The sequence below is a fragment of the Arachis hypogaea genome, chromosome 13, assembly GCF_003086295.3.
Source record: "Arachis hypogaea cultivar Tifrunner chromosome 13, arahy.Tifrunner.gnm2.J5K5, whole genome shotgun sequence".
NCBI classification, from domain to species: domain Eukaryota; kingdom Viridiplantae; phylum Streptophyta; class Magnoliopsida; order Fabales; family Fabaceae; genus Arachis; species Arachis hypogaea.
Genome location: NC_092048.1, coordinates 4,302,620 through 4,424,515, shown reverse-complemented (window position 1 = coordinate 4,424,515; position 121,896 = coordinate 4,302,620). Strand labels below are relative to the sequence as shown.

At 31.2% G+C, this 121,896-nt stretch overlaps 14 protein-coding genes, 2 long non-coding RNA genes and 1 other non-coding gene across 23 annotated transcripts; 8 read left to right on the top strand and 9 right to left on the bottom strand.

Moving 5' to 3' along the window:
• Window positions 1-235: 235 nt before the first annotated feature.
• LOC112736598 (uncharacterized) lies at window positions 236-3,221 on the bottom strand. Of its 3 annotated transcripts, XR_011869303.1 has the most exons (5): window positions 3,040-3,202; window positions 2,780-2,947; window positions 2,438-2,675; window positions 1,128-1,460; window positions 236-378 (listed from the first exon to the last, which is right to left on the bottom strand). XR_011869303.1 is itself a non-coding variant. In XM_025786117.3 (4 exons), the coding sequence occupies exons 1-3, from the start codon at window positions 3,115-3,117 to the stop codon at window positions 2,439-2,441; spliced, it is 483 nt and encodes a 160-aa protein (XP_025641902.1). In that variant the 5' UTR covers window positions 3,118-3,210; the 3' UTR covers window positions 892-1,460; window position 2,438. The 3 variants fall into 3 exon arrangements, 2 of the variants coding, with proteins under 2 accessions (XP_025641902.1, XP_025641901.1); XM_025786117.3 differs by lacking the exon at window positions 236-378 and having other exon boundaries at window positions 892-1,460; window positions 3,040-3,210; XM_025786116.2 differs by lacking the exons at window positions 236-378; window positions 1,128-1,460 and having other exon boundaries at window positions 2,308-2,675; window positions 3,040-3,221.
• A 545-nt stretch (window positions 3,222-3,766) lies between these two features.
• On the top strand, window positions 3,767-14,854 carry LOC112732473 (uncharacterized). The gene is made up of 12 exons (XM_072210501.1): window positions 3,767-3,807; window positions 3,857-4,103; window positions 4,209-4,286; window positions 10,129-10,198; window positions 11,002-11,478; window positions 12,145-12,296; window positions 12,569-12,716; window positions 12,809-13,210; window positions 13,316-13,489; window positions 13,613-13,911; window positions 13,982-14,059; window positions 14,245-14,854. Exons 1-8 carry the CDS (start codon window positions 3,767-3,769, stop codon window positions 12,916-12,918), a joined length of 1,323 nt encoding a protein of 440 aa, XP_072066602.1. The 3' UTR covers window positions 12,919-13,210; window positions 13,316-13,489; window positions 13,613-13,911; window positions 13,982-14,059; window positions 14,245-14,854.
• Window positions 14,855-16,046: 1,192 nt separating this feature from the next.
• Window positions 16,047-18,507, top strand: LOC140177819 (uncharacterized). Its single transcript, XR_011869302.1, has 2 exons — window positions 16,047-17,793; window positions 18,076-18,507. It is a non-coding gene; the product is annotated as an uncharacterized lncRNA (long non-coding RNA).
• A 147-nt stretch (window positions 18,508-18,654) lies between these two features.
• LOC112736596 (aquaporin TIP1-2) lies at window positions 18,655-20,587 on the bottom strand. The gene is made up of 3 exons (XM_025786115.2): window positions 20,320-20,587; window positions 19,778-20,028; window positions 18,655-19,244 (listed from the first exon to the last, which is right to left on the bottom strand). The coding sequence occupies exons 1-3, from the start codon at window positions 20,450-20,452 to the stop codon at window positions 18,870-18,872; spliced, it is 759 nt and encodes a 252-aa protein (XP_025641900.1). The 5' UTR covers window positions 20,453-20,587; the 3' UTR covers window positions 18,655-18,869.
• Window positions 20,588-29,172: 8,585 nt separating this feature from the next.
• On the top strand, window positions 29,173-31,204 carry LOC112736594 (uncharacterized). Of its 2 annotated transcripts, none has more exons than XM_072211094.1 (2): window positions 29,173-29,276; window positions 30,272-31,204. In XM_072211094.1, exons 1-2 carry the CDS (start codon window positions 29,238-29,240, stop codon window positions 31,085-31,087), a joined length of 855 nt encoding a protein of 284 aa, XP_072067195.1. In that variant the 5' UTR covers window positions 29,173-29,237; the 3' UTR covers window positions 31,088-31,204. The 2 variants fall into 2 exon arrangements, with proteins under 2 accessions (XP_072067195.1, XP_025641898.1); XM_025786113.3 differs by lacking the exon at window positions 29,173-29,276 and adding an exon at window positions 29,939-30,133.
• A 1,327-nt stretch (window positions 31,205-32,531) lies between these two features.
• Window positions 32,532-34,619, bottom strand: LOC112736595 (large ribosomal subunit protein uL23). The gene is made up of 3 exons (XM_025786114.3): window positions 34,337-34,619; window positions 33,854-34,217; window positions 32,532-32,834 (listed from the first exon to the last, which is right to left on the bottom strand). The coding sequence occupies exons 1-3, from the start codon at window positions 34,350-34,352 to the stop codon at window positions 32,750-32,752; spliced, it is 465 nt and encodes a 154-aa protein (XP_025641899.1). The 5' UTR covers window positions 34,353-34,619; the 3' UTR covers window positions 32,532-32,749.
• A 1,401-nt stretch (window positions 34,620-36,020) lies between these two features.
• On the bottom strand, window positions 36,021-45,435 carry LOC112736593 (nodulin homeobox). Of its 3 annotated transcripts, none has more exons than XM_025786108.3 (20): window positions 45,192-45,422; window positions 44,970-45,099; window positions 42,824-42,907; window positions 42,603-42,645; window positions 42,368-42,493; window positions 42,127-42,285; window positions 41,621-41,704; window positions 41,407-41,535; window positions 40,741-40,959; window positions 40,289-40,414; window positions 39,920-40,015; window positions 39,321-39,479; window positions 38,745-39,024; window positions 38,511-38,636; window positions 38,349-38,418; window positions 37,999-38,059; window positions 37,799-37,909; window positions 37,027-37,548; window positions 36,908-36,942; window positions 36,021-36,788 (listed from the first exon to the last, which is right to left on the bottom strand). In XM_025786108.3, exons 3-20 carry the CDS (start codon window positions 42,850-42,852, stop codon window positions 36,269-36,271), a joined length of 2,895 nt encoding a protein of 964 aa, XP_025641893.1. In that variant the 5' UTR covers window positions 42,853-42,907; window positions 44,970-45,099; window positions 45,192-45,422; the 3' UTR covers window positions 36,021-36,268. The 3 variants fall into 3 exon arrangements, with proteins under 3 accessions (XP_025641893.1, XP_025641894.1, XP_025641895.1); XM_025786109.3 differs by having other exon boundaries at window positions 44,970-45,095; window positions 45,192-45,379; XM_025786110.3 differs by lacking the exon at window positions 44,970-45,099 and having other exon boundaries at window positions 45,192-45,435.
• An 874-nt stretch (window positions 45,436-46,309) lies between these two features.
• Window positions 46,310-50,781, top strand: LOC112736590 (DNA repair protein RAD51 homolog 4). Of its 2 annotated transcripts, XM_025786106.3 has the most exons (11): window positions 46,310-46,464; window positions 46,561-46,640; window positions 46,733-46,848; window positions 47,162-47,243; window positions 47,472-47,606; window positions 47,700-47,813; window positions 47,903-47,993; window positions 48,371-48,441; window positions 48,763-48,912; window positions 49,136-49,225; window positions 49,407-50,781. In XM_025786106.3, exons 1-10 carry the CDS (start codon window positions 46,377-46,379, stop codon window positions 49,181-49,183), a joined length of 975 nt encoding a protein of 324 aa, XP_025641891.1. In that variant the 5' UTR covers window positions 46,310-46,376; the 3' UTR covers window positions 49,184-49,225; window positions 49,407-50,781. The 2 variants fall into 2 exon arrangements, with proteins under 2 accessions (XP_025641891.1, XP_025641890.1); XM_025786105.3 differs by lacking the exon at window positions 49,407-50,781 and having other exon boundaries at window positions 48,763-49,220.
• Window positions 49,242-50,382, bottom strand: LOC112736592 (dirigent protein 25). Its single transcript, XM_025786107.3, has one exon. It carries the CDS (start codon window positions 50,380-50,382, stop codon window positions 49,450-49,452), a length of 933 nt encoding a protein of 310 aa, XP_025641892.1. The 3' UTR covers window positions 49,242-49,449.
• A 3,151-nt stretch (window positions 50,782-53,932) lies between the features above and the next one.
• Window positions 53,933-56,589, top strand: LOC112736589 (cytochrome P450 93B16). Its single transcript, XM_025786104.2, has 2 exons — window positions 53,933-54,870; window positions 55,839-56,589. Exons 1-2 carry the CDS (start codon window positions 53,950-53,952, stop codon window positions 56,490-56,492), a joined length of 1,575 nt encoding a protein of 524 aa, XP_025641889.1. The 5' UTR covers window positions 53,933-53,949; the 3' UTR covers window positions 56,493-56,589.
• Window positions 56,590-75,370: 18,781 nt separating this feature from the next.
• LOC112736586 (dirigent protein 24) lies at window positions 75,371-76,279 on the bottom strand. Its single transcript, XM_025786101.2, has one exon. The coding sequence runs from the start codon at window positions 76,263-76,265 to the stop codon at window positions 75,522-75,524; it is 744 nt and encodes a 247-aa protein (XP_025641886.1). The 5' UTR covers window positions 76,266-76,279; the 3' UTR covers window positions 75,371-75,521.
• A 396-nt stretch (window positions 76,280-76,675) lies between these two features.
• Window positions 76,676-77,878, bottom strand: LOC140178097 (uncharacterized). The gene is made up of 2 exons (XR_011870333.1): window positions 77,254-77,878; window positions 76,676-77,147 (listed from the first exon to the last, which is right to left on the bottom strand). It is a non-coding gene; the product is annotated as an uncharacterized lncRNA (long non-coding RNA).
• Window positions 77,879-83,511: 5,633 nt separating this feature from the next.
• LOC112736587 (uncharacterized) lies at window positions 83,512-85,141 on the bottom strand. Its single transcript, XR_011869301.1, has 2 exons — window positions 84,628-85,141; window positions 83,512-83,880 (listed from the first exon to the last, which is right to left on the bottom strand). It is a non-coding gene; the product is annotated as an uncharacterized protein (transcript).
• A 1,248-nt stretch (window positions 85,142-86,389) lies between these two features.
• Window positions 86,390-88,504, top strand: LOC112736588 (large ribosomal subunit protein uL29). Its single transcript, XM_025786103.3, has 5 exons — window positions 86,390-86,496; window positions 86,595-86,730; window positions 86,820-86,976; window positions 87,912-87,980; window positions 88,214-88,504. Exons 1-5 carry the CDS (start codon window positions 86,493-86,495, stop codon window positions 88,232-88,234), a joined length of 387 nt encoding a protein of 128 aa, XP_025641888.1. The 5' UTR covers window positions 86,390-86,492; the 3' UTR covers window positions 88,235-88,504.
• Window positions 88,505-98,525: 10,021 nt separating this feature from the next.
• On the top strand, window positions 98,526-100,877 carry LOC112736585 (exocyst complex component EXO70H1). Its single transcript, XM_025786100.3, has one exon. It carries the CDS (start codon window positions 98,756-98,758, stop codon window positions 100,691-100,693), a length of 1,938 nt encoding a protein of 645 aa, XP_025641885.1. The 5' UTR covers window positions 98,526-98,755; the 3' UTR covers window positions 100,694-100,877.
• An 8,589-nt stretch (window positions 100,878-109,466) lies between these two features.
• On the bottom strand, window positions 109,467-110,555 carry LOC112732469 (uncharacterized). The gene has a single exon (XM_025781217.1). It carries the CDS (start codon window positions 110,553-110,555, stop codon window positions 109,467-109,469), a length of 1,089 nt encoding a protein of 362 aa, XP_025637002.1.
• Window positions 110,556-111,227: 672 nt separating this feature from the next.
• Window positions 111,228-113,441, top strand: LOC112732468 (uncharacterized). Its single transcript, XM_029291160.1, has 4 exons — window positions 111,228-111,354; window positions 111,687-112,176; window positions 112,276-112,649; window positions 113,290-113,441. The coding sequence occupies exons 1-4, from the start codon at window positions 111,228-111,230 to the stop codon at window positions 113,439-113,441; spliced, it is 1,143 nt and encodes a 380-aa protein (XP_029146993.1).
• The last annotated feature ends 8,455 nt before the right edge of the window (window positions 113,442-121,896 follow it).

The window sequence follows — 121,896 nt, the reverse complement described above, 5'->3', positions numbered from 1 at the left end:
GGATTAGCATTTGATAAGTGGCAGAATAAAAAAAAGCAACTATTACAGAATTCTCAACACAATTTTTTTAACACCATATTCCTCTTGATGTCGAATTTTTGCTAAATTTACTTTTAATAACAAATTATAAATATTTAAAATTTATAATTTTTATATTCTAAATTAAATATTAACTATTTAATTATTTTTTACAATTAGAAGGTACAACAATGGAAAAATCCTCTAAGTTAGTACATATAGTAAGAAAGCAAAGTTAGTTCTTCTTGTATATTCAAAGAGATGGAGCTAAAAAGCCCCACAAAGTCCCATCAATATTTGTTTCTTTCACAAAGTGCAGGCAACTATCAATTATCATTTGCTCAAATTATTTCAGCTACCCTACAATTTTAAGCAACAATCTCAGACCCTCAGTGAAAAAGAAGAAACAAAAATATTGTTAAACATATATTGAAAGGACAAATTTGATATTCAAGATATCTTTGAATCATTCAAATCCTTTTTCCAGGAAATAGAAATTATGATATTGAAAATGAAACTAAGAATACAAAGTTAATGCAAGATCCTACCCCTTTTTTTAGTGCAATGACTGCCAAATTATCTCCTCCATTTCAAAGCTTCAATGCAAATTTGTGAATAGTCATAAGCTATGCTTTCATTGAAAAAGGGAGAAATATTAAACAGTAAATTATTCAGCACTTAGTAGCCTTTTAGCTACTATTGTGCTTTCAACAAAATGAATTTGCTAAGGTCAACAATCACAGCTCACAACTAAACCAAATTCTCTTAAAAAGCATAAATTCCTTTTCTTTTGGGAAGGATTTTAAATGCACATTTCTTAAGCAAGAGAAAACATAATAATTGAGCATCAGAAACCAGAACCAGTCATAAAACCATGTATATGGCTAATCAAAAACAGTCAGTCACATGAAATAAAATCAACTGATTGACTGTTTGTAATAATCATTAAAAAGCAATTGTTATGATTATCATCATAACAGTAATGATGACTAACTAAAAAAGAAAATTGGTATCACAGTAAAAAAAAATAAAACAATCTATTTCAAAACACAATGTGCATTTAGATAAGATCAGTCATGAAGAAGTAACTATTAGATATTGAAATATACCGGTGTGAATATACTTCAATGCTTGGAGTAACTGGTAAAGGAAAAATTGACGGTGCTCCTTTTCAAATCATCATTGGCTTTAATGACTTGATGCAGATCCGACTACATGAGCTCGAAAACAACATAAATGTCCTTGAACTCCCTCCTAGAAGGAGGCATCATGACATGTTTGATTTCAACAATATCAGGATGTCGAAGAAGTCTAAGCAGCTTTATCTCCCATAGAATGTGTGCAACATCAGATATGTGCTCAAATATATCATAATCTTTGGTGGCTTGAACATACAACACCATAGCTTCCTTTCCCAATGACTTCTTGAATTTTGTACCCATCTGGCATTGCCATAATAGGAGAAAAACTCCATTTCAGTTTAACTCAAAGATAATCAGGCTCTTCCACAAATCAAAATCAGGATAATCCAAAATTAATTCCAATCAAGCTGAGGCTATAATAGGATTGCAAATTTCATAAGGGATTAATAGAAATTACAACCAAAATGGTAAGTATTATTGGCTGTCTAGAAAAATTAAATTGGAGATATCTCAGAGCTCACCAATAAAGTTAATAGAAATAATACAAATTTGTACGTTTGTTAAAATTTACATACATGTTTGGGCGCCATTATTTTGTTAAAAAAAGATTTTTTTCAATGAAAAATGATTTTTTTTTTTAACGTGTTTGGCAAATTTCTAGTAGTAAAAGTAAAAGCACTAGTAAAATAAAAAAAAAGATCTTTTTCGAGAAACTGTGATTTACATCTATTTTTTAAAAGATCTTTTTTTTCTTAAAAAAATGTTTTTCATATAATAAATAAACAAAAAAGTACTTTTATATTGTTATACCCAAACATAATTGATAGATAAAAAGACTTTTTTACATGAGATTTCCAAACATAAAATTACTTTTACTTAGATCTTTAAAAAAAAATAACTCGAAAGAGAAAAATTGTCTCAATACAACTCCTCACTCCAATGTACTATATTAACATCCCCTAAAAGCAGCAGAAAATTTAGCATATAGAATAACAGAACCATTAAATATATATATATCAAAAGCCACATCTGATGCTAAATCGATACAGAAATCAATAAAGGGAAGAAATGTACATAAAGAGAAAAATAAAAAACTATAAAGGGAAGAAATGTACATCAAAGTTATACCAGAATACATGAGAGCATGTGAGGTGAATGAGTTGTAAATTTTATTAGATAGCATAGATAGATGGATATATTAACAATAGGATTCAAAAGTAGAGTAAGCAACTAAGCATGAGTAACAAAAAGTGCAGACATTTAACATAATAACACACTTTAGGAGGCTTCTCCTTTGGAGTCTTGTTGGAATGGCCTTGACGACGGGGCGGTAAACTGGTCCCTCGTAGTTCTTCTTCGGGATTCCTCGTCAAATAGCCCGAGGACAATCAGTTCTGATCGTAGTTTCGTCACATTTACTGCAAGCTCTATTTCTCGACGAGGAGGGTAGAGAATTTCGGGCCCCCGCACCTCATCTTTCCCTTTCCCAGAAATCTCAGACTCCACCGATGCCATCTTCGTCACAGTAAGTAAAGTAAGATTAGGTTATATGTTAGGGCTATTCAATTAACAGCACCGTAATCAAATTGAAAGAAAAATTATTCATCGTATAAGCTTACCTTATTTGGAGTGTTGTTGGAATGGCCTTCAAAGACTCCTCGTTTTTCGTGCGCACGTTCTGGTCTTCGACGACGGAAAGGCCCACCCCTTCTTCTTAGGACTTCCTCATAAAGTTGCCGCAGCTCATCTTTCTCTTTCTCAGAAATCTCAGACTCCACCGATGCCATCTTCGTCAGGGAAGATTAGGTTATATGTTAGGGCTATTCAATTAGCAGCACCGTAATCAAATTGAAAAAAATTATTCATCGTATAAGCTTACCTTATTGTCGTCGTCAGTATTCACGAGAGGCAGTGACTTCTCTTCCTCCTTCCTACCATTCTCATTCTCACAAGCCATTTTGATAAGTCAGGTTAACAAATGACACCGCCAATTCTATATAAACAACGCAATTTTGGGGTTTTGGGCTCTTATCTTAGCGCATGTCTTTCTAGTTTCTACTCAATTTCTCTCTTATACTCACTCCTTTAACTATAACAAATTAATTACAATAATTATTTAATTTGGCTAAAATAAATAAATTAATTTATTGTTTTATGTATTTTGATCAATAATTTTTAAAAATATTATATTTAATTATTTATTTGACTCCAGTAACTATAACTAATTAATTACAATAATTATTTTACTTGACTGAAATAAATAAATAAATAAATAAATAAACAAATTATCTCTCTTGCTATATCAAGCTTTGTACACAGGGTTATTATATCCAGGGTTATTATAAAGAGTCCTAGATCAATTACATCCAAACTATTTTCTCTAGCTAGTTTATTATTTTTAGTTCTGGATTATCATCATATAACAATACAGGGTTATTATATTGCTGCTGTGTGGATTCAAATATAGTCACAATATTGTATACCTTGAATAAGTTTTCCATTTGCAAACAATTAAATGAGTAATATTTCTAGTGGAATTTATGAAAACATACAAAATAATTGCTCAACCATTGGTAGAATTTGAGCAATGAACGAATGTAAAATGAATGAAGGGTTCTGTTGTTTATATGGAGAAGCCATTTAGGAGGTTTACTAGGTCTCTACTACTGAAGAGAAAGTTTGGAAGATGATGTTAGTGGCGCAAAGGATGGGATTGATAAGGTAAATAACAATGCCGAAGCTGTTGCAGTTGGTGGTAATAATAAGGAGCGTGCTAATGATAGTAGCAAGGATGTTGAAGTTGGTGATGATGTCAAGGAGGGATTTGAAGATGGTGCATTGGTTGCTGTTTCCAAGGCTAGTACTAAGAGATGCCCAACAAGTCTGAAGGAGCTTCTAGCCATGAGGATTCTTGAGGGTTTGGCAGTGAATTATGCTCGGAGAGTGTAAAGGTGTTGGTTGATTTTCCTTCTTATTGTGTAGGCTCTCTTCTTGAGATATGAGTATTGCTGTTGAAAATGCGAGTGTCTAAATTTGAGAAATTTGCAGGCTGGAGAAGCATATGTTCGCGGAGTGATGAATGGCGATGGGATTGTGTGCCATTGTGAAGATTGCCATGGTGTTGAGGTAAGTAAAATGAAGATGCACTTAGACGAGTTAATTCCCACTTAAAAACCACCAAGCCTCAACTCTAAATCACTTTAACCTATTTAATAAAGGCGAATTCTGCCGTGCCTTTATTTTTTTTTATTGAAATAAATTAAACAAAGAAAAACAAAACAAACAAAATAAGGAATTGTCTAAATAGAGGGACAGTCCCGTTTAAGACTACTCTTAAACTCCTCCCAAGGTGAAAGAAGCTCCACATGCGAAAGTTGTAACTTCATCGTCATCTTTGCCATAGTATCTGCCACCGTGTTTGCATCTCTCATAATCAAACGAAAGTCAACCCGCCAATTCCAATGCATGATATCTCTTATTTTGAGCACCAGTGGATCAATAAACCCAAAACCATCTTGAGTAACAAGATTAAATGCTTCCACACAATCCGTCTCACAAATAACATCTCGTTGACCCACATCCCAAGCTAACAGATATCCTCTCCAAATAGCAAACAATTCCCCTTGAAGAATACTATTACTCTCAATCATTCCCAAACACCCCTTTGCCAGCTTCCATTACAATCTCTAATAACACAAGCAAAACCAACACTATCACCCGAACCAAAATAATTAGCATCACAATTAATCTTAAAAGTACCAATAGATGGGGGATTCCAAAAACCATTTAGAGTAGAGGGAGGAGACATATGTTGTAATTCAAAAATATTCCTAAACTCCTTTTCTGAAGTTAATGCCAGACAAATCACTTTTTTCGGAGGCCAAGTTTCATGGGGATTAAAGATGTCATTATTTCTTGCTCGCCATATCCACCAAAGTCCCGAAAAGAACTTGAACGGATGCTCTATGCTATGATATAAGAACCAGTTCTTCAAATCCAAAGGATGACAAGAAATATCCAACCTATGCCAGACAAGCTAAGCTTTTGGACAATCCCGAATACAATGTAAAACCGATTCCTGGCTAGAAAGACATCTTGGACACCTATCCGATGACGACATCCCTCTTCTAAAGCGAAAACTTGCAGTAGGAAGAGCCTCCTTAAGACACAACCAAGCCAAAAACTTATGCTTTTCCGGAACAAGCTGACGCCAAAGCCAAAGCCAATTCTCTTGCTCCTCCCAACCAAACAGCTGCTTACACAACCACAAGTAACAATTGCGTGAGTCATAGACTTTGGCAGCAGACCCACTCCAATACCAACCCACTTCCGGACCTGCTTGTTCATCTGGATTGTAAGAGAGAATATTATCTTTCAATTTTTGAGATAAAGGAGAATAAAGAGTATCCAAATGCCACCTACTAACCGACCAAATATCCTGTATCCGGAGATTCGAATCAGAAATGTGAACATAATCCATCTCATTAGATAACTGTCCTTCTCTCCTCCAGCTAGAAAACCAAAAATTCTGGTTCAAATCTCCAATACACCAAGCAAACCCATCCTTCAACACTTCCCAAGCCTTGCAAAGACACCTCTAAATGGGAGAGTCCTTGTTCTTAGGATAACTAAAACAGTCATATAGAGATGATCGGTATTTGGCATCTAACAATTGGACCCATAGCTTGTTTGGCTGTTGGAAAAAAAGTCCAAACTAGCTTCCCAAAAAAAGCAATATTTACACAATAAGGATGTCTAATCCCCAAACCTCCATATTTTTTTGGAGTAACCAATACCTTCCAACTAACAAGATTCAATCCTCTTCCATCAACTTGTCCTTTCCAAAGAAAATTCCTCATCATAGACTCCAATTTACTAATGATTCCTTTGGGAAAAATAGAGACCTGCATCTGGTACGTGGGAATAGCAGCAGCAACAGAATTAACCAAGCAGAGTCTACCAGCCCGATTGAGTAAACTTCCTTTCCAGCTTGCTAGCCTACTCCGAATCTTATCCAGGACACCATTGAAAGCTGAACGAGTCACCCTATAACGGCTAAGGGTAACTCCAAGATACTTGCCCAAGTCCTGGACAAATCTGATAGAGGATACCCTAGTAAAAACCTCTTTCCTTGTTGCAGAGACATTCTTGGAGCAAAGTGCTTTAGACTTCTCGACATTAATCTTCATCCCAGATGCTTTGCAAAAAGTCTCTAAAACTAACATCACATTTTGCACTTGTCTCTTTGTAACTTTACAGAACAGAAGCAAGTCATCTGCAAACAATAAGTGGGATATTCTTGGTCCCCCTCTAGAAATAGCAACCGGCTCCCACAAGCCCAAATCAACCTGATGACTAATAAAGCATGCCAATCGCTCCATACACAACACAAAAAGATAGGGTGACATAGGGTCTCCTTGTCTAAGACCTCGGCTAGGAGTAAAGCCATTTAGACGACTCCCATTCCAAAGAATAGATAAGGAAGAAGCAGTGACACAATTCATAATCAAATTAAGTGTAGGAATAGGAAAACCAAAGCTTTTAAGGGTATGAGCTAAAAATCTCCAGTCAACTCTGTCATAAGCTTTCTCCAGATCAATCTTAAAGGCCAGTGTGCCTTTCTTTGATTTAGTCTTCTTCATAAAGTTGAGGACTTCTTGAGCAATAATGATGTTGTCAGGAGTTCCTCGTCCCGGAATAAATCCTCCTTTAAGAGGGCCAACAATCTCCGCAAGATGAGGACGAAGCCTATTAACAAGGACCTTCGTGATGATCTTGTAAACTACATTGCAGAGACTAATCGGCCTGAAATCTTTCATAGATACCGGTGATTCAACCTTTGGAATGAGAACAAGTAAAGTCTCCAACATTCTCGGATCAAGAGGAACACCAGAGAATGCCTGCTTAACCATCTTCCAAACATCAAGACCAATGATCTCCCAATATTCTTTGAAGAAGAAAGCTTGAAACCAATCAAGACCCGGAGCTTTAAAAGAGTTCATGTGAAAAACAGCTGCTTTGACTTCCTCCATAGTAACTGGTGCCGTAAGGTTATTGCAAGCTTCCTCATTCAGAGAAGGAAGATGCACATCACCAAGGCAACCCAAATCAACATTATCTAAATGACAGAATAATCTTTTATAGAAAGACTCTGCTTCTTGACTCAGAACTTTTGGATCAGTTTCCCACACTCCATCATTGAGAAAAAGGCCATGAATCTTATTATGCTTCCTTCGTGCAAGAGTTTGAATATGAAAGAATATTGTATTCCTATCCACGAACCTTACCCACTGCTTTCTGGACTTTTGGAACCATATGAGCTCTTCTTGCACTAGAGTATTATTATAATTCCCGTGCCTTTAATTTGTTGCCGAAATTGCCAAAAAGTAACAAATAGGTCCCAGTAATTAATTCAGTGGGTTAACGGAGTGGCATCGTTAATCGTGTAGCAGGTTATTATTATTTTTGAATTTAAAAGTGGTAACTCCACTAAGGACTAGGATAGATGATATATAGTATATATAATAATTTTTCATGGTTCGTGGATTATGAAAGTTAAAAAAAAAATCTAATTAACAAAATCAATAAATTGAGTTTTTAATAATAATTAAAATAAATAATAATAACATCAACGATAATGTTAATAATAAAATATAGAAAAAATTATATTTTTTTTTATGAAAAAAGTTAAAATAATAATATTTTTTATTTGTAAAATATACACTTTCTTCTTTTATAATTTTTAAAAAAATTTCTCTTGAATTCAGCATAAATTTTTTGTGTTTAAATTATTTCTTACAAGAATAGACTTTAACAAAAACTTTATTTTTTTTATTAAATTTTGTTTACCAAAATATCGTTTAATAAATTATTTTTTTGTAAGATTTCAATAATTTTTAATTATTAAATTGTAATTTTGTTAAAATTTTCGTTAATAATTATTTTTGTATTTTACTATTAATTTTTGATATCAATGTATATTATTTTAACATTAAATTAAAAAAAATCTTACCACTGTTAATATGTATAACAATTAATATTAATAAATAATTTATTTTATAGAACTATTAAAAATTATTAACAACTTTATCAATACTTAAAAATAAGTCGAGATGGTTAAATTTAAAATTGTAAAAAATTAACATCTCATTCCTTCACATCTTTACAAAATAAGTTCCTTAATAATTAAAAAATTATTGAAGGGTATCTTAGAAAAAAAATAATTCAATCATTAATTTTTTTTAAAAATATGTTAATAAAATACAATTTAATCAATAGAAAGACAATTTGTTAAAGAGTATTTTGGTAGACAAAATTGTATTACAACAAAAAAATTTTGTTAAAGAATATTTTTGTAAAAAAAATTATTTTTTCTCGAAAAATGGATAAAGTTAATGGTAGTTAACATAAAAAATTTTAAATGGATTAACGAGGAGGTTTTTTAAAAATTATAAGGAAAGAAAATGCATATTTTATAAATAAAGGGGAGGAGAGTGTCATTTGAATATCTCTTAGAGAAGGAGAATGAAATTTTCGCTAAAATGTATTATTAACAAGAACGACAATAATAATAAAATTTATTATAGTGGTTTTTTTATTATTTTATAATAAAACTTATTGAAAGTTTGTTAAGGATGAAAATTAATTTTAAATATTATTTTTAGTAAATAAAAATTTATTGAAAATTAAAGTGTTGAATTTAAATATTTTTAAACATGTATTTGACAATTAAAAATTAATTAGTATTGTGAAGAAGGTGTTGTAAAAATGTGAGACTTTAAAATAGCATTTGAAAAAGAGATTGAAACTTAGAGACAGAAATTTAATTAAGTGTATGTGTTGTGTTTGGTGTAGGATGTACATGACTGAATTATATCTCAATATTTTATTTGGTTCAAAATAAAAATAGAGATTGAAAATACATAAAATGACTAAGTTACCATAACTGTTTTAAATGAAAAAAATAAAAAACAAAGAACCCTAACTTAGGGGTGAGAAACAAGCAAAAATTCGTCGGGTCGGCTTGCAGGTAGGCTGAGTTAAAAATTTGAGACCGCTATACTAAAAAAATCCACCTAACCTACACCGCTTAATCCATGCGTTTTGGCGGGTTTTGGCCGGATGGAGTATGTTGACCCGGCGGACTTTTAGCTTTAAGGTGATACTTGAATTTAGGGTGTTATTTTTGTGCTTGTATTTGGAATGTTTGTTCATTTTACTTTAAGTTATAATTTGGACTATATTTGATTGGTTAGAGATTTGGATAATGCGGCATGGACCTGAGCGAGTTGCTGACTGCTTCTGTTTAACAGAGCTAGTAAGAACCAAGCGACAAAAACACTAACACACGAATTACGAGGTTATGGTGGTCCTGCAGACAGCGATAAGACCGGGGCTTTTATTAGGTTCTTTAATGGGTGTACAAATTCTTGTGTCTCTGTTTTTTAAAAGTATTAACAAAAATAAAATTTTGTGCCTTAAAATTTAAAATTTAATTCTAATTTTTGGCTACTAAACACGATACTAAATTTCAATTTTCTAAAGTCAAGTAACCACTTATAAATAATTTATTAGTGTTTCAAACTCTAATTCCATGTCTCAATTATTCTTATACTTTCAGTTAGCATGAAATTCTCATTTTTTGTATGTGTTTGTCCAAATTTTTATCTTTGAAATTTATTTAATGACTATGAATAAGAATTTAATATGATTGACAATAAAAAAATATATTTAAAAAAAAATGACGAACAATTTTTTGGAATAATTTTAATGTGGTCTTTTTGAATAATCTTTTGATGTTAATCATAATAAAAATTGCGTAATAATTATATAAATTATGTTAAGTAATTTATTTTATTTTGAAAATAACGTTTTTTATTTATAAAACAAAAAAAAACATTCTTTAAAATCAATTGATTATACAGCAATGTTAATGATAATAATGAAAAGTTTTGTCACTAATAATCAGTCTCCTGAAAATCAAATCGGACCGGTCAGTTCAACTGAGTTAAATGAAAAATGGTTACTTATCGGTCTAAGTAAGTCTATAAACTGTCTGACAAAAAACCGGTCGAACTAGCGATTAACCGACAAATCGGTAGAATCGTCCAGTTATTTAGAGGATTTTTGGTTCGAAAATACACCCTTTGAAACGTCGTCGTTTTGTCCATAAAAATTAAAAATAGAAAAGAAGAAAGGCTAAAGTGCTGAAGTCTGATCTGAACCCTATATCACCAATTCACACTTATATCTTCTCTCTTTTCTGAGAACCATTGCAGCCACCACCACCAATTCACACTTTGATTTTGATTTTGATTGATATGATCGTCATGTTGTTGTGTAAATGGAAGCAATTTGGGTCATGCTTTGGGAATATGGTTGTTTTTTCGTTATGAACTTTGATGATTAAAGTTATTTGTGAATTTTTAATATTAAATTATGGATAATGTATGATGAGAAATTGTAAAATTTTGAATTTTGTTAAGTTAGAAATGATTGAATTTATATATTCAAAATTATATATAGGTTTTTTAATAATTTTATTTAATATTTAACTAAACCGGTTGAACTCCGATCGAACCAGTAAATCATTGAATCAAGTGCTTATTAACCGGTCCAGTTCTCGTAACTTTGTTAATAACCAATATTTTAAAAATCGGACCAAACCGACCGGGCGAACCGGTTCAACGGGTAACGGACAAAGGGAACAGTCCGATCCAATATGTAAAACCGCTCAATTTAAAACCGCTCGAGAACCGCTAAACCGGCCGGTAACCGGTCGGTCAGACCGGACTGGAAGCCGGCCGGTTTACAAAAGACGTCGTTTCCTTTGTTGAATGAGAAAAGATTGCACGCGTTATCCACTTATCCCCCACTTCTCCAACTCCTGCTTGCAGCAAATGCCCTAGCCTCCACCAAAGAAAGCAAACCCTAGCAGCCTCCACCAATCGTCGTCGCCGTCTGTCGGAATGGGAGATTGTTGCCGCCGTCCGTCGCACTCAAGAACTACCGTCTTCGTGTTCTCGGGCCTCTCGCCGGATCCTCCGCGTCGTGTGCTTGCATCTCGCCTCTCTCCTCTGTGCTCGGCTGCTTGCGCCTCCCTCCGCCAGTGAGTGCTCGAGCTGTGCGCGTTGGTTGCTGCTCGTCGTCCGTGGTTGTCTCTGCTCGATTCTGCCTCCAAGTGTCACTGGAGTCTCGTCTCAGTCACTGGCATCTCGTGGTTCGCCTGTCTCGTCGCCGGCGGCAGAAGCAACTCGTGGGGTTGTCTCTTGCTTCGTCGCCTTCCGTGGGGTGGTCGCTCACTCGCCGTCGGACGTTGGTGAGTCCCTGCACCATCGCTTCGCTGTTCTCTCTTCTCCAGATTTCCCTTCTCCCTGTATTTTTGCATGTTGCTGAAAAAATTGCTAATCAATAAATTTGCTTGTTGCTGATCTAAATGTTGCTGTAAATCGGGATTTTACTAAGATTTGTTAAATTTGTTGCTGAATTTGTTGCTTCCTAGTCACAGAATCATAACAGAATGCTCAGTCAGTGCTTGGTTGATTGGCTTTGCTCACTGATTGTATTTGATGATAGATTTTAAATTGATAACTTTTAAATTTTAAATTTGCACTGCCCATGTTACTGATTCACTGTTCCTTCAGTGTTTTTTGTTGTTGTTAATCATTGTGATGAGCTTTGTTAAAATTGGGTTGAAAAATGTTAATCTTTCTTCATTTTTCATAGTTCTTAACTTCTGTTCTTATTAAAAAAATTGCAACTGGTGATCTTTTGATTTATTATATGCTTCATGTTTTTAATTTCACTCTGCTTCTAGGCTTTGAAATCAGTTTATGATAACTGTGATCCAGTTATTTAGTTGGATAACTGATGTAATTATTGAGTTTAAGGGATTGAGTTTTTCTGTTCTCGTTATTAGTAAGACATGGATAGTTTAGAATTTTCTATTTCTTTCCCTTACTCCTGAAGTTCGTTATTTCAAAAGATTCAGTGTTGGCTTCAAATTTCAAATGGGAATTAGGAGCTGGTGAAGATAACAACATCTTTCTGGAACTGATACAGACAAAAGTTGTCTCCGCTGCTTCTTGCACCTCCAGCACGCTATTCTCTGCCTTGCGCTACTTGAAGAAGAGGAAGGTTTTTCCCCACTGTTTAATTTAATAAATTAGTTTCAACAAATGTTTTGAGGATACAGTAGTTAGTTGACTAAAATAGAAAGAGAAATAACGTTGGTGATTTTGGGAATTTGCTTATTTATTTGTGGGTTTGAGAATACTAGTAATCTGGTATGAATGGCTTTTCATGTTTACATTGATAATATAAAGAAGAAATCAAAATGATTTAGCCTGATTCATTTAGTTCTTAAGCATAGTGTACTCCATAACTCCGGAACGAACAAATTTTTGTAGAACTTGCTAGGACCATGGAAGGATTTGCTGCAGACTTTGGACTTTATGGCAATTCAACATCTGGTTTTGCTTCATCGCGATGGGATTGGTCGTTTCTCTCCAACGCACACGTCAACAACAGTGCTCCTTTCACTCGATTGGATCCAAAGTAAGTAAGTCCATCTTTATGTGATTGGTGCGAACATGTGTATCCTTTGAACTATGATCCGTGGTTTACAATCTTCGTCATGCAAAACACAGAGATAAAAGTAAGACCATGGGATTGGAAGCTGAGTCAAAAGCAGTATCTCAAGATTGTGGGAAAGGTTGCAACAATTGCATGCCCATGCAAATCGAGATACAAGGACTAAAGGAAGAAATAAGCGACAAAGTCAAAAGATGGATGAGATGGCTGTACTACTAAGACAACTTGTGTTGAAGGCTGATGCAGACCCATCTGTTGATGTCAAGACTGTTGCATCAACAACCAAGTCAAGAAGACGATCCACTTCAAAACAAAAAGGCATGCGTAAGGATACACCTATTGATGTACCAGATTACAGCTCGGACCATTTGGCTTTTCGTCACTCAAGGCGTAAAAGGAAGACCTCATCAACTGGGACACCTAAACAAATTATCTCTGGGAAAAATGATAAGTTAACGGTAGTTTACTTATATCCCTTATGAAGTTAGAGACTTGCTTTCATTTTGTCAATGTACATCCTTTTGGAACCGTAATTTCTTCTTAAAATGTTTGTGTCCCAACAGAGGACTTTGTTCTCGGACAAAGATGAGGCCAAAGACCAAAAAGAAAGGACACCACAAACTAACAAAATTGGTCCATCAAGACCTGCAACACATATTGGTGAAAGACCTTATGTCGATCTAACTGTGCAGGGATTTGACCCAAACCAAGCAGAAGTAGGTGACAAAATTCCAAAGGTACGTATGTTCATGGAACGATGGTACAACTATAACTTGGAGGAATTTTTGTTGTCTCAGTAGAAATCTCAAGTAATGTCAAATTGAGCATTATTTTAAATGAAGTTGTGATTTATGCCACAGAGCATTATTTCAAATTTAGTGGCGCAAAGGATGGGAATGATAAGGTAAATAACAATGCCGAAGTTGTTGAAGTTGGTGGTAATAATAAGAAGCGTGCTAATGATAGTGGCAAGGATGTTGAAGTTGGTGATGATGTCAAGGAGGCATTTGAAGATGGTGCATTGGTTGCTGTTTCTAATGCTAGTACTAAGAGGTGCCCAACAAGTCTGAAGGAGCTTCTAGCCATGAGGATTCTTGAGGGTTTGGCAGTGAATTATGCTCAGAGTGTGAAGGCATTGACTGATTTTCCTTCTTATTGTGTAAGCTCTCTTCTTGAGATAAGAGTATCGCTGTTGAAAATGCGAGTGTCTAAATTTGAGAAATTTGCAGGCTGGAGAAGCAGAGCTTTGGGAAGTGATTAATGGCTATGGGATTGTGTGCCATTGTGAAGATTGCCATGGTGTTGAGGTAAGTAAAATGAAGATGCATTTAGACGAGTTAATTTCCACTTAAAAACCACCAGCCTCAACTCCAAATCACTTCCCTGATTTAACATGTTAGTTGGAAGGTAGTTATACCTGAGCTACTATATAAGGCTTTAGTTGAAATAGATTGTTTTATTTTTTTACTGTGATGCCAATTTTCTTTTTCAGGTAGTCATCATTGTTGTTGTGATGATAATCATAACAATTCTTTTTAATGGTTATTACAAATAGTCAATCAGTTGATTTTATTTCATGTGACGGACTGTTTATGATTAGCCATATACATGGTTTTATGATTGGTTCTGGTTTCTGATGCTCAATTATTAAGGTGGGGAGAAAGAAAATTACCTTTGGCATTCTAAGTACGTCTTTGATTCCCCACTTTGGCTGAAAGCCAATCCCCAAAACTCTGATGCTCACTTCCTCAGCAACAATGAACTAATACAGAGCAGATTTAAATGCACAGCAGAGGGAGAAGGAGAAGAGAGTAGACGCACTGCCTAGTGCTTACCTGCAACTGATGCCGCCACAACAGCAACGTACAGGAGAGAAGACAGCCACAGTGTCACCAAGCCACCCACACAGGTTACTTTGGTGATAGCGAGAGGGGAAGGATAGTCTAGAGACGGAGAGAGTGAGAGATAGCACCTAGGTTCTCCCTTCCCTGTATAACTCCAAAAAAAAAATATATGGCTTAGTACCCAACACACAAATGTACAATACTAAAGTATAATAATAAATTGTTTGACAATAAAGAAATACAAATTTTGACCGACCCCACCTGAATGTGGAAGAATCATTCAATGCAATTCATACTTCATCACCACATCTTTCTTCTAGTTTCAACATTCATCACCACTTCCTTCTTCTAATCACTTCTTTCACCTCCTTTTGTTTCATTAATGGAGTTGTCTTCATCTCCTAATCCTTCCCCTTCTAAGAATGCTTTTTCTAGGAAATTCAGTAAGGTTACATTTCTTACCTCTTCTATTTTATCCGTTCACACTTCAATTCACGTTACCACCACTACCACCAAAAATAGTTTTTCAATGCCAATAATTTGTGATTCTGATGCATGCAAGACTTTTAAGAATAATTCTTTATCGTAACTGGAGAGCTATGCAAGCAGCATCACAAAAACTAATAAAACCAAATCCACTGGCAGCAAATGCCTTCACTAAACTGGTAAACGAAGGACATGTTCTTGCAAGGTTCAGGGTGGGACATGATTTTGAATTTGATATTGCAAATTGCAGGTTCCAACAAGAATATTAAAGAGGCATATTTACGTAAGGCTTTCTTGTGAGTGACAAAGTTTGGATTAAAACAATTAAAACAATAAGAGAAATCATCTTTGGCCGTAACTTGGATTGTACATCCTTACGCAAGGTGAAAGTTAGAGGAATAATTGCAGGTCCCTTCTCCTTCGTCAAACAGCTTGGCATAGAAAGATTTTCGCATTGCATTCCTTCCTTAGGGAAAATAGTTATTAAGATTTGGTTTGGTTTGAAATTTCCTGGCACGTTTCACCTTGGTATCACGGCATCATCTATTTTATTACATTAATGTTAAGCCTATTACCGTGGGGAATACTATACTAGATATGCCAAAGAGAACTTTTGAATTGAAACCTAACGATAAAAAGGATTTTATTGTAAACACTGGAACTAAGTTCACATGGTTCGTATCCCGGGTTATGACCTCCTGGTAAAAGAGAGTTATGTGAACATATGATGGAATTTACCTTAAAGCTTTTCTGAATTATTGTGCTATGCGAAGTCCAAAGATGCAATAAGGAAAACTCCTACGATGAAATTTCAATTTCACTTTTCTCCAAATGTTATTGTGCATTTAGAATCTGATCAAGATTTTCATATGGCAGGATTTTGATGTGTTTACCTTTCACTTTCACCAAGACAACTGAGGAAGACGGTACTTCAATGTTTGGTGATATCCAAATGACAAATTATGAGGTGGGATATAGCGTTCTCAAGGAAATTTTTTTCAAGGCTAAAGAATGCCCAGTGTAAGCATACAAGATTGATTAGAAATAGCAATTAGCTGTGGTAATTTAATCAGCTGACTACCACACATCTGATTGCTATTTCTAACCGTCTTGTATGCTACACTGAGCATTCTTTAGCTTTAAAGTAAATTTATTTGAGAACGTGGTATGCCACTTCATAGTTTGTTATTTGGATATTACCAAAGATTGAAGTACTATCTTTAGTTATCTTCATGAAAGCTAAACACATCCAAATTTTTCTGTATGAAAATTCTATCCGAGTCTAAATGCACGACATTTGGAGAAAAGTGAAATTTCAAAGTAGGAATCTTCCTTATTGTATCTTTGGACAAAAGTGAAATTTCAAAGTAGGAATCTTCATTATTGTATCTTTGGACATTGCTTAGCACAATAATTCAGAATCAAGTTTTAAGGCAAATTCCATCATATGTTCACGCACTTCTTTGAATGGAGGTCATAGGCAGGCCATATCAACCATGTGAATTTAGTGACAGTGTTTACAATAAAATTCTTTTTACGTTTAGGTTTTAATTCAAAAGTTCTCTTAAGCATATGTAGTATAGTATTCTCCACGGTAATACGCTTAACATTAATGTAATAAAATGGATGATGCCGTGAAACGTGTTAGGGAACTCTGTTCTATGCAAACCAAATCTTAAGATACTTGTTTTTCCTATGGAATTCCAAAATCTTTCTATACCAAGCTGTTTGACGAAAGAGAAGGGACCTGGTTCAGTCCAATTGTACAATCCAATAGTTATAGCCAAAGATAATTTTGCCTAGTTCCAGGAGAGTATCCGTGCCTATTGTTTTAATCCAAATTTTGTTACTAAAAAAGATTTCTGTAAATGTACCCGCAAATATATTCTTGTTGGAACCTGCAATGGACACTTTCAAGTATGCATAATTTGCAATCAATACCTAGGCGGTTACATTGTGGATCATTACAATAAGGAACTTCTATTTTTGCAAGTTAGAAGCTTTTGTGGGGATTTATTGAGTCCCCACACTATATCACTTCCAGTGTCCACTAAAGCTTCTATCTCAGCAAATTCAAAATCATGCCCTACGGTAAATCTTGTAAGAACGTCTCCTTCGTTTATCAGTTTAGTTATGGCACGGGTGGATTTAGATTTATTGCTCCTGTGCTGTTGATTGCATAGCTCTCCTGTTGTGACAGCGATAAAAGAATGATTCTTAGAAGTCTTGCATGCATCGCAATTAGAAATTATTGGCATTGAAAAGCCATTTTTGGTGGTGGTGGTGGTGGTGGTGGTGGTGGTGGTGATGGTAACAAAAGAGGTGAGAAATATAACCTTGTTAAATTTCAAAGAAAAAATATTATTGGGAGGAGAAGGATTAGGAGATGAAAGAAGTGATTAGGAGGAGGAAGTGGCGATTACGGTTGAAACTAGAAGAAAGAGGTGGTGATGAAGTGTGAATTGCATTGAGTGATTCTTTCACTTTAAGGTGAGATAAGTCGAAATGTGTATTTCTTTATTGTCAAGTAATTTATTATTATACTTTAGTGGGAGAACCTAGGTGCTATCTCTCATCTCGACTATCCTTCTCTCGCTCTCACCGAAGTAACCTGCGTGGTGGCTTGGTGACGCTGCGGCTGTCTTCTCCTCTCCTGTACGTTACTTTCTGCATTTTCAGGCCTCCCATTTAGCTACTATGATTTCCTTAAGGTATGTTTTTCATTTGTCTAGATATGTCAAGAATTATCTACTCTTGTAACTAGTTAAGTTATGGCTATTATCCCTTCAAAAGAAAGAAGAGAAGAAGAAAAAAAATACAAAGGTAACTGATATGATGTTTCCTATAAATGGAACTGGTACTTTAATTTGCATTAAATAGAAATTAGAAAGAGTGGTTATATGATAAATGGCCTGACTTATTCCTTGCTAAATATATTTTGTTCGTAATTATCTTTGTGAAGTGTTAATTTATGATCCATTTCTTTGAATCAGGTTGTACTTATCATTTATCCATTCCTTTGGCTCAAACTTTATCTGCATTTGTTCAAGCAGCGACGTTCAAAACTCTTTAAGTGCCAAGATAAGAAAAGAGCGTGAGGAGCCATTGATCTTGGTTGTTATTGACATCTTGTTGAACTTCTGAATTTGTATTATTACTTCCATATACTGATATACACACATAGTTTAGTTTCAATCAAGCTGAGATAATAACTTTCTTTAATGGGGCCGCTGCAGACACTGATTTGTATTTGCATATACGAATCTTTTCTGACTTACTGACATTGTAATTATGCTAGCTAATGCAGTTCTTGCATGCTAGAGGATGTGTAGTTCTGTAAACTCTGCTGATTTCTACCTTTTGTGGATTCATATTGAGTTATTGACCTATTCAATAAAATAGCTTAGAAAGTTAGCTTGTTCAAACTAGTTCACTCCTTTGGAAGAATGTGTATGTTGTTGCTTGTTAAACTACAGATTTTAGTGTCAAGATTAATGGTTTTTATCCAATGATTTTAGTATCAAGATTAATGGTTTTTCTCTTTAAGTTGATCATATGTAAATAGTGTAGAGTTTAACTAAAATGATATTTTCTTACAGAACATTGCAAAGTAGTAAACAGGAATCAACATGTTGAGAAAAAGGAAATATTACAAGGTACAAACAAAAACAACAGAGATCAAACATCCATATATGGGAAGCCAAACAAGCCATCCACCACACTTTTTAAAAAATAAACTCAAGTGTGTGGTTTTACTGTTTTACCCTTCATCAGGAGTTCAGGTCTTTCAATAATCTGTGGTTGGAAGCTGCTCATGAGTGTTTTGGTTGATGAAGAAAAGCTCATAGACAAGTGCAGCAATTCCTGCACCAATAAATGGGCCAACCCAATAGACCCAATGGTTGGCCCAGGTCCAGCTAACAACAGCAGGCCCAAATGACACTGCTGGGTTCATGGATGCACCATCAAAGGCACCACCAGCCAAGATGTTTGCACCAACAATGAAGCCAATTGCAATTGGTGCAATTATTCCAATGTTACCCTTCTTTGGGTCCACTGCAGTTGCATAAACTGTGTACACCAACCCAAAAGTCATCACTATCTCTAAGACTAATGCATTTGCTGCTCCAACCCCAGATGAAAGTGCAAATGCAGATGTTTCCTGCAATAGCATGAATAAAATGTTTCCTTAAATTTAGTACAAAAAGAGAAACATTAATGATCACTAGTCAGAAGGGGAAAAAAAATGGTTAGATAAGGCTGAAAAATTTGTATATCATTTTCAAAAAATGTTAATTTCCTTAAAATGGTCTTAGTTTTAAAAATATAGGTCTAATTTTTTTTTTTACAGGTTACAAAAAAATAATATTTTTTTTTTCTGATTTTATATATAGATATTTTTGCAACATGTGAATGCTCTGTGTAGATCACTTCAGCCACCCATTTTAGTGAATTACAACTCAAAAAACATTTAAAAATTAATTTCTAAAGAATTATACTACTTCCCTTCAAAGTTAATGGTCACGTTAATAAAATTATGTCAAAACTTTATTTTTTTTTTTATATGATAGTTAAATGATTGACGGAAACAGTTTATTTTATCATAACTATTTTCAAGTAACGAAGCATAATCATTGAGTTTAGTTATCCAATAACCAATGCACTTTTTATGAAATAATTTAGTTATCTTCATACCAATCCACCAGTGGCGAATTTAAGGAGCAAGCAAGCAACAATGGAGCCAAGCAACTGAGCAATCCAGTACAAAATGCTTCTAAGGAGGGTAATGTGGCCACCGACAAAGGCGCCAAATGTGACGGCAGGGTTGACATGGCCACCGGAGATGTTAGCACCGACGGAAACCGCCACGAAAAGTGCAAAGGCATGGGACAGAGAAGCCGCCACTACACCAGCTGGTGTTGCTGCGCCATTGTTCGTTAGCTTGTCTGTCAAAACCAAACATCCACCCATTAAATTAGTATCAGAATTGTTAAAAACTCAGGTGCCGTCAACTTCAGTTGAAAACTGTTAAATAATTTGATTGATTTAACTAAATTTTTATCTAATAGTTCTTAATTATTAGTTTTATGTGAAGTTGATAGTACTTGAGTTTTCACCATCAAAATTATTATAATTAAACATTTAGAATTTGATATTTTTCTAATAATTAAAAAAATTAAATTAAAATTATAAAAACACTTGTAATATTATGTATGTGAAAGATTGTTAGAGCTTACTATAAGCCATGCCAGAGCCTTCCCCAGCAAAGACAAAGATAAGCATGGAGATGAACTCTGCAAGTGCAGCCTTAAGTGCATCAGCTTGGCTGAACTCTGAAGCATTTCCAATGGCGATTCTAGAAATCGGCATTTTTTTTTATTTAATTAACGAATGTTACCTTAGGTTGCTAATAAGCTTCTTGATGTGTGATATTGCTCCTATACTAGTTGTATATATAGCACTTAGAATTTGAATATTTGGTGTATGTAACGTTGTTGCAGTTGTAGAGCAAAAAGGCACGGGGAAAAAATGGTTGAAAAGAAAAATGTCGGGGCCTCCGGTTTGTTCTGGTGATGCAACGTGGACGGTGTGATGTGATGCTATGGAGGCTGGATCACCGACCGATGACTGACTCGTGATTAGTGGGGCCTTTCATTACCATTTGGACCCAAATTTATGGATTTGGATCCTCTAAAGTTTGAATTTCACTTTAGAGAGTAAAGTGTGATCTCTCACCATTGATTTCATAGGTGGGACCAATAATAAATATGAAAGAGAAACTATTCAAGGGGAGAAGATCACACTTTACTCTCTAAAGTGAAATTCAAACTTTAGAGGATCCAAATCCCAAATTTATATATTCACTAATAAGGTGACAAATAAATTCAGAGTATTTATATGTTGCATAAATTAGTCTCTAAAAAAAATTAATAAAGTTTTTTAAGATAATAAATATGAATATAAATTAGTTTAAATAAAGACATTTTACTCTAATTATAGATATTAATTTAAAAGTAATGTGTTTATAACTTTATATATACTATTTTATAAAATTTTATTAATATTTTTTTTTAAAGATGAATCTGTTCAAAGTATAAATTTTTATAAGTTTATTTGTCACTTTATTCTATATTGATTTACTTTGTTTTGCAATATAATTTTGTAAAGATTTTGCAAAAATCAATTCTTAAAATATTACTTTCTACGTACAAAATTTATTTTATTAACTACGATTTTGGTCCTAAGGTATAGGTCGAAAAAATTTTTTATCCCTAACCTTTTTTTGTATATAAAATTATCCCTAAGGTTTAAAACTAAGTTTTAAAATCATTCTTTTTACTTAAATATTAAAATTTTAGACCAAATTATCCATACAAAAAAATTATAAAATAAAAAAAAAAGAAAGAGAGTGTTTCTACTCATGTGAACAGAAAAAGGAAGAAGAAGGAGGAAAAAGTGAAAAAGAAGAAAAAGAAGTTGTCCACGATCCCCTCTTTCTCCGCTTTCGCCGCCACCTTTGTACGATTTTGGTCCATAAGATAAGGATAATTTTAAAACCAGGTTAAACTTTAAGGATGATTTTGTATGTAAAAAAAATTAAAGACAAAAAAAAAATTTCGATATATATTTTAGGGATTAAAATCGTACTTAACCCTTATTTTTTCTATTATATATGATGTATAATAATTGTCATTTTCATTGTGTTTGGAAGGGACAAACAAATTCACGATGATAACTATGTTACATTAGTTACATGTAATTTTTGTTATAAATTTTGTTACCTCGTTCTTGTACTAAATAGCAACAACTTTTTTTTTTTTTCTGTCTAAGATTAGACTTAGCCTAATTAAGCATTATGTCACTACTCACTATAGTATTAGCTAAAGTGAGTTGTTAGATAAAATTGAAAAATAAGTAGGTAGCTTTGGGAGAAGGTGGAACATAGTGGGTTGGATTTATTTGAATGTATAAGCATATAAATATAAAATCATGCATAAAGCTAGTTACGACTGCTAATTTTACATTAAAATAATAATACCTAAGTTTATGGATTGAATCTGAACCACTAATATAGCTACCAAGTACTATTTAAATGTGTGTCCTCAAATATGATGGATCCACAAGTATTTTTCAAATTTTTAAAAATAATTGTCCTATTATATACCCCCTGGTTCCTAGCCCTACAAAAATGTCTTAATATTTAAACTTATCGGCTTCATTAATTTAATTATGGACGGCTTAAAGGGGGGAATAATCTAAACCAAGTTGACATCTCTTTTGGTGTGATAACTGATAACAGAGAAACAATGCAAAATAGCGAATTTAGAAATAACGGGATTTTGGAATTTGATAGTGATGTTGTATGTGCTGTGACTTGTGAATTGTGATGATAGGAGTGTATTGGTAGTATTTGATTATTTGCATGGATTTGAAAGTGATGAATCTAGAGAACTTTATAACAAGAATTCATCACCTTTTTTTTTTGGGTGTTATAAAATTTATTAGTGCAAAGTGAACTTATGACTATACTATTTTTCTCGAAGGAGGTTCTGAGAAGAAAAATAAAAGAATAGAGTTCAATACATTTTCTTTTTTTTTTGGACATAATTTTCTTTTTTCTTTAAGGGTCGAAATTTCAGTACTTCAGAAGCAAAAACTTCAGCAGGTCCCATCATTGCAATGTTGATCCAGTCCATGTTTAAATGGGCCTAAAATTGGAGGCTTTAGTTGTTATAGGGGAGTCTGAAATATGGGCCTACTCAATCAAATCTCCGTTTTATGGGCCAAATATAAGCCCTAAAATTTCAACCCAACTTAGTGTTAACCAGAAATAAATTCAAATTCGCGACAAATTAGTTTTTAATTTATCGAATTAGGAGGTATAAAAATAAAAAATTCCGGCGGTGAGCTAATAGCCTAACATGCATTATTTTTCAGTCCCAAAAAAATAAATTAATTTAAAGAGAACATATTTATTTTTGGCATAGTGATTTAATGTTAATTTCAATATTTACCTGAGGAACAAGTATTAGAAATCCAGAATCCTTGGCATATATATACATGATGAAGTCATGAACAAACTTGAAAGTAAAGCATAATTATTAGTAAGCATATATGTGTTGGCAAAAAGTGTATATTCAAACGCTGAGCGACATGATTTACACTTTGTACTTGCATTCTAACTCTCTCCATCATTTTTGTACCTTCGGATTTCTTCTTCTTTGTGAAATAATTTCATTTTCACCTATTCACAACCTTGCCAAATTTTCATTGTAATTAAAAAAAAAAAAAGTCATGCATCTTGGAAGTAATTATAATTATTATTGGAGCGTTACACTTTTAGACTACGATCCCTTTACATTAGTTGTTGATTCTTGAGATTCCAATCAACAAGAAACAAAAACACAAGAATAAGGCAATTGCATGTGATGTTATAGTTTGGCTACAATACTCTTTTATATTCTCAAGGAAGCATCTAACTAAAATCATTGCAAATTGAAATTACTTTGAACATTATTTGACCTAAGTTACTATTTATCTAAAAAGGAAGGATTAAAAGTTTTGAGTAGATTCGTTTTGTTTTCATGTGGGGCATCACACATTCACACATACCTAATAAACACCAACTCATTCACCAGCTTGTCTCCCTTTCTGCAATAGACAGGAGCCTTTGTGCCTTTAATTTCCTTCAACAATATGTGTATATAATCATTATACTTTTGTTCTAAAGCTGAAAAAAAAAAAAAAAGAGCTTCATTTTTGCATTGTTTTTTGGCCACTTATTTACATTGTCTGGTTATTAGCCCGTTATCATATAATATCTTATTCTAGGATCCTAGAAAAAACAAAAAAAAAAAAACACTGTTGTTGTTGAACTTTTAAATAAATATCAACACCAGGAACTAATTAATTAGATAAGCCTATAATAATTGATGTATGGAAAATAAACCTGGCTAAGTCTCATCTGATTATATATAACCAACTGAGTTGGTTGAGTGGTTAACTCATCCAATGGCTTAGATAAGTACTAGAATTTCGAATACTGCTTTATAAATACAATAACTTATTGATTAATGACAAATCTTTAAATAGAATTTTAATTCGCATTAATTTTTTTGTCCTACTGAATTGAGGGATATCGTGAATATATAATATATAAGGCTGCCTTTGTTTACAGAGACAGGAACACTGATACACAAAATCGTGTTTGGCAGAAGAGACATGGACAGAGACAATGTGTCCAGAGACACTGAATTAGTGTATTTTGTGTCCACCCTGACAGGAAGGACACAGAGACACTAATAAGGGATACAATTTATTTTTTATTTTTTCTTTCATTATTCTTGTTAATTTTTCGTAATTATATTTTTTATTGTTATATTTTTCATCTCAAATTTTTTAAATGGAAAAAATGAGAATAAATTGAATTTTCATAATTTGTTCTAGTTTATCACCAAATAGAATACAAAAATACAACATTTCGTGTCTCTGTTTATCATGTTTATCAATGTCTTATCCTATCCAGTTATCAGTGTCTTGTCATGTCCTGTTCTTAGAAACAAACGCAGCCTAAAGGATGCGTAGAATGAGATCCCTAATTCTCCATGCATTTACTTGTAACAAACCACAAGCTAAGTTGCATTATATTGCAATTCATTGCATTTGTTACAATAATGAAGATTGAACTTGAAAGTTGAAAGTGAGATGTGAGTGTGAACATACATAGATTAGTGATTAGTAGGAATTGAAGAAGTAGAGAAGTGAAGTTGGTGATGGACGTGTCTCAACCTTGGATGCTGCACATGAATCAATCTGCTGTCTCCATGTGCATTTCATTCCACAAACATGCGAACTCAACTCCATAATAATAATATCGTAATCTTAGCTTTTAGGAATGGATATAAATATATAATTGCTTTTAATTTGAATCAGATATGTACGTATAGTAATCTCAATTCTCAAGTGAAATGGTGTCAAAAATAACGCGGCATGCACGCCGATTTCATAGATTTAATTTGTCAAAAAAATTAAATTAAGCTACATAGTACATATATAACTACAAATTTCTCATCAATAGACAGTAATTGAAACCTGCTTTGTTAAACAAGAAAAATATTCTGTTACAGCTCAATTAATTAAATTATTTGATCTAATTACATTGCTTGAATTAACCACAGTCATCTCATCCGTATATATCAAACATGCATAATAAATTAATAAAAAAATATAGGTAGACAATGAAAATATTAAATAATGTGAATAATAGATATATTAAATGTTCATTTCACTAGGTGTACATATTGTTATTTTAATATTAAAATTTAGATGGTTAATTTAAAGATGTTGTGTGTTTTTATTTGATTAGTGGTTGTTCATATTGTTTAAGATGGTCATTGTTTATCCAGCACTCTCCTAAATTAATAATGTAATCAATCTGATAGCAGTATATAGAGGCTTTCTATAATTAATTATACCTACACTAATGTAAATCTAATTTTTATTTTTTTTTTCACAATATCCCTCAATTTGACAAGTCAAAAATTAATCAATCACAAATTTAAATTTTATTTACAAGTCTATCTCAAATTAATAAGTTGATGCATATATAAAATAAGGTTTATATCTCCTTACACAAATAATTAATTATTTATTATTATATTAATAAAAATAACTAATTTTTAAATATATAACTTAAAAATTTATCTAAAAATGTAAATTTAATTAAACGAGAGCGTTGCTCTTTGCCTCTTCATACTGCATACATTAAAATTAAATTCATTTGCTTAGTCAACTTTTTGGAGGTGCATATAAATGACGACAAAGCAAAACAATAAAGATTATTATTATTATGTGAACAAACATTACACAAACACGAACACAAATGCATGTGCATGTGTTGTTGATGCAGCTACATATAGTGCTAGATACATCGTATTAAGGTGTTAATCACTTTTTCAACGATAATTAATTTCAGCAACTTTTGTCGTATTCAAAGCTTTGTTGTTATGTTGCATCCATTTGCTTGTGCGGCTTTGTACGTTTCCTCCTTCAAAACAAACAAAAACTCAATTAAAATACTAATAATATATTTATTATGAGAGGAGCACTAACAAAGTTTTTAATTATTAAAGGATGGCACAATCTAAGCTAATTACATAATAATTAATTATTGTAGTAAGTGATCAGGGAAGTGAAGTTTTGCTTTCTCTTGTTTTAATAACAAAGACTTATTATTTGTCTATTGTGTGAACTGTTTTTAGAGTTACTTTCTTTTCTCTTCAAAGATTTAAAAAAAAAAAAAATCCTTTTTTCTTTAATACATTCTTTGATTCTTAACATCAATAAGCTAAACAAAAGAGTTTGTTTTACTAAATTTAGTTCGTGTTAATTCATTTGTTTGTTTAAATAAATGTTAAATTTAAATTTCATCTTATTTATATGCATAAAAACATATTAGTTGAAGTTAAACTCTAGAATAAGGCTTCATATTAACCGTGTGTATTAAAATAATTTATGAGATTTAAATTATATTAATTATGTCTCTGAAATTAACAAAAATTATCATATTAATTTTTAACTAAGTTTTTATCTCAAAAAGAGAGAGGGGCATAAATGGATAATGTTAGGTAGACAAAAAAAAAATAGCCAAAACTTACTTTATTTGGTATTAATTAATTATTGCAACAATTAATGAACGCTAAATAAGGCAAATTATAACTGTTTTTGGCTGATTTTCTTTGGTTACCAAACATTTTCGGACATAAATATGGGGACATAAAGAGGTGGTATCCTGCTTCCTCCAGCCATGTTCCTAAACTTGTATAAAAACGTGAAAAGGGCCAAATGATTGAAATGCAAAATAATGGTAGCTATAGAGAAATTAATTAGATTAATTTTATGGTGCTTTTTATTTGGTGTCTAATTTTTGTCTAATTTTTTTTTATAATAATTTTAAAATATTTAAAAAAATTCTACTTTTATACTTTTTAAATTTAAATTAATTATTTAACCTATTTTAATAATTAAACAACATTTTTAGCCATCATAGCAAACACCAATTAATTAAGGGCATGGATGGCAAGTCAACTATTATATAGCCTTCAGTTTTATCGGATAGTACAAGCTTCAAACTGCAATCACATCTCAATCTAGTATACTATAATATAGTATAGTATAGTATAGGGTATGGTAGTGTGGCAGTTGCAAGATAATGTTAAAAATTGTGTCCAACATCTATGTTTTATAACTCATAAATGTGGTGACAAAAAGTTTTTTTTTTTTTATCTGCCATAATTTATGTCTTCAAACAATTTAAATGAATGTAGGTAAAAGCTATACCAAGTTATTCAATTTTCAATTGTTTTCAGTATTTTTTGAATAAAATCATTTATGGTAGAAATTTAAATTGATAAAAAAAGATATAATTTATTATCACACAAGAGAATTTTTTAAGTTTGAAACACAAATGATTATATATAACACTATTTTTGGTTTGAAATGTAAATTTTTTAGAATATTAAAAATCGAATTTTAGATCTTTTAAAAAAATTTTAATATTATATTATAAAATCACATACTTTAAAATTTAAGTAAATAATTTATATCACTAATAATTCATATATAGAATTTTAATATTGGTCTTCTAATTGAATATGAAAAAGTTTTTTTTTTTAATGATATTGTAAAGTAAAAGAGAAAAAAGAAAAGAGAAGAAAGGCAAGAGCTAACAATATAATGATGACTAATAACCTCCAAGCGTGTGTATTAATCGAAATTAGTTGTAATTGAAAATTAAAAAAGGAATCAACAGCTGTAAGAAAATAAAAATTAAATGATGACCCGTTGGCGAGACTAAAAAATTTGGATATAAAATTGTTATGTGTTATTCTCAAAAATAGGAATGAGTAGTGTTGATCAAATATGGGGTGGTGAAGTCAGCATTTTCGGACAGTGAGCGATAAAAACTCATTTAAAAAATAATATTAAAAAATTTAGCCAATTCTATGGAGTCTATGATTTGGTGTCTAAATTTTACCTAATTTTCTTTTTGTAGTAAGTTTTGAATTTTTAAAAATTATTTATTTTTATATCTTTTAAATTAAATATTAATTTTTAACTCTTTTTAGTAAATAGACACCACCTTTTAGGCACTATAACATTCACAAAAAATTTTTACTTTTAAAAACTCATCTGAGCGAGAATTCATTTTTTTCTATTTTCATAAATGTAATCCTGCCGCCTCTTCCATCTAGCAGAAGTTTTTTTTTTAGCTCAAGAACAATAAAATCCTTAAAAATCTCATAAAAAATCTCCCTTCCTTTTTATTGAGTTCGAAATCTTATTGTAACAACTATAAAAATAATTTTTTTTTCTTTACCACAAAAACTAAAACCTTTTATCAAAGGGTGTTTAGGAAAAGAACAAAATGTGAAGCAGAAACACCAAGATTTATAGAAAGAGTGTTTCAGGTGTTGTTGATTTATAAACAGAGCAAAAATGGTTGAAAATAAAAGTTTAAGTGTTTGAAGTTTGAACTCAACAAAAAATAACTTTTATATTTCTCTTAAGATAATGTTATTTTTTGAAGAGAATTTTTACAAGACAATAATTTTTTTCTTTCTAGAGTCAGAAACTCAAACTGGCTCGAGACACTTAGCCACTCAACTGCGCATGACCAAAACTGAACTAATATAAAAAATAATTTCTGATTAGACGATTGCGCTTAAATATAAGCTTAAAAACATTGACTTGTATAACAAGTAATCTAAAATTTATATTAATACATATTAATTAATTACTGCAAAAAAAAATTAGACTCATTTAACAAAATTACATCCCTCCCTAATTAATTTACATGATACCAATAATAACAAATTTGGATTTAATTGAAAAAAGAGAGTATCGCATTAATTAAAACATTAATTCATATAGCTCCATTGTCCATTCCTTTTCCCCTGAATAATAATAATAAATAAATAATAACATACTTATTAGTGTTTTTGGTGCAATCATCATCATCATTCTCCATCTCTTCCTTCTATATATAAAAGAGAGAATACACTATATTTTAAGCGTTCTCCCTCTCCTTCTCCTTCCTGCTACATCAGTTTCTAGCTTCTACTATCTTAGAAGCTTTAATTTCAAAGTAACAACAATGGAAGACGTGTATTATTCGGCATTGATTTGCCAACAGGTGCGGTGTTTCACATTGTTTCTTTGTCTTTCTCTCTCTCTCTCTCTCTCTCTCTCACTTTTTTCCATCTTAATTTTATGTCTTGGTTTTCATGCATTCTCTTATACCCAATTATCTTTTATGTTTTATTTATGCTTCTTGTACATTCTTGTTTAATTCTTGTTCAATACTTAAATTCAAAATATTGAGAGTTATATATTTTCTGTTTAATACATATAGTAATATAGTGTATGTTGCATTTAATTTATCTCCTTCAATCTATCGATCATATGTTAAAATTTTCTGGAAAAAAAAAGAAGGATTAATTAGTCCTTGAATATTGCTTTTCCCTTCTTTTCATTGTTTGTTTGTTGTGTTGAACGTTCTGTCTCTCAGTGAAGATATTTTTATTTTTCTGTGCATTATTATTACATTTTCACAGGGCCCATTTTCAAACATGATAGGCTCCATAATTTCATAGTTGACCATATTTTTATTTTATTTTCTACCCCTTTTCTTTAGTTCTGGAAAATTTGTCCTTTATTAATGTCCATATTTGTTTCCTTATTTACCAAGGAAGGTTTTTCATCTTTTTTCCGTAGAACATTGTATTCAATTAATTATAGGTTATATATATATATATATACTACATGGTTATATGTGTTGTTTAATTTGTTCTTTCCTAATAAGAATCTTTGACAAAACCAAAAAATAAAAAGCTAGTGTGTCAAATCTCACTTTAATGTCTGAGAAAAAAGCATCAAAATCATGACATTGATCTTGGAATCTTCCCTAAAACAAAATCACTTTCTCTATCTTTTGTTTGTTATAGTTTACTCTATCTCCATTCCCTTAATATTCGCCTTAAATTCCAACCCGTAATTTACGTTTCATTCTCAGCCAAAATATCAGCATTGTGTTTATATCAAAGTTCTTATTTTTCAAGAGTCAATGAGTATTTTACATAAGTAAGAATTGACCCAGTTTCTGATTTTTGGTTTTTTTTCTTTTTTCAGAGAGATGAAGAATTGAGGCAGAAGCTTGAGGATGCAAAACATGAAATTGAAATCATGAAGAATGTGAAGTTGGAACTCTTGAATATGTTGAACATGGCATACCAAGAGAGGGATGAAGCAAAGTTTCAACTACAGAAACTAATTAACAATTTCATGCCATTTGATGCCAATAATAACAATTATTCTTATTCAAGCATCACAGAATCCAAGAGTGTGTCACATGATTCACTAGATTCTCCTTTCTTTGACACTGTTTCTTCTCCTGAATTCTCAAACATCAACAATGTAGTTGTTGATTCTTCCAACAACAACAACATGGGGCATTATCTATATCAGAACATGGTTCAAGTTCAAGACATGAATTTCTCAAAACATGATCCTGCTGCTGAGATTATTGATTTTCTTGCCAAAGGTAGAGTCTTGCCTCAAAAGGGTAAGCTCCTTGAAGCTGTGCAAGAATCTGGTCCATTGCTTCATACCCTTCTCCTTGCAGGGCCACTTCCTAATTGGAGAAACCCTCCACCATTGCACCAAATCAATGTTCCACACTTAACCATCAATGAGGATTATTCTGTCAATTCTAATTCCTTTGTAGAACATGGGAATTCTTCATTGCTGCAGCCAAAGCTCCTTCCATCATCACAATCCTTATTGTGTTCTTCGAATCCTCCATCGGCATGTTCGGCTTTTATGCTCAACTTTGATGGCACTGCTGGATCATCATCATCATCATGGAACAATGCACGGCAATTGAGTTCATCAAGTCCTAGTGTTAGGTTCCAAATTCCTTCAAGGAAAAGGCAAAGGCATCAATGAGCTTAATTAATTTCTATTTTTGAGAGTTTCATTCCCTGAGTCCTAATTTTTCCACTATGTAAATGAAGTTAACAGCAATCAATGTAAATGTCATATCTTGCATTTGATTATTGGCAATAGATTTTGGTTTTAGTTTAAAAAAGGTTCCTTTTTTTGTGTTCTGTTACCAAAAATAATTTGTCTTTGGATGCTAAATTTTGTTTATTGTTAACAACAGAAACACCCTTGTGCCTGTCACAAACACAATACTAATTAGTATTTAATTATGATATAATCAAAGACCATGCTTCTTAATCAGCAATATGAATCTACACTCCTTGGTTTTAACCGTCCTTAGATGCTCATATTTACGCTTTGGTTTTCACGCATATTTTGAAACTCTGTAGCTTCACTTTCATTAATCTGATTAACACAGATGTCTTCTGAATCTGCAGAACCTGAAGACACTTTTTTCCTAATTTTCTCAATTTTGGTTTTTTTATCTCCACTGGTTTACTTCTGGATACGGAATCTTCTCCTACATGTATTAAAATGCGTGATGAGATCTAGGAACCATGCTCATAGGGGACATGGAGATGGATTAGATATTGAAGATCCTTCTTCTCCACAGTTTCGAAACAGTGGTTTGGAATCTTCTGCTGTTCGCTCTCTTCCAATGCACCAGTTCAAGGTAAATGAAGGAGGAGAACACAAGCAGATTAACACAGACTGTGCCATTTGTCTTGGAGAGTTCGAAGAAGGGGAGTGGTTGAAACATCTTCCAAATTGCTCCCATGGCTTCCATGTTCCGTGCGTGGACGAGTGGTTTCGGTCTCATTCAAGTTGTCCTCTCTGTAGAACCTCTCTCTCTGTTTTGTCCTAAGGCATACTTTGATTGGGGATGCACATTTTCTACCCAACTAGCAATGGAAAGCCAACGTCATACGTAGGAGTTGGTTCTGTTTAAAGCATAGGTTAATGTGGTAACATGTATACATAGGATCTAGGAAGAACATCAAATGTTTGTTGTACTTTTGTGTTTCAAGCAGAGTGTAAAGTACAGTATAAGATTATGAATTGCAGTAGCAGCCAATTTTGCACGTCTCAAAAGTGTCGAGAGTAAATTGTGTGTCACTTATTCATCACCTTATTATGTCCATATCCTATTTAATAACAATAAATTATTATTCATTTGAAGAAAATGGTATACTGGTAAATCAACAAATGATGTTAACGTGTCATTTTGTCAAAATTAACAGCGACTTTCAATAAAGACGAACATATGACCAAAACAAGTGCAATTTGAACTACCCATCTGGCAGTATTTTCGGTGCCAGAAGTATATTCATAATAATGGCTGCTTTACAAATAAGTTGAACTTTCGGCTGTTTATAAGCTGCTGAGCCAAACGATGTTAGTGTGAATATAAATCTTGATATACAAGGAATTGTGGAATCACCAAAAATAGAGGATGACGAGATGCTCATTTTAATCAATTTAAATAATTCCTCAGTCAAAATTGAAACACTAGGTTTGCTCAGTGTCAATTACAGCAAAAGACACCAAATAACAAAGAAGAAAATACAGAACTTACCCTTCTTTCAAATGTTCCCGTCAACAATAACCACAAACTACCTAAAATATAAAAATAGCAAATTGACAATGGTGAAGTCAAGCACCAATTTAAATGATCCCAATCTTGTTAGCTACGTCCAATGCATCATAATCTGGCGTCAACCTAACATACGCTTTCTTGGTGCCATCAGGCCTGCAACACAACATTTCAGAGTCAGAAATTGCACCATACATGGCCATATTGGAATCCGAATGCAGTAAATCACACTCTAAATGGGCTTTCTCAAACTATTTAAACTTCAAAGAATACCTATATTCTGGCCAGACAAGCTGAAATAACAGACAATGTCAAGTGCGATATTTTCAAACAGTGCTTTGTGAACAGACCCTCAAATCAGTAGAACCAAAAATCAAAAGGATGATAAAAGAAACAGGTGCTTGATCTTGGAATGAATCCCAAAAAAAAAACTTGATATTAGGAAATTATAGATTAAGGTCCATAACATAAGACAAATTTAATATCCATAATCCATAATGTATTTAAACGAAAATGTATTGTCATTATAAAATATGACCCTAGAACTAACTAGCCACTTTAATTTCGAGGCAATATTGGTGCAAAAAATGACAGGTGATATGTAATAGAAATAGTTATTCCCAATATAGTAGATGCAGAAGTTATCTTCTTTTGTCTCTGAGGCAGTATAAGATGTACAAATATGCTATTTGTACACCAAAATCAACCACTAAAATCAGCCACAAATGTATTTATGTATAAATACTTGTGTGATTTAATTTATTTTCAATGTGTATTAGTAACATGTATTTTATAATGGTTGCCGACTTTGGTGGATGATTTTGGTGTACACGTGGTATAATAGAAAGATGTAATAGACTATGCATGTAAATTAAACTCTTAGCAAAACATAATACATATGTGGATAAATGATTGGTTGAGAGTGCAACATCATATTCTAGTATGTCAAGATAGTCCTTATCATATAAATTATAACATGCATCATTTTCTAAGACTAAAGAGTCCAACATGTACCTCACTTAATCTTACAATTTCAGTGATTAAAAGTGACACTAAAATCATTTTTGCTTCTAATTACTAACAAATTCGTAGCAGTATCAAACAAGCATAAACGAGTAATATCAAACAAAAAAATAATAATAATAAGCACTGAACAAAATATTCAAAAATCTGACCTGATCAGGGTGTTGACCTTCTTGGCCTGAATATCATACATCTTCTTCACGGCATCCTTGATCTTCTTCTTATCAGCGCGCAGGTCAACGATGAAGACAAGAGTGTTGTTGTCCTCGATTTTCTTCATGGCTGATTCGGTAGTGAGAGGGTACTTGAGGATCTGGTAATGATCGAGCTTGTTCCGCGGCGGCGCACTGATGCGAGGGTACTTAGGGTTCCTATCCTTCTTCAGTGTCTTCGGTCGGTGGAACGTAACCTTTGTTCTGATCTTCTTCGCCTTCTTCTTGAACGTAGAACCTGATTTCACCGCCTTCGCGGTTTTCAATGCCTGCGCCTTCGGATCATTCTTCTTCGAATTATCAACTGCAGCAAAAAAAAAAACGAAGGAAAAGAAAAGATATGAGAATTGAAATGAGAAATGGAAATTGAGAATTGAAGAGAAGAGAAGAAAGGTTGAAAACGAAGGAGATGAATGAATGTACCTTTAGCTGGAGCCATTAGGGTTTTTGGTGGAGAGATTCACAAACCTGCGCGCTACAGAGGCTGAGGAAGAAGCTTACACTAGGGTTTGGGGAGTCTTATATATGACTCCAATAGATATAAGCGAAATTACCACAATGTCCCCCTCCCGGTTCTTTCAGTGAGAATGAGAGCGGGTCGAGCCCATTTATATTATGGGCCAACAGAGAGGACCCAGGCCTAGGATAACGGTTTCATTGTGTTAAAAAATAATGAATTAATATAGATCTCTATGAACAAAAAAAAAAAAATGTAGATCTCCAAAGTCTAATCGCATCAGCAGAAATTCAGCCTAATGATAATATTGTTATATAGATGCTTATTTGATTTCCAAAGGAATATATACTTGTGGGAAAGGGTTTTGTTTGGTACGCAATGATTTTTGTAAGGATCTCGCTAGGGAGATAATGGACTATTTGTACAATGTATACAATAGGCTATTAAGTTACAAAATGAACATCTCTCATACTATCTAGAATAACCATCCGAGTACTAGCGATAATAAACATCTTCCTAAAAGATTAATCTGATTTTGGGGTTCTCCAAGGCTCGAACTCTTGACCTTTTGGATCTGGCGCTTTAATACCATGCGTGATACCACTCATCCCAAAAGTTTCAGCTGATGAGAAAAGGTAACACTAATGATTATATCTCTAATACTCTCTAAACTTCCATTGTACACATTGTATAAATATTTCATTGGCTCCGCATACTTTCCCTTTTTGTAAATAATGTGAATGATGGTATTTAGAATTGATCCAATAAAGTAAAAAAAATACTCCATCCCTAAATTATCTTATAAACCTTAATATTAGAATAACCATCTGCACACCTAGTGAATTGAACATCCAGTCATTATTAACTGTGCATGAATAAATTGAATCAAAAGAAATAACCATCCAATTAAAAATAATAAACATAATCATCTGCATACCTATTGAATTGAACATCCGACATATCTATTGTTCACATTGTTTAGTATTCTCATTGTCTACCTATACTTTTCCATATTTTAAAGTATAGGGAGACAATGAGAATTCTAAATAATGTGAACAATGGATATATTAAATGTTCAATTCAATAGGTATGCAGATGATTATGTTGATTCTTAGTTGTTTGGTGGTTATTCCTTTTATTCGGTTTACTCATGCACAGTTAACAATAGCTGAATGTTCAATTCACTAAGTATGCGGATGATTATCTTAATGTAAGGATTTAGGAAGTAATATGAGGTGGAATATTTTGTTACTTTATTGAGTCAATTCTAGAGCCCATTATTCACAAAAATCATTGTCTACCTAACAAAACCGTATCATTATTAATATTTGTGTTTACTTCAATTGGCGGCACAAAATGTGCAGCATCAATTTGCTCAGAAATAATGACATCATTGATATGCTGATTATATTTCTGTGACATTAAATTCAGATTAAAAAAAAATGAAAACATACTAATAAGCTATAACTCAAATGGCATAGTCTTCCCATACTCATTTAGAGGTCGCAAGTTTGAATCTTCCTATCTTTGGTAAAAAAAACTCAACGAGCTATAACTCAAATGGCATAGTCTATACATACTCACTTAAAGGTTGCGGGTTCGAATCTCCCTATCTTTGGTTAAAAAAAATGGTAACATACTAATTCCTAATTTGGAAAGTAATAAATTCAAATATCAAAATCCTACTGTTATTCTGCACATTGTCAATTGCAACGAAGCTTTTGATAAACTTGTACAAGACTGATGATCATTCTCATCTTGACATTAGTAAACTACCCTTCCTTGCTAACAATTTTACCATTTAAACCCTACCCTCTTACATTAGCAAATTCATACAAGGTCATGTGCACAAACTTAAAGCTAGAAGCAAAAGATCAGTCACTGAATTGAACTCATTCTCATTCAGTGCGCTCTGGAAAAATTCTGCGTGAATTCCATAACACTTTCATGGCGCCTAACTTTGTTTCAGCATCTGCAAATGTGGTGCCTGTTGCTTCTGATGGATATGGAAGCCGCAACCCTTTTTCAGCTTTAAGCTCACTAATATCCACAACATAAGTTTGTAATTCATCCAAACTCTTTCCATTCCATTTACCACGCACCTGAACTACCTTTCCTTTGCCAATCTCATCTCCTCGCGCATCTACAAGCACAACATACTGACCCACATTGCAGCGGACAGATTCTGGATGACCACTTTCGGCAGCTTCGGCTAGTGAAGGCTCAGAATTATCACCGGAAGCTATTCTTGCAAGAGTTAGAAGATCTCTTCCGGCATTGGATGCATCCCCATGATTGTCGGGCAAATCATGGGTCCCCAGCATCGACCCTCTTTGCTTGTCCACGACTTGATTGTCTCCATCTGCTGCTTTGACATCCTTAGCTGTGCGGGCTAGCCTAGCTTTTCGATTGTTCAACCTGATATTATAACCATGAAATTCCATGATAAATCAATACGTAAAAATAATTTTATCAATATCCCAGAAAATGCAAATAAATTCTAATCTCTAAAACAAATATATTGAGCTATGCCTCACCAATTTTTAAGCTGAGAAGATGAAACCTCAGAACCCTGGAAAACATAATGCAGGAAATGTTAGAGAAGAAAAATGTGTTAAAAAAATACTAATAATTAATTTTGCTGCATCTCACATACATGAAGACTTAATTTATCAGCCCATGATTGAAGTGAAGCAGCATTTCGCTGCATATCAGGCTCATCCAAGAGTGCCCTCTCAATCAACATCACCTGTTTATCATTCATTATAGTTCGCTTTCGTTTTCTCCTCTGTACAGTTTCAACCTTTTCATCCTCTGCGCTTTCTCCAACCCCAACTTTTTTATGAGGCTCAATTGATTTTGAGTGTTCGCTATCCATATGAACAACAGTATTCTTTCTTTTGGCAGAACTAGAATCTGAACCACTCGTTTCAGCATTCTGAGCATCCTTATCCACATCTCTTGCACCTGATACACTTTTCCCAGATGTAGCTTTATCTTCTTGATTTTGCCTAGTCAAGTTATCACTTTGATTTGTGTTTTCATCTCTGTTATTCTGCTGGTCTATGCCTGGGAATGCAGAATTCTCTGACACTCCCTCCTTCAGGTTACCACTCTTGTTAAGTTTAGCACGTTCTTTTAGTAAAGGTGATGAGCCTCCCCCAGTACTCAGAGCATCCTACAGGAAATCAAACTTCACTGTTAAATTCATTGTGTTGATGACAAGCTAAATGGTGCAAGTACATAATCCAAGTTGAGAATTTAGAATTGACTACATTTAAAGGAATTGCCTATTTCTAAATTACGATTAATTTTATCTGCATTTTCTTCAGCACAATAAATCATGAATATTCTAAAAACAAGTAGCTATAAGAGTCATCACAAAGTGCAGTTGGGTGTTTAAGGGAAAAAAAAAACCTTGCCCATACCTGATAACGATCGTTGTTGTGTTTAGGAAACTTATTCCAAGATAATGACTCCTCAGTTTTGCTATCCTGAACAAACTTATCCCAAGATAGTGAACCCTCAATTTTGCTATCCTGAATTTCTCCAGCATAATAGAAGAAAAGGTATTAATATATCAGAAACAAACAATATTAATAGCACATATTAGTAGATAGAGACTTACCTGACCCTGATTTCCTCCAAGAGGAGTAGTAGTTAGGGATTGTAGTTCGCCAATGAACACCCTGTGAACAATTTAAAATATATAATCTTTGAGCGTGCGCGTGCACACACAAACCACAAAAACAAAGCTGTAACCCTTCTTATGCAATTATTTAAAATTTTACAACCATTTTTTATTTAGTTAAGGAGAAAAAAATGAACTGAATATATATTGTTGAAAGAAAATAAGAATTGGATTTTGCTATTTTGTCCCCGGATATCTACTTCCCTGACAATCTGACATGCATGAGTCATCCTATACAAAGCTAATATATCAACATAAAAATAGAATTAAGCAAGGGAGAAAGTGACCTTAGAAGATGAAGATCCTCCTCATTTAAAAAGTTTGGAACCAAAGATTCTGCATGACTTAATAATGAGCCTATGAAAAAGAAAAGTTACTAGTGAGAAAGCAGCACAGTATTGCTCATAATAATAATAATTCCAAGAAAAGTATTTCAGAATAATCATTACGGAGATTCCTGTTAACAGCTGCAGCTTTACGAGAACCAGAAGTTAAAGAAAACCCAGGAAGAAGGCCAGATAGATCCATTTGCAAGCATTCTTGGACCTTGAGAACAAAAAGGTTCCTCTCCTGTTCTGTTTAGAGTTAAAAAAAGAAAAAGAAAAAGATGAATGATGTAAGTAGCTGTGCATAGATAAGACAAAATTATACTAAAATATGCAGAACATTGGCAAAGAACCGACCTTCACATATGTTGGGTACAAAACAATGAAGGTTTGCAATGACTTTGACAAATAATGATGTCCTATGATGTGCATAAGAAGCACAAGGCATGCTGTTATGGATTAGGTTCAATCCCAAAATTGTTTGATGCTGATTACTCAGATCCAGAATCCATCCAACTGAGGCATATATATCATATTCAAGAGTTGCATCCTCTTCTGTCCCAGGGAGATTAGAAGAACACCAACAAGATAAAAAATCTCCATGGGAGAGTGAAATTATTGCTGTAAGAACTTTAGTCTGGAACGAAATCACACAAAAAGAACATAATCAAACTCCATAAGCAGAAGCAAATTTGACAAAAATCAAAGAAAATGCAAAAAATATAAATTATACATGTTAACTACAACAAAGTGGCAAATTTCCCTTAAGAGTTGGTCACTTTCTCATGAATATTTGTGAGCAACTTTACAATAAAACAGAAGTCACCACCCTAATAGATTATCTCAGATTATCTCAGCCTTGTAATGGAAGTGAATTCTACATTAAAGAAAGTGCTATTAGATGGTGGGGAAAAACTGATAATGGTAACTTACGAAACAAGCTGTCATGTAAGACCGGAAGTTTGAATCATCAGATAAAATGTCAGCCAGACGCATTGCATTGAGTTGTAAAAACCCCATTGGGTAACTTCTGTCGGTATTAGTGGGATGCCTAGGATCTCTTCCAAAAGCATTCTTCAACAAATCAAAAACCTACATTATGAGAGCAATATTAACAGCAAGATCCTGAAAGGAAATACATGCACATGGTTAATGCATAAGAAAGGCAATGTTCAAGACAGGTAGGTCTAACATACAAAAGTTTGAATTGTTAAAGGCAAAAATTCTGAAGACTGTCATAGCACGAATATCAATTTAAAGATTTTCTGAAGAAATCATACTTCTACTTAATAATCCTAGGTATTTTATTTGTACAACACTCAGATCCAACCTTGGACTATGAGCAACACACCCTCATATTATATTATATTTGATGGGAGAGGTAGAATTCCAAAAACGTTGATATAATCCAAATTCATTAGTTTCAGGCAATAAGTTGAATTTGATCCAACAGTAATCAGCAATTGCACAAACAATTTGGATCCATATATCTTCAACAGGTTTGCATTATAAGAAATCAATTGGAAAACAACCTCGGATGCAATTGATTTAGCCAAATCTAAACAATGTGACGAGCTGGCAACTTCATCAAGAAAAGAAAGGTTTTCTGCTTCACACAAGCTCAACAGCTGCATAAAGAAAATTGTGACATTATTATTAATAAAAAGTATGCAAAAATTGAAGAAGCAGCAGAAGAAGGAGGAGGAGGTTGCCATTGCACAAGGCCTACAACAGGTGTGGTCAACTTTAAACAGCCTTATCCACATGACAACAGGCTGTTTACATGACTCTAACCAAGCATGAAGGTTCTTTTGTGCCAATGCTCACCCTCTAGTATGCAGAAATTATGTAGATTATATTCAAAAGCAGGGATCTATGACAGATTTTGCCACTGGACTCACAATAGATAGTACTTTAGCTTTTAGCCTCGAAATGGCAGCCACAATCCGAGATGTAAAGGATGGTTGAACGTTTAACTTCAAGATGGATCGAGCCAGAAAAAGAATGCTGCCCCTTCTACATAGTTCCTGAAATGGAAAACACATGCATTTCATATATGTACGTATAAAACAATGTGTAATTCATTCCATTAATCAGCATAATGACATCAAGCATCTTTCGTGTAGCTACGTCTCAAGTAGCAAGTTTGTAAAATGAAGTCTTTTGCGCCGTAAACTCCAACATCTCCCCATTTAACTTTAGTTTGTAGATTGCTTAGCATTAAACAAAGTAACAGACAGTATTAGGAAGAGCGGTACGTCATTCCAAATTTCATTACATAAATTTAAGGACAAATCACCAGCTCTTTAAGTGTTAATCTAAATTAGTAAATTTAAGTCTAGTTTGTAAAAACCTTATTTTTAAGCAGGCGCTCCTTAAACAATTTCTGTTGGCACAAGGACTGGAGAAATTGCAGAGAAGCCTCACACTGCTGACAGAGATGATAAACTGCTTGTTCAGCTGTTAGATTTGACTCCTCGGAAAAGTGTTTATAGATAGCTATCAGTGTAACCTCAAGATATCTAACAATCATGCGAACTGATCCAAAAGCCGCATCCATAAATATGTCAACCTGTCACAAAAGGGTTCCTAATTAACCATAACCTAAATGTATTGACCAAAAAATTAATTTGAATTTTATAAGATATCATGAGAAATAGAGATTTTAATATTTTATACAAAATAGAATATAACTGACTGGCAAATGGTTCTAGATGCATGAAAAAGTGGATTGAAATAAATGCTACTTAAATTGCCATTAAGTATTGTGAGTTTAGGAAGAAATTGTTGAGTTTTGATACCAAAATCATTTTTTAAATTGTTCTGAACAGAAGTTCTGTTTGGATATATCTGAGACTTAGTAAAAAAACCATTTTTCAGTATTTGCAGGGAAAAAAAAGGTTCTAAAAATCGGTTACAAATTATATTAATCCCCGTTTAAACATGTGTCCAATGGACACTAACGGAATAGCAATTTTAATCCGAACAACTAAAACATATGATGGAAGTGATATTGTACCTTTGGGTGTGCAAGCAATACATGAACAATGTCTTGTGATTGTGGCGATATAAACCCTGTTAGTAGATGTAAGTTGCATGCTACAAGAGTTGAATGCAAAAGGAACATATGACTAAAAGCATGGCCTTCCTGTAGTACAAACACAAATCTCAATAAAGATTGACAATAGATGAATAGAAAAGATTAGACAGCAGAAATAAGAACTGAAGAAAACCTGTCTGTAGCCACTAAGAACAATAAGTGTGTAGAAAACTAAATCAATTAGTTGTTCCAACACTCTGATATCATCAAGGAAAATCTGCAATGATATTCCAAAAACAGAAATCAAATTCAACAATCAAAGGATTAGTACTTAGTACTTAGGGTGATATTACTTGCAATATAAATTGGGTACCACAATCATCTTTCAGTGAAGAAGCATTATGAATAGAAGAGTAGATATTAACTCTGCTAAAGCTATATTTATATGTCTCATGTGGTCAACATATAGAACATATTGTTTAGACTCGTAAGGAGAAAATGAAAAGATATTATGACTCCATTTAGATTAGGACCAGTTCCACATTAGCTAGCTCACAACTCAATTCTAGAACCTAGAATTGAATTTACACTCACACTTTATGTCATAGATAGGGTATCCTAACACAAAGCCAATTGCTAGGTACACAGTATATGTACTTAAAATCCTTTATGAATTACAAGAGTATATAAGGGTGTAACCTGATCAAGTTTAGGAAGTCGGGGGGCTAAATCACACAAGGAATGCAACAGACGAATACCACATAACACGTATCTAAACATGGCTTTATCTCTGCTAGATGAGATTAGCACTGCAGTTAGGTGCAATGGAAGAGAACTTGCAAGCTTGTCCATATCAATCTGTAGAGAAACACAGTTAGACAAAAATAAACCTTATATTTAATAAAAAATAATATAAATCAAATGTTGAGCAAGAGACAACCTTAAGCAGCAATCCTTTTTTGGTAGGGTAATGAATAGTAAAGCTCTCTGCATCCCTTAAAAATTTATATAGATCCTGAGAGTGAAGCTCATGCAATTCTTTCACTGCCGATATCAAGTTTATTGCCTGTTCGAGCAAATAAATAGAACAATTCATTTTCCAGCCACTGAAAAGGTTGATTGGAAGCTAAAGAGAGTATAATGGTCCAAGTAATATTTAAATAGTTGACACTTGCCTGTGCATTACTCCGAGATGGTTCTTCCTTATCAATCCTCATTCTTGAAAATCATTATAAGGGTATGTTAGCAAAATGAATTTAAATAATGTACACACAGGTTTATAGCACAAGCATAAGAGAATTACAAACATTAACTTCGTAACAAGAGGTAACTCGTTTATCTCAAAGCCATTATTTCAAATGGAAAACATGAGTTCAAACCACAAGCATTTGAGCACCTTTTAATTGCATTATCTTGTACAGCCATTGGCACAAAAATATCTTCCCTTCTAGAAGACTGCAGATACACACTTCTTGTTGTCCTGAAATTGAAGATTAAGCTTCAAACTTATAGCATTTTGGAGCATGAAACATGACTTGCCTAAATATTGCTTAAGAAAACAACGCCTTAAAACTACTACGCACTTTACAAAGTTTCAACTAATTCTCTAAAAGAAAAGATTTACTGATCCACTACTACATGGCTTTTAATCACAGAATTCAGCTCTTCACTTCATGACCCTCTCTCTATAAAGTCCCACAAAAAGTTTTTTTTTAGGGCAAAAGAGAGGGGGGGGGGGGGCAGAGGGGTTGTGTCAAGGTTTAACATCTGTACCCACTTCAATAGATACTAATATCACTAAACACATGTACTTGTACCAAATTCCGATCTCGTTACATACAGTGATATGTGTATTTAAGAAGACTACAGATATATTATGGACATTTTGTGTCAAATCATTACCACTCCTTCAAGAAGGAGCCAGCAAAATATACCTTCCCATGACACTTTCCTGGTTAATGTAAGGTTACTATAAATTTTTTTTACTCCACTCATTTTTAACTTTTCTGAATTTATGTAAGGTTATTGTAAATTTGAGCAAGTCACCATAGTGGTATCATCTAGTGGGAGGAGAAATTAGAAAAATATTTTATAATAACAAAATTTTTTGCCAATAATAAGATTCAGCAGGGCGCTGCTGCCATCTTTCTCCCTCTGAGATACTAGTTATATATGGTGCCCATGAATTTAATCATCATCCATGTAGAATACAGTTTCTGCAGAGTAAGCAGTCATATATTTATTTTATATTTTTATTTCTAGTGAAACAGACCCGAGGGCCATGCATCTGATTGGTGTCCTCTCTAGATTTCCTAACCAAGCAAATAATGAGAATACTTATTCTTCTTTTCCTTTCAAATAAAAAGATTGTACAAAATGAAATAACTCTTACTTATATTTATTAATTCGCCACCCATATAATAACCATGGTTTGGCTTCCGCAAACCTAATGATGGAAAATAACCAAGCAAATAATACAAGCTCTTCTTTCCCTTAAAAAAAAGGAAAATAATCCTAAAACAATTAAAGAACCATCTATAGTTGACAAAACATGGGCTTCACTCTATTCTTTGGTATCTGCAACAAGTAAACATGTCCTTGCTTGCCAATTTTCCTATACTCCTTTCCGTGTGCCAGAACACTAATTTCCATTAAGCCATACCTAAGAATTTTTAGTATATGACTTACATTTACTTTAATGTCTTTTTAAATAATCTATCGTGTCAAAAGCTTTACTTGCAACTCAATTCCTTATTATAGTAAGTATTAATAGCAAATAATTTTCTCCTTCTTCTTTAATAAAAGAAGAAATTTAATTGAAACAAAAAAATAGATAAGATGCCCCTCTTTAACTAAGCAGTTAAAATCAACAGAAAAAGTACAGGGAAGAAAATGACATAAATGAGTTCACCTTAATCCCTGTCCACTCCATATCTATCAAAGACACTAATTGAAATAATCCATGTACGCAGCAGTCATCACGAAAGAGAAGTCGCAAAGTTTCATCTCATAGCAAGTCCAAGGATAAAAATCTCCATGTACAATGTTTTATAAATGCATAACTCCTATTCCTCCATTAAATGCTCCCAAGCAAAACTCAAACTCAAATTCCATTTCAACTAAGTGCAACCTCATCATGTTGCAATACCATACAAATTGTCATAGTCATATCTCTACTCATGAAATAAGTAATAATATAAGGTTGGAAACGAAGGAGCTGATGCAAGGAAGGTTCAGCTAAGCGAGAAACCAAGCTCATATAATTTTTCTTGCCTTGAACTCAATCCACATCAAGTTCCTTTAGTTCAATAAGTTATTATCAGTTATTATCATGGTTTGCTTTACTTTAAAGCGATCTATTATGCTCAACGAATTTATTAAGCTCAAATTTTAAACTATGAATTCACTCATCTCTTCAACAACACTAAAATCCATTACTCTTATGCATGTGCCACGCCTGGCTAAAATAATAATTTGGTCCGAATCTTAAAAAGAAAAATTTATAAATAAAGACATAAGCTGCTATTAATTAACTAAATTACCAGCATCATCATGAGGTTGGAAATTACGCAGAACCAATTCCAGTTGAAGTTCAACTGAATTCGATGAATTCACAGTTGACCATAAAAAAATCGAGCACTTCCGAAGTGCGAAGGGGAAGATGATTCCTAACTAAACAAATAACGTTTACAATGATTTTTTTTATCTTAAGAAAACAAAAACGCAAGATAGAAGATAGAGTACAAGCATAGGGAATTACGAACCTGAACCTGGAGGGTGAATAATGAACTGAGAAGAAAAGGCCAGTAAGGGAAAAAAAAAAAGGAGTCTGAAAATTTAAAATTGGAGAAGGAAGCAGGGAAACCACTGTCGTGTTCTTCTCTGCTCGCTCGCACCTCTCGCTCAGATTCACCCTCACTCTTTATTTTTATTTTATTTTATTTTCCCCTTTGTTTTAATTCCTTGGGTCGTCGCGCTAAGACTCGGTTCGAACCTGTGGCCGTGGGTGGGTGTGGGTATTTGGGCAGTTTTTTAAAAACTTTAATTTTGATGCATTGAAAAATGTCATGTCGATTTTGTTAAATAATTATCCGCGTGGTTAATATAAAAAAAATATATCTTACTAATTTAATATTATATAATTTAATACAATACAAATTATTTACATTAATAATATATTAAAATTAAATATTTTTTAAACAAAATATAATATTTTTTATTTTTTATTAGCAATGCGACAAAAATCTAAAAAAATAGATTAGAGAAAAAATATTTGAGGAAATACATCTTCTTAATATCAACAATAAAATTAAAGTAAAATAATATTATAAAATAAAAATAAATAATTAAATAATAAATTTAGTGATATTTAAATTTAGCTATGGTATTTATACTATACTACTATTATTGTCTTTTCTAAATAAATTACGAGTAAATTTTAAATTTCAATCAATAAGTTGAGTATAAAGTATAAACATAAGATATAAATAAGAGATATAAAATTATAGACAAAGATATTATATTTTAAGATATTAAATTAATATATTTTATATTGTTTAAAGACGTAATTATTAATAAAAATATAATTTATTTTTTATTTTTATTATTTTTATTAATTTTTTATTATTATTTTTTTTTCCAAAATTTGTTGTGTAAAAAACCTAATAGATTAGTCTTTCACAATTTTTTTAGATTTGGATCCTCTAAAGTTTAAATTTTATTTTAGAGATTAAAATGTGATCTTTTATTCTTAAATAGTTTTTTTTTATATTTATTCTTTGTTCTATCTATGAAATAAATGATAAGAGATCATATTTTATTTTTTAAAGTAAAATTAAAATTTTAGAAGATTAAAATTCAATTTTTTTATATTTAATTGATCAACTACCTAAATTACACGATGAAATTAACCCCTCCTATGATTGAAGGTGTTGGCGATCGAGAAAATTATGGCGCCATTGAAGAGTATGGAGAAAGAGTATCCTCTCATTGATTCTCACTTTCAAAGCTTTTGTGCTTCTCACGCCATTTTCTCCCGTACTCTTCACTTCCTTCCCCCAAATTTCACTTTTTTATTTCTCAAATGCACTCACTTGCTTGCTTGCTTACTCAATCTTCCACTTTGATTTTCAGTTGAAGATTTCCTCCTCTACGATCTCCATTCATTAATCGCTTCCGCAGATAATCACTCCTCATCAATCACCTTCAAGCAGGTTTATCTTCTTTTTAACAAATAAAAATGAAAATAAAATCTGTTATTGAATTGATAAAATTAATTTTTTTTTAATTATTTTGTAATGTGTAGGGAATTGATCAGCTCCTGTCAGTGATTGATACTCAGCTGCCACCATTGATGAACGGGTTGCAGCTCTTGGAAGATGCTGAATGCAATAAGCGTCTTTTGCCCACTGGATTCAAAGGGTACTTACTTTCACTTCAGTCTCTAGGTTACTTTGATTTTATGTTATGCTTATGATTATGCCTGGTGTTAGCAATGCTGGAATTTTAGTGAGATGTAAGTGTATTTGGTTAAGGTATAAAAAATCTGATGAAAATTTTTCATGGATGAACTTCATGTCTATTTTGACACATAGAACTCATCTAGGAACATTTCCTTCTGATTTTCATTTCAACTAAATATGTTCTTATAGGATTGATATTATATTTGGTTTCTAGTTTGGTGCAACGGTTGGTTGAAATTAGCACCCCTCAGTATTTAAGTCTGTTAATTCAGGATAGATGCTTTGCTTGGAGGAGGCTTACGTGCAGGACAATTAACTGAACTTGTTGGTCCATCCTCTTCTGGTAAGACACAGGTAAAAGCTACATTGTTGTCCTAAAAATTATAGCTCGGGTATATTAAGAATGAAATTATAAATAAGGTGGTTTACCTTGTCTATGTACATGATCCTTCTACTAGCACTCATATTCTTATTGTTATTGGCATCCACATAATGATGCTGCATCATCTCTTATTTGGTTGATATAATAATATAAATTGCCATCTTCTATTTCATGATATATTTGTTCGGTTCTTCTTTTAGGCTTGCCTAACATCTGCTTCAACAGTTGCAAAGAATGGTGGTTCAGTTATATACTTTGATACAGGCAACTCCTTTTCACCTCAGCATATTGCACATTTGGTTGGTCAGACCTCTGGTTATGTCATTGGCAATCAGGTCTCCATAGTTCCAGACTTTTTGTTATATTGTTTACCACTCTGTGTTTGTTGAGTGGCCGTAAAAAAGTGTTTTAAGTTGTTTGTTTGTCAGGCTGAACCAGGACCTCTGCAGAAAGTAATGGAGAGGATAATATGCTACTCAGTGTTTGACATCTATCAAATGTTTGATGTGTTGCAGCAACTGAAGATAAATTTGAAATCTAAGGTACTCATTGACAGGAAATTTCTTGCTTGAATTAGTTGGTTGGTCTAGTATTTTTCTATCAAATAAATGCCTACTGTATATCGGCACAGATTGTTGAACCAGATCGTCGCGTTCAATTGCTTATTGTTGATTCAATCTCTTCACTGATCACCCCCATCCTTGGGGGCAGTGGTCCTCAAGGTACTCACTACATATCAGCATGCAAATTATCTTCATATGCTTACTTTGAATGATGACAACATGTACCTATTTTCTTTCTTTATATTTACCCCTTTATTTTCTCCTGTCTATCATAGTTCAAGTTGAACTACTATTTTTCTTGTGTTGAAAATATGAAACAGCAAAAAATTAGGTAGCTTGCAAGACTACCCACATTTCTGATCATATGGATATGGTAACACATTCTGCAAAAATTTCTGATTTTCTTTTATATGACCGGCTCCCTAACGTGTTAATGCTTTTCATTTCTTTCTTCAATTCATAGAGTCCTACTTTTATGGTAATAAAATTCATAATCATAAAGCTTTTGTTGTCTTACTTATTATGGGCCATTTCAGGACATGCTTTGATGATATCTGCTGGGTATTTACTGAAGAAGTTAGCAGATGAGCATAATATTGCAGTACTGGTTAGCCTTTGCTTTCGTTCTGTTCCCTTTTTCCCTCGTGTAATTGGTATTCTTTCCAGCCTATATAAGTAAAACAACTAAACTATTATAATACTATTATACAAATGTTTTTTTTTTTTTCCGTTCTTATTATTCATTTTATAAATGGTACTTGTAGTTTTGGTATGAACTCATATAATTGTCTCAAAAGTGCTGGTGACATAGATATTATCTTATTTGCTAAACAAGTAAACTTGCCTACAAGATTTATTGGGGCAGGAAAATAAACAACTAGACAAGGGTTGATTCATGACTGGTCTCATTCTTATTTAAATATTGAAGGTAACAAATCATATGGTGGCTGGAGAAGGCGGTACGTCCAAACCAGCACTTGGAGAGAGTTGGAAGAGTGTTCCACATATACGGCTCTTGCTTTCTCGTGAATATGGTAGCAATGTTTGCAACGTATCAACACTGAAACATCCATCTGTGGTATGTTTGAGGCATGCATTATGGTTTGTATTTGGAAAAAAAAAAGGTTTAAAACTTTCCTTTTATTGCTAATGCTTCTTTAGGTTACTAGTTAAGAGAACCTTTTTATTAATAGTTACCCCATTCCATATTCATTGGGACTGCAATGGGTTTAATTCTTCTTTTCCTTCTCACTAATATTGTAGGAGTTTGTTTATTATTATTTTATGGAGTTATGTTTCAGGCTTCTGACAGGGCTGCTAAGTGTGTACTATGTATTTGTGACTGCTAATACATCTTATTCAAGATTAGAACTCCTTACTTCGCTGTATCTGTGAGTTCTTTCATACTTTATCAGAATTCAGAATCAGTTCTATTAAGGAAATAAGTGTCCATATCTTTAGACTTAAGTTGTCGTTTGCAGCACACTAAAATTCTAAAACAACGTTCTTGTTTAGTATTACAAACATACAGTATATATGCTCACATAAATGACATATCCACTTTCATTGCAGAAAATACAATAATCACATATCACTTCATTGCATGTAAGAGACCCTAATATGCAAGATAAGCTGTGAGCTGCACCAGAGTCTCAACTCCATCAGTATTATGTTGCTGACCATTGACAGGGAAAGTCTTAATAATAGCAAATCCCTGAGCGTTAACGTACTTTCCCGTGCCTCCAATGATTGCAAGTTGTGACTCTGAGACCTGTGTTTGGTGCACACCAAAGAAACTGATGCTATCTGCATATCCATTCTCCTCAAACTTTGCAGTGAAAGCCATTACCTGGCTGGTCCCATCAACTGAACTTGCCACATAGAATCCCTGTGCTTTCCCCACTAAACCTGACCCCAACTCTTCCCCCTCGGTTAGTTCATCATCGAACACGGTCATTGTCCCAAACATCAGCTTCTCCAGTGTCATTCCTTCAGGGAGCTGATTGACATTTCCCACCGAGAAACCAACCCCGTTATTGTTACCATTATTTCCATTGTTGTTGAAGACACTGGCTGTGGTTCCGCCGAGGCCTGTGAGGAAAGGGAGATTGTTGTTGTTAAGGAGTCCAGCGTTGTTGTTGTTCTGTGGGACACCAGCATTCAGGGGAAGGTTTGCACCGTTAGGCTTCGCAAAGGCAACCTGAGCATTGAGTGCAGGGTTGGTTACAACTCCGGTGACAGCTCTCGCAGAGGGGTTTGAGCCCCCAAGGATTTCATGCATGAAGAAGGAGATTGTGGGGTGATGATCATCAAGAGCAGTAGGGGTGGCCGCTGCTGCTGCCGCTGCTCCTGCAACAGGTGAAGGTGTCACCAATGGCGCAACAGGGGACACAGCAGAATCAGGCTCTTGTGGTGCAGTGGATGGTGTTCCTACCCCATCATCAGCAATAAGGATTCTGGTTGATGTAGTTGAAGTGGTGAATGCAATGACTATGCTTGCCAGCAACAGGATTGTGGCATTCATAGAAAGAGATTCAAGCTTTGCCATTACTGGAACGAATATTTGCTCTGATAGTTATATTTTGTTGTTATGCTTTGATGAGATGAGATAAAGGGTCATGAACACGAAGGGTATAAATACTCAAAAGACTTGTATTCTCACACAGTTGCACGTAACAAAAATGGTGGAGTTGATGAGAGGAGTGGTTGATGATTGCACTGAGCTCATTCTCAATTTTTGTTGTAGCAGTTAGAACTAAACTGCACGTATATTCCATTACTATAATACAATACAATTAGCAAACTTAGAGATATATAAACAATGTGTCATAGGAAATTCGTTATTGAACATAACGCTAAGGCAAAATGTATTGGAAATCATTTAATATGACTACTTTGAAAACAACCTTTAACTTCCTATTTGATTTATATAGTAACATTATTTACATATGTTCTTCAAACTTCATGATACAAATTTGGATATCAACATACACATATATCATCAACCTCTTTGAACTTCAAAGGGGTTGTTTCTATACATTATATTTCATATTGCAGCTGAAATTAATATAATTAATCTCGTAAATTAGATATGCCCCATGATTACTGAATGAGCTTTCTTTAAGCCTTTTGTTGATAATCGGGAATGAAAATACTCTAAGCAGGTTCTTAGCGTTAAAATACACATGAAAAGTGAGAAGTGATGCTTTAAACTAGCAAAGAGTACTAGTAGTTAGGATGTTCAAATTCAAACCGATCCAAATTAAACCGCTCATTCGATTCAATTTAAACCGAAAATCAATTAAAACCGTACTAATTTGGATTTGATTGGATTCTATTTTTTGCAAACCGGTGGATCGGATTTCGGATCTACTTTTCATAACCGATCCAATCTAATCCAAACCGCACAATGTGCTATAATATTATTATTTTACTATTTTATTTACAATTATATTTATAACATGTTCAATTTGTTATATATTTTTATATTATTCATGTATTATTATTATTTAATAAATATTTTATATTCAAAATGTTATTTATTTATTTATTTTAACTAACCTATAATTTTTTTTATTGTTATGTTATCATTAACTTTTTAAGATATTATTGAGACTTGTTATGTCATTGTTGATTATTTGAAATTTGATGTTGAGACTTGTTATATGTATTTAATTTTTTTAATTTACAAAACTGCAAATCCAATCCAATTCAAACCGCTTAAAATTAGATTGGATCAGATCGAATTTTTTTTTTAAATCATCCAATCCAAACTGCACCGCAAGTAACATTAGTGTTCGGATCGGATGAATTTCTAACTCAAAAGTCAAAATCGATCCAAACCGTACCGCGAACACCCCTACTAGTAGTAACATAATGTGAATGTAAATCTAAGTAATATGACTTGTCCTTTGATAGATCATAGATGACGCACACTTATAGCGAACGACTCCACCTTAGAGCAAAAGTGTAAACCTAAGTAATATTTAATCATAATAACATAAAATGAATCATAATAATAATAATATAAAATGAATATTATCGATATCAAATTTAACCGAAATCAGATATTAATAAACATATAACTAAATAACCTTTATTTGTGTATATTTGAATAAATATATTATATTAGTTTTAAGTATATAAAAGATAATGCAAATGATTTTGAATTGACGTGTCAAAAATAAATTTTTAGTATTTTAAAATGATGAATTATAAGAATATTTTAGTCATTTAAAAAATTAATACTAAAAGGAAATTTTTAGTATCTTAAATTTTTATTCCTAACATAATTAAATAACTTTAAACCAAGAAGATATTTTAGTTTTTTAAAATTAATCTTAAAACATTATTTTTGAGAAAATATTAAAAAGTCATATAGTATACTTTATCTTTTTCAAAATTACTCAAAAAGATATTTTATTTACTTCAAAATTAATTTAAAATTAATTTATAAGATAATTTATACTTTCTCTTTATAATATATTTTCAAAATAGAAACCTAGCGGATTTTCAACTTCCAGTCATTGATGAGAAACCTGCCAAACATTAACCTACACGGAAAATATTCTTTGTTTACTACCATCTAGATCTGCTATTTCATTAATATTTTAAGAGTTCTGATCTTTGGATTACCAAAATTTATTTATTTCAATTTGATGATAAAAAAAATGAAGAGTTAAATAAAGTATTAGTGTTTGATCACATCAAAATCTAGTTATAAAATTCGTTTGTTTTGAGGTATTGAGACAGAAATTAGGAGATTGAGCGAGACTCAGTATTATGTTTGTTGACTCAGAGATGGGTACTAAAATTTCTATCTCTATCTCAAAAATTTTAGTATTTTAATACCTCCAAAAAGTAGAGACATATGAGACTGAAATTTTTAAAGACAAAAGCTAAAACTTTAATAACATTTTATACTTAAAATACTCTATTTCAATTAATTAATTATAATTTTATCTTTTGTACAAATTAAATTAGAACTTCATTCTTATTTCAATTTCTGTCTCTCACTTTGTACCAAATACAATATTGAGATTTATTTCGGTCTCTGTCTTTTAGTCTCAGTCTTTCAGTCTCTATCTCTCTACCAAATGCTACCTAAAGGTTGGCACATGATATATGGTTAATTAGAATTATTCGTTAAATTACTATTTCTCATATTTTAACCACTCTTGCTTATTCATTATTTGTGTGTGCGTGATTACATTACCTAAATTTTTGCCAATCAAAGAAACAAAAAAATTCAACGTATTAATAATGGTATATAACTATATATAATTATATACGTCCCATCTATATATCAAGTCAAGTAAGTGGACTATTAAAGCCCCATGTTAATTAATTAGATGACCATGCATTCTATATACAGGCTTATTAACCTATGATATACGTTAACCATGCATTCTATAAATAGGCTTAACGTATGATATACCAACAAGGGTAGGTACAAAGGCAAAAGGTTAGGTAAGATTTTGCTTTTTAAGGTATGGATTGAAAATTTTTTTGTTTTTAAAATAATTTTTTTATTTAAATATTAAAATTTTAAATTAAATTATCCATAATAAAATAATTATAAAATATAAAAAAAATGTTTTTACTCCTGTGAAAAAAGAAAGGAAGAAGAAGAATGAAAAAAAGAAAAGAAGAAAAAAAATTGTTTACGATCTACTTCTATCTTTATTTTCGCCGCTATTTTCGTACAATTTTAGTTTCTAAGATAGGACGATTTTAAAACCAAGTTAAATTTTAGAGACAATTTTTTATACAAAAAAAGATTAAAAACAAAAATAATTTTCTAATTAATATTTAAAGACCAAAATCATAATTAACCAATGGGGAGTGGTAGGTAAACAATGACTATTTTAAACAATATGAACAACCACAAATCAAATGAAAATACACTACATCCTAATTTAATATTACTAATTAAATTTACTCTTTTAACTCTGTTAATTCACATTGTTTACACATTATTCAAAAATCTTATTGGTTACCTATACTTCTCCTTAACCAAAAAGCAAATTTCACCTCCCTACTCTTTCTCCATTATATATTATGGTTTCTATTATTCAACAAATTCATCAATCAAAACACAATCTAATAACCTAAGATGATTTCTCTTCCCATGATAATGGTAGCTCTTCTCTTCTCTCTTCTCTTTCTCAAAATGTTCTCTTCTTCCAAGAGAAACAAATCATGTTTGAGTTACCCTCCAAGCCCACCATCACTTCCCATAATTGGTCACCTCCACCTTCTCAAACCCTTAATCCACCAAGCCTTCAAAGACCTCTCACACAAATATGGACCCATTATACTCCTTAAAACCGGTTCGGTTCGGTTCGTAGTTGCAAGCAACCCATCTCTTGCCAAAGAGTTTCTCAAAGAAAACGAGCTCACATACTCTTCTCGGAAAATGAATATGGCTATAAACATAGTTACCTACCATGATTCCACCTTTGCTTTTTCCCCATATAACACCTATTGGAAGTTTATGAAAAAACTCAGCACCAGTGAGCTTTTGGGGAGCCGAACTTTGTCGCAGTTTCTCCCCATTCGAACGAGGGAACTCCACGGGTTCATTCGATCTCTGGCTGAAAAATCAATGGCTAATGAGAGTGTAAACCTAACCGAAATGCTTATGAAGCTCTCCAACAACATCATATCTCAGATGATGCTCAGCATCAAGAGTTCTGGGACAGATAGCCAAGCCGAAGAGGCTAGGGTTTTGGTCCGAGAAGTGACTAAGATCTTCGGAGAGTTCAATGTTTCGGACTTTTTAGGGTTCCTTAAGGTGTTGGACTTGCAGGGTTTCAAGAAGAGAGCCATGCAGATTCATAAGAGGTATGATGCACTGTTGGAGAAGATTATCTCTGACCGCGAGAATCTTAGAAGGAAGAAGAAGGTTGTGAATAAGGGTTGTGATGATAATGATAATAAAGTGAAGGATTTTCTTGACATTTTACTTGATGTTTCGGAGGATAAAGATTCTGAGGTTGAGTTGACCAGAAATCATATCAAATCATTCATCCTCGTAAGTCCTCAAACTAATTATAATTATCTACTATTTCATATATTAAAATATATAAAACTATGGACGATACGGATATGCCGACACGCGAATTTTAAAATCTTACATAATATGGGATACGTATACATATAAAATATAAAGTATTTTTTAAATAAATTGTAATGATATTTTAATATTTTATTAATATTAAAATATAAATTAAATTTTTTAATTATTTTTAATGTCTTATTTTAATTATATCAAGTATTTAAAATATTTTTTGTTTTAATAAATAATAATATATACTATATCTAAATTTATTTTAAGAATATATGTTAAAAATAAGACTAGACACTCTGACACGTGATGGCATTTTAGGTGTGTCCGGAGAAGAATTTTTTGTTTTTTATTAAGACATGGTTGGACAGGCGTATCGGACGAGTGTCGTGTCCGAAATGTGTCCGACACGCGGATACGGCAACTCAGCGAAGTGTCCGTACCTCATAGATATAAAACAATATATGTATTAATACAAAAATAAATATAATAATTGATTTATAATATTTTTATATATTTATATTGTTTATTCATATTATTTTATATATTTTTAATAAAATAATTGAATCAGTTATAATAAAATTATCAAACTTTTTACAAGGTGTTGCATGTAAATTTTTTTTAATAATAACAATAATATAAATATATTAAACATTATCTAAGTCAAAACTCAAAAGTACGAATGTAAGAATAATAATCACGTAATAAAAAAGGTGAATTTAATTTTAATGTATTAATATTATAAAACATTTTATCAACATATTATTTAATTATATCTATTTTTTTAATAACTATCCATGCGATTAATATAAAAGATATTTTTTATTGACATGGCGTTAAATAATTAAATACGCGTATAAAATTATTTCATACCGATAATGTATTAAAATTAAATTCTAAAAAAATTTAAATGATTGGCATTATTATTATTTCAGGATTATTTCACAGCAGCCACGGATACAACTGCAATCTCAGTAGAATGGTCAATAGCTGAATTATTCAACAACCCAAGAGTATTGAAGAAGGCACAAGAAGAGGTAGATAGAGTCTCTGGGAACCAAAGATTGGTGTGTGAAAATGACAATTCAAACCTTCCATACATCCATGCCATCATAAAAGAAACACTAAGGCTTCATCCTCCAATACCTCTTCTTATGAGAAAGGGAATCAATGACTGTGTAATTAGCGGTTACAACATCCCAAAGGGCTCAATATTATGCATTAATATTTGGGCCATGGGCCGAGACCCAACAATCTGGGACAGCCCACTAGAATTTAGGCCCGAGAGATTCCTTGAAGGCCAAGGGAATGCCTTAGATACCAAAGGACATCACTTCGAGCTGTTGCCCTTTGGTACCGGAAGGCGAGGTTGCCCCGGCATGCCCTTGGCCATGAGGGAGCTGCCTGCCATTATTGGAGCTCTTGTTCAATGCTTTGATTGGAACATGTTTGATTCCAAAGAGAAGTTGTTGGATCATGGAATACCTATCGATATGGATGAACGGCCAGGATTAACTGCTCCTAGAGCCCATGATCTTATTTGCATCCCAGTTGCAAGACTCAATCCTATTCCATTTCTACAACTGTAGGACAATATTATTAATTTGTGATAAATAAATATTTTTAAGTTATAGTTTGTATTTCTTAATTATTGTTAAAATAAATAAATAATTTTATATATAATAATTATAGATATTATATATATATATAAAATTATAACTAGATCTTAGGTTAAATAAAATAATTTTATGATATGGTCGCCCTAGCATTACTCTAGATATTTTTGTGTATATGTTTTATGTTGTTTCTACTGTTTAGAAAATAAAATTTCCTTTTGTAAAAATAATATTTCTATTTAAATATTATGAGTTTTGGTTATTTTAATATTAAATTCAGCACAGTTCAGGAGACATATAACATCAATTTTGAGGTATTTTATTCTTCTCTGGAATTACACTTTTTTGGAGAAATCTTGTACTTGAATTATTCCTTCCTCGTGCATGTGACAAATTGTCCGCAGTTATAACCTAATTGATCCGAAGAAAGTCATACAACAATTAAAATGTAGATTTTGTTCTAACCAAACTGATGTGCATAATAATAATGAGATGATGACTGCACGCAACATTTAAAGATGATAACACCATCCAATATTTTGAATTTCCGGATATACAACTTAACCTTGACTAACCAAGTTCGGTTTTTGGTTAAATAAATGTCGAAAATTTGAATCATGATTTGTATACAGTAATTTATTAATGACTAACACAAGACACGCTCTTAAATAAAACTCAGATCCACAATAAATTAATCGTTTACTTGTCGAATTAAAAGATACTATAAAAAAAAAACTTAACCTTAATTAAAACAAGGTGGAAACTCATGTGCAGTCGACTTCACGTGAAGTTGATATCTGAGAGCGTTAGATGATTTGACTAATTTGACTAAATTTTAATCCAATGCTCTCACCTATCAATTTCAGGTGAAGTCGACTGCACCTGAGTTTCCACCTTAAAACAAACATGTTTATACAAATTAAATACTTAACTCAACTCTTGTTTATTTTCACAAAGAATAACGAATAACACAAGATCTTACCAAAAAAATGAAGCCTCTTTATCCCCTAATCTTATTATTTTGGGACAATAAGAACTTTTTTTTGTTAAAAAATTAAATAACATAAATTAATTTTGTAAGAGTAGTTTTGTTTGAAATTTGCATGAGATTTTCAATCTCCATAATGTTCTTTCCAATAACACTACGCTACTACTATCATCTTTATCCTCATCATTATAACATTTACTTCTATCATTTTACTGTGCAACTATACATTATTAAGTTATTATTAAATTATCTCTTCTACTATCAACGTCAATAATACTAATACCGTCAACATTGTCGTTAATTTTTTGTTAGATGCAATTCTTTTAGAAGGTTTTCGTAATGCAATTATGTTTTCTTCTTGCAACGTAACATTATTTTTTAAAATAATTTTTCTTGATTCAACCACCATCTGTGAATTATATATTTTTCAAAAATAAACATATTAATAATTTGTAAAATTTAAAATTTCATAAATTATAAATTAAATTTTACATAATCAATTATTATTATTATTATTTGACGAATTTAAAGAAACGTGTTATGTCCAAAATAATAAAATCAGAGGTCAAATTTTTTTTTTTTTTGGTGAAAAATCGAGTTCTCATATCTTTAATTTTGTATATATATATATATATATATATTTAATTTTTTTCTAAGATACCCACCCAAGTGTCATTTTAGTATCTCGCAGGGGAGGGGAGTGGAATTTTCTATATATATATATATATATTTTGTTAGGATTTGGTTGAATTAGTCCCACATTGCTTAGGATAGCAAATGGAGTGGGTGGCCTAGGCTATAAATATGAGGCTAAGTTCTCCATTTATTTTTGCACCAGTCAGAAACACTTTAAGCTTGTATCTGATTTTTTCTTTTCATCTGTACTCTTTGATTAGAGAGTGTTGTGAGGTGTAGTTAGATATTTGCTTTGAGAGAGTGTGAGTGTACTAGGGTGCCGGTGTTAGAGAGAAAGAAGTCTATGTGTTGTAACAATTTTCACATAGTGATATTCTCTGGTTGTCATTTGACAACGGCCGTGGTTTTTTCTCCGGTAATTAGAGTTTCCACGTTAAATTCTTGTGTTGTGATTGTGTCTATTTTATTTCTCTATCAAAGGTGTTTTCTCAAGGGGGAATGGTGTCTTATTCCCAACACACACACATATATATATATATATATATATATATATATATATATATATATATATTGATTTTTACTCCTTAATTTGCCAAGCTTTTTTGTGTTAGTTGGTGTCATCCGTACGTTTGATATACGTTATCATAATATGGTCCATTGCATTTCTTATTCTTGATAATATATGCATATTATTTCTTTTTTTTTTTTACTTTTATATTGTAATAAACATTTATACACAGAAAATTTAAATAAAAATTTTTGAGCAAATCTTTTATTGTAATTTGATGCTATTTGAAGACTCTTAGTTTTTTTTGCCCCGGGCTCTTCTCAATTCAAATTTTTATGTTTGAAGTAAAAGTATAAATTAAAATTATATATAATTCCTCGCTCATGTCAATTTTATGAAATTAAAATATAACAAATATTTTTTTTTCTTTATTTCAAAATAATTTTGGTTCAAACCATAAATTACCAATGGTAATACACAATAGAGAAATATTATAATACTATGCAATTTTTTCTTTGTTAACATAAATATTTTAATATATTAACCATATGAAAAAGAATTAGGGGCGTGGCATTATTATATTCAATATACACATCCTCGTTTTCATTGTGACAACACATTTACATAAAGAAAAAGTATAAGAAAATAATAAGAAAGAAAAAAATATAAAAAAATAATAAAATATTAAACAATATGAATAATAGAATATAAAAAAAAATATCGCGAGACAATAAAAATATTACATATACATGCATATTGTCTATAAAGATATGTAGTTGAAGAATTGGAAATTTTGAATCCATGGAAAGAGCATAAATTTAAACCTTTAAGATATTATTATTATTATTATTATTATTATTATTATTATTATTATTATTATTATTATTATTATTAGTTTTTACACTCTATATACATGCATGATGATAATACAAATAAGCTAATATATATGCACTGTTTAATATAAGAAAAAATTCAAGTATTAGACGCTATATATCATATTTTAATTTTAATCAAAATTGATTTTATAAAACGAAATTTATAAAGTCAAACATTGTTAGCACATATGGTTCTTACATATAGTGACGGAAATCTAAAAGTTTAGGAAAACTTTGTTTTTCAATTTTTCTACCGCTATTTCGACTAGTTTCGTCACTAATAATTATATACTGACGAAAATAATGAGTTTTTTTATATTATAAATCTATGTGTGATATTCAATGATATTTTAGTAGTATTATGTTTTATCCTACTATGAGTTTATTTCAATTTTTTGATAGGAACAAAATGTCATCGATGTTTTGTGAGTGGGTGATAATTTTTTAATAAAAAAAATTGTCGATGGATTGTATTAAAATTATTTTTTTATTTTATTTTGTACAAAATATCAGTAACGTATTGTATATTTCACGCTAGAAAGAGAGATTCCATCAGTTACGTGTTAGTTATGCACAAAAAAAATATTATTGACGTTTTGTTCAAAATGTTGTCGACATTTTATTGCAGACTATAGTGATGTGGATGGAAAAATAGCGATGACGTCTTTGGTCTTTCTGTAACCATAAAAAATCTCTACAACGACATCAAATACAATTTTTTGCCATTTTAGTGGATTACACCAATTTCGGTCTAATGCTAAAAACAAAAATCCAAAAAATAACCTGTAACCAAAAACTACCAATAATACAAAAGATTCTAATGATGTTTTTATTATTGTATTTAGAGATGGCTAGGTAGCTTATCAAAACTTTTTTTTTTTAAAGATAACTTTCTAAAACCCAAAGCACTTATGATAAATCAAACTAAAAAATTGTTTTCAAACAATAATAATTGTATTTGGTAAATAATTTTTAAAATTTAAAATATGTATATAATAGATATAAATATTTAAAAATTAGATAATTGTAATATATAAAATTATATTAAATTTCTTAATTTTAACAAGTATTATCTAGCTAATTTTAAAAATATCCTCTCAAATATCTAAAAAACACTCGTAACTTTCAAAATTAAAATTACAAACACAAACAGTTAACCTATTTAATTTATTAACAAATAACTGTTTGATCACTAAAATTTATTATTTTTTATTATATTTTTAGTTATTAATTCAATTTTTAACAAAAAAAATGATTAGATATTCACTTGAATTTATTGTTTTTGGCTATTATTTTTAGTTATCAACTCAATTTTTTTTTTAATTTAGTAATCTAACAATATATGTTATTAGTTCACACTTTTAAATATTAATAAATAATTAATAATAAAAAATAATAAATTTTAATAATTTTTTATTTTTATTACCTAAGCATACGTCAGAAATACATCACCATCGCGTATTGATATTTTTGACAATACCAATTAAGACAGAATTGAGAGGTGAAAAGAGAGAATTGATATTATTTGTATGTGGTGTTGGTAGAAAAGATAGAATTTGAGGCTTCGAGAGTGCGTGTGGGAGAGAGAAGTAAATATTATCTTATTCTTATAACTATCTTATACCCTTTTCTAATAATAATAATAATAATAATAATAATAAAATTTATTAAGATGTTGTCAAGTATTTATTTTTTGTCTTATAGATACCTAACTAATATTCTAATGTCTTATCTTAAAAACAGAAAAATATTTCATGACATTTTAATATATAAAAAATAGGGATAAATATAATTTTGGTCCCTAACGTAGAGGGCAAAAATCGATTTTGTCCCTGACCTTTTTTTCGCTACAAAATGGTCCATAAGGTTTCAGTTTGTTTTAAAATCGTATTTTTTACCAATTTTATTTTTTTTATTACCAAATTACTCCTCATTAAAAAATTATAAAATAAAATAAATAAAAAATAAATAAAAATGAAAGGAAAGAAAGGGATATAGAGAGAATCGGGGGAGAGAAAGAAGGGGGCGCGAGAAAGGGGGTGGGGTGGGGAGGGAAGGGAAGCCGCACCGCCGCACTGCTATACCGCCGCACCGCCGCCTGTGATTCGCCAATGCTCCTCCTCCTTGCCCTCACCGCTTCTTCTTCTGTGAACTGGATTTTTTTGTAGAATTTCTGCATTTTTTATAAAATTTGTTGTGGAATATCTATAATTTAATTTTTTGTGATTTGGCTTAAATTTGGAATATTGTTGTTGCTGAATTTGTTGATTATTGTTCAAAGTGCATGTTGCTTGAATTTCTTTAAAAGAAGATGAAGAAGCAGAACAAGAATAAAAGAGGAAGAATTTTAGTTTTGAATTTTGTTGATGGTTCTGAGTTTTGATTATTCTGATTTTCTGAGGTGGGGGTGGTGGTGGGTTCTGTTTTGAGTTTTGTTGTTCTGATGATGATGATGATGATGATAACCATGATGATAATGGTGGTGGTGGTGGTGGGTTATTGTTTATCTTGGACTTCTGGTTGATTTTGGAAAAATTTCTGATGATGATGATGATGATGACCATGATGATACCGGTGGTGGTGGTGGTGGGTTCATGTTGGGCGTAGGCTTCTGTTTTGGTGGTGGTGGTGGTGGTTGATTTTTGGGTGAAGGGAGAAGGGTATTTTTGTCCAAAGATAATTTTAAAACAAACTGAAACCTTGGGGACTATTTTGAAGCGAAAAAAAGGCCGAGGACAAAATCAATTTTCGGCCTCTACGTTGGGACCAAAATCATACTTATCCCTAAAAAATATTTAGAAATAAATTTGGTAATAGCTGCTAGAAATAAGAGACCAAATTGAAGAAAGTGTTTTGTGTATTATTCTGTGTATTCAAGTTGTCTAGAATTATACAATATAAAAAGGTATTTATAGGTACTAAAAGAATTATAATAATAAAGACGTAATATTCTATAATAAATATTCAGATATACTAAATAATTCTAATTAATCCTAATTGATCCTAATTATATTCTAACATCTTCTCTCACTTGAGTTTGAAACTTATTTAAAATAATGAAATAAAGAGAAAAAAATGCAGAAACTGATAGAACAGGTTCAGACGGAACTGCCAGAAGGAAGCACAGATGGAACTGCCGCTTGTCTGAAGGAAGCGCAGACGGAACTGCCGCTTGTCTGAAGGAAGTGCAGATGAAACTGCCAGATGTATGAAGGAAGCGCAGATGGAACTGCTGCTGTCTGAAGGAAGCGCACACGGTGGAACTGTCACTGTCTGAGAGAAGCGCAGGCGAAACTGTCGAAAGAAAGCAGACGAAACTGACACAAGAAAACACAAAGATAAAACTGCCACAAGAAAACGCAGACGAAACTGTCACAAGAGAACGCAGACGGAACTGCCACGAGGAAAGTAGACGGAATTGCCGAAAGAGAGCAAAAACTATATGATTTCTTCATGAGAATAGGAAAATAGCAGATGATATTGGTGTTTGATCATTCGACTCGGAAAGACACAAAAAGGAGAGAATGAGCTAGTCGGTAAGGTGAAAAAGCATCAAAGAAGTGACAAAAAGAAAGGGAAAAAAAATGGCACGGAAGAAAAATATGAAAAATACGGTAATTTCAACCGAAGAAAAAATAACCTGTCCTCTTCAAGGAGGATACCATGACTCTGATACCATGTTAGAAATAAGAGACTAGACTGGAGAAGTGATTTGTGTATTATTGAGTATATTCAAGTTGTCTAGAATAATACAATATAAAAAGATATTTATAGGTACTAAGAGAATCATAATAATAAAGACGTAATATTCTATAATAAACATTCAAATATACTAAATAATTCTAATTAATCATAATTGATACTAATTATATTCTAACAATAGCAATTAGCAACCCTCTCCTATCCCTTTATATATAATAAACATAACCGTCATAAAATGCATTGCCAAAATAATTACTTGTATAATGGTAACATGTTCACTTAAAAATTTAATAGCAACCTTTCTATATTCTAACAATTGAGCATAGTATAACATATACCACATCAATAAATAATAATAGGAAGTTACGAATTTTGTAATATGAGGGCTGCTACACATACAAGTCTTTTTGGCTTACAAGTCTTACAAGTTGGCACAAGTCCAACAAAACACACGCATTACACTCCCACATTCAAGAGTAAATAAACGCATGTTATTCAACCACTTCCTGTTTCCAAAGCGTACTACTCACCATGCATTATGAACGACTCTTCTTCTTCTTCCTCTATGAAAACGAGTTTCTTGTCAAATTTGAAGATAATGGAACTACAGAAATACACCCAAACGATTACAGAAATACACCCAAATGATTACAGAAATACACCCAAACGGTTACAGAAATTCACCCAAACAATTATAGAAATACACCCAAAGGATTACAGAAATACACCCAAAGAATTACAAAACTACACCCAAATGATTTAAGAAATACACCCAAAATTCGTTGAAGTACACCTTATGCATAATTCAGAACTCTTTCTCTTTCTCCTCCTCATCATCTGCTGCTTCTTCTTCTTCAAAAACGATTTCAGAGCTTGATGCAAAAAAATAATGGAAATCGAGAATAACGAAGAAAGAAAACAGAGAGAAAAATACGTAAATGAAGAAGGAGAAAGAGAGGGCAAGAAACGAAAGAAAGGAAGAAGAAAAAGAAGAAGAGAAAGAGGAAGAATAACGTGCAGCAAGAAGAAGAAGAAGGTGCAGTGAAAAAAATAATAGAAATCGAGAATAATAAAGAAAGAATACAAAGAGAAAAGCACGTAAATGAAGAAGGAGAAAGAGAAGACAAGAAAGGAAAAAAAAAGAAAAAGAAAAGCACGTAAATGCTTCTAGGTTCTTTCACTTTTTTATGCAAAATGATTAAGTTAATATACAGTTAATTCAATATTTATTTTACGTCATACTCTTCTGGTGATTCATGGTGAAGAACCGAGCATGTTGAACTCTTTGAATTTTCAAAACATGGACAAAAGTGTTAAGACAATGATAGCTAAGTTTCTGTGAGTTGTCACTACACCATAGAATTGTGATTGTGATTGTGATTGTAATCATTCTAATATTCTCTAGTACGCAAACAAAATAATCTAGTTGACATAATTAAAAAAATCCTATGCAAAATAGTAAAACACATATTAAAGCTATCAATATTAAAGTTATCAACATGGATGTGTGTCACTCAACTTGCTAATTAGACTTTAAAAAATTACACACGTCAAATGGAGCATAAGATAATTGACTCTAATTGATGATTTGAGAAATTTATAATTGACTCTAGTTGATGATTTGAGATAATGAAATTTTTTAATAAGTATTCATTAATTAAAATGTAATAAATTTTTTTAAGTAGTTTACATGCATTGAGAATTAGTTAGTAATATTTAATCCGATTATAAATACTGATAAATAAAAATATCAATTAAAAAAAGTAAAAAATTGATTGTAAAATTATTTTTTAATCTTAATTTTGAAAATTGAGTTTATAGTTTAAATTAAAATTCAGAATTTAAATTAACAATTAGAATTTAAAATTTAATATTTAAAATTTATAATAACAATATAATTAAAAAATTGATTGATATTTACTAAAAATTATTAATTTTTTAATTGAACTCAAAGAACTAAAAATAAGAATATAACAATAATATCCCAAACTGTCAATATTATATACTTTAGACTATTATTGAGTCTGATTTAGTGTGAAACTTGTTAAAAGATATGACAATTTTTTAAAAATAACTTATATGCAATATGTCAAATTTAATATTTATAAGTATTTAAAATATACAAAAATATTTATAATAAAATATAATAAATTAAAAATATTTAATAACTTTGTTAATGATAAAAAAAATTATTTATATATTTATTTATATTTTTACAAGTACGGATAAGCCAATAAAACTTATCAAGTGAGTTTGAATCAGGCCTATTTTATAACATGTTAGGTTAGGCTAGGTCAAGTACAAATTAGATTGTAAATCTCTGAAAGACCACCTGACTTATTTTTATCCCTAATTATTCTTACTCGAATTTGATTTTTTTTTTTCGTTTAACTTTACAGAACAATTAATTTTTTTCTATAATTATTTACAGTGCATTACATTCATCAAGTTCTATCTCTAATTGTATTTATTGATCTATATGTATTTATCAAATATTTACCTGTACTTAAATATTTTAATAAATTTTAATATATTTTATAATTTCTTTATTTTCTCACATTTTCTTGCAACTTTTATATGATTTTGCTATGTTCTTATTTTGTTTCAATCAAGTTTTAATATTTTGTTGCTGCAAAAAAAGATCAACAAAAAAGATCAACCCCTTCTTCTATAAAAAAAAAAATGCTAATTTATATAAAATTATTTGAAGTGTTTTATTTAATTTTTTTAATATTAATTTTAATTTTTTATTTATTCTACTAAACTATATTTAATATTTTTATTTTGCAGGTTTTTGTAAGTCTTTTATTCTTTTCATAAAAAAGTAATAATAATATTTTTTCTTTTTATATTTCACATTTTTTTATATTTTCATTATCCTTAATATTTTTTATATAATTTATGAAATATTTATTTTTTTACTTTATTATATATAAAATTTTTATTATTTTTTTTGTAAATTAAGTTGAGTTAAATTTTAGGTGCTATTATGCATGATTAAAACTTATCATTTTTTATTCTTCCTTGTTTATGTTGTTCACTATTGCTTATATGAATAATTTGAAAAAAATTTGGTGATATCAAAAGGGAGTTTAATTTATGTGGTGTAATAGTCTAAATTTTTAATTAATTGAATTGTATAGTTATATACCTAAATTTTAGATACTTGAATATTTTATTATTCCAATTCATTGTAAAAAATAAAAAATTATATTATTATACTCAACAAAAAAAAAATCTTTTATTTCTTTTTAAAATAATTCTTTAATAACATTTCAAAAATTATTAAATTATGAAGTCTTAAAATAATGAATTAATATGAATATAACATATTTTGTGTTTTTCTCTATTAAATTTATCTAAATAATTAAAAAATTATTTTATATTATTTTTCAATAATACATCACTATTTTTTACTATTCAACTCGATAATAATAATAATAATAATAATAATAATAATAATAATAATAATAATAATAATAATAATAATAATAATAATAATAATAATGTTTTTTTATTAATAAAAATAGGGTAATATATTAAAAATAAAAAAATAGCATAATAAATTGTGTAATGTCTTTTCAACCACTAATTTAAAAGATAACTCTCCTCGAATTTTCAATCTACTTGCCATTTAAAATTTTTTTTCTTCTTTTTTTTGCTCACGATGTCATTGACATTGATGGTAAGTTGGTAACTTCTTCACAACTCACTTATTTAGGGTCTTTGCATCTAATACAACATGATTTGATTTTTTTTTAATTTTCACTATACTGTATAACAAAACAAAATAATAAATCAAATTCACCTTAAATCCATGTAAAACTGGCCTACAGAAATCAAAATAATAATTGGATTCACTGCCAAAAAATAGAGCCTAATACTTCATAATCCCGTTTGAGTTTAAGCATTCCACTGAACGGTCACTGCAAAATAAAATAAAATAAAATAAAATGACATTTATATTATGATGATTTTAAAGAACCGTCATAATATTCGAGTAACTTCGTCTATGTTATATTTGCGGTACATAGCCAGTCCCAAATCCGGATAAAGGATGAGGGTTGTGTTAGATCTTCGACAACCAACATAAAAACATAGTCGAATTCCCATGACATGAATCAAAGACATTATTGCGCTAAAGTTAGGTCGTTGCTTGGAAGCAACACGCTATATGGCTCGAGTACGGTGTCAAATGAGCAAGAGCCGCTGCATCAGTACTCGGATGTAGTATTAAATGAGTAAGGGTTCCGGCGTTTTCGTGAACGGACGAGGGTAAATAAGCTAGTTCACAAAGTAAAAAGTAAAGGTTGGAGCGAAAGAAGGTTAAGATTTGGAACATGAAACATAGACCCTCTAACACGAAAGTCTATGGAGGTGGTGGACACTATGATAAGGAGAAAGATTAACATTATGTGCCTATAAGAAACAAAATGGATTGGTGCGAAGGCAAGGGAGTTGGATACTTCTGGTTTCAAATTTTGGTATACAGAAAAGGTGAAAAATAGGAATGAGATTGGTATTATTGTGGATAAGCAGTGGAAGAAGGACGTAGTGGAGGAAGTGAAGAAGGTTAAGATTTTAATAATTATAGCGGGGTAGTTAGAATTCAATTCTTTACTACCCGCAGATAAGAACAGAGCGAGTTCTATAAGGATTATTGTAGGGCAGAACGGAATTTGGTAGGACCAAAATCCACCTCAAATTTCCTATCTGTCCTATTGCCACCCCTAAATAGGACTAATTACTGCCATCACCACTACCACCATACATTTTTCTCATCTTTTTCATTATACATTTTACTTCTATAATTTTTTTTGTGCAACCAGATCTTATTAAGTTATTATCATCATTATCCCTTCTACCATCAATGCTAATAATACCAACACCATCATTATTTATTTTTTGTTTGATGCTATATTTTTTTTATTTGGATTCTCTAAATTTTAAATTTTACTTTAGAAGGTAAAGTACGATTTATCACTATTTATTTTATAGGTAGGATCAAGAAAAAACATGAAAGAAAAAGCATTTAATGGTGAGAGATCTCACTTTATTCTCTAAAGTAAAAAATTTAAAATTTAGAAGATCCAAATTTTTGTTATTTAGAAGGTCGTCGTAATGCAATTATATTTTCTTCTTGCAATATTACTTTTAAAAATGATATTTCTTGACTCAACACATATAAATTATTTTTTAAAAATAAACTTATTAATAATTTGTGAAGTTTAAAAATTCACATATTACCAATAAAATTTTACAAAATCAATTATTATTATTATTTAACAATTTTTTTTTAAAAGTCGCAGTATTTTTTTTTTTTAAAATTGCGTTGTTCTTCGTTCATGAAAATAGATAGTAATCGAGTAAGCTCTTTAATTTTGTATATAACTATATATATTGATGTTTGCTCCTTAATTTGCCACGCTTTTGCGTTAGTTGGTGACTTGGTGTCATACGTACGTATGATATACGTTATCATAATATATATATATATATATATATATATATATATTTTACTTTTATATTGTAATTAATATTTATACACAGAAAATTTAAATCCAAAATTTATTAGCAAATTTTTTATTATAATTTGATGCTATTTAAAGAGTCTTAGCTTTTTTTTTTTTTTGCCCTGGGCTCTTCTCAATTCAAATTTTTATGTTTGAAGTAAAAGTATAAATTGAAATTATAATTCCTCGCTCATGTCAATTTTCTGAAATTAAAAAATAACAAATATATTTCTTTTTCTTTATCCCAAAACAATTTTGGTTCAAACCATAAATTAATACCAATACACAATAAAGAAATATTATAATATTATACAATTTTTTCTTTGTTAACATGAATATTTTAATATATTAACCATCCTCAGCTCGTTCTCGTGAACCCTATACATTTACGTAAAGGGAAAGTATGAGGAGCCAATGGAATATTTATACAATGTATACAATGGAGGTTTAGAGAGTATTAGAGATATAATCATTAGTGTTACCTTTTTCTATCAGCTGAAGCTTTTGGGATGAGTGGTATCATGATATGGTATTAGAACTCTAGATCCGAAAGGTCAAGAGTTTGATCCTTGGTGAACTCGAAAATTAATTTAAGTTTTTGGGAAGATGTTTATTATCCCTAGTACTCAAATGGTTATTCTAAATAGTATAGAAGATGTTCATTTTATAACTCATATAACCCATTATCTTCCTAGCGGGACTCTTATTTTCAGCCCTTAATAATGGCTAAATTAAATACAATCAATATTGTTAGAATCTGAGGTTGACTTTCAACTAAACTAGTAATAATGTAGTCAGAGACTTGCAAAATTAAGAAGAATATTAAAAGATTATTAAAATTTATTATTTATTATTATTAATTATAATGAACAAAAACAACTGTACAGTTGGACCATATACGTGCATGACCTTCTAAGTTCAAATTGTCTATAGTATGTAGTTGTAAAAAGTAAGTTATAAAGTCAAATAATGATCCACACCCACACCAATTTAATTAAGCTCGATTAGATTTACGACGGTGTTGTTGTCACACAAATCGTCCATTTTCAATGAAAGATGCTAAGATGCTTTCACAGTATTATTGCAGGATTAAGCGTCTGAGATATGGTAAAGTGACAACTGATAAAACAATATAAAAAAGTATTATCTATATATTAAAAATTAGTTATTAAATTAATTATAATATATTTATATATTTATATATAATTTTAATTTTTATTTTATATTTTAACATATTATATTTTAATCATTAAATTAAAGTAGGAGAGTTTATAAATAATAAAAGTTGTAAATCGAAAGTTGATTAAAATATTATTTTATTATTATATTAAACTACTGCTTTTATTGCTATTGTTACCACATATGGTGCATACATATAGTGACGGAATTCCAGTCACTAAAGTTTAGGAAAACTTTGTTTTCTAATTTTTCTGCCGCTATTTTGACTGGATCTGTCATTAATTATATGTTGAAAAAAATAATCTGTTGCATCAAATCATCGGTAATACAAAAAAAGCGGCTACTCACATGATGATGGGTGTTTTGTCTTTAGGCAAAGATAGTACTTTTAGAATAAATGATCATTTGTATCTATAAAAGATGAAAACGCTGATATATGTACCCACACTAAATCGAAACTAAATTTGTACCCACGCAAGATGTCTTTCGTGTGACAAAAGTACTCTGTTTTTGGAGGATTGGAGTGCCACATAAGGTATCTTTGTCACATAGAGGACATTTTACGTGGGTACAAGTTTAATTTCGATCTAATGTAGATACATATGTCAGTGTTTTCATCTTTTATGAATACAAATGGCCATTTATTCTTAAACCTATGTAATACTGCCGTGTGTTAGGATCACATCAATATTGTGGGACCCATTAAAAATAATGAATGTACTTAGAATAACATGATAATTAACTTAGTTCTAATAAACCAAGTAGATGAACCCAATGGTTCATTCCGAACTGAGTAAACCGAGTTTGTATTTTGATATTTTTTATTTAAATTAAAATTTTAAATAAAAGTAAAATAAAAATAAAACCTTATTACCCATCGATAAAACTCAATCTTCCAGTGTAAGCTAGAGAAAACAGTTTCTTGTGTCTACATGGGGAGTGACCATTCATACCACCTTGCTGGTGTGGCAGTTTGAAGTACTTGTCCGAAGATGACGAAGACAAAGTACATTGTGATTATTATATACAATGTTGATATAGTAAAAAAAAGTTCAAGTTTTCTAAAGAGTTGTGAGTAATTGTAGGTATCTGGAGATAGGGGTGCATATGGGGCCGGGTGAAGCCGGGTTCGTCGTGATCCGAACTCGACCGTAAATAATGACTGGGTCTATTTATAAGACCCTTACCCGACCCTAGATCCGATGAAATTGTGTTACTTTCGGGCCACACTTAAGCCGGGTCTAGACCAGGTGAAACCCGGGTCTTGATCAACTTTATCACGACATCACCAAAAATTAAATTCTACTTCTTTTGAACCTCTAAATTTTGAAAAATAATTATTCCATAACATTGCAACATTCACATAATAATAATTTAGAATCTAATAATAATAATTTAAAGTTTCATAATAATAATTATATCAATTACACATTAAACATTCAAAGTTCAAAAGACAATTAAAACAAAGTTAACAACCAACACAAGATTAACATAATAATAATAATAATTTATAGTGTTATACCAACTAATAACAATAAAATATTAAGTAGTAAACAACTACACGGATCTAACGGGTCGGGACCGGGTGACCCGAGACTTGACCCGAACCCGATTTAATAAATAATCGGGATCATCTATTGAAACCTCGGGTCTGACCGGATCATAACGAAACCGGACCAAATTAGTCCCAAAATCATCGGGGCCGGTCCGGATCTTTGGGCCGGACCGAATCTTGTGCACCCCTATATGGAGATCGAATAGTGATATCGTTTCAGCAGTTCTGGTAAGTTTTTGCCCATAACTCTAATTTATTTCAAGCTCAAAATAAGAATAGATATAGGATATACATTGGTAGTGGAAATACTAGATGCATTATTTTATTTATGCATTAAACCAAATATTTATTTTCGAAATTTGTGGTAGGCTATTTTTTAATAAATTTCATTATTTAACCCTATCCGATTATGTGTGTGCCTTTGTTAATAATTTTCTAAAAGCTAGTCTTTTAAATAATCAGTAATAATTTTGTTAAAAAATATATCCAAAATAATCTTATTTAAAGAATTATTTGTGAAAATAATATTTCTTAAACGACGAAATTTTTGAGGTAGTTGTCTTAATGAGTAATAGATGAAACTTAAATTTTATGTTGATGATATAAGAGAAACCAAGAGTTTTAGTTTAGTTTTAAGAGTCCCTCCCTATAAAAAAGATGAAAAAGATGCTGAGGTGACTATCAAAAAATTTAAGATGGAATTTTTAATTAATTATCTAGTCCAACTGAAAAATCTAAAATTCTCCAACCCTAATCCCCCTTCCTCCCCCCTCTAAACCCTATTTTTCCTTTTCCAGCACACTTTCTTACTCTCTCAATCTGAAAATCTTTCTGAACCCTCATCCAGCAAAAGATCTCTCTTCCTCATCACACTCTCTCACTCTTTCAATCATGAATTGCCCCATAAGATGATACTGGCGGACACAGAAGATCTGACGACGAGATGACGACCGTGTAGTGTCGGTGACATTGACTCTGTCAGATTGAGAATGTTAAACTATGTTTTGAGGGAGAGTGAGTTCAGAGTGTGAAACAGTGCGTTGGAAAAGATGGATTAGAGTTCAAAGGAAAAAGGGAATGGAATTAGGGTTCAGAAGGGAGGATTTTGGATTAGAGAAGGGGGATTAGGGTTGGGGAGGGGGGAGAGTGCATTCAGGAAGGGGACGGGGGGAGTGCGTTGGGGAGGGGGAAGGGGAAGTGCGTTGCAGGGGAAGGATTAGGGTTGGAGAGGATTTTTGCCATGTCATCAAAACGTAGTGGCTATGTCAGCATTGTGCTTGTCGGAAATTTGTTCCGGCGAGCTTGAAGACACGCTTGTCAAATTTTAAAATTTTTTAGAGGCCATTTTGACAATAACAAAAGTCAGGTATCATTTTGTCAGTGTCGGAATCTTTCAAATACCGATTTGATATTTACCTCTTTTATGTAAAGGGATTTTTATTTATTAAGATCTAAAAATTGATATTAAAATTAAGGTTCAATTACTCTGTTGATCCTTATATTTTATTAAATTTTTTAATTAAGTCTCTATAATTTTTTCTTTCAATTGGGTTCTTATAGTGCTTTTAATTTTATAATTAGCTCATTCTTAGTGTAAAAAATGTTTGAATTATCTGAATATTTCTTCATAATCTGAAAGTATTCATAATTAAAAACCTAACTAGATCTTTGCCACATGTATTTTGGAATAAATATTCTATTAATTTTAACATTTTTTTATATGAAAAAGAACCTAATTACAAAATTAAAGGTAGTTTAGAAACTTAATTGAAAAGAAAAAAAGGTACATAGACCTAATTAAAAATTGGGTAAAACTATAAGGACTAACAAAATAATTAAACCTAAAATTAGTATTTAAATTATTGAGAATTAATATTATGAAGACAAAAATAAGAGAGATTTATATGGAACTAATTTGATTAATTTTTTAAATTTTAGGTATGAAAATAATTTATTGTGTTATTTCAACAACTATTTTGACTCTAAATAAATTTATAACGTGTCAAATAACAAGTAGTACACGTGGTATGCCATATATTCCTGACATGACACATCAACCAATTATCTTATAACACGTAATATTAACCTATCATGTCATCATCTAATTTTTTACCAGAATTTAATGTAAAATTTAATTTATCTAATATAATAATGATTTAATAATTAAAATTTATTAATAATAATTTTCTATCTAAAACATTTTTACAAACTAATTTAGTGTATTAATATAAATTTATTGATTCGGGCATAATAAATTAATAAAATAAATAATTAATTACATAACGAGGTATTTTTATGGACCATTGTAATCTGGGTTTTTTTTGTTAAGACCATTGTAATTTGTGTATTAGAACATTAGACTACTGTTTTTTATTTTTTGGACAAGCATCACTATTAAAAAGCCCACTTCATTATTTAATTCTTTTCTCATTTTTCAAACCAGCGAACCAGGTCTATGTTCAACCGATTTTTTGTTCTTTGAACCAGACCAACCAGTATATTAATAAAAAAAAACGATGGGACCACATGTTTATCTTAATTAATGATACACTAACTACGAAACACGTGTGATCATCCTAACACTGCCAACTCAGAATATTTACATGAAGACAAAACACCCATCATCATGTGAGTAGCCACCTACAAGAAATTCTAGTAATGTTTCCATCATTGTGTTTACGATGGTTGGATAGCTTATCAAGACTGACTTTTTTTCAAAGATAACTTTCTAAAACCCAAAGCACCTATGATAAATCAATCTAAAAAATAATCTTCAAGCAATAATAACTATATTTAGTAAATAATTTTAAAATTAAAAAAATTATATAATAGACAAAAATATAAAAACAAAATTAAATACTTATAAATATAGAAGGTTATATTAAATTTTTAAATTTTGATAAATACAGTTTAACTTTAAAAAAAATTCCTCAAACATTTAAATAATATTTGTATCTTTCAAAATTGAAGTTACAAACACAAACTTTAATCTATTTAATTTACCAAATATAAAGCGAGTTATTTATTTAAAAAAAAAAACAATTTTTTAAAAAAATTATTAAACCAAGTCCTAATCTAAAATATTTAATAAATTTATTAATGTTAGAGTATTTAGACCGAGTTAACATATAGTTTATTATTTTTTAGGTAATCTACTTCTAATAATCCCAAAAAGTAGTAGTTGAATCTATCAAGGTCTTTTAATAAAAATTATTATTAAGACGCTTGATCAGATGCTCAATTTCTGTAGGATTTAAACCTGTAACAACAATGTTATCAACATATATTAAGACGGATATAATAGAATTTGAAGTTTAATTTTCTTGATAAATAAAGCAACATCAACAGCAGTGTTATAGAATCCGAATTGTTTGAGGGTGTTAGCTAAGATTGTATACCAAGCTCTTGGTACGTGTTTCAACTGCATTGTAATATTTTATATTGTTAGTACATCAAGATTAAACTCATATTACTCTAATATCAACAACAATAATAATAAAGTATTGTCCTATTAAGTGGGGTCGGCTATATGGATCAAACGACGTTATTGAGCGCTATTGAACTCTATCATGTATCATGTTTACAGAAAGATCATTTACATGTAAATCTCGTTTGACCACCTCATGAATGGTCATCCCAGGTCTTCCTTTGTCTTTCATCCTTTTTCCATCTTCTATCTCATCCACCCTCCTGATTGGGTGCTCTGTCGATCTTCTTCTCATATATCCAAATCACTTGAGACGCGATTCTACCATTTTTTCCATAATAGGTGTTGTTAAAAAGGAGAGAGGGAGCAATAGAAAAAATATTTATCAATATTCAAATTGTCTAAAATGATACAATATAGAAGGGTATTTATAGGTGCTAAGAGAATCGAAATAATAAACACGTAATATCTTATAATAAATATTCATATATGCTAAATAATACTAATTGATCCTAATTATATTCTAATAGGTGTTACTTCAACTCACTCTCTTATATATCTGTTATATGTTCGTTTCTTATTCTATCCAGTAGAAAAAATAAAGAAATAAACATTTTAACTATATCCAACTTAGGTAAACAGTAATCTGAAGAAGTGTTTCAACCCCATTAGTAATGTATTGATCAATTGATGGAGGAAGTAGTGTCTGAATCTTTGCATACCCTTTTGCATTTGAATATTTTCCTGTCCCTCCAACAACAGCAAGATATGATTCTTGTGCTGCTGTTCTGTGCACACCAAAGAAACTAACACCATCTTCTTCTTCTTCTTGATCATCTTTTTCATTGTGAAATATGGCTGTGAATGCCATTGTTCTGCTACTTCCATCCAATGAAGTAGCCACATGAAAGCCCTGTGCTTTTCCAATAACCTCTGACCCCAACTCAACCCCTTTTGTAATCTCATCATCAATCACTGTTATTCTTCCAAACAAGAGATTCTCTCCTAATGGAAGTTGATTTGGTTTCACATAAGGAACATTCTTATTATTGTTGTTCTTGTCAATAATCACCTTGTTTTTTCCAGTGTCTTTTACCATCACTGTTGTTGGTGAAGCATAAACAATGCTAGAACTATCATCAACAATTGGTATGCTACCCTTCATTGGTATGATCCTGTTATTTGGTTTTGAGAATGGAATCTTAGTGGTTTGTGTGTTGGTGATGGCACCAGCAACAATTCTCTCAGAAGGGGTTGATCCACCTAAGATATCATGCATGAAGAAAGTTATTGAATCCATTTTTGCATAGCTTAAGAGGAAGAAGAGGTGGAATAGGTTAAGGAGTGCAAGATTCTTGGCCATTTTTCTTTATATGTTAGTAGCTAGTGAGGTTTAGTATTTGTATGATACACTAAGTTTATAAGGGGAGATTGAGATTTTTATAAATGAGTGGGTTAGATAGATAGTTAGTTATAGTTACAAGATTTGGAGTGGTTGCATTAACCTAATCAACTCTCACAAGTGGGGTGGCTAATGTTATAGCTGAAGTCTATATATCTCTTATGTGGTGAATACTTATAATTTCCAATTTCACCAAATTTATATGTATATCTTTGAATTCATATATCTAAGTACAAATGAGCATGTGAATACTTGGTACTCACTACTCAGAAGAGTATATAATGATGGTATTTTATATGCATCATTCTAGTATAAGTGTATAACTATGTTTTTTTTTTAATACAAGCATATTTATTTATGGGAAATCAATATTGATCCCAATTTTTCACACATAATAATAATAATATTTGGATTCAAACAAACATTACACAGGTATTGTAATGGAATTGGACTTTGTTTTGCATAAATTAACATCTATTAATAGGACATTGAATAATTTCAACTAAGCCACAATAACACATTACCGTTATCTAGAAAGCACACAAGTTCTGGCTCAATTTTTTTTTTTTGGTCTTGGGGCTCAACTTAATGAGTCTTGGCCTTTTTTATTGCATTGACAATGACAATGTGACTATAAGTTTTAGTTTTTTCGGAAATTATTCCAACCTTCTTCAATTCGCCATCAATGTCCAAATTATGTGTAATAAATACAACTCTTTCAAACCAACTTGAGTTAGTCGAGTGGTCAGCTCTCTCGTCCACTTAAGCAAGTGTCGGGAGTTCGAACCCCGCCTTGTGCATGCAGCAACTCATTGGCCAGCAATAGACCCTTAAATGAAGCTCCTATCGGGTTGGGGGATACCGTTTGGGTAAACAAAACAAAAAAAAATTCAGCCCTTTCAAAATATTTAGACTTGTTGTAGACTTGGCCAATAAGGGTTTAACTCACCTTTCAATGTCGGTGTCATCAAACTTTTGTCAAAATGATGCTTCCCCACTTTCTTAGCACAAGATTCTGGCCAAGGAGTTGAGAAATTTGTAGGCCAACGACCGTGTATTGTGAAATAGTTTGGGATGTTTGCGTTCATTCCAGATGCAGAGACACGAGTAAAGGTTGTTGGCCAAACAAGGGCAAGTTTAAGAAATTCATAAGAGGCATTAGTGAGATGAATTGAGGAAGCAAGTAGGATAACGTGAAAAACAATGAAAAGTGAGTTGATATTGGAAGTTTAGAAAGTTTAGAGGGTTTTGGAGGGAAGGGAGTGAGTTGGAGAAAGCGATGGTTGTTCTCCTCCCTCCCTCCCTCCCTCTTATAAATCAGAAATGAGAATTGAATAGCCAAACAGTATATTTCATTGTACATCAATGATATATATTAAAGAAGAAATGACGTAATGGCAACATGCATAAAGGAGAAAAGCTATTACTAGCAGTATGGGTCACTGAGTAAATTGAATTGGAAATCAAAACATGACATGTTTCAAAAACAAACTAAACTGCAATTCATAGTTTTGGAACCGAACCGGTTATCTAATCAGTCAGAACTCACCAGATCGGGGACCAACTTCTGGTCGTGCCAAGGAAGCTGATGACGAAACTCGAAACAAGAAGTCAAAAACCACAACCAGCTGAGGAGAGAGGCGAGAAGACGAGAGAGAGAGAGAGAGCGCTCGGGGTGGTGTCGTTTTGGAAGGTGAGGTGAGAGTGATAGTCTAAGGGTCAGTTTGACTAAACTTTTTAAAAAATTTATTTTGAAAAAGTAACTTAAAATATAAGGACTTTTATTAACAACAACTTTTAAATAAGTTATTTTGTGTTTGGAAAATTATTATAGAAGTTCTTGTTTTAAAGTTGTGCATTAAATAGAAGTGATAAAATAGTTTTTGAAAATAGGAGAAGTCACATTTTTTAACTTTTTTAAAAACTCTTAAATAACTTTTTAAAAAGTTAAAAGTTTATCTAAAAAATTATACCAAACACTATTAATATAACTTTTTATAAGTCAAAAGCTAAATAAAAGTAACTTTTGGAGTTTCCAAACGAAACCTAAGTTTATAACTATGTTTCATTTACTATAGTGACTATGGTGTTTTAAAAAGTATGGGTAAAATTAAAGTAACGTTTTTTGTTGTTAAACAACGCTTTTTAAAAAGTATTACTAAAAAAAATATTATCAAAATAAAAAAAATGTGACTTTAATTTTAACACTTATATAATTATCGAAATCACCTAACATAGTTATACTAAAAGTCTAAAATCCAACCTTTTATAAACTGGGTAAAACTTGGCTTGCCTTCAAGTTATTTTATTTTTTATTTTTTATGATAAACCTTCAAGTTATTTAAATTGCTCATCAGATCCAACTATCAATTTTTTTTTTTCAGGATCCAACTATCACTTGAGGCTGTGAAAATTCAGTTTTCAAGAGTAGGCTAGGTTTTTGTCCTGAAGGTTTCAATAATTAACATGGGCTGTAACAAAAAGTTTGGTTCAGTTACTTAGCTTTTACCGTCTATTTGGTACATCTTTGTATTTTTCGAATGTAACTTATTAAATTTGATTTTTGAAAAATAATCTTTTAAAACTTGTAGAACTTATATTTAGTAAATTAAATTAAAAATAATTTTTTAATAAACACAAATAATAATATTTTATTTAATAAAATACTTTTTAAAATTAAAAATATAATACATATAATTATAAAGATAAATAATTTAGATATTATTAATACACAAAATTATATTAAACTTTTAATTTAAAAAAAGGTGTTTTCAAAAATGTAAATACTATAAACAAAAATATATTATCTTTTTAATTTTCTAAACACAAAACGAGAACACAAATAAACACCTCTCCTAAAAATTTTAACAAAAACTAAGCCTTAATTTTAAAATAAGTGGACCTCTTATATTTAGCATGCTTTGGCTTTTTGTTTGTGACTAATTATTAAGGTTGAGGGCTTCAAGGATATGTTGATGATATCAATGGGTCATGGACTTAGAATCCGTTTGAGTTTTTTACTTATGAAAAAGTTACACTAATATTGGTATAATGTTTTAAATATATTTTTAATTTTTTTAAAAAATATTTTAAAACTTTTAAATAAGTAAAAAAAAATTATTTTTTTCATTCTCAAAAACTACTTTATCATTTTTATTTATTAAAACAACTTTAAAACAAGTATTTTTATGATAAAAATTCAAATACAAAATAATTTATTTATAAACTATTTTTAATATAAATTCTTATATTTTTATCTATTTTTTAAAAGAACTTAATTAAATTATTTATCCAAATTGACCATAAATTGCTATTACCAGGGAGGGACATAAAATTCTATCAAATACCAATTTAAAAAGAGTTTAATTTTGATACAGTATAAAATATTTTATATACATAATCGTTTAATTATATCTGTTTTTTATAATCATTCACGCAGTCAATATATATTTTTACTAATATAACATTACATAATTAAATGCACATATAAAACAGTTTTATACTAATAGTAAATCAAAATTTTTTTTTTTTTAAATTATGTGACAAATATAATTGCAATACTAAAGCTTAACCTTTTAACCACTTTAATGATTTCTATAATGTGATTTTTGACTTAATTATCATCGTAACAATCTCAGGCTTGAAAACATGTTAGCAGCTGATGATATGATCGCATGGAATTTTAATTTATAGATTATGTCCGAATGTCTCATAAAGTAGGAGAACCCAACAAAAAAACTTTTACTAAATCACATGCATGCATGTATGCCGCATGTATAGATATGCGAATCCAGCCTTGTGCATGCAGCAACCCATTGGCCAACGGCAAATTCTTAAATGGAGCTCAGTACTAATAAAATTGTGAAAGAATAGGAAAATAAAAGAATTGTGAAAGAAAAAGATGAAGAAATTTTATTGATTGTTGATTGAATGAATTGTAAACTATGAAAGTAAAATTAACTATATATAGAGTATTGGCCTATGAAAGATAAAAGTAGATAAAGATAAGATATAGAGATAAAGATAAGATATAGAGATAAAGATAAAGATAACTATAAGATAAGATAAAGACTAAATTATCATTTAATTTGTGTATTCTGTTGGGCTGAATTTGTGGGCCGTGAGACGTCTTTATTGTTGTCATGGGCTAAGGTGGAAGAGTGGTTTAATAAGTACCGCGACGGATTAGTCCTTAACCTGCCGGGTTGAGGGATACCGTGGGAAACCAAAATTCTTTTGTTTCCTTTTTTCTGGGGTACTGAATTATATTTTTCTTGTTTGGTTGCATATAATAATAAACACAAATTGAACCGTTTCCTTGGGATCGTGCTTCTTCGCCTTTTGTATTTTCTGCTTGGCCGAAAGGTTACTTTTCATTCAATTGCCCCCATTTTATTATCATTATTAGTATATTACTAATAATATTAATATTATTATTAAGATTAAGAGATTCAATTTGTATTCATTCCAATTATGCTAAACAATTAAATTCTAGACAAATTCTATCTTTTGGACATAGGAGCTAAGCTAGAGTAATCCTAAGAAACTGGATTCTTACTAGTGTATGTAATTTCTTTGATTATAAGTGTCCAAATTTAGTGCTGGACATTTATGGGTAAATCTCATTAATAATCATAATATAGATTCCTATTTTATATTAGAATTAAGTTAACTTAATTCAATTTCAAAAATTAAATGATAAAATAAGAGGTGTTCAAATAGTTATATCTAATCAATATCTTTAAGTTCTTGCAAAATCCATATATAGTGGATGGTGCGGCGATCCAATATAAAAATTTTCCCGCTAAAATTTCATTTAATACATTACAAATAATCAAATTAGTGTTCCTTGCTTTTCAACTTTGTTAATGATATTTTTTGTATTATAGCCGTCCAGGATTTAGTCAAAGGAAATAATGCAAACAAAAAAGGCGCATGAAAATCATGCACATAATATGGATATAATTTCAAATTTTCTCTTCATTTCCACAAAATGCCTTTTGTCTTTTAAGTTAGCGACCGCAAAAAAAAAAAAAAAAAATCCAAAATTAATAAAGCAATTTAAATGGTCAAATAGTCAGTTCATTCGTTCGCTTAAACAAATGTCGATGGTTTAAATTCTGTCTTGTGCATATAACAATTCATTGATAGAACTCAGATCCACGATAAATTAGTCATTAATTTATTGGTTTAGGAAATTTCGTGAAAAATTAAGAAAAATGGCATACTCTATTATCGTCATTTCATTAACATTTAGGTAACCATAGAATATAGAAAGTGAAAAAATAAAGCCACGCCCTCCAACATTTGATTTTGAGATTATCAAATTAAATGAATCTCTACTCTTAAAATTAGGTGGTGAGATCTAATTGTGAATATTTCAATTCAATCATGTGAGATAGATTTGAAATTTCTTCAACTTTGATCATATTCAATTATTTTAGTGTCCATCAATTGACATCCATTTTGGATGTTTCAGAAAAGAAGAACATTACTAGAACGTTAATAGTGTAACAATATATATGAATTAAAATAAAAAAAAAGTTTATTTTATACTCCATAATATGATGATATAATAAGTGGACATTAAAAAGGATAAGTGGGCTTCTTATGAATTGTGAGACCCACCAAAACATTGGACGAACATGGTTGATTAGCCGAAAGAGAAAAATTGAACCAAAAAGTTTATTTTTTTTATTTATAAAGTATAGAAACCAAGAGTGTAACCAGCCAAGAATTGAACAAGTCAATTAATTATAATTATTAATAATTAATTTTAAATTTTTTAAATTTAAAATTTAAATAATTAGAAACTGATTAATTAAACCTAATTAAAAATTATAAAAACTTTCTCCTTTTCTTCCATATTAACTTGCATACTTCAACAACAATACACACAGATCCCTTACCGTCGGGCCCTCTCCACCTCTACCCTCACGCAAGACGACCTCAAGAAGTTTGCCGCCGACAAAGCCGTCGAGTACGTCAAGTCCGGCATGGTCCTCGGCCTCGGCACCAGCTCCACCGCCGCTTCGTCATTGTCAAGCTCGGTCATCTCTTCTCCACCGGTCAACTCTCCAATATTATTGACGTCCCTACCTCCAAGCGCACTAAAGAACAAGCACGTTCTCTCGGAATCCCGCTCTCTGTCTTCGACGACAATTCCCGCTTCGATCTCGTCATCGACGGCACCGATGAGGTGTACCCGACTCCAACCTTGTAAAAGGCCGCGGCGGCTGTAGGCCACCTTCGACAAGTTCATTGTGGTGGTCGATGAAACAAAGCTCGTGTCAGGACTCGGAAGAGCGACCTTGCGATGCCGATGGAGGTAGTGCAGTTTTGCGGAAAGTACAATCTGGTTCAGCTTCAGGAGTTGTTCAAGGAAAAAGGAGTGGTGGAGTAGTACGGGCTGTTTTTGAACAATTGCAAAAATATATAAAAAAACATTCATTTAATATAAAAAATATCCTAATGCTTAACAAAAAAAATGTCTAGCTATAGGATTTAAAAAAATAGAAATATCCACATCTGTAATACAAAATATTCGAAAAATATATTAAAAAATATCGATTTATTATGAAAAAGAAACATCATAATATTTAGCAAAAGAAACATTTATGTATATCAACTTACCTTTGTTAAAACAGATTTCAAAATCCAATCCATTAAAAAATTGACAGAAATTAGCTAACCCTAATTAATTTCCTAGCGGGACTCTTTATTTATTAAATTATTAGTGCTGCCTTCTATATATGCCTCGCATGCATTACCCTGTCTCCAAAACTAACCCCAAAAGTGCAGCTATATATTAATCATATATATTCCATCAACCCAATGTTTTTTCGTGTGCATAAATGTAGCCCCACAACAACGATTGCTGGGTTATATATGTTTCTATTGTAAGGATCACCATCATCATCATTATTATTATTAGAGAATTCAGACCCCATATTTCCTTCTTTTTTTATCTCCTTTTTATAAAGTCAATAATGTTTTGAATTTTTATGTATCATAACCTATACATTATTCTCTTTACTTGTAGAAAGAGAAGAAAAATTCAATTGGACTATACTATATTATCATCAAACATAATAGTATAGTAATAAAGTAATTTCCTGTTTAAACTTTAAACTAATTGATTCTCAACTAAACCCATTATATATGAACCAAAAATTAGGTTAGTGGTTCTGTTATTATTGGAATGAACTTGAGATAGAAGGAGAAATTATTATATATATATAGTCACAACAAACTTAATAAGCTTGGACACAATGAAAATGAGATTATTCATAGAAGTGGTGATGATGATACAAATAAATAAAAAAGAAGAAGATAACGATGACGACGATGATGATCATGATGATGATGATGTGGTGGATGGATATGGCCAGAGATGAGCATTCTTGACCTTGGAAACACTGGCCAATACCCCTAATGGCGTGACGTCACCAATGATTGTCACCTTCTTTGTCTCCATGTCTATGCTGAATGATCTCACTCCTTCCATTCTTGATATATGTTTTCTAAGTTTTCCTTCGCATGCTTTGCAGTGCAATGATACCCTCAATACCACAACCTGCAACCTTGCTTTACTTTCACATTACTACTAACTCAAAAGTATAGTAGCCATAATAGTTTAAAACCGTCGTATAATTTAATATGTTTGACTAAATTATTTAATAACAAGTATTAATATTTTTACAAGAAAATATTTATGCGTTTGTCAGGATAAAGTAATATTATAAGAATTTAATTGAATTAGTATAAGTGTTGTAAAACAGTTTTATAAGTACATTTAATTACATAATGTTATATCAACAAAAAATATAATTATCTCTTATTTTGATGATACGAATGATTATTCAAAAGAACGAATAAAATGTGCATCAAAATTAAGCTATGAAAAGAATATATATATATATATATGGTTTAATTACTCTGTTGATCCCTATAGTTTCACAAAATTTTTAATTAGGTCTCTATACTTTTTTTCCTTTTAATTGAGTCCTTGCACCATTTTTTTTTAATTGGATCCTTATACTTTTTTTCTTTTATATTTACATCCCTATACCAATTCTTTTTTTTTTAGTTGGGTCCTTATAAAATTAAGCCAATTACTACTAAGAGGGACTTAATTAAAAAGAAAAATTATTGCATGGATCCAATTAAAAAAAGAAAAGTATAGGGATCCAATTGAAAATTTCACGAAACTAAAGGGAAGTAATTAGATCTATATATATATACACAAGAAGTGCCTGGTTTTGTATGCATGCATTGATAGATGAGTAGTGGATGTGAAGTGAATTAAAGAAAGATGAGAAACCTGGTTTGTTGAACGAACAGAAGATGATCTAAGAAGATGATGATCTCTTTGGTGGGGCTTATAGTTAGCATGAGAAAGAACCAAAGAGTTGTTAGATGAGTCAGAAACCCTTTGAATGGTGTCACTAGCAAGGAGATATCTTCTTGATGAACCACTAGTAGTATATAAGTCTCTAAGTTCAACAGAGCTATGTCTTCTCATCACTACTTCACCCATGTTCGATGATGATGAACAACTAGTACTCTTTCTGGGCTTTGGATTCAGAGGTATCAATTGGGAAGAAGAAGATGAACAAGGGAGAACAATGTTGGGTAACTGGGTCTTTTTGCTTCTCTTTGGTACCATAGAACTATGATGATGTTGGTGCATGCTTGAGGTTGCTGTGGAAGAATTTGAAGAACAAAACAGATCCATTAGTTTCATTGTGTTCTGTTATGTTCTAAAATACAGAGTAGTTTTAATTTGGAGGGAATAATAATAATGGAAGAAGCAATGGCCTTTTTATGCTATGTTATAGTAGCTGAATCTATCTATACAGGACTATAATGTATGTGTTAGGGTCCCACTCAACTTGGAAGATTAAGATATATATCTTATTAACCTTTTTTAATATATTTTTTTAGTGATTGGGAATAAGAAATTGTGGTGATTTTTGGTGTGAAATGATTACTACCACTAGAGGTGGAATTAACAAAGTTTAGAGGGTGTAACCACCTTCAATTATTGATGCATCATTCTTAGCTTCTTTTAATTATTTATTTTTCTTTGCCAATGAGATTAAAGGTTTGTAATTTACATACATATATTAATCTTGAGGAGTATAATATTTCAACTGTGAATTGGGCAACTTGTTGAAGGGAAGAAAAAAAAGACATACATATGGACCATATATACGTGTTGTATTGAACGTTATATCATTTCATATACCTGTATTATCAAGCATCAAATTATGTACTAATAAAACTAATCAAGTCTTTGACTTAGGCTCAGTGTGGGTAACTAACTTAATTAAGTTTCTTTTGATAAAATAACTTAAACAATAAATGACTCTGTTAAAAGTAACTTATAAATAAGTTATTTTGTGTTTGAATTTTTAACTCTAAAAGTGCTTATTTTAAAGAAATGTAATGAAAAGTAGAAGTATTATGAGAGAAGTCATTTTTTTTAATTTCTCTATAAGCTCCAAAATAGCTTCTTAGAAAGTTGCAATTTGGTTTTGAAAATTGCACCCGACATTAATACTACTACTTTTCATAAGTCAAAAGTTAAAAAAAGCTACTTCTAGAGTTTCCCAAACGGACCCTTACTCTTTGATATTGAGTTGACTCAATTTTGTCAAGTCTAACAATAAATAAAAATATGTCATCAACTGGAGAGCTAAGAAAAATATTACATTTTAAAATAACAGAAATATAACAGTTTTTTTGTTTTTTTGTTTCTCACGGTATATTTTAACTTGACAAATCAAAAACTAATCCACTACGATATTGAACTTCATTTAAGAGTTTGCTATTTGTTTCAGCACACTAGTAAGCTAATGACTAGACTAACCAACTTGGTTAGAAATATTACAGTTTACAAATAAGAACATAGCATTCTATTTGCATACATTTTTTTTTTTTGGTAATTATTGCATACATGTATGTTACGTGTTCTAAAGAGACCTTGCATTCAGCCCAATAAACAAAAAATTTTCAACTCGGCCCATAATTTGTGACCAAAAACCGAGGCCCATTATCCACGTTTTAACTTCACTCCCATCAAGCTAGGGTTTAGTTTACGTAAGAAAAAACCAGAGCGCATTGCAATTAGGGGCTTTTGAATTTTGATTCGCTTTCGGTTTCAGCAGCATCAACAACTTTGCAATGGGTAAGAACATGAAGAATGCTACTAACACTAAAACAGAGAAATTCTTCCTGCAATTCGATTCTAATTTTTTTTTTGTCTCTTGTGTGTGAATTGAAAAGCGAGATTGAAGGTGTACGAGCTGAGGAACAAAACGAAAGCAGAGCTTCTGAGCCAATTGAAGGATCTGAAAGCTGAGCTGGCACTCCTCCGTGTTGCCAAGGTCACTGGCGGAGCACCCAACAAGCTCTCCAAAATGTGCGCTTTCTAACTAACTCCATTAACCGAATAACTAACTTTCTAACTAACTAGCTCACTGACTCCGTTAATTAACTGAATGGATGCAGAAAATTGGTGCGGCTATCGATAGCGCAGGTGTTGACGGTTATTTCCCAGAAGCAAAAGTCGGTGCTGAGGGAAGCTTACAAGAAGAAGAAGTATCTGCCTTTGGATCTGCGTCCTAAGAAGACCAGAGCTATCAGAAGACGCCTCACCAAGCACCAGGTACCCTAACCCCCTCAATTTTTCCTCATTGTTGTTCAATTAAGCTAAAGACCCAAATTAGTTCAAAAAGTTTCAGATCGTACTTTGTTTAGGTTTAGGATTTAGGGTTTAAAGAATAGAGTTTAGGGTTTAGTTTCTGAACAAAATTTTATTCTCTAGGCTCGAGAATTGTAAACGACAAATAGGTCCTGACTTTTTATTCTGAAGACAAATATGTCACCAACTAATTAAAAATAAAAAAACGTTAATCACTTTATAAAACATTTAAGTCTCTCCGGAGACCAATTTGTCCTTATGGGTGTGTGTGGTTGGGGAAATTATAAATAATTCCTAGGAATTTTAACATAGGAATATCGTATTTCCATGTTTGGTTCAAAGTTTGAAAAGCTATTCCCAAACAAGTTTGATTTTAGGGAATCAAAATACCATCATTTCAATTTCCATATTTTTCCTGGGTATATTTGATTCCCATGGGAATGGAATCTGAGTAACAAAGTAATACTTGAACCACACACCCTATATATTTTAGACGAAAGAACTTAAATGTCTTTTCTTTTAGAAAGTCAGGAACGTTTTTGTATTTTCAATTAGTCAGAGATTTATGTGTCTTTGAATTAAAAGATTAGGTACTTATTTATCTTTTTCTCAAATTTCTAATATGCGTATTGGAGGGATCAGTTTGTCTAACGGGAATAAATTTCGAATTAACTTTGCGCTTGTTCATTTAAGCTGTGTTAATATCCTAAGCTGCCATACCTTACAATAATGTACACTCTTCTTATTGAGCTGTTGTATATTTCTAGCAAACACTATATCTAGGCTCATATACCACTTAACCTGCTTTGAATTTTTGGGAAGATATTGATATAAATGGCATTACTAGTGATTTTTAGGGTCATAGAGTTAAACATGGTTATGCTTTGCATTTCTTATAGGCTTCTTTGAAGACAGAGCGTGAGAAGAAGAAGGAAGTATACTTCCCATTGAGAAAATATGCAGTTAAGGTGTAATGTTCTCCTTGTTACTTGACGAAATTCTCAAAGTTTTGTTAAATCTTCATGAATTTTTTGTGCAAAACAATTTCTTTTTTTGTTTTAATCTAGTCAAAGCTTGCATCTTTGTCATTACAACTTTATTAGTCAATATAATGTTCAAACATTCCAAACACTATTGAAAGAGAGTATTATCATTGTTTGTTTGATTAGTCTTCTAAATGAGGTATTATGTCTTATGACAGCAAAATAACTACTCCCTTTGAACGTTGTTTGATTACTCTCCCAACCCAAGTACACATTTCAACTCCGGGCATGTGATGCTATATACAATTATTAGAAGTCACTCATTGTAAATGTGATTCATATCATAATCAAAATGAAAGAAAGTATGGGATAAAGTATGTTGTTGGATTACTAGATTAAAGGAATTGACGTGATGACCAAAAATAATAAATTCTGATAGTTTCTTAATGTTTTTCCCTTGTAATAGTCATTTATTTTTGTTATAATACAAACAGATTAAATTATATAAACCTTGTCAATGACAGCTAAAAAGGGTTAGGCTTTAGCAGAAGAAGGTTATGCAAATGGTGGCAAAGGTATATGTATAGAACGATGTTTAGTGATGAACCATTAGAATGTGGAGTTTAGTGGGAGAACATTGTTAAAGATAGCCGTCCATAACGAGCCTAGTCTTGTTTTGTACTTGGACGGCAAATATAATATTAGACAATGCAATTTTCCTTTTGACCATATAAAACAAGTAGCAACAAGCAAACCTTGTGTGTAACTCTAAAAGCAAAAATGCTACACGTATGGCAGATATTTGTGAAGATATATTCATGTGGAAATGATAGTCAATAAATTAACATATATTATATATTAAGCAGTTTAATCAAATAATTTAAGAATTTTTAGTTATTATCTTTATATAAAAACATCTTCATTTTAATATATAAGATCATTATCATTTTATATTTCAATATGTTTTTTACATAATTAACTAATTTGGTTAATTGATTTTTGATAGATACGTAATATAGTTATTTAAAAAATCATAGAAAAATATCAATATATCAACATGTCCTCATTCTTCATATCTAATAGTAGGGCCTGGAAACTCAAAACAAGGTAAGAACATTAAAATAATAATCCAAGTAACACACACAATCATGAATTCAAAATGAATGATGAACATGCAAATAGAAGAAGCATCCTTTTCTGTTGGTCAACGAGTACAAGCCCCGTACAAGCTGTACCACATGCAACAATGTGTACGGATAGGACAACATAACTAACATGGATTAAAATAATAATTATGTATGTAAGTTTATTTTAATAATAATAAAAAAATTGAAAAGAGTGTGCAATGGCCTTATCACAATTATCACAATGACGCCGAAGGCTTCTCAAAGATTGCAATTTTCAAATAAGGGAAACTTCCACGTAAATGATCTCAACTAGTATAGGTGAGTTGATAACTTGATCATATTAAAACTTTATCATTTTGACTTTCAATATTTAATTTAATACAACGTGAAATATAGCTAGAGATAATTCAATTAATCTAGACTTGAAACTATACTACGTAAGGAAATGTTTTAGTTATACACCTAATACACGTAATAATAATAATCAGCCTATACCATCATATATATGTTAAACCTTAATATATATTTTCTGTTATTGTTTTGACTGTCTAATTAGAAACATGATTCACCGCTAATATTACATATTTAACATATTATATTAATGATATTATTGAATCATCATGTAATTAACTTTAATTCATCATATTTTACCAAGTCCTTTAATTTAAATTATAAACTCCGGTACGTACAAGGGTACAATGAAGTGGTGAACAAATGTGACATAATTTTCATGGAGAGAGAAAGGAACTATAAAAGAAATAAATGGCATCTATCTTTTATGGGGAATTGACTGAAGTTAATTATATGAATCAAGTGCTCGTCACATAGCTTATCCAAAAAGTTAACAAACATTTATAACATGTTTATCTATAATTATAATAAAATTACTTTTATAAACAATGTATATAACCACATACGACTAAGTATTCAAACAAACATCATTTAAAGGAAGCTTCGTTAAACAATAGTGTATGAATATGAAATGAAAAAATATATGGTACCAACATATTATTTGTCAATTTATTGTCAATAATAATTAATTATTATATTTTAAATACATATATAAGAGATATATATATCTAGAAACTATATCTATAAAGATATTTTTATTAAATACAGCTATAAAAAAGACATTTTTATTAGACATATTCATAAATACACTTCCATTAAACACCATTATAAATAAGAGTTGGCAGAAGTTGGCAGAAATACTGTTGGTAACGTAGCGAGATTGATATGAAATAGATATAATTTAATAATGGATAATATTAGGTAGACAAAAAAACAGTGAGAACTTGTCTTATTTAGTATTAATTAATTATCGCAACAATTAATGAATGTTAAATAAGATAATTTATGACTGTTTTTGGCTGATTTTCTTTGATTACTAAACATTTTCCTTTAATAATAATGTTTGCGCATCAATTTGGTCTTCGAAAAATAAGATGTCTTAAATTAATTTTTAAAATTTATAATAGTGAATTAAATTGTTCTTTTTGCTAGTTCGATAATAATGTGTCACAAAAAAACTATTATAATTCATAATTGTACATTTTATGAATCAATATGAAATTTTTAATCTTTCGATAACTAAATTAACCCACGTATAATTCTTTGTGGGATTATTAGAAAATGTTGATCAACCAGATATTTAATAAATAAATCATATTACTATCTATTAATACATTGCTCTATATAAAAATGTAATGGAAAGAATATGATATAGGACGAAAGAAAAACGATTAACTTCAACTCTTTTGTCTATAAATCAATAAATAGTTCGCCTCATATTCCTAATTTTTCTCACATACTAAAATTTCAACTCCTATTTCTAATTTTCCAATACATTATTTATTAAATTAAGTAAACTAGAATATAAAGATGCCATCTCAAAGTTGACTTTGAAAATTTTTTTTCTCTAATTATATGTATGCTAAAAGATAGATTCTCCAACTATATATGCTGCACCAATAAAAAATAATAAATTAATAGAAAATGATCATTATATATGTGTGTGTGTGAATGTGTGATTATATTTTAATTGGGTGAAAATATGAGATTTTGAGTTTAATTACAACTTAGAAACTTGGAGCTTGAATTTGAATATTAATTTAAAGATATGTACTGCTTACTTGTGTTAATATACGTACTAATTGTTCAAAAATTTAAAAAAATATATTTATTTTTTATTTTTTCCCTTATTTAAAAATTGAATAAAGAACAATATTTAAAGAATATTTAGTTGTACTGTCATCCATATAAAACACATATGTTTTGGAGTTGTTTAGCAATTTTAAAATGTCAACTTGTACAATTTGAAATTTTCAGATACAAAAGTAATTAAGAGGTTATTTACTTTTACTAATAACAACGCAACATGCTGGCGGCCACTGCCATATTTGAACAAACATTAATATAATTATAGGTCTTTTTAAAGATACTTAAAATTAAGTAGCAAATTGCAGACACACCAAATCTCAATTAATTAAGTGTGTTTTACACACTCGTAGCTAGACAAATTAAAAACTCTGCCATAAGGCAGGAACGTATCTATTTATTACCCATGAAAAAAATCAATTTTGTTATGTGTAATAAATACTATTTTGATATTAGTATTTTTTTTTAATAATTAAACACGTATTTTTTTGTTTTATTAATTAAAAAATAATTTAAATACACAATTAATTAATATCAATTATATTTTTTATACGAGTGTGTTAATGAAAATTTTAATGTATGAATAATATTTTTCTTAAGAAATTCATTGACTCGAACATAATAACATGATGAATCATCATTTAATTAGTAGCCCGACAAAGTTTTTAATTTTAAGAAGTGAGTCAATAAATTAAACAATCATAAGAAGAAAAACTTTAAACGCAACTTGTTGCAAGTATCCAATTGTTGTTTCAAACTTACAATTTGAGACTTTACGGCGTAACAAAAACAACGTATCGAGTCATTCTAAATTTAATAATAGTAATAATAATATACGCAAATTGCGATTAAAAAGTTAGTTATATACTTTTTAATGATCAGTCACCGTCTGGAAATGATTTGTGATGTATGATAGTATCTTGTTGCATATAAAGAGCGTAACAAAGATGTCGATTATATGCTAAAAAATATTATCATCAAGATTTTATTAATTGATAAGTGTTTCTCGCCTTATGTGAGTTAGCCTGGCTTATCCAACAAGACAAACATATATGTTTGATCAATCAAATTTCATCCATAAAAAATGTTTGAAGTAGCTAGTTATATTATTACAAGAGTTAACATTTCTAAATATATATTTCAATAGTTTAATTTTGAAATATTAATAGTGTAAAAAAATTGGGTTAACCATCAAAAACGCTCCCGAATTATTCAAACGCGGACAGAAATGCACTCGAATTTTACTATCGACAAAAATACCTTTAAATAATTTAAAGAGAAATTCTCCACGTACAAGTATTTTCACATACAAGAGTCATACAAGTCATTTATTTCTTCTTCTTTTTCTTCTCCTTCTTCTTCTTTTTCCGTGCCTTTTCTTCTTCTTCGTTTTTGAAGTGTTTCATCTTCATCGTCGTGTTTCTCCTCGTTCTTCTTGACTGCACATTTTTCATCTTCCTCCTCCTCATCTTCTGCACCTTCTTCTTCTTTTTGCTGCACGTTCTTCTTCCTCTTCCTCTTCTTCTTCTTCTTTTCTTTCGTTTCTTGCCTTTTCTTTCTCCTTCTTCATTTACGTGCTTTTCTCTCTGTTTTCTTTCTTCGTTATTCTCGATTTCCATTATTTTTTGACATCAAACTCTGAAATCGTTTTTGAAGAAGAAGAAGCAACAGAAGATGAGGAGGAGAAAGAGAAAGAGTTCTGAATTATGCATAAGGTGTACTTCAACGAATTTTGGGTGTATTTCTTAAATCATTTGGGTGTATTTTCGTAATCTTTTGGATATATTTCTGTAATCCTTTGGGTGTATTTTTATAATCGTTTGGGTGAATTCTTGTAACCGTTTGGGTGTATTTCTGTATTCTTTGGGTGTATTTATGTAATTGTTTGGGTGTATTTCTGTAATCGTTTGGGTGTATTTCTGAAGTTTCATTATCTTCAAAACGATTTCATAGCTTGATTTCAGAAATCATGAAAATAAAAAAAAAATGAAGCAAGAATACCAATGATAAACACAGATAAAACAACGAATGAAAAGGCAAAGAGAGAATGCACGAAGGAGATTAAATTTGACAAAAAACTCATTTTCATGGAGGAAGAAGAAGAAGAGTAGGAGAAGAAGAAGGAGAAGAAGAAGGAAGAGGATGAGAAGAAGAAGGAGAAGAAGAAGAAGGAAGAGGAGGAGGAGGAGGAGAAGGAGGAGCACGCCATAGAAATCGTATATGGGTCAGCGTGTTTTTTGTTAAGTTTCTCCCAACTTGTATGATGACTTGTAAACCAAATGACTTGTATGTGTAGCACTCCTCTAATTTAAAAACATAACAACAATACCCAACAGTAAATATATATTTTCAAAAAATACTTTAAAGATTGAATTTTGATGTGATTTTTTACCAGAATAATTAAAAAAATGAGATATTATTATTCTTAAAATTTGATAATTTTTTTCTAAGTATATATTTTTTTGTGATTTTTTAAAAGTATTATTAGTTGTTAACAAAAAAATTACAAAAAAATATATACACAACGAAAAATTACCAAATTTTAAGAATACTAATATCTCATTTTCTTAATCATGCTTGCAAAAAATTATATTAAAATTCAATCTCTAATATATTTTTTGAGAAATACATATTTAATGTTAGATAATCTTGCAAAAAAACTAACATTAAATATGTATTTCTCAAAATATACATTAGAAATTGAATTTTGATGCAATTTTTTGCAAGTATAATTAAAAAAATGAGATATTATTATTCTTAAAATTTGGTGATTTTTTGTTAAGTATATATTATTTTGTAATTTTTTAAAAGTATTATTGGTTGTTAACAAAAATAATTATAAAAAAATTATATACTTAACAAAAAATCACCAATTTTTATATATAATAATATATTATTTTTATAATCATGCTTGCAAAAAATTGCATCAAAATTCAATCTCTAAGGTATTTTTTGAAAATATATATTTACTGTTGGGTATTGTTGTTGTGTTTTTAAATTATTTGAAGGCATTTTTGTCGATAGTAAAATTCGGATGTATTTTTGTCAGTATTTGAATAATTCGGAGGCGTTTTTGGTGGTTAACCCAAAAAAATTTATATAATCATTCAATTAGCTAGATTTATATATTTAAATAATTTAAAAAATAATTATTCAGTACATGAAAATAAAATTCATATTTTAACATTTTAACCATATTGTCTCGTACATAGTGTGAGTTCTAATTAATGAAATATATGATTGAATTAATCATTTAAAAATATTTTATAAGTTAATTAAATTCTTGAAAATTTTATATGCCCTTTCTTGAATTATAAAATACAAATTCATAAAGGACAGGAGAAAACAAATTTAATTAAGGGAGTAAGATAACTACTTGTCTGAAACTAACCCTAATAAAAAATTATGACACAATTTTTCTAATTTTTATTTTAAAAATATAAAAAGACTCCTACAAAACTAGTATTATGTTGCTATTGCGGTAGAAAGTATCAGCCATATATTGTGGAATATAATATAATATTTAAAAATATTATGAACACTCTAAAAATTAATCACCAAATATATATATATATATATATATTATATTTTAATATGTATTTTATATAAATAACTATTTGATTACTGATTTCTGTTGAATATATAACATGATTGTATAATATAATTGATTAGCAATGTTTCGATCGTATATTCGTTTCCGTACTTGCCGGCAACTTCTCATTTGAAGATTCATACATGAAATTTGACTTTAGAAGAAATATATCAATTTACAATTAAACCAAAAAATGATATGAAGTATATAATATAGCTAAATACGAAATGATATAAGTCAACGGAAACTCCCTTAAAAGAGGATGCAGTAAATTTAAAAAAAAAATTATCAGTTGAAAGGAGGAAAATGATCATTTTTCAATGGATGAAATTAAACGCAAGCACTGTTTTGCATACAGATAATATATGTATAAATTATTATTATGTATCGGGTGAGTAAGAATCCATCCTGAACAAATTAAAGATTGAAAGGAAATAAGCTTAAGAGTAGTAACCATAAGAGTGGGAGTCCCCTTTGATTGTTCCATTCCATCTTTAATTGGAACCTCTTTTATGTACATAGTTTGAGATATGTGATAAGATGTAGGTGTTAATTTTGTTGCTTCAATACCCAATAAAAAATTAGAGAATTTATCTGAATATAAGATTCAATGTTTATTATTCTTTTGAATTGACTGTTATCGGAAGAAAAAGGAAAAACAATGAGAGTTATTTAAAAAGAATTATATAATAAATTGTATGTTTGATTTGTTTGATGGCATAAACAATCGAAAAAGCGTGTTTGTTATAAATACAATCAATTAGTTGCTATTTATATATATAAAAAAAAAGAATAAACTTTGAAAATATCTAATTAATTGTTTTCTTCAGCAAATCAATTAAATAATTCAACCAATCAATTGGATCTCTCAATTAATCAATTGGATAAGTAATAAAATTGATTGACCAGGAGAAAAATTAAATTTTTACTCGTAAAACAATCGATTGTTGTAAAAAGAAAAGGATTTCAATTCAGTATATCCAATCGAATAATCGATTACTTAAATATTTTTTTTTTTTTTTTGCAATTTACGATTTTTCCACTACAAAAAACACATATCTAGTAATTGATAAACGATGATTAAGATCGCTGCAACGTAACAAATTGATAATCACAATAAATTATAAACATTGCAATTATATAATCAGACAATTAAAAAAGAGATCGATGATAAATTAAAAAAAGTATTAATATTATGATTGAAAAAGATAAAATTAAAATTTAACTTAAAATAAAATTTAAAAAAATTGAAAATAAATATTAATAGAACATCAAATTATTAATAACAAAATTATATATAAAAACAAGACAGATAATAAATAATAAAATAATAATTTATAAAATACAGAATAAATTTTAAAATCAAATAATATACAAAGAATCAACTAATAAATAAAACTAAAAAATTACTATTTAATAATTATTAAAAAATTTTAAAAATATATTTTATATTTTTATTACTAAAATTATTTAACAGTCTACACAATTTAAAAACATCAAAACCGGAGCCAAACTAAAAAGATAACATAAGAATATGATCAGGTTGTTATAACTAAGAGTTTATTTATGCAACATGATTTTCATAGTAGCCGTCTCAATCGCAAAAGAGTAATTAAGATCATACAATATAAACTAATTTTTCTTTTGTTTATACAGCGTTAATTAAGAGAAACTAGACTAATGTAACATGTAACAATAATCTTTTAAGACTTTTTTGCTGTTGTTAACTGCATAAATCTCAATCACAAGTGCCGCCAAAAGAGAAGGCAGAGGGAAAGTGAGTGAAAATTAAATGATCAGTCATGAAATTTAGCTTCCAGTAATTATTACCGTACGAAATATATGCAGTTTTCGGAGTACGCACACGAAAATAACGACTTCAAACCCGGATTATTATCACAGACATTATTCAACCAAAAGGTATTAGCAAAGAATCAGTTAAATATTTTTGGGTGAATTCAAAATCTCTACAAGTTAATATATATTGATGTTTCTTCTGTTAAGTATTAAAATGTTTCTTTTTCATACTAAATAGATATTTTTTTATATATTTTTTGAGTTTTTTTGTATTGTAAATGTGATTATCTCTATTTCTTTAAGAATTTTATATTTTTTAAAAATTTTATAAATATTTAATTATTTTTACTAAAATATAACTGGATATTTCTTTTGTTAAGTATTAGGATTTTTTTATATTAAATGAATGTTTTTTATTTTTATATTTCTGTAATTATTCAGAAACTTTTTTTAACTAAGATTAAGTGTGTTAATCACAAGTGTCCATACTTCTTCCATCTTTGTTTTGGTGTGGCTCATAGATGTTTTTCCAAACCTGAAAAGTGTTGCCGCGGAACGATCGGAATGAGCAATCATAATTCCATCAACAGGCCTGTAATTATCAAGAAACGAATTTATGGTGGTCTCCCAATACACAACATCTCCTCCATTGTTCTGAATCCGAGTGAGATGAGAGTTTTTCAAGTGGACAAGAAGTCCTGTTTTTTGACTAAAGTAACCAAACAAAACATGCCTTATTATCTCAGCTAGGCCTTCGTTCCTGGCTTTTAGTGTGGAGGAATCTGCACAAAACTTGAGAATGAAACAGTCATCCCCATTGATCTTCTTCTCCCCGATACATCTTGCATTGATAAATATTCTAGCTGTTGTTCTTGGATCAAGACCCTGTTAACAAATTGAATTAGAATGGAAAGTGTGTAATGAGAAAAAAGAAATTGAATTGTTCTTGTTGACGGTGATGAATCCGACGAGCCAGATGTCGGTGATAGAAAAAGAATGGGTCGCGGCGAGGAGGCGGAGAGGGCCTGACGGTGAGAGAGAGGGATCTGTGTGTGATTGTTAGAGGTGGGTGAATTAATGTGAGAAAGAAAAAAAAAATTTTTATAAGTTTTAATTAAGTTTATTTAATCAATTTTAAATTTAAAAAATTTAAAATTAATCAATTAATATAAATAATTAATATAGTTTTGTTTAGTTTTTGGCTCCGTATACTGTTCCTACGATTATGTATATATTTACTTTCTTTTTTTTAATGTCTTTAATTAATTTCTCAATGAATTTTGAGCCACGAATAATAGAGATAAAGAGAAAAAGACAAAGTTGAAGTTTGAAGAGAAGTTAGTGAGTTTTGACAATTGTTGTTGTAAGTTTGTGGCTGTGTCTTGTTAATTGTACTTAGGTAGCAGGTCGGTTTTGGTTGCTCAACTTGCCAGTGTCTTCTTTGTTCAATCATCATAAGTGAGACAGCAGAGTCAAACAAAACATAATAATAATATAACTACACACGTTAAGTTTGTACAAAAAATCAATCCTCAAATTAATTATATGTATAAAAAATATATTAAAAATAAATTAAATATTATATATATTTATATATAATAAATTTTTATATAAAATTAATAATTTATTATTTAATAATTTTAATTATTAATTTTGTATAAAAATATTACATGTAAATTTTATTTTATATATAAATATATAATAATTAATTTAATAATTAATTTTTTTATATGTACATATTATTTTTATAATAATAATTAAAAAATAATATTATATATACATTAAAATTAATTATTAAAATTAATTATTAATATAAAATATAAATTAAAATATAAAATATATATAAAAAAATTAAAAATAATACATCATTTTTATAATAAAATAATAGTAGTCGTACGTATATGCGTACGCCGTTGAAGGCAATATGAAGTTATCAACCATTGTATTGTTTATTTCTTTTTAATCCTTTCTTCCCTCTATAAATACCCCCTCTCTGTTCTCCTAACTCACACCTGAAAGCTGAAAAATCGTAATACTTCCAACAACTTCTCTTCAAAACTAGCAAATACTAAGAGAAGCTATTCAAAATGCCGAGAAAAGGAATGAGAAGTATCTTCTTCAAACCTTCATCTTCTCATCATCCGCCACGTCACTACTCACTACCACCACCCTCCCCTCTTCGCACCTTCTCCGACACCCTTATGGACGATAACATCCATAAGGCGGAGTCACTTATAACCAAGTGGGATTATAATAATAACAATAATAACTCCGTTAGTTCACGCCTTTCAAACTCTAGCTCACTCTTCAGCGGAACACGCCTGGATGCCAAACACTACATTGACGCCGTCAAGGGCCTACAGTCCGCTATGAAGTACCTCGTCGCACAGGATCCCTCCTCTGCTTATCTTCTTCGAGCACAGTCTCTCATGCAAATCGCAATGAAAACTCTTGAGAGAGAGTTTCACCAGATCCTAAAGGCCAATAGGGAATACCTCGATCCCGAAACCGTTTCTAACCGCTCCGAAACCCTTTCTAACCGTTCTTCAACGGATTTCGGCCAGAACAGTTTCTCCGATTTCGATGAGATTGTTTCCGACGATGAGTTTCGCCTTGCCGGAGAAGGAGTCGCTGATGCCGAGAGAGCTTCCATGCTTGCCGTCAACGATTTGAAAGCAATCGCGGATTGCATGATTTCCACTGGCTACGGAAGAGAGTGCGTTAGGATTTACGTGTTGGTGAGGAAATCGATCGTTGATGAAGCTCTTTACAATCTTGGAGTGGAGCAGTTGAGCTTCTCGCGTCTCCAGAAGATGGATTGGGAGGTGGTTGAGTTGAAGATCAAGCACTGGCTCAATGCGATGAAGGTTGCCGTCGGAACTCTCTTCAACGGTGAGAGGATACTCTGCGATAGTGTCTTCGCTGCCACCGCGCCGGAGAAACGGATCGCGGAGTCTTCCTTCGCTGAGATCACTAGAGACGGCGCCATGATGCTGTTTGGATTCCCGGAAATGGTTGCAAAGTGCAAGAAAACGCCGGAGAAGATGTTCAGGACTCTCGATATGTACGAAGCGATCTCCGAAAACTGGCAGCAGATTGAATCCATCTTCTCCTTCGAATCAACCGCCAAAGTCCGTACGCAGGCGGTTACTTCCTTGGTGAAGCTTGGCGACGCCGTGAGGACGATGCTATCGGACTTTGAATCGGCGATTCAGAAGGAACCGTGCAAGACGACGATTCCCGGCGGTGGAGTACACCCAATCACGGGCTACGTGTTGAACTACATCTCTCTCCTAGCCGATTATAGCGGCGTCCTCGTTGACATAATCGCCGATTATCCACAGTCTCCGATGCCGGAATCTTTCTACCGAAGCCCGATCCACGAGGATAGCACGTCGTCGTCCTTCTCCACGGTTCCGTCGCCGGCGATCTCAGAGCGAATCGCATGGCTGATCCTCGTGGTTCTCTGCAAGCTCGACGTGAAAGCGGAGCGCTACAAGGACGTGGCGCTTTCTTACCTCTTCCTCGCTAACAACATGCATTACGTAGTAGAAAAGGTTCGAAAATCGAACCTAGGGTTGCTCCTCGGTGAAGAGTGGATGGCGAAGCACGAAGCGAAGACGAAGGAATACGTAGCCAAATACGAGCGCGTCGGGTGGAACAGCGTGCTCACTTCGCTGCCGGAGAATCCTGCGGCGGAGATCTCAGCGGAGCAAGCTAAGGCTTGCTTCGTTAGCTTCAACACAGCGTTTCACGAAGCCTGCAAAAAACAAAGCGGGTGGGTTGTACCCGACCCGAAACTGAGAGACGAAATCAAAGTCTCGATAGCTTTGAAGCTGGTTTCCAAGTACGGCGAGTTCTACGATAAGAATAGGGTCGGGTCTGAATCGGCAATACGGTTCTTACCCGACGATATTGGAAACCAATTGTCAGATATTTTGTACGGCATTGGAGAATCGAGTAGTGGCTCGTCGCATGCTTTGACGACGTCGTCTTCACGTCGCTCCAACGGAAGCAGCAGGTGATAATGTTAGTGTTGATGAAATATCTTTTGTGTTGCTGACGTCACGGCTCACAATAACCACAAATAGAGTGTATCTGTATACTATTCAAGTATTTATACTGTCTTATTACTGTATATTGGCCATAACATATATGGTTTCAATTTCCTTATATAAACGACATGACAAAGATTGTGAAGAATGTCAATAATAGACTATATTTCAAGTGTACTAAATATAAATAAATTCAATTAATTTAAAATTAAAATTTTAAAATTAATTTTTTTTATTTATTATTTACGTTATTCTAAATAAGGTTGTTTTCCTATAATTTTTTTCAGGTTTTCGTTTTGGAAAACGAAGGTTATTTGCATAGTATATATATATATTGACTTGTGCTTTGTCATGTACGAAATGTATATCATAAATGTGTCGCGTGCACGTGGTATTGGTATTCTATTAATAAAATAATTTTTTTTTCACGTAAAAGATAAAGAATAATACTTAATTATCAAACTTAATACGATTGTTTATGGCTGGAAGAATAAAAATAGAGATTTAGAAGTTTAAAATAGGATTTAAAACTCAAAAAAAATATGTTTGCAAATAGGAGCCACGTGGCTCACGTGTACGCATAGAAGTGTAGAAAGGCAGTTCGCACGCGCATTCTTTTATCATGCGTACGCGTAGGTGAGTACCTCATGTCACGCGTACGCGTGGGCATGCATACGCGTGGACATGCATGCTGGCTCATTATGCGTATGCATATAAGGAGGTCAGCCAAAAATTATCCACGCGTACGCGTGGACGTATGTTTTTCCAAAAACCTGATTAAGTTGAAAGATACAAAATTTACGTAATTCCAAACCAAAACTTCCAATGTACATAACTTAATCATTTTAAATCGTTTTTTATCTGTTTTTCGAACGGCATAAACTTCACAAACCCAACTTTCATTTAAAACAAGTTGGAAACAAATTGAAGGTCCGGAAGTCAAGTTATAGCTCGCTGAAGTTCAGTCAAAAACCAATTTTCATCATACTTCAAAAACCTCCATTTTCTTTAAACAATTTCAAATGTTCACTTCCTTTACCTACATTCAATACAAACACAATATATAACATCTTTAAATCACTCAACTATCCATAAACAATCATTACTACCAATCAATAAAATTCCATACTTCTTTCAACAAAACCACCACCATTTTGCCATACATACATATACAATCATTACCATCAACTTACCAATAACACCACCAACACATACACAATTCATATTACCAATCAAAGTTACTAATGCCAAACATCCAACATACATAATCATTCCAACCTATCCTATGATTCTCTAGCCTAAGTTTTCACAAAACATTATATATTAAATGCGTGAAACCTAAACCATATATTGGCCGATTTCCACGTAGTGATCAAGGTAACTCACTAAAACAAACACAGCCCCAAAAACTTCAATAAAACACTAGTGCTCAGCTTCCTCCAAATTTCAATATCCATAATTTCAAGCTCCAATTATTTATTCACAACCTAATACACATTCATAACACATATACACCCAATTTAATACCCAAAGCACAAATTCAGAAAATTAAAGAGAATTTATGGTATCCTCACCTTACCCAAGCTTCGTATAAGGGTGAATGTTTTCCTCAAGCTAATTGGATCCTAATACATCAAAAAGTAAAGAAATTCAATACCTCTACATAATTTTCGAAAATTGGGAGAAGGAGTAGCCGAGTGTAATTAAATGGCTTACCTATGAAATTATTCGGTAGAAACGTAGAGCTCGACGCGTTGGTCGCGTGGCCACAAACGGTACGACGATCGGAGCTCGGACGGAGGAGATACGGTGATTTGAATTACCGTAAAGGGTTAGGGAAATCTCTTTTCTCCTCTCCCTTGTTGTGCTTTCAGCGCTGCTTGTGCTGAATTGGGGAAGAAAAGAAGCTTTGGCTCACTTAAGTGCTGGGCCGGTTGGGTCCACGGGTTCGATTTGGGTCCGGTTCGGCCTGTTCGGTCTAATTTTGGGCCGAAGTTTTCGAAATTAGTGTCAAAATTCTCGTTTTAATGAGCTCTATCCTAATTATATATAATATTCATATTTCTATTTTTTTATTAAAAATTAATTTATTGACTAATTATTTACTAATTTAACGGGGTTTACAACGCTGGAGAGTGATATGGGGTTGCTACTATGTAGAGGACGACATGATGGCTGCACTGCACGGAGTGCGACACAGGGTTGTTGATGCATGGAGAACGACAAGGCGGCTGCTGGTGCGTGAAGAACGACGGAGAGAGAGAGCGGCTACGAGGAAGGGAGAGGGTGAGGATAGGCTGCTGCTGTCCGCCTAGGAATTAGGAGTGAGGTTGTAATTTATTTTGTAGATTGGTATATAATGATGAAGAAAAATTTTTCAGATGTGTTCTTTTTGGTATGAACAAGGATAAGAGAGATTAGATTAGGGTTCATGAGCAATGAAGCAATTTTTTAATGTGTATGAATAATGAGATATATTTTAGTTTTAATTTTTAAATTGATTCTGATTTAAAATTATAAAACTAAAGTTAATTAAATTTTGACTAAATTAAAAAGATTAATATAGTTTTTGTTTAATATAAAAAAGGATATTTTAGTCTTTTTGTAATATTAAATAAAAAAATATTTTTTTTTATTTTTATTAAAGTATAAGAATAGTTTAGTAAAATAATTGATATGATAGATATTTAATAAAACAAAAATTAATTATTAATTTGGAAGATATAATTCACATGTCGTGTTTTAATTTGTCTACATTTTAATTGTACCAATACGGATAAATTTATGATCGTATCGAAGCAAACACCTAAATAAAAATATATGATCAATAATATTTGTATCAATAAACAAAATGTAAATTATTTTTTTAATTTAATTGATATAATTAATTTTTTATAAATATCTTTTTTTATTAATTATAGCAAAAGTCAATTCTAAATTTAATATGTGCCAAATCTCAAAAATTTTCTTTCATTATTACATTCATAATTTTATAATTTTTTTTTCAAATAAAAATTTTAAATTATGATATTTTTAATCCTAAAAAGTCTCAAATTATCTCAATACATTTTATAAAGGAGAAAGTATGAGAAGCCAATAAATTTAGTGTACAATGTGTACAATAGGGGTAAAATTAAAATTAATATCAAATGATAAATAAATAATTAATTCTTAATAATTACCAATTTGAGATTCAAAATAAATAAGGATTTGCAACGATTACGTAAACCCCAAAAACGGCCTCCTTCTCCCCATCTGATGTGATTGCCTTTTCGCCTAGTCTCTTCCTCTCATCGGTGCCGCGCTGCCACAGACACTAGCCGCCGTCGCCCATAACTCACGCCGACATGCGCACCACGAACGCTCAGCGTCACCATCGCGCAGCCCAAGACCGCCATGGCCGCCGCCGCCTTCAAAGACGTCGCCTCCCCCTACATAGGTATAGGTCCAAGATCAACGTAGGATAACACAACAATAATTGTGCAAGAAATTAGTTTAGTCCATGATGCTCCTGTTTTTGTACATGCAAACGTAGCCCACTTCAAAAATGTCCTGTGGCCAACTTGGCTTTTTTGGATTTTGCTTTCCGTACATCTTCAAAGTATATACATCAACGGATGAATTTAGATGTTGGATGTTCAATTCATTAGGTATGTAGATGACTATTTTAATTTTTAATTGGATGGTTATTTTGTTTGATTCAGTTTAAGTATATACAATTAATAAATGCTGGATGGTAATTTCACTAGGTAGTCGGATGATTATTTTAATAACTACGTGGATGGTTGTTTAATGGCCGGTGAGAGAACTTCTAATGCTGGAGAGGTAGGATGATTGATGAGGATGGGGTAGCAGACGTTGGGGGAGAGGTTGTTTGGATAAATTCTATTGATCAATTAGGGTTAGGATGGTTAATTTTTTGAAATAACTGTTTGGGTTTCTTTTTTATTGTATTGGGCCAAATTTAAAATCCATTGTACATATTGTCAAGATTCTTCATTGTTTCCCTAGCAAAGTTCATAAAATAAAGTAATAAATAATAAGTTAATATCAATTCATTGATTATAAAAATTTTGTGTTTAAAATTATAGATGTTATACATATAAAATTATGGATGTTAAATTAAAAAAAATTAACAACTTCTTATACAACTCATATTTTACATATAGACTATTACTGTTAGAAACAAGAGACTAACTGGAGAAAGAATTTATATATTATTGAGTTTATTCAAGTTGTCTGGAATGAAACAATATAAAAGGGTATTTATAGGTGCTAAGAGAATCAAAATAATAAAGACGTAATATCCTATAATAAATATTCAGATATGCTACATAATTCTAATCAATGCTAATTGATCCTAATATATTGTAACATCCCCCTCAAGTTTGAAACAAATTTAAAATAATGAAATAAAAAAATGCATAAACTAATAGAACGGGTGCAGACAGAATTGACGGAAGGAAGCACAGATGAAACTGCCGCTGTCTGAAGAAAGCGCAGATGGAAATACCGCTGTCTGAAGAAAGCGCAGACGAAACGGCCGCTGTCTGAAAGAAACACAAACGGAATTGCTACAAAGAAACGCAGATGGATCTGCCACGAGAAAACACAAATAGAACTGCTGGAAGAGTGGCCAACTGCCGAAAAATTGTTGAAAATATGGCGAACTGCTGGAAAACTGCTGAAAAAGTGACAAAGTGTAAAGAGATGACAAACTATCGGAAGGTGACGAAAATATATGGTTTCTCCATGAGAATAAGAAAGTAGTGAATGAACTAGTCGGTTAGGTGAGAAAGCATCAAAGCATTGACAAAAGATGAGGAAAAAAATGGCACGAAAGAAAAATATGAAAAATACAGTGATTTCATCAGAAGAAAAGCAACATATCCTCCTCAAGGAGGAAATCATGGCTCTGATACAATGTTAGAAACAAGAGACTAACTGGAGAAATGATTTGTGTATTATTGAGTTTATTCAAGTTGTCTGAAATGATACGATCAATGTTATCAGAACCGGACCGAACCGTCCGATCGGACCAGAAATCCGATGAACTAGTGACAGAATTAGTCTGGGTGAGCTTTCTGACCGGATGAGGAAGCGAACCGAAAAGACTCGGTTTGAACCGTTCGGGTTTGACCAAAACAGGTGAACCGGCGGGTTTCATTTAACCCAAACCGCTTCGAACCCTTTTATTTTTTTCCTTCACTTGAAACGATGTCGTTTCGATTAAAATTAAAAAAAAAATAAACTGAGCTACTGAAAGGAAGAAATCTTAGCTCAAGCTTCCATCTCCTTTCCCTGTTTCCCTTTCCAAACCTTTTGGCCATGAGAGACCACCTGAGAGCTGAGAGCCTGAGAGTCTAAGACAGAGAGTGTGAGAGTGTGAGAGAGACCCATTCAGCCAGCGCGGCAGCGCCACCTTACCCGGCTCACCGTGCTCGTAGGAGGCAACCGCACCAGTGCACCACCCACCACAGCCAAGAAGCACCTCCATCGAAGATTCGAACGTCGTCGGCTCCTGTGTGTCTGTCGCCTCCTACTACTACTACTGCTCGTTACCTACTGATCGTCGCTTCCTGCTATTGCTACTATTCGTCACATCCGATCTCCCTCTTCTCTACTTATCCCTCCAGGTATGAATTTTTTATTTTTTTAAAGTTAGTTAGGATTTCAAATTTTTAATCATTTAGTCCTTTAGTTAGAATTAAAGGATTTCAAATTAGTTAGGATTTCAAATTTTTTAATAATTTAGTTCTTTAATAATTTTTTTTTTTTAAAGTTAGTTAGGATTTCAAATTTTTTTCATTATGTATGTTGATTTCTGTTTAATTTCTGTTAGAATTTAGATTGTTAATTGTTCAGTTTTTTGTAACATATTATTGTTATATATGTTGATTTCTGTTTGATCTCTTTTGATTGTTGATTTATGTTTAATTTCTATTCAGTTTGTTGATTATCCATTGTTGTTAGATTGTTGATTGTTGATTATCTGTTATATATGTTGGTTGCTGTTGTATATTATTCTTAGTAGTTAGTGGATTGTTGTTGTACATTATTCTTGGAGATTAGTCATTTAGTCCTGGTTGATTAGGAATTTAGGATGACTTCATCAAATACACCATCAGAAACACCAATTTCTCAGGAACAATGATCAACTCCTTATCCAACAATTGGAACCCAAAAAAATAGTAACAGAAGAAAAACTGATCCTGCATGAGGCCATTGTAAACAAGTTATGGATAAAGGAAAAACTATTCTGTTATGTATTTATTGCAAGAAGCTTATTAATGGTGGAGGAGTTACCGAGTTAAGCATCATTTTGCTAGAAAAAGCGGAGATATTTAGGCATGTCGAAAGGTGCCAGCTGTGGTGAGACACCAATTCAATCAAAACATTGAAGATCTTCGAACCAAGAAAAGGAAAACTCAAAAAGAATATGCAGAAAGTTATAATGCTTGTGATGAAGTTGAAAGGGAATTTGATGAGATTGAATGTAATGAGATGCGACAACAACAAACATCAAGACTTCCAGCACCTAGCTCTAGAAAAGAAAAACAACTCAAGGGATTACAATCTTTTTTTCCACCGGCAGTAACACTTGGAGCTCAACCAACTATCAAAAATGTTCTCCAAAGCAAAAAAATTGTAGAGAAGTGTGATATTGCTATTGCAGGATGGATGATGGATGATGGATGCCTCTGTGCCATTTAATCGGTTAATTCAGCTTATTATCAGCCGATGATCGATGCTATTACAAACATGGGTGTAGGGTATAAAGGGCCAAATTATGGAAGAGATTCGTGGATATTTATTGAGTAAATTGGTTGAAGATGTAAAGAAGATGATTGAAGATTATCGTGTGATTTGGAAACAAACTGGATGTACTATCATGGCCGATGGATGGACCATAGTTGTCAGAACCGAACCGGTGATCGAACCGATCAGGCTACTGGGTCACTGGGTCATTGGTTCAACCAGTGGGTCACTGGTTGAACCGGTTAACCCGGTCCCACATAAGTAAAATGTATAAAATAGCTAAAAGCCTAAAAACTTAAAAATTAACAGTTAAAAAATATATCTCCAATAACATTTTAATAAACATTAAATCTCAAATCCTAAAAATAAGTAGTAATCCGAGAATAAACATAAAATTTAGTACTATTAGTCTATTACATGAACAACTAAATTTAACATAATGAAAATAACAATTCATGGATTATATCCAAGGAGTAACTTCAAAGTCTGGATATCTATCTTCATCTGACAAATCTGGAGCTACATGTTGATTGGTTTCATTCTGATTTGCATTTTTCACAGAAGTATTATTAGCTTTACCATCATCTCGATCTTCTTCCAGATTCAATTCATCTAGCATTTCAATAATGTTTCACAAATCATAATCAATAATAAGGCAAAATATTTGGTTAAAGCATTACAAAATATCCCTAACAACAACATACCTAAATCATCTAAAGCTGATTGAAGAGACATATTTGCAAGATCATTCCGTAAAGCATCAACTTCTTCAGGAGTTAAAAATGGTGGTGAATCTTCCATTATCCATTCCGAATGATCCTCAAATGCATCAAGACAAATTGGATCATAACTTTGCTTTCTCATTCGGTTCCTATGTTATCAAGTAACTTGATTATTCTTATTATGACTAAAAATTTTAAATAATGCCTTCAAGAAAGAATAATAAAAAGTACCTTTGTTGTAGCCTTAAGTTGTAATGAACATAAACAAGATCATTAAGCTTTTGATGCTCTAACCGATTCCTTTTCTTTGAGTGAATGTGTTCAAAAATGCTCCAGTTACGCTCACAACCTGAAGAACTGCAAGTTTGACTCAAAACACGAATTGCTAACTTTTGCAGGTTTGGTGCTCCACATCCATAAGATTCCCACCATTGATCTTAACATAAAAAGAAAACAATCACAATCATAAATATCAAATCTTAAACATATCACAATCATAAAAAACTAATTTTAATACAAAATTTACCAGGCATCACTGTGCTTCGCTCACGTATTGCAGACTGTCTCCCAAAGTCTCCTTCAGCATTCTTAAAGATTCTCTTCTCACTTGTCAATTTAGTAATCAAATCAGCATCACCGTAAGCATATCTCTCAATCACATCTAATAGGCCAGAAATTGTTTCTTTGTGCTTGTCAAATTCTGCAGAATTAAATCGAAAAGTTGGATTTAACCAATAACCAGCAGCATGAAGGTTTCTTTTAAGTTGTAAATCCCAACGTGAATCTAAAATCTTCAAATAAGGTTCAACAACCCTCTTTCTTTTTTGAAACCTCTTCACCATGTCTTCCCTAGCCTTATACATAGCTTGATAAAGGAAACCCATTGCAGCTCTATCTTCACTATCCACAATACGCAATACATGAACAAGTGGCTCCGTAAGCTTAACAATATCAGTGCATTGATTCCAAAATTTTGAATCTAAGACTTGATCCACAAACTTTTTTGCTTTGGCTTCTTTAGAGTAAGCTGAACTTGTCCATTCTCTAGATGTCACCATAGCTCTCAATGCATCCTTTTGAGCCAAAATACTTTGCAAAGCAATGAAATTAGTGGTGAATCGAGTTGGAGCTGGACGAAGTATTTCTCGGCCGCCTGTGAACTGCCTCATCAAGTACAAAGGATGGCAGTGATTATAGATATACTTCGTAATCATTGAAGCTTGTGACACAGTTTCAGTCACTTCCACAAACTTTCCAATATCCTACAACATCAGATTAATACAATGTGCCGCACAAGGAGACCAATACAATCTAGGAAACTCTGATTCCAACAACCTTCCAGCAGCAACGTAATTTGCAGCATTATCCGTCACTACATGTACAACATTCTCAGGACCAACAAATAACACAACATCCCTAAGCAACTTAAACAAAGCCTCAGCAGTTTTCGAGATATGAGAAGCATCAACTGACTTTAGGAAAACAGTTCCTTTAGGACAATAAACCAAGAAATTAATTAAAGTACGCCTACAACGATCAGTCCATCCATCAGCCATGATAGTACATCCAGTTTGTTTCCAAATCACACGATAACCTTCAATCATCTTCTTTACATCTTCAACCAATTTACTCAACAAATATCCATGAACTCTTTGGTAATTTGGCCCTTTATACCCTGCACCCATATTTGCGATAGCATCGATCATCGGCTGATAATAAGCTGAATTAACCGCATTGAATGGCACAGAGGCATCCATCATCCATCTTGCAATAGCAATATCACACTTCTCCACAATTTCTTTGCTTTGGAGAACAATTTTAATACTTGGTTGAGCACCAGGTGTTGCTGCCGGTGGAAAAAAGGATTGTAGTCCCTTGAGTTGTTTTCCAACTCCCTTTCTAGAGCTAGGTGCTGGAATTCTTGATGCTTGTTGTTGTCGCATCTCATTACGTTCAATCTCATCAAATTCCCTTTCAACGTCATCACAAGCACCATAACTTTCTGCATATTCTTCTTGAGTTTTTCTTTTCTTGGTTCGAAGATCTTCAATGTTTTGGGAGAATTGGTGTCTCACCGCAGCTGGCACCTTTCGACATGCCTCAATATCTCTACCTTTTCCAGCCAAATGATGCTTAACCCGATTAATTCCTCCACCCCTAATATGCTTCTCGCAATAAATACATACCAGAGCAGTTTTTCCTTTATCCAAAACTTGTTTACAATGGCCCCATGCAGGATCAGTTTTTCCTCTGTTACTATTTTTTTGGGTTCCAATTGTTGGATCAGGAGTTGATCCTTGTTCCTGAGAAGTTGGTGTTGGTGTTTCTGATGGTGTATTTGATGAAGCCATCCTAAATTCCTAATCAACCAGGGTCCAGGACTAAATGACTAACAATACACAACAACAATCCACTAACTACTAACAATAATATCCAACAGCAACCAACAATTCACAATCAACAAACTGAAGTACTGAACTGAAATAAAACAGAAATCAAACATACCAAACATACCAAACAACAATTCTCATCTGCCCACATACCAAAATCGAACAGAAATCAAACATACCAAACATACCAAACAACAATTCTCATCTGCCCACATACCAAAATCAAACAGAAATCAAACTATCAAACATTCAAACATATGTGAACCACCAATTAAAAAATTAACTTCAACGTTCAAACATATGTAAACTATCAAACATGTTCTTATCTGCCCGCATACCATAATCATTAATCAATTAACTTCAAAAAATTAAAAAATTAAAAAAACTTACCTGCACGGATGGATCAGCGACGAGCGTCGAGCAGAGAAGAGGGACTGAGGGAGATCTGGATCGAGGAGCGACGAGGAGGCGACTTCAATGTTCAATCTTTGATGGATGGGGTGAGTCGCGCACTGCTCTGGATGCGGTGGTGAGGTGAGTGCCGCGTGGTTGAAGGCTTGAAGCTGACGGGGCGACGGGGCGACGAAGTGGCTGAAAGCTTGAAGCTGAAGCAGAGTAGGCGAGTAGCAGGGGATGGAGTCATGGCGCCATGGTGATGGTGATGGTGGTCTCTCAACTCTCAACTCTCAAGTCTCAACTCAAACCGTTTGGGTATGGGAGCATGCGAAGGGAAAGGGGGAAACAGGGGAAGGGGATGGAGGCTAGGGTTACAAAACGCAGCAGCTCTGCGCTTTTTTTTTTTTTTTAAAAGAAACGACGTCGTTTTAAATCGCAAAAAAATTTTTTTTTTCGAACCGGTCCGGGTTAAACGAAACCCGCCGGTTCACCGGTTTTGATAAAACCCGGCCGGTTCAATACGGGTCTCGCCGGTTCAGTTCCTTCTTCGGTTGGATGACTCACCCGGACCGGTTATAGCATCGGTTCGCCGGTTTTCTGGTCCGACTAGCCGGGTCGGTCCGGTTCTGACAACACTGGGATGGACTGATCATTGTAGGCGTACTTTTATTAATTTCTTGGTTTATTGCCCTAAAGGAACTGTTTTCCTAAAGTCAGTTGATGCTTCTCATGTCTCGAAAATTGCTGATGCTTTGTTTAAGTTGCTTAGGGATCTTGTGTTATTTGTTGGTCCTGAGAATGTTGTACATGTAGTGACAAATAATGCTGCAAATTACATTGCTGCTGGAAGGTTGTTGGAATCGGAGTTTCCTAGATTGTATTGGTCTCCTTCTGTAGCACATTGTGTTAATATGATGTTGCAGGATATTTGGAAGTTAGAGGAAATGACTGAAATTGTGTCACAAGCTTCAATGATTATGAAGTATATCTATAATCATTACCATCCTTTGTACTTGATGAGAAACTTCACTGGCAGACAAAAAATACTTCGTCCAGCTCTAACTCGATTTGCCATTAATTTCATTGCTTTGCAAAGTATTTTGGCTAAAAATGATGCATTGAGAGCTATGGTGACATCTAGAAAATGGACAAGCTCAGCTTACTCTAAAGAAGCCAAAGCCAAAAAGTTTGTGGATCAAGTCTTAGATTCTAAATTTTGAAATCAATGCACTGATATTGTTAAGCTTATGAAGCCACTTGTTTGTGTATTGCGTATTGTGGATAGTGAAGATAGAGCTGCAATGGGTTTCCTTTATCAAGTTATTTATAAGGCTATGGAAGAGATAGTGAAGATGTTTCAAAAAAGAAAGAAGGTTGTTGATCCTTATTTAAAGATTTTAGATTCACGTTGCGGTTCACAACTTCGAAAAAACCTTCATGCTACTGGTTATTGGTTAAATCCAGCTTTTCGATTTAATGCTGGTGAATTTGAAAAGCACAAGCAAACAACTTCTGGCCTACTAGATGTCATTGAGAGATATGCTTACGATGATGCAGATTTAAATTCTAAATTGACAAATGAGATGAGAATATTTAAGAATGCTAAAGGATACTTTGGAAGACAGTCTACAATACGCGAGCGACGTACAGTGATGCCTGGTAAATTTTTTATTGAAATTAGTCTTTTATGATTGTGATATATTTATGATTTAATTTTTATGAATGTAATATATTATTCCTTTTTATGTTAAGATCAATGGTGGGAATCTTATAGATGTGGAGCACCAAACTTGTAAAATTTAGCGATTCGTCTTTTGAGTCAAATTTGTAGTTTTTCAGGTTGTGAGCATAATTGGAGTATTTTTTAACACATTTACTCAAAGAAAAGGAATCGGTTAGAGCATCAAAAGCTTAATAATTTTGTTTATGTTCATTACAACTTAAGGCTACAATAAAGGTACTTTTCATTATTCTTTCTTGAAAGCATTATTTTAAATTTTTAGTCATAATAAGAATAATCAAGTTAATTGATAATATAAGAATCGAATGAGAAAGCAAAGTTATGATCCAATTTGTCTTGATGCATTTGAGAATCATTCGGAATGAATAATGAAATATTCAACACTATTTTTAACTCCTAAAGAAGTTGATGCTTTACGAAATAATCTTGCAAATATGTCTTTTCAATCAGCTTTAGATGATTTGGGTATATTTTTGTTAGGGATAATTTTCTAATGCTTTAACCAAATGTTTTGCCTTATTATTGATTATAACTTGTGAAACATTATTAAAATGCTAGATCAATTGAATCTGAAAGATGATCGAGATGATGATGAAGCTAATAATAATTCTATGAAAAATGCAAATCAGAATGAAATTAATCAGGATGTAGCTCCAGATTTGTCAGATGAAGAAAGATATCCAGACTTTGAAATTACTCATTGGATATAATCCATAAATTGTTATTTTCATTGTGTTAAATTGAGTTGTTTATGTAATAGTACTAATAAATTTTATGTTTATTTTCGTATTACTTATTTTTATGATTTGAGACTTAATGTTTATTAAAATGTTATTGGAGATATATTTTTTTAATTGTTAATTTTTAAGTTTTTAGCTATTTTATATGTTTTACTTATATGGGACTGGGCTAACCGGTTCAATCAGTAACTCACCGGTTGAACCAGTGACCCACCGATTGAACCAGTGACCTAGTGATCTAGTAACCTGACCGGTTCGATCACCGGTTTGGTTCTGACAACTATGGATACAATATAAAAGGGTATTTATAGGTGTTAAGAGAATCGAAATAATAAAGACGTAATATCCTATAATAAATATTTAGATATGCTAAATAATTATAATCAATGCTAATTGATCCTAATATATTCTAACAATTAAAAAATAAAATATAAAATATAAAATATAAACAAAAATTAAAAAATATTTTTTTTAAAATAATTATTAACTCATCATATTAAAATCAGTAAATAAGCATACATATAAATATTAAATAAAAAATATTAAAATAATTAAAGTCATGATTCATTAGTAGTGCACATACAAGATAATTTGAAGAATACAATAAGACACATAATTTAAAATTTGGTAATATTAATTATAAAAATTTATTAATTATGAACATCATATATATAAATTATGAATGTTATGAGTACGAAATTATAAATGTTATTAATATGAAATTATGAATGTTATGTTTTATTTATGCAATAACTAAAAAATAATATGTGTATGAATATAATAACTAATAAACATTAATTTAATTTTTGGATGTTAGTTACATATAATTATAAATATTATGTGTATTTATGAATGACATAATCACAAATCTACAAATGATATTCTATATCTCATTGTCTCTGTTGTGATTTTTCATATTCTTAAACTATGTTAAAAATTTTAGCATAAACATCGTGTGTGTTAAGATCAAATTTAAATGTCATACTATTTAAAATGATAATTACGACTGATTGTGAATTTCTTTAGCCTATCCCGACCAAAATTAAACCAAAAAAGTTTCAAACTTTCAATTGCACTAAACTCGTAATTTTTGCTCTTAAATATTGAAGTTTCTGATTGTCAGATATATTAAAATCATGCTTTTTTCCTCTTAAACGTAGAGGTCTTATACGTTACATAAATTGCTTTTAATAATAACGAAGTGATACAATAAATTAGTGGTTATGACAATCATTATAATTAACGTCAATTAAGGACTATTATTATTATAATTTCTTGTTATTATTATTATTAGTCTTTATGACAATTGTAAATATAAATATTAAGTTATAAAAAAAACATTAATATATGATTTAGTTAATACTTAATAATTAGAGATATATTATTATAATTAATATGATTAATATGTGAGAATTATTAAGAATGTAATAAGTAAAATAATAAAAAATGATAAGAAAAAGATAAAAAATCAAAATATAATTAATTTATTTAAATAATATTAATTAAAAAAAATTGACTAATTATACTGAAATATTTTAGTTGCCAAACTTTTCTCATATTTCAATATGTTCATTGCTGTATATATACCATTGTGTTTGGTCTTTGCATTAAACTATTAATTTTTCAAAGGAAATCGATGATATATTCTATAAAAAAAAATGTCTAGTAAAAGATTTCTTTGGACAGGTCACAGGTGTATATATGAAGATTTTAGAGGAAGTCTGTCACAAACAATACCCAAGCATCTCTCTAATCTAAATATGTAATCGAGTTGGTCCGAAAGTTGCCGACGAGACCCGAAACCGGATATTCCAATTATAAAAAGAATCGGATTTAGTCGAAAAACAGGATCCAATGTAATATCTCATGAAGAAAAGTATAAATAAACAATTTTAACCAGTAAACTTTAAATAATTATAACTAATAATTATTAATTTTATATTTAAAAAAAATAAAATTTAAATAATTACTAATTAATAATAATTAATTAATATAAAAAATAAGAGGCCTGCTACAAATACAAGTTTTTTTGGTTTACAAGTCTTACAAGTTGGCACAAGCCCAACAAAAAATACGCATTACACTCCCACATTCAAGAGTAAATAAACGCACGTTATTCAACCACTTTCTATTTCCAAAGCGCGTTACTCACCATGCATTATAAACGACTCTTCTTCTTCTTCCTCCGTGAAAACGAGTTTCTTGCCAAATTTGAAGATAATGAAACTTCATAAATACACCCAAACGATTACAAAAATACACTCAAACGATTACAAAAATACATCCAAAGAATTACATAAATACACCCAAACGGTTACAGAAATTCACCCAAACGATTATAGAAATACACCAAAAGGATTACAAAAATATACCCAAAGGATTACAAAAATTTCACCTAAAGGATTTAAGAAATACACCCAAAATTCGTTGAAGTACACCTTATGCATAATTCAGAACTCTTTCTCTTTCTCCTCCTCATCTTCTGCTGCTTCTTCTTTTTCAAAAACGATTTCAGAGCTTGATGTCAAAAAACAATGGAAATCGAGAATAATGAAGAAAGAAAACAGAGAGAAAAGCACGTAAATGAAGAAGGAGAAAGAGAAAGCAAGAAACGAAAGAAAAAAAGAAGAAGAAGAAGAAGAAGAGGAAGAAGAACGTGCAGCAAGAAGAAGAAGGTGCAGTGAAAACGTACAGTAACGGTTGAAGAAGGAGAAAGAGAAGGCAAGAAACGAAAGAAAAGAAGAAGAAGAAGAGGAAGAAGAACGTGCAGCAAGAAGAAGAAGAAGGTACAGTGAAAACGTACAGTAATAGTTGAAGAATGAGAAGGTAAAAAACGAAAGAAAATAAGAAGAAGAAGAACTAGGAAGAGGAAGAAGAACGTGCGTAAGAAAAAAAAGAAGATACACTTATAAATACTTGTATAAATGAACGAGAGGTGACGGATGTGAACTTTTTTTTTTTTTTTGGTCACGAGAAAAGAAGAGTTAAAAGCTTGGATATTAAAAAAGAAGCCACAAGGGATTGGAAGTTGGAACCCAGAAGCCAGAGGCTAAAAGGAACTAAGGTAGTATAGGAAAAGTATAGCAGTCTTAGTAGAAATTTTCTACAAAAGGCCCAAAAGTTGTAGCTAACATGTAATAGCCATTGTCAGATTTAAATCTAAATTGTCGGCCCAAAAGAAAAATTTTAATGGCGGTGGAGCCAGACTAAAATAAATTAAAACACTAGGATTTGCCAGTAATAGATTTGGCTCAACCTAGGTAAACACCCCAATGCTTTGATAAGGGACATGGTATTTTGAAAAAAGAAAAACTGGAAAATTTATTTTCTAAATATATATATAAAAGACAATAGATGCTATGATTGCCTAGTTCGAAAAAATCTGAATTTTAAACCAGAATTTCACTTTTGGGATGTACTTCCAATGAAGGTCATTAGATTATTAGTTAATGATAAACAAGGGATTTCCTTATCCTATTTAGTTTGTATAGTTCTTCTTTTTGGATAACTTGTGTATGCAGTAATTCATTGGCTAACAATAGATCCTGAAATTCAGATCTACAGCGAATTAGTCATTAGTCTGTTGGATTGAAAATACTGTTGACCAAAAAAAAAAAAAGAATTTGGGTCCTTCTGTTCTTTGTCTGAACAGTGGTTAGTTCTAGTTTTCCAAAATATATTGTTGTCTATTTTTAAATGTTTTCGTGGCCCAGCACTTTTTATTTATGGACTTTAATAAAAAAACCGATTGAAATTGATTTTCTTATTTCTTTTCAATTGATCTTATAAAATATGATATCCTACCTTACAACTACAAGATTTAAATGACATTAAGAAAAATTCCCAAAAAAGAAAAGAAACCGTATGAGAAGATCCAATTTTGAGAATAAACTCCAATTGAACCAAGAAAATTCTCTAAATTGAAATAGTGAACAGGAAGAAGTATTATGATTTATTTAATAGATTGGCTACGGTATGGCTTACATAAACATTTTTATTTTTCAAGAAACATCATTTATAACCTTAATAATTAACTTCCACATCCATCCCCAACTTCATGTACGATTTGGCCACAAAAGTTGGCACAAATTTTGGCCACATGAAATGTAATCTTAAACTCTTACTCTCATCAGTCATCACATGAACCCCTTGAATGTTTTGCTATGACAAGGTAACCCCAAACAAGTAAGTAGTTCCCTCGGAAGAAACCAAACCACAGACTTGAAAACGAAAATCCACTTTATATGGGTAATGCTAGGGAGACAAAAAATACAGCCAGAATTTATTTTATTTAGTCTTTATTAATTGTTGCAACAATTAATAAATGCTAAATAAAGTAAGTTATGGCTGTTTTTAGCTAATTTTCTTTATTTACCAAACATTTTCGCTTTATATATATTTGGGATGCATTTTCATCTTCTTTATTTTTCTTACACCATTACATGGTTTTTGTTTCTTATTGTATCATCGGGGGTTAACGACTAATTTGTTACCAAGTCTGATAAGTTCTATTTAAAAGTCTGTAACTAATAAATTGATGCATAAACAAAATAAAATTTAAATATCGATATTTAATTAAACAGACAAATAAAATAATTATTTGATCAAATCTAGCCGGTTACACAAGAATTACTTATATCCTTAATAAATATGATTTCATTAAAGAAACTACTTTCTCATGAAGTAATAATTACTATGATAATCAAAACGTTTCAATAATGTTATATATATACTATTAAAAAGAGTTTGTAGAAATTGTTAGCAATAGCTTAAAAATAAATTTGACAAAATATATACAACAAAGTTACTCGATAAAATAAGTTATGCGTTACATAAGATTAGAGAAATTAAAAGTAACATAATAATAAAAGGGGCTAATTCATAAACGAAATTAAAACCCAATACAATCCTATGTATATATGATTTGGTAATGACGAAAAGAGAGTTTATAATGTTATAAGACCATAGACATATAAGAAATATTAAAGATCTCTAATCTAGAGCCATGGACCACTATACTACCATAGTTACGTAGCTTTCTTATTAAAACCAAAAGCTGTCTCTTTTCCCATCTCCTTCAATTCACGCAACAGGCATAGGCCACAGCTGTCACAATGTGTCAATTGTATTCGAGATTAATAGTCAAATTCGTCCTTTAAAATATGATTTGTTCTTTAAATTTGTTTTTAAAAGATTTTATCAATTGAATTAATTCTTCAAAAATTATGAATTAATCATTTTCGTCCTTCAGTTACTCAACTAATAATTTTCATAAACAATTGATGATATAAAATATTAACTCACATTATACATGACACCTAACTTAGCATATCTAATTAGACACCGAACAAATATATTTATAAAATTTATTAATTTAGTGTCGTTAGGTTATATTAGAATTAGGATTTATATAATTGGAAAAATGGTTACTAAATTGATAGTTTTTTATAAACATATTTCTTCAGCGTCCAATTCGACATGTTAGGTATTATATATGCTATCAGTTAATGTTTATATCATTAATCATTGACGGAAACTATTAATTGAGTGATGAAAGGACAAAATTAATTAATTTATAATTTTTGAAGAATTAATTTGATTGATAAAATATTTTAAAGACGAAATTTAAAAAAGGACCCATCTTTTAGAAACTAATTTAACTATTAACCCATTGAATTCACTTCAAGAAAAAATAATAATAATAGTATGTGTATACCAAAGTTTAAGATACAATATTAGTAGAAATATAATTATTTATTTATTTATTATTTAACCTTTTGAAAAAAATAATATTATGATATGATACTAAAATTTTTATAATTAAAAAAAATAGAATTTAATTACTATTATTTTTCAGAAAGTAAATTTTTTATTTTGATATTGTATAACATCAGTGTGCGAAACACATATTGGATAGAATGGTGTTTAAGAGAAAATATAAATTATTAAATAATATTTAAATTCATATTTTTCTGTGTATATTTGAGAAAAAAAAGCTTATTATATATATACATATATATTTGTGGAAATATACGTGTATGTATGTATATATGTATATATGTATTAATATATGTATTAAATATTTAAATGTGTTGTAATAAGAATATATATACAAATATTTATCGGGCACGAATTAACTCACACATTAAGATTTAATTTTTAAAAGGGTAATTATATATAATGATGTCTCTAGAAAGATTCTATCTAATAATTCGGCTATAATAATAACTTGTAATGGTAGACTTTCCATAAAGCTAGAGACGCATATAAGAGAGGCATATATATTATAGATTTTTGTATAAAAAAAGAAAGGTATAGTACGTAGTAGTTGTTGGCATTAAATATGGGTGATCACATGAAATAAAAATCCTACGTCAAATAAAGGGAAAGGTTCAGAAGAACATGCTACTAGTATACATAGATGACTCCTTCATTCATTAACTAAAAGATGGTTTGGACTTATTACTCTAACAAGAATATTAGACCACTTTGAGTAAATAGTTTAATTAAATTTTTTTAAAGAAATAATTCAAATAATAAATATTTATATTAAAAATATTTTATAAATAAATTATTTTATATTTGATTTTTTAGTTATAAAAATATTTATTTAAAAAAAATATAATAAAAAATTTTATTTATTATAAAAAGTTATTTTTTTTAATTTTTTATAAATATTTAAATAATTTTTTAAAAAGATACAATTTAATTTTAAAAATTATACTAAATATTAATACTATTATTTTTTATAAATCAAAAACTCAAAAAAATAATTTTTAACTTGCTAGCTTTGGTAACCCTTTTATAGTCACGGATTCCTTGCTAGCTTTTTCTCAAGAGAAATTTTTAGGAGTTAACATTACCGTGTTAATATTATATATTATCCCTCCCAGAAAATTTTATAGATTTTACGTTTTTTTCTTTTTGTTCAAAATCACATATATATGTTATTAAAAGGACTCATATTATGAGTTATGAGCCTTCCACAAACGCATCGAATGAGAGATATTTGTTTAGGTTTGGAGTGAGATATTTGTCAAAAACAAGCTTTATGATGATAGCTCTCTCTCTATATATGCGTGGGATAATTCGATGTTGATTGATGTGTATATGAAAATAAATCACCACCCTTTTTCCCATAATAGATAGTTGTAATTATAAAATCTCCTATAATATCTTTCGATGAAGGTGCAAACTCAGGTGCACTCGACTTCACGTGAAGTTGATATATAATTAAAAGTCATTAAATGATTTAACTGATTTGACTAAATTTTTATCTAACGACTCTCAACTATTAACTTCACGTGAAGTCGACTGCACCTGAATTTTCACGTCCGATGAATCCTTCTGCATAATAGAAGTAATGGATATTAATTCACACTTCTTAAAAGTGTACATATATATTTGTTACATTTACTTTAATTATAAAACTTTATTTATTAAATAATTAGTATATGTATTTGCCTATTGGAGTTGAACATAAGATGACTGCTGGCTATAGTAATCAACATGCAAACGTTAATATATATATATATGATCGATAATTTTTTCAAAGTTTATATATGTAATGTAAAGCTCAAAAAGGAGTAGTGTTAATTAGACTATCGTTGAACATTATTAATTAAAAAACGGGATGCAATTCCATTCTTATCCGCATCAATACTAATCAATTCTCTATTTTTCTTACTAATCAATTCTATTCTCTATATGATGAATTATATACTTAGAGTTTAAATATTTATTTTTAAGTTTTTGAAATAAATAATTTTATAATAGTAAATATTAATCTTATATATAATATAAATATTGACATACATAATTAATTTTGGACAAACGTATTGAGAGTTTCCCTATTGCTAAAAGATCAGTGTAGTACAAATGATATTATTTATTAAAAAAATATTAAAAAATTATTAAAATTTATTGTTTTTAATTGTTATTATTTAATTATTAATTTATTTTTTTAATTTAATAATTTAACAATATATTTTATTTTATATTTTTAAATATTAATAACGAGTTGAAGATAATCTAATATTTGTTTTTATAAAGAATGGAACGAGGGGATATATATAGTACATAAGATTTTAAAGGGAGATCGTTTCAAATAAGTGTCATACCTATATATTCCTTATCGATGAGCATTTCTAATAAACTAAAGAAAAGTGAAAAAATTTTTTGACACAAAAGAAAAGTCAAATTAAACCATAATAATTAATACATATGACCAATTAATAATAGTATAGTGACTAATGAGGCGAAAATATATCTATTCTCTAAATGACAACTTGGGAGGGTGACTAATATTAATTAGGCAATAGCTAAGGCTTGTTAAGCGAGTTGCCAACTTGGTTGGATGGATGTGTGAGTTGTGAGTGCCCTATTTATGGCCATGTCGTCTTAATACATATATACCATATATACC

Excerpts from the sequence above, each read along its gene's own strand:
- LOC112736594 (XM_072211094.1), top strand. The coding sequence starts at position 29,238 with ATGGAAGACGTGTATTATTCGGCATTGATTTGCCAACAG. Across the intron at positions 29,277-30,271 it reads CGGCATTGATTTGCCAACAG|AGAGATGAAGAATTGAGGCA; the intron begins GTGCGGTGTTTC and ends TTCTTTTTTCAG.
- LOC112736595 (XM_025786114.3), bottom strand. Across the intron at positions 32,835-33,853 it reads AAGGTCAACACCCTGATCAG|GCCTGATGGCACCAAGAAAG; the intron begins GTCAGATTTTTG and ends GTTGTGTTGCAG.
- LOC112736586 (XM_025786101.2), bottom strand. The coding sequence starts at position 76,265 with ATGGCCAAGAATCTTGCACTCCTTAACCTATTCCACCTCTTCTTCCTC.
- LOC112736588 (XM_025786103.3), top strand. Across the intron at positions 86,731-86,819 it reads CCCAACAAGCTCTCCAAAAT|AAAATTGGTGCGGCTATCGA; the intron begins GTGCGCTTTCTA and ends GAATGGATGCAG. Across the intron at positions 86,977-87,911 it reads GACGCCTCACCAAGCACCAG|GCTTCTTTGAAGACAGAGCG; the intron begins GTACCCTAACCC and ends CATTTCTTATAG.
- LOC112732473 (XM_072210501.1), top strand. The coding sequence starts at position 3,767 with ATGAAGGGTTCTGTTGTTTATATGGAGAAGCCATTTAGGAG. Across the intron at positions 10,199-11,001 it reads ATGGTTACTTATCGGTCTAA|AAAAGATTGCACGCGTTATC; the intron begins GTAAGTCTATAA and ends TTGTTGAATGAG. Across the intron at positions 12,297-12,568 it reads GCTACTTGAAGAAGAGGAAG|AACTTGCTAGGACCATGGAA; the intron begins GTTTTTCCCCAC and ends AAATTTTTGTAG.
- LOC112736598 (XM_025786116.2), bottom strand. The coding sequence starts at position 3,117 with ATGGCTTGTGAGAATGAGAATGGTAGGAAGGAGGAAGAGAAGTCACTG. Across the intron at positions 2,948-3,039 it reads ATACTGACGACGACAATAAG|ATGGCATCGGTGGAGTCTGA; the intron begins GTAAGCTTATAC and ends TCCCTGACGAAG. Across the intron at positions 2,676-2,779 it reads CCAACAACACTCCAAATAAG|ATGGCATCGGTGGAGTCTGA; the intron begins GTAAGCTTATAC and ends ACTGTGACGAAG.
- LOC112732469 (XM_025781217.1), bottom strand. The coding sequence starts at position 110,555 with ATGGCTTCATCAAATACACCATCAGAAACACCAACACCAACTTCTCAG.
- LOC112736585 (XM_025786100.3), top strand. The coding sequence starts at position 98,756 with ATGCCGAGAAAAGGAATGAGAAGTATCTTCTTCAAACCTTCATCTTCT.
- LOC112736589 (XM_025786104.2), top strand. The coding sequence starts at position 53,950 with ATGATTTCTCTTCCCATGATAATGGTAGCTCTTCTCTTCTCTCTTCTC. Across the intron at positions 54,871-55,838 it reads ATATCAAATCATTCATCCTC|GATTATTTCACAGCAGCCAC; the intron begins GTAAGTCCTCAA and ends TTATTATTTCAG.
- LOC112736592 (XM_025786107.3), bottom strand. The coding sequence starts at position 50,382 with ATGGCAAAGCTTGAATCTCTTTCTATGAATGCCACAATCCTGTTGCTG.
- LOC112736590 (XM_025786105.3), top strand. The coding sequence starts at position 46,377 with ATGGCGCCATTGAAGAGTATGGAGAAAGAGTATCCTCTCATTGATTCT. Across the intron at positions 46,849-47,161 it reads TTGCCCACTGGATTCAAAGG|GATAGATGCTTTGCTTGGAG; the intron begins GTACTTACTTTC and ends CTGTTAATTCAG. Across the intron at positions 47,607-47,699 it reads GTTATGTCATTGGCAATCAG|GCTGAACCAGGACCTCTGCA; the intron begins GTCTCCATAGTT and ends TTTGTTTGTCAG.
- LOC112736593 (XM_025786110.3), bottom strand. The coding sequence starts at position 42,852 with ATGGCTGTACAAGATAATGCAATTAAAAG. Across the intron at positions 38,060-38,348 it reads GAGGATCTTCATCTTCTAAG|GGTGTTCATTGGCGAACTAC; the intron begins GTCACTTTCTCC and ends AATTGTTCACAG. Across the intron at positions 36,943-37,026 it reads CTGATAAATTAAGTCTTCAT|GGTTCTGAGGTTTCATCTTC; the intron begins GTATGTGAGATG and ends TATGTTTTCCAG.
- LOC112732468 (XM_029291160.1), top strand. The coding sequence starts at position 111,228 with ATGGAGTCATGGCGCCATGGTGATGGTGATGGTGGTCTCTCAACTCTC. Across the intron at positions 112,177-112,275 it reads AAAGAAGCCAAAGCCAAAAA|TGAAGATAGAGCTGCAATGG; the intron begins GTTTGTGGATCA and ends TATTGTGGATAG. Across the intron at positions 112,650-113,289 it reads GCGACGTACAGTGATGCCTG|ATCAATTGAATCTGAAAGAT; the intron begins GTAAATTTTTTA and ends TTAAAATGCTAG.
- LOC112736596 (XM_025786115.2), bottom strand. The coding sequence starts at position 20,452 with ATGCCGATTTCTAGAATCGCCATTGGAAATGCTTCAGAGTTCAGCCAA. Across the intron at positions 20,029-20,319 it reads AGGCTCTGGCATGGCTTATA|ACAAGCTAACGAACAATGGC; the intron begins GTAAGCTCTAAC and ends TGGTTTTGACAG. Across the intron at positions 19,245-19,777 it reads AATTCGCCACTGGTGGATTG|GAAACATCTGCATTTGCACT; the intron begins GTATGAAGATAA and ends ATGCTATTGCAG.